Source organism: Streptopelia decaocto (assembly GCF_964273445.1).
Source record: "Streptopelia decaocto genome assembly, chromosome: 22".
In the NCBI taxonomy this organism is placed as follows: Eukaryota; Metazoa; Chordata; class Aves; order Columbiformes; family Columbidae; genus Streptopelia; species Streptopelia decaocto.
In genome coordinates, this window is record NC_138677.1 from 4462917 (window position 1) to 4578789 (window position 115873).

The 115873-nt window shown below is 61.3% G+C and overlaps 5 protein-coding genes across 10 annotated transcripts; 3 read left to right on the top strand and 2 right to left on the bottom strand.

Moving 5' to 3' along the window:
- Nucleotides 1-3531: 3531 nt before the first annotated feature.
- MRPL45 (mitochondrial ribosomal protein L45) lies at nt 3532-7586 on the top strand. Its single transcript, XM_082070775.1, has 8 exons — nt 3532-3636; nt 3892-4093; nt 4530-4647; nt 5034-5132; nt 5688-5736; nt 5956-6105; nt 6181-6354; nt 7150-7586. The coding sequence occupies exons 1-8, from the start codon at nt 3580-3582 to the stop codon at nt 7207-7209; spliced, it is 909 nt and encodes a 302-aa protein (XP_081926901.1). The 5' UTR covers nt 3532-3579; the 3' UTR covers nt 7210-7586.
- A 1025-nt stretch (nt 7587-8611) lies between these two features.
- On the bottom strand, nt 8612-19108 carry GPR179 (G protein-coupled receptor 179; the record flags this gene model as incomplete). The annotated part of the gene is made up of 11 exons (XM_082070967.1): nt 8612-13431; nt 14244-14390; nt 14487-14592; nt 14764-14902; nt 15262-15500; nt 15579-15688; nt 16096-16164; nt 16310-16506; nt 16665-16767; nt 17628-17736; nt 18285-19108. The coding sequence occupies 11 exons, from the start codon at nt 19106-19108 to the stop codon at nt 8884-8886; spliced, it is 6591 nt and encodes a 2196-aa protein (XP_081927093.1). The 3' UTR covers nt 8612-8883.
- A 1150-nt stretch (nt 19109-20258) lies between these two features.
- Nucleotides 20259-31502, top strand: SOCS7 (suppressor of cytokine signaling 7). Of its 5 annotated transcripts, none has more exons than XM_082071202.1 (10): nt 20259-21152; nt 23609-23673; nt 24696-24800; nt 25230-25325; nt 25582-25712; nt 26112-26280; nt 28152-28280; nt 29919-30054; nt 30360-30517; nt 31377-31502. In XM_082071202.1, exons 1-9 carry the CDS (start codon nt 20296-20298, stop codon nt 30478-30480), a joined length of 1809 nt encoding a protein of 602 aa, XP_081927328.1. In that variant the 5' UTR covers nt 20259-20295; the 3' UTR covers nt 30481-30517; nt 31377-31502. The 5 variants fall into 5 exon arrangements, with proteins under 5 accessions (XP_081927328.1, XP_081927327.1, XP_081927324.1 ...); XM_082071201.1 differs by having other exon boundaries at nt 31310-31436; XM_082071198.1 differs by lacking the exon at nt 31377-31502 and adding an exon at nt 31007-31146.
- A 10688-nt stretch (nt 31503-42190) lies between these two features.
- ARHGAP23 (Rho GTPase activating protein 23) lies at nt 42191-66838 on the top strand. Of its 2 annotated transcripts, none has more exons than XM_082070702.1 (24): nt 42191-42389; nt 52308-52487; nt 53620-53647; nt 54433-54528; nt 54820-54898; nt 55133-55187; nt 55842-57240; nt 57473-57628; nt 57743-57854; nt 57945-58002; nt 58136-58273; nt 58856-59155; nt 60366-60427; nt 60760-60887; nt 61033-61151; nt 61235-61390; nt 61810-61888; nt 62229-62302; nt 62403-62492; nt 62815-62940; nt 63048-63089; nt 63203-63296; nt 64708-64739; nt 64860-66838. In XM_082070702.1, exons 1-24 carry the CDS (start codon nt 42339-42341, stop codon nt 65820-65822), a joined length of 4617 nt encoding a protein of 1538 aa, XP_081926828.1. In that variant the 5' UTR covers nt 42191-42338; the 3' UTR covers nt 65823-66838. The 2 variants fall into 2 exon arrangements, with proteins under 2 accessions (XP_081926828.1, XP_081926829.1); XM_082070703.1 differs by having other exon boundaries at nt 54436-54528.
- Nucleotides 66839-69290: 2452 nt separating this feature from the next.
- SRCIN1 (SRC kinase signaling inhibitor 1) lies at nt 69291-105365 on the bottom strand. The gene is made up of 18 exons (XM_082071061.1): nt 105090-105365; nt 94536-94559; nt 85209-85401; nt 84704-84902; nt 84444-84537; nt 83256-84085; nt 82449-82541; nt 82227-82270; nt 81493-81671; nt 81121-81296; nt 80468-80598; nt 79581-79728; nt 78140-78452; nt 77552-77804; nt 76878-77032; nt 76642-76794; nt 71995-72132; nt 69291-69533 (listed from the first exon to the last, which is right to left on the bottom strand). Exons 1-18 carry the CDS (start codon nt 105348-105350, stop codon nt 69402-69404), a joined length of 3516 nt encoding a protein of 1171 aa, XP_081927187.1. The 5' UTR covers nt 105351-105365; the 3' UTR covers nt 69291-69401.
- Nucleotides 105366-115873: the final 10508 nt, after the last annotated feature.

The window sequence follows — 115873 nt, forward strand, 5'->3', positions numbered from 1 at the left end:
TTTGGGGCTTTCCCGGGGTCGGCAGCATCACTGGGGCTTGGGGAAGATGCTACGTAAGGAATCCATCTGAAAAAGCAACGTACACAATACAGCCAACAGTATTTATGGGGTAATAAATATCCCAAGCGGGTGATGTTGGATGGCTGTTTGGGTTTGTGACAAACGCCAGCAGGAAGTTTAGAAAAACAAATTTCTTAATAAAGACTTTATATGGGAAAAAAGAAGGGTGAAAAATTGAATTCTTCTGGAAGAGCGGACCCAGCGCCGGCGGCCGCGGCGGCTTTTCCTGCACCCGGATTGCGGGCTGAGAGTGCAGCTCAGCACCAGGACCTGCCATGGCAATTTTGGGCCTGGTAACTCAGCCCCTGGCTCCATGTGACCTCAAACATGGACCAAATTAACCCTCAGGCCCCGTGTTGTGTCTTTGTGGGTGCCACAACCTCCCTCGTTGTGAGAAGGAAGCTCAGCTCGAGGAGGCAGGAAATCATTAATTGCCTTCCACCACTAGAAACTGCAATTGCTCCTTTTCTTCTCCCCCCGCCGCCACCTCCCCGAAGAGATTTATTTTTGCTCAAAGTGCCACCTCGCTGTTTAAAACACGAGTTAGCGCCAGGCGGGAGTGGGGATTCGCAGAGAGCTGGAGGAGCCGAACTGGGGCGCGGAGAAAGTCCAGACTGTTTGCATGGTTAGAAAAACCCCGGGCGGGTTCATGTGGGGCTGCTGTGGGGCCGCATTGTGCTGCCAAGCCCTGGGGAGAAGAGGGAGCCGAGGAACCAGCTGGAGCCGCGCGGGGGGTTCAGCAGCTGCCGCCCTCCCTGTCCCGCTGCCACCGTCCCCTCCCGGCCCCCGGGACACAGGACATGGGGTGTGGGGATGCGTTGGTGCCAGAACCCCAGGGCTGGGGACGGTTTTATCATTTTGGGGAGCGAGCTGCCGCCTGTGATGCCAGTGGGATGCTGGGGAGAAAGTCCCGTGTCCCCGCGTGACTCAGCCCAGCTGTGCCACACTGGGGACACCCCAGACACCACAAGGCCACCGCGGTTGGTGGGGACAAGCACAGCCATGCCACAATTGTCCTGAGAGACCTCGCCGGAGCAAAAAGCCCTTCTCCTCCTCCTGCCTCATCTCCGCTTCAAATGTCCCGGTGCAGCGTGTGGCCACGGGTGACAGTCCTTGGGCAGAGCCACGGGCAGGCGGCGAGGTCAGGGACAGGATAAACCTATTCCTGGAGTGGAGGGAGGCGGAGTGGATTGTCTCCTGAGCTTTAATTCCTGCTCTCGGTGGCTTTGCGGGTCGCTGGGTGCCCTCCCGGTGTGCGCCCAGTGCTGGGGACAGCGAGGGGACTTGGTGGCTGCGCCGGCCGCGGGACTCGCGCTCGGCAAAGGGCTCCGGGTGCCTTCGGCGGCTGCTGGTCCTCGCGGGAGATGTTGTTAGATGACAGATGCTGCTGTCAGCAAGAATCCAGAAAGAAAGAAAGGAAGAAAGAAAGAGCCTGTGCCGAGAAAGCCGGGGGGAAGCCGCCTCCTCCGCCGTGTCCCGACCAAGCCGGGTTCTCCTGCCGTGCCAGACTGGGGAGGGCTCGGGGACAAATGGCCGGGGTGGGAGCCAGGAGCTGTAATTAGCCCAGAGACTCTGCAGCCACCAACTGCTGTCAATGCACCATTTTAATTAGGAAAACAAGGGGGAAAGAAAGGAGAAGGAAAGCAAAAGAAAGATCCCAAGAGAGGCTTTTCTTCTCTTCTCTCTTTTGCTGGAGTTTTTGCCGTTCCTGCCGAGAGCAGGAGCAGCCGGAGGGCACCGGCTAATCCTGCCTCGCAGGTCGAGGCCGGCGGCTTAGGGCAGGAATCTCTGGTATTCGGGAGCACGGGGACAATGGCATGTTCCGAGCTGCAAAGTGGCTCCCGGGCCTCTTGCTCCCTGGGCTGTTCCCGGGGGGTTGGGAGGTGTTTTGGCATCGTTTTCCCCCTCCCTGCATGGCAGTGGGGACGCGTGCGTGCGGGTCTGCCTGTCGCCTTCCTGCATCACCACGGCGCTGAGGTGACACGCACAAGGATGGGGGCAAACATGGCTGAGCCCCTGCCCGGAGCTGGCAGGGACAGCTCAGATTTGGGAGGGTGCTGAGCATGCCCCACTTCTGCTGATCCTCAGGTCCCTTCAAATCCCTCCAAATCCCAGCACTGGTCCTGCTCGCTGATGGGGCAAATCCTAGTTTTGCAAATGGAAGGTCACACATGGGCTGGGGACACTGTCAAGTGGTGTCCCCAGATGCCACCGCTGTTGGGGGGAGCCCCAGTCCGACCTGCAGCAGCCAGGGATGCTCTTGGGCTGTGCTGCCTGGTAAAACCAGCTGAGATGGCATCGCAGGGCAGCTCTGCAGCCGGGAAAGCCAGACGGGCTGGGAAAATGTAACCCCACAAGTCCTGAGCCGTGGGAAAGCGCCGGAAAATCCAACTCCACGAGTTGTGGGGTGACTCAGCCCCACTGCTCCAGGACCAGCTCTGCAGTCCCGGGGCTCCAGCCCTGGTTTCCAGAGGGGAAACTGGCTCCAGTTTTCCTGCTGGGAGCACAGCGGGGAGGATCCCCCCCTCTCCCATTTTTGATACCCCATGAGCATCATGTCAGGCTTTCAGAGCTGCTGCCAGGATGCAGATGCAATCCCCGCACCCATGGGTGCCCAGAACCCCCCATGCCCCCCAGTGCCGCTCCCAGCCCTGCTCCCGCCGGCACAGATCACAGCGTGGGTTGGGATCAATGGTCTCGGGCACAGCAGAGCCGTCACTACACATTAACCAGCTGTCTGGTGAGCAACGCTTCCTCTCGGCCAAGATCAACAGTCCCCAAAGCAAACTGGGAGCACGGCCAGGCTGAGCCACACAGCCCCCTGAGCCCCGAGGTTCACACCCCCACGCTGTGTTTGCCTTTGGGTCTGCCAGATGGACCCAGGGCTCACCCTGGAGCTGTGGGGGGCGTTGAGCATCCCCGGGGGAGGCAGAGATTTCACGGAAAGGGGGTTTGGGGTAAGCGTGTTTGCTTTAGGGCATCGATGCTGCACCCCCAGAGCTGCTGCATCCCAGGTGGGACATTTGGGTGGGCGCCTCCCCATGAGCCCCCCCTTTTGCCAGCTTCCCCGAGCGTTGTTGCAATTTGAAATGACAAAAGCACAATGCTGCTGCTGTGCCCGGTGCTGCCGGGGGCTCTGCAGGTCCCCGGGGGGGCCCTGCGGGTCGGGTGGGTCCGACACCCCCGCATGGGGCGGTTGGGGGGCGGGGGGTCCTCGCCTGTCGCACGTGGCACCGGGGGGGGGTCCCTCACCCCGTTTCTCGGTGCACCGGGGGCGCTCCGGGTCCCCCCCCGCATTGCAGCATCGCCCGGAGTCCCCCCGCGGCGCGCCGCCGCCGCGCGTTCGGGGCGGAGCCTCCCCAAGCCCCGCCCCTTCTTCCCGCAGCCGGTGGAATTTTCCACTCGCCACCGCGGCGCGGGCTCCCGCCGGCCCCGCCCCGCTCTGCGCACGGCCCCCGGCGGTCACGCCTCTCCCCGCCTAGGCCACGCCCACGCCCCGGCGGGCTGTGCGGCGGAAAGATGGCGGCCGCCATGGCGGCGGGAGCGGGGCGGCTGGGCCTGCGGGGCTGCTGGCGGGTGAGGGGCGCGACGAGGGGCCGTGGGGAACCGTGAGGGACCGCGGAGCCACGGGGAGGCCGAGGAGCCACAACATAAGGGACGTGGGGAGTCAGGAATGAGGGAAAGTGGGGAACGCCCTGGGGCAGGGAGGGCTGCAGTGGTGGTGCTGGGTGTATTTATATCCCCTCTGTGTTTGGGAGGTGTGAAGGGAAATAAGATGTTGGTGTTTCTTGGCCATTGGGTTAACTCCACGGATTTGTTTCTCTTCCTCAGGCTGCGGGGTCCGTGCTGCATCCCGCTGGAGCAGCCCCGGCCTGCCTGGTCGTCCCGGTGAGAACAAGAACGAAGAAGAAGTTTTATGTCCCCGAATGGGCCAGAGATCTGTCCCCTGAAGAGAAGGAGAGGAGGATCAAGTCCATGTGGGGAGTGTTACCCGAGGAGCGGATAGAACGGACCTTCTACTTGGCCAGCACAGGTGGGGAAGCCCGGCTGGGGTCTCTTCTTGGGGCAAAACTGATGCGGCCGCAGCGGGGAGTGATGACCCTGAGCGGTGTGACGATGCCCAGAGCGTGTCTCAACACCCTGAATTATGTGCTGAGGGCCGGCAGCTGCTCTGCTTTACCTCAGGAGTGTTTTGGGCTGTTGGCTCCTTCGTAGCGAGGGACAAGGAGCAGCTCAGGAGGTCCCATCCCCACTGCTGTGCTGGGCTGTGTGGGAGAGGAGGCAGAGAGCAAGGGGCAGCACTGCTGACAAGCTGCGTCAGACCAGCAGTGAGAGCTCTGCGTTCTCATATTTCATGTCACAAATGTTCCCAGGACGGGATTCTGCTTCTCCAGCCGGGGCGCTGCCTCTTTACTTCCTTCATTTTGCTGGTTTTGAGCCTTTCCTGACCTTTCTTTTCTGTTCTGCAGGTCAAATCATAGACCCGTACGTGCCTCCCGAGGGAGACGCCCGCTTGTCTTCCTTATCCAAAGATGGGCTGAAGCAAAAGATGGAGAAGCTGAAGCAGAGTGCCACCTCCCAGCTGGCGTACGTACCTCCTTTGGAATTAATGGCTGTGCTGCAGCAGCTTTGCTGGGTTCTGTCCTGCAGTGGTGAGACGCTGCATTTTGTTCTCTACCCGCTGCTTCCACTGTTGCTGCTGTACCACCAAACCAGGAGTCCGTTCTGTGAGAGTCAGCACTGGGCACCTGTCCTGCTCTGGATGGATGCAGCGTGTGCCCCTTTTTTTGGGGATTTTTGAAGTTTGTAGCAGTATGATTGTCTTACGAGCATGCAAAGGTTATATCTTGGGCAATGTCCAGTTCCTCCCTGGTAAAAGCTGGTTTGAACTGCATGAGGTCACCGTCATCATCTGAAACGTGTGAGGTACTTCCAAGTCATTACCCACTGTCGAGCTTTCCTTCTCTTTTCAGTCTGCGGAAGATAAAAGATCACGATCCGGATTTCAGCACCAAAACCTTCCCAGAGAAGGCACAGGAGATATTTATCGAAGCTCACAACTCCCTGGCAAAGTAAGACCCTTGCTTATATGCTCTGCTTTTCTTCCCCGCCTTTCTAACCCTTGTGCATCCTCTGCAACAAATACTTTATTTTTCTGCCCCCCATCTCAGCGTGTTGGAGATTCGCTCGGAACCCTCTTGCTTTTGATAATGAACAGCAGGTTGCAGAAATTTCCTCTTGCCAATGAGCTGAGCTGTTGCACCATCGGTGTTATCAGCAAACAAGTGGGTGGGTGGTGCCGTTTGGAATCGCGACGCAGGGAATTGTTTGGGTATGAAATGATGCTTCGCTGCCTGGTTCCGCTTTCTAGTAATAGATTTCAAAACTGCATCATTCTCGGTTGTGATTCCAAACGCCAGTAAAACAGTTGGGACATAACTGGCTTCCAAAGGATGTTGTGGCTTTCCCTCAAGTCTCACGTTCACGTGCTGGTTTCGTGCTGAGATCACAGCTGAGAATTTGGCTCTTTCTGTTTTGCTGGTAGATTGTGTGTCTTCTGGAGAAGCTGGGATTTCTCAATGAGCCTTTCTGCAATATTTGAGTGACTGTCTATGTTTCACTTGCAGTTTTAACAAGCAGAAGCTTCACTCCCTGGTGACGGAGCGCTGCTACCCAGTAAGTGCTTATCTGGAGGCAGCATGTCCGTGATTTCTTCCATGGTGTCTAAGGCTCTTGAAACCTGATTATCTCTTTTTTTTATTCTGGACGCAGTGAAGACGGAGCTGGGAGGGAAAGCACAAGTCTAACAGCTAATGAATAAATGCTTTATTATGCATAGTGGTTTTCTTGTCACTCAATTCCCATCCTAACGAAGCTGGTGCTTGTTGTTTGTAGGAGATGGTCCGTGGGAACAGGTACAGGACCATCCGCTGGAGTTTCGTGGAGTCGCTGGAGCCCCCGCGGGTGGTTCACATTCGGTGCGACAGCCTCGTGAACCGCGGCAACCTGTACGGGCAGGTGACGGTGCGGATGCACACGCGGCAGGTCCGTCCCCTCCCGCCCCTCGCCCTCCCCAGCTCCAACCTGCTGCCAGCCCAACGTACGGTTCTTTTTGTACAGACTCTGGCCATCTACGACCGCTTCGGGCGGCTGATGTACGGCGGGGAGGAGATGCCCAAGGATGTTTTGGAGTACGTCGTGTTCGAGAGGTACCTGGTGAACCCCTACGGCACGTGGAGGATGCACGGCAAGATCGTTCCGGAGTGGGCTCCACCCAAGAGCCCCATTGTGAAGGTGATGCCACCAGGAGCAGGGACCAGCCTGGCCTGTGGCTGAGGAACACGGGTGCTTAGTTAATTCTGGACAAAAGCAAAGCTGAGTTTCTGTAACCTGGGAGCTGTAGCGGGAGGCTGAGGGTGTTTGACACATATGTGATGGGGTGAGTTGAGAGAAGGGAGCGGAGCTGGTGAGGGGCTGGAGCAAAAGTGTGATGGGAGCGGCTGAGGGACCTGGGGGGTTCAGCTGCAGAACAGGAGCTGAGGGGAGACCTTCTGATCTCTGAACTGCCTGAAAGGAGCTTGGAGCCAGGGGCGGTCGGGCTCTGCTCCCCAGGAACAAGCGCCAGGAGCAGAGGAAACGGCCTCAAGTTGCGCCCGGGGAGGATGAGGTTGGATCTGGGGAACAATTTCTATCCCAAAGAGCTGTGGGGCATTGGAACAGGCTGCCCAGGGCAGTGCTGGAGTCACCATCCCTGGAGGGCTGGACAGACGGAGATGAGGTTCTCAGGGACATGGGCAGTGCCATGGGTGGGGGAATGGTTGGAGTCGATCTTGAGCAGCTTTCCCAACCAACATGATTCTGTGATTCTATGAGAGGAGAGAGGTGAGAACTATAGTGCAGTACACGTCACCCTGTCCCCCTCCACGCCCCCCCGTGCTGCTGCCATCTGGTCACCATCCTGCACGAGGCCTCGACGTTGCCAGCACCCCCTGCGCGCCCTTTCTCCTGCTCCACGACACGAACAATTCCCGGTACAGCACTTCAGAGCTGCTCCGCGTCCCGCTGATTTTGTTCCTGGCTTTTTTTCAGACGGTGATGATTCCTGGTCCAACCTTGGATCCCTCACAAGAGTATGAAGAGGTGAAGTAAGAAGTTTTGGAGCCTGTTCGGGGACAGCAGCACCAACAGCCCTGGAGGGAAGAGGCGGAGGATGGCAGCAGAGGGAGCGGGTTGGATTCGGCAAACAGCAGCTCCCGAAATGACTCCAGTCACTAGAATTTGCTTTAAAGGAGTGAGAGGGGCCTGGGAGGGAAATTAGGATGAGCTCTGAGAAGAGATGTACTTGGACAGAGTAGATTTGGTGCGCTGCTTCTGCGCCCTCGCTGTGTTTCTGTGGAAATGAAGCGTCTGTTGTGCTCAGCGCCGCTCTCCCCACCACCCTCCCCGCTGCACTGGGCAGCAGAACTCTGTCCAGACATGGGAGCTGTCACAGACCTGGTGGATTTTCATTAAAAACTGCAGCAGCAGGTGTTGGCTCTTCCTTTTCCCATTCTCTTCCCCTCTCTGGACTGATTCCGACGCTGCTTTTTCTTAACCAACACCAGGGAAGAGCAGGCAGCACCGAACAGGCGCTTCTTAATGGCTCAGCTTCCCAAAGGGGCTGCAGCCCAGCGCTGGTAACTTAATGTTTCGACTCCTGAGGTCAGTTTGTGTCAGTATCTTCTCGAAAGGCAGGGTTTCTTGTAGGTTTTGGTGCATTTATGATGCTCATAGCGCAGCGATGGGTGTTGTTAATGAGCGGGTGGCACCATCCTGTGGACACGGTGACATTCACGCCAGGTGTGACTGTGGGTCAGGAAAACCAGTCCCTGGAGCTGTTACTGTGGCTGGAGAGTGACCCAGAGCACTCTGCTGATTGTTCTTGCTCTGTTTGGCTCAGAGAAGTTCCATTTACTCCTGGTCACAGAGCAAAATACTCACTAGTCACCCAACAACATTTCCAACCTCGTCTTGCTTTTTAACTCGGCCATTTTTCAGAGCACGGGACATTTACGTGCATTTTTTCTTCTTCCTTGAAAGCCGTTTTTGCAGAGTATGTAGTGAAAGAGTCACGGCTGCAGAGTTGTCCTGTTATTTTTGTGAGTGATGTTCTTCCGAAAGGGCAGAATCTTCGTGCTCTGTTGGGAGAGGAGCCAGCCCTGGAATCCCATCATTTTGGAAACCTAAGCGGTGTCACAATCTGCCTTCCCTGGGAGAACCCGCTAGATCGAGCTTTCTGCCCACGCTGCGTTCAGGAGCCCCTTTTCTGAACAAAAAGAGTGTTTTCTGGTGGATTTTCTGGCTTTTTTTGGAAAACGGCCTTTCCTTCCTGTCTAGGAGCGTGTGGCTCCTCATCTCCTGCGCCAACATTCAAACCTCTGCGCCCAAACCACTTCTGCTCCCGTTTTCCTTTACAGCCTCTCTGCTTTCTGCTCTGCCTTGAGCACTTTCAGGATCTCACCCACGCCCCATAAACCAGCCACCGAGTGTGAATTCTGTAGATAACGCTGTTTATTTTCCATATGTACATGTACTTACACAATCGGATGGTCGTTTGGAGAGCGTGGACAGCGTGTTACGGTGACACCGCTTTCTAAGGAGACTGAACAATCCCCTCGCCGCGCTGGTCCCCAAGCCTGGCTGGTCGGTGGCCACCGCGGGAGCTTGCTGGACGTGTGGCCGTGCCGACAGCTTTGGGGACACTCCTGTCCCCATCTGCGCAGCTCCAGACTTCACACTGATGACAGTTGTGTCTGCACGGAGCCGGGGGCCGCAGGGACGGAGCTACTCGTGGTCCCACGGACAGACCTCGGGTTTAGTTTCACTCACACCCCGACTTCCATCCCCAGGGCTGGTCCCTGCCAGGGGGCTCTCCGCACTCCCCACCTCCCACGGACACACATCGGAGGTTTTCCTGGTGTCTGCGCTGGTTTCGGCAGGTGCTGCCGGAGCCTCTTCTGCTTCCCAGGGACAAACCTCTGCAATGCTGGTGCTGTGGGCGCCGCTCGCCCGGGGGGGCTGGATGCCGGAGACGCGGCGCAGGGGCTTGTGCTGGGCCTCACCCTCAGATCTGCCTCCGGGTTTTTTCCGCGGGGCTGTTGGAGACGCAGCACTGGCTCCTGCCACCAGCTTTGCTGTCCCCAGCCCCGTGGGGGACGCTCCGCCAGCGCCCCGGGGGTGCACGGCAGGTTTGCAGCTTTCTGAGCTGGGGGGCTCCGCTGCTTCCCAGGGGCAAACATCCGATTTTTTGCTCCCCACGCTGTCGGGCGGCTCTTTCCCCGTTGCGGTTTTTGGGGAGGGCTCCTTGGTGCCCAGGCTCTCCCAGGGACAGACGGACTCGCGCTCGCTGCTCCCCTGCTGTGCGGGTTTGGAGGCACCGGCTGGTTTTGGTGGGACACCCGTTGAACCCGGGGCTGCTCCTTTCTCTGCAGCCGCCTCCCAGGGGCAGATTTCTGCTTTACCGATGGTTTCCACCCCCGGAGCCTCCCAGGGACAGATCTCAGCCTTCAGGCTCTCCACGCTCTGCGGTTGCTTTGTGAGCGATTTGGGCAGCGCTGAGCCCCCGGCGTGAGATCTTTTGGGGGGCTGCTCCGTGTCCACGCTCTCCCAGGGACAGATGGACTCGCGTTCTCCACTTTCTTTCCCCTTCTCTCCAGATGTGCTGTGTCTGATTTCTTTGCAGAGACCTTGGCTTGTAGAAGGGCTTCTGCCCTCCATGGACACAGCACCTTTGTCTTCTCTTGATTTCTCTTCACTTAATGGCGGAGCAGCCATCTCCCAGGGGCAGATTTCTGCTTTATGGGTGGGTTTGAGCTCCGGAGCCTCCCAGGGACAGATCTCACTCTTCAGGCTCTCCGTGCTCTGCGGTCGCTTTGTGAGTGGTTTGGGCAGCGCCGAGCCCCCGGTGGGGGGTTTTTCAGGGGGCTGCTGTGTCCCCAGACCCTCCCATGGACAAACGGCCTCTCGCTCGCTGCCGCCCGTCTCCAGGGACCTGGCCGGGCTGGTGAACGCTGCCTGGCGTCTGATGCGCTTGTCACCCCGGGGAGCCCCCCCCGGACCCTGCTGGGCCTTTTGCGGATGGGAGGGGGGAGCAGCTGCCTCCCAAGGGCAGATTTCTGCTTTATCGGTGGATTCCACCCCCGGAGCCTCCCAGGGACAGATCTCACTCTTCAGGCTCTCCACGCTCTGCGGTTGCTGTGCAGGTGACGTGGGCAGCACTGAGCCCCCGGTGTGGGGTTTTTCGGGGGGCTGCTGTGTCCCCAGCCCCTCCCAGGGACAAACCTCAGCTCTCGTGCCCTCCACGCTCTCCCATTTCTTGGCGGTGGCTTTCGGCAGCTCTGAGCTCTTGGTGCCGGAACCCACGGAGGAGCCGTCCGTGTCCACGCTCTCCCACGGACAGACGGACTCGCGCGCTCCGCTCGCTTTCTCCTTCTTCGCAGACGTGCTGTCTCCAAGCTCTTTGCAGAGACCCTGATTTATGGAAGGGCTTCTGCTCATCCTGGACAGACCATCCTTGTCCTGCCTTGATTCCACTTCACTCGATGGTGGAGCAGCCGTCTCCCAGGGGCAGATTTCTGCTTTACCGATGGTTTCCACCCCCGGAGCCTCCCAGGGACAGATCTCAGCCTTCAGGCTCTCCACGCTCTGCGGTTGCTTTGTGAGCGATTTGGGAAGCGCTGAGCCCCCGGCGTGAGATTTTTTGGGGGGCTTCTCCATGTCCACGCTCTCCCAGGGACAGATGGACTCACGTTCCCCCCTTGCTTTCCCCTTCTCTCCAGATGTGCTGTCTCTGATTTCTTTGCAGAGATCTTGGCTTGTAGAAGGGCTTCTGCCCTCCATGGACACAGCACCTTTGTCTTCTCTTGATTTCTCTTCACTCGATGGCGGAGCAGCCGCCTCCCAGGGGCAGATTTCTGCTTTATGGGTGGGTTTGAGCTGCGGAGCCTCCCAGGGACAGATCTCACTCTTCAGGCTCTCCGCGTTCTGGGGTTGCTGTGCAGGTGATTTGGGCAGCGCTGAGCCCCCGGTGGGGGATTTTTCGGGGGGCTGCTCTGTCCCCAGGCCCTCCCAGGGACAAACCTCCTCCTTGATGCTCTCCATGCTCTGGGATGCCCTGAACTCTGCTTTTGAGCCCTCTGTGACTCTCCTGACGAGCTTCGCAAAGATCCAGGCGTCCCTGCGCTCTGGCCGGTGGCCGCTCATGTCCGCCAGCCTTGCTTTGATCCCTTCCAGTTCTCCACCTCCTGGTTTGTTTTCCCCTCGGGACGTCCCACCCGTGTCCGGACTCGCTCTGTCTTTCCCCGCTGGAGCCGCGGGCTCTTCCCAAGGGCATATTTCTGCTCTAGCAAGCGGCTCATCCTCCGCTTCCCACGGGCAAACGTCGGCCTTTTTCCTCTCGCTGGTTCCCGCTTGTTTGGGCAGCGTTTTGGGCAGAGCTGGGGGGTTTGGGGTGAGCCCTTTTCCAGGCTGCTCCAGCACATCCCCCTCCACATCCCAGGGGCAGATTTGGGCTCTGACTGTCCTGTCACCCTCCCAGGGACAAACCTCAGCCCTGCTGCTGTGTGGCTGCTCCACCTCGCTGTGGTCCCAGGGGGGGATGGACCCGCTGTGCCCCTCCAGCCCTTCGGCCACCGCATCCTTTGGTGCCACCGGCCTCTCAATGGCCGCAGGAGCATCTGTCCCCAGCTCTGCCACCAGAGCCTGGGTCCCTTCCTGGGGATGTGTCTGTGCGGCCACCGCTGGGGTTTCATGAGGACGTTCGGCTCCTTTTTGGTGGCCCACACTGGGCGGGAGCTCGTGCACCCCTGCGGGTGCCCCCGCAGCATCGGCGTCCCCCCGGGGAGCACCAGGCTCCTGTGCCAGTTCCTCGCTGTGGCGTGTCCCCGGGGCCGGGCTGTCCCGCCGTCCTGCTGTCCCACTGTCCCCCCAGCCCGCGGCGGCCCAGGCGGTGCCAGCATTGTTGTTGTGCTGGCAGGGGACCGTCCCCCCCTGTGCCGGGCGGGCGGGGGGCTCGCTGCCGCGCCTCTGCCGGCTCCACTCCGCGCTTTTGGCCCTGGGGTCCCGGCCGACCCCCCCGAGGGACACGGCCGATGTCCCTGCCAGGGGGGGCCGCTCCCTCCTGCTGCCCCCCTCCCTCTTCTCCTTCCCCCTGGCGCGGTTCAAGGCTTTGATGGCGAGTCCCAAACCGCGGAGGGTCCTCTGGGAGGGCGGCTTGAGGCTGGGGGGGGCGGCCGCTGTGTCACCGGGGGTCCCCAAATCGTCTGCTTCGGCAGCTTTTTGCTTCTGGCTCAGGATCTCATCCTGGAGCAGCTCCCAGGGACAGACCTGTGCTGGGGTGGGGGCTGCGGGCACCAGCCCGCCCTGTCCCGCCGGGGGGGCCGTGCGCCCCGCGTTGTCCTCCGCTGTCCCCTCTGGTGTCCCCGCCTGTGCGGGGGGGTCCGTGGGGGGCTCCGGGCTGTCCCCACGCGGTGTCACACGCTGCCCCAGGCTCTGGCAGCGGACGGGGGGCGGCGGGGGGGTCCTTCTCACCGCCACCCGCACCCGGCCCGGGACGGGGGAGCTGTCGACGCTGATGCTCTTGATGGGCGCGTAGGTGACGTGTTTCTGCACTTTGCCATCGCCCGGCGGGGACGTGTCCTCCTGGGAGCCCTCGGCGGGGCTGGAGCCGGCTGGCGGGGGCGCACGGGGGCTTTGGGGCTCCCCGCTGTCCTCGGGGGGTCCCTGGCTCATGGGTTGCCCGAAGAACGGGGGGGATGGGTGCTGGTTGAGGTGCCACCCCTCCCGCGCCCCTCGGCTGGCAGTGAGCAGAGCCGCTTCCCGGGCTCCGGTGACAACGCTCAGGGACTTGTGCAGGGGGGCTACACGGGGCGGGGGGGGCTGCCCGTGCCCCCCCAGGTTGTGAGCACTCGCCGACTTGCACACAAGCGGGACGGCGTCCAGCGACTCGCTGTCCGACGGCTCCGCAGCCATCGCCATCATCATCCTCCCCGGCGTGGGCTCCCCGGGGGTGGCAGGTCCCCCCGGGGGGTCCCGCGCGGGCCCCTCGGTGCTGCGGGACTTGCGCAGGGCTGCGCCGCGGGGCTGGGACCCCCCATCCCGCATCCGCAGGCCGGTGCCGCCGGGCTCGGGGACCCGCTTGGCCGAGGAGCCGCGGCGCGTTGGGGTGTCCCCCCCGCTGCTCCGGCGGGCGGCGGGCGGCTCGGTGACGCGGCGCAGGATGGAGCGGCCCAGGCTGCGGCGGGAGCTGCGCTTCTTGGGGAGGTGGGGGTTGTTGGTCGCCATCCGCCGTGTCGTCTGCACCTCCAGCTGCTGGTAGAGCCTCTTCAGCTCCTCCTGCGCCATGGCGGGGGAGACGCAGAGAGAGGGGAGAGAGGAGAGTGGGTACAATGGGACAGCACAGGGGGGGACCCCCTTGGACCCCACAGCCGGGCCGTCCCCATGTCCCCAAGCCCCCACGCTGCCCGTCCCCCCGACCCCAGATGTGGTCGTTGCCACTTAAAAGAATGAATCCTGTCGGCAAATAATAATGAATCCTGTCGGCAAATAATAATGAATCCTGTCGGCAAATAACCTAAAGGTGTGTAAATCCTCTTAGTTTTAGGTCAGTTTGCTCGTCCAACAAAGATCGGAGTGACTTGCAAAGCACCAGATCAGAAACTACCCAGACCTGGCAGCTTTAGGCATCCTGGAGCCTGCACTAGTAGTTGAGTTTTAACACATATCTTAAGACTTTTGGATAAAGTGTCCTTTAGCTGAGCATTGCTCATTATATGTTAAATGATTATATGACCAATATGCAAATGTGGAACCAATTGGCTCTTTAGGGTGTGAATGTGGCGGTATGATTTTGTATATAACGGCTGTTCCTTTTATTTCTTGATCGCTGGCTTTATTCCAGCACACCTCTGTAATAAACAGTATTTCGTCTCTGTGTGCTAAAATTTGGGTTATTGCACGCCGGGTGGGCTCTGGTTTTGGGACAAGGGAACACAGCAGTTTTCCCCTACTGGTGGTGGTTCCCTCTGCACCCCCTTTTCCACCCCCCTCTTTGCTTTGCATCAGGAGAAAGATCGCGAAAGGCACCTCTTACTCTGCGCAGGGCTGCATAGCTAGCGTCAAAAGAAGGTCCTGAGTGTGCCACCCACCCGAATGTCATCGGGGTCGAGACTGTGCTCGCTCCAGGCTGAGGTGATGCTGCTGTTGAGGCAGGAGCCCGAGCGCCGCATGTCCAGCTCGTCCTCGTAGACCTCGGCCGCGATCTCCTCCCGCAGCGGCGAGCCGGCGTGCAGGAACTGCGGGCGGCGAGATCACCGAGGGGTCCCTGAAACGCTGGGGGACCCCAGCCCCGTCTCCACCCAGGGGGGTGCCGAGGCGGGGCTGGGTGTTACCTTGGGGATGAAGAGCAGCGCCAGGGTCATGGTGATGGTGCCGTGGGTGTGGGCGAAGAAGAGCAGCAGGGTCCAGTCGGGGTGCAGCGAGGGCACCATGATGAACCTGGAAGGGGGAATGAGGGCAGCGCCGGGTCCCCCTGAAGCACCCACAGCCCCGTGCCCACCTCCGGACCCCGCAGGGAACCTGCTGGCTTCAGGGCTTCGCCGCCAGTTCCTCCACATCGCCGGGGATGGGAATTTCAGCTCCCAGCCCCACCGCGGTCCCGTGTCCTACCTGACCACGTGGAAGGCGGCCGAGATCATGAGCTCGTTGTGCAGCGCGATGCCCATGTAGCGGGGCTCGTGGAAGGCGGAGGGCACGGCGCGCGTGGCGTAGCAGAGGGAGCTGCCCCACAGCAGGAACAGCGTTTCGGCTGCGGGAGAGAGCGGGGGAGCGACGCTGAGCACCCAGCCCCGTCACCATTGGCACATTTGCCCAGCTGGCACCCATGGGTCCTGAGCTTCAGGGTGGCTGCTGCTGCCCACTGGGACCTCCTTGCCCCAGGGGGCATCCATAGAATCACAGAATCATTTTGGTTGGAAAAGACCCTCAGGATCACTGCGCTGGGGTGAGTCCTGGGGATGCTCAGAGGAGGCAGCTCGGGCACCCCGGCCCTGCTTGCAGGCTCCAGGCAGGTTAAACAGACAAGGAAACTAAACCCCCACGTGCTGTGGTGACAGGATGGGGTCCTGTGGCTCTGGGGACCCCCAGGACTGTGCGGGGTGGTCTCACCGATCACCATCATGTAGTCCCAGCGGTCATGGCTGCAGATGTAGAAGTGGAGCCCGCGGGCAGTCTGGGTGCGGATCACCAGCGGGATGTTCTTGTCGACGTTCTCCAGCATCCCCGCGGTCCAGGCCGCCAGGAACCACAGCACCAGGAGCAGGATCAGCCCCAGCATCTTCAGCATCCGCCCGCTCGACACGTAAGGCGCCCGCTGGGCCGTGCGGGACAGGAACACCTTCAGCACCCTGCGAGGCGCAGAGGGGTGAGCCCCCAGTGTCCCCCCTCGGGGGGTCCTCAGCATCCAGCCCCCCCGTCCCCGGTACCTGTACAGCTTGAGGGTGATGGTGCCGTAGACGATGGCGAAGCCCAACATGCGCACCCAGCGCAGGACGATGCAGCGGAAGATGCTCGGCTTGAAGTAGAGGATGAAAACCTGGGGTGGGGGGAGAGAGGGGTGGGTGTGGGGCACGGAGCTTGATCCTCCTGATGGGGAGGAGCAGAAAATGCTGGGAATGCAAAAACCACCCATTTTCAGGGCCAGCCCCAGCTCCCCCCTCCCCGCTTGGCTCTATGGCATCCGCCGCAGCTCTGGCGGGAGGGATTGAGGATTTGGGCAGGGATTAATTCCCACCGCCGGCGGGAGAAGAGGGATTTGGTTTCCCGAGAAGGTTTATACCGCAGCCACCAGGGGCTGCGCCAGCAAAATTAACAATTAGGTGGAACTGTGCCCGTGCGCAGCGTGGGGCCAGCTCGGTGGCCTTGCCTGGGGGGCAACCAGGCTGCAAACACCCCCAAACCCCATCCGGAGTTTTCCAGCCCTGGGGATGGCCGGCTACTCACAGGGAAGTAGAGGAGGAGGGACCCGAAGAGGATGGTCTCCAGGAGGACGACCCCCGACGCCCGGATCCTCTGCGGGGACAGAGGCGTGAGGGTGCAGCCAGGGCGATGGAGCCCGGGCAGGGAGACCCCCGAGCGCACTGGGCTGGGATGTCCCCCCGGAGAGACCCCCGCGGGGTTTGGGGCGGGTGGGAGCGGGGACGCGGGGACACCTTGCCTTGCTCTGTCGGAAGTGGTAGGAGACGAGCATGCTGAGGAACACGGCCAGCATGCAGCCGGCCTGGCAGGACAGCACGGCTGCCCGCAGCGCCCGGTCCTCCTGGATCAGGCAGGGCGCATCGTCCTGGCAGGTGACACAGCCCGGCCGGCACGGCCGGCACGCCAGCCGGGACCCCCCGTCCGCCCCCGCCGCGCCTGGGGACAGAGTGACAGCCATGTGAAGTCACCGCATTGTGTTTGGTGGCACTTTCCTTGGTGGCACATGCTGGGGGTCCCCAAAGCCCCCCCCAGCCATGCACCCCAGTGCTGTAGCCATGTGCCACTGGGTGAAACGGGGACCCTGGGGCACCCACCTGCCCGGGGACCACTGGCCACGCCGCCGGCCCCGTAAAAGCCCGGCTTGCAGCGGCACAGGTACCTCCCGAGGACGAAGCCGCGGCTCTCCTGGGGGACACACTGCGGAGACAGGCTGAGACGCGCACAACGGCCAGGGCTCGTCCTGCACCCCGTGTGCTCCCCCTGTCTCCCCCAGTTGTGGGGACCTGACCCCACACCATCCTCCTCCACACCGGGAGGAAGCAGCGGTTCAACATTTGAGAGCTAAAAGCCAAAGCCTGGCCCCCAAATCCCTCCCTAAACCCTAAATGGGCACCTAATGCAGCCGAGCGCACTAATCCTGCCCGGCCGTGACGGCAGCGGCGGGGAGGGCACCGCTACCCTAATCCCCCCGGCCCCCACGGATCCTGCCCCGAACGAGCCGGGCTGCGGCTTTTCTGGGAATTGTTGTTTTCTGGAATGATGCCCAGCGGCACAGCCCGGCCCTCCCCACGGCATCACCCGCCGGGCGCTGGTGGGAAAGCGGAGCTGGTGACACTTTTCCCATTTGGGGACAGCTTTGGGGTGTCACCCTGATCACACTGAGCTGGGGGCTGCGCGGTTCGCCCCGGCTGGGGATGCTGCTGGTTGTGCTGAGCCCCAAAACAGCTCAGGCATCGCCAGGTGGGCGCTGCTGGAGGGCACAGGGGGCTGCTGGTCGGGGTGATTTGTCCCCCGGCTGCCACCCCCCGAGCCTGGCTGTCCCCGCGGTGCTGGGCAGGGAGCAGGCGGGTCACACACTGGCAGCGGGAAAGACAGATTTGCACAATAAACCCCTCGGCTCCAGCACCGAGAGCAGCTGAACGAAGCAGATGGATCGGCCGGGAGGATAAAGCTCATCCCGGAGAGAGGGACACACAGTGGGGACACCCAGCCAGGGGGACGGGGGTGGTTCAGTGCAGGGGAGCCCCGGGATGGGGTTCGGGCGCCAGGGACGGTACCTGGGTGCTGTTGAGGTCGCAGCGGTGCGTGTCCGCGAACCAGCCCGGCCCACTGGCGCACTGGTCGATGGCCACGTCCCGCAGCTCGATGTCCACCCGCACGACACCCCTGAGAACGGGATGGGGTCAGCACGGGACCTCCTCGTGTCCCCCACCCAGCGTGGCCATGTCCCACCGCTGCCTCTGGGACAGTGAGCAGGGGAGGGGACAGCCACAGGGGTGACTAGTGCTGGTGCATGGACGGGTGGGACAATATTGTCAGCAATGTCCCCAGACCCTGGGCTGGGGATGTCCCCCACTTGGAGCTGTGTCTGGGGGGATTGGAGCTGGGGCAGCAGCTCCTGGGTGTGAATTCTGCCTCTCAGGAGGGGTTTTAGTGCACCCGATTGAGAAACAGGAGTTGCTGGGGTGGCCCCTGGGTGCTGTCCCCTGTCCCTCACCTGGGGGTGGCAGCCCATGGTGGGCAGCACTGGGACAAATCGGGGGGGACAGGGGTCAGCTCCATGCCCAGGGACATGCAAACACCCACGCACAGGGACGCAGTCACGCCGCACACACCCTGCACCCCCGGGTGACACTTCCAGCTGCACCCCCAGCACACACTGGGGAGCCCCCCCAGTCCTCCAACACCCCCCAGCCCCTCCAGGCGCCACTTACTTGAACTCGGGGCTGAGATCGGGCTTGAGGCCGTAGAAGGCGGAGGAGAGCGTGACCACCCAAGCAGGCAGGAACCGGCCGTCCCGGCACTCGAGGAACGGCGGGGACCACCGCACGTGCCCGGGGTCCCCCACGTAGCTGTCCCCCCGCTGCCATTTGGGGGTGTCCATGCTGCGCAGGTCATTGCTGAGCACCCGCTTGCGCAGTGGGGGGCTGCGCTGGGACCTGAGGGCGCTGAACCACTCGTTGTCCCAGCTGAGGTTGCCGGGGGCGGTGTTGGAGACGTCCTGCAGCAGGATGTCCCCGTCCCCCTTGGTGGCCTGCAGCATCAGCCGGGGCTTGGCGGCCAGCGGGTGGGCGTCCAGGGCCAGCACCGCGCGGCGCACCCACGGGTGCCCCTCGGCCAGGCTGCGCACCAGCGCCTGGTACCACTCCACGTCCTCGGCCACGCTGGCTTCGCGGATGTCGTTGGTCTGGAAGAGCATGTTGAGGAAGTTGGCGGCGTGGGCCAGGGCCTCGGGGGCGGCTCGCAGGGCAGCTCGCAGCGCCGGGGGGGGCACGGGGCCGGCTGCCCCCGCCGCGACGCCCCGGCTGCAGTTGGCCTGGGCCAGGCGCTGCGCATCGCCCGTCTGCAGGAACGCCAGCGCCGCCGCCGAGCCCTCGGGGTCCCCCGATGTCCCCGGCTCTGGGGTCAGCGCCCAGGAGGATGACGGGGACCATCTCACCGGTGGGGGGGGTCCCTCCTTCTGGCCCCCCGTGAGGATGATGCCGCCGACCAGCGCTGCGCGCAGGCACCAGAGCAGCGGCCACCCCCACGGAGCCATGGCCGGGGCTCAGCGGAGCCCCCCGGTCCCCGGTGCCCCCGCGGGCTGGCCCGGGGGGGCCATGGCGGCCACGGTGCCCGAGCCGGCTGGGAGCCCCGCTCTGCGCGGCGGGGCCGGACTCACGCACTGCCGCCTGTTTTTCTCCCTCGGCGATGCTGGAGCAGACGTCACCGGCTCCAAAACATGTTCATCTGCTGGCGCTGCCCGCCCGGAGCCCCCCCGCTCGCCCCCGCGCTCCCGCTCAGGCAGCCACGCTGCTGGGGAGCCCCCCAGCCTGAGCCCTGTGGGGCCCCCCGAGCCCCCCAGGCTGCCAGTGATGCCAGCGCATCCTGATGGGAAGCCATGGCAACGGGGCCGGGAATTTTCCTCCCGGCACCCCCCTTCCCGCGGCCCCCTTGGCGGGGGGAGCAGGTTGCCCGCTGGGTCCCCATATGGTCCCGCAGGTTTCAGTCCCGCAGTGCCTGGGCCCCCGCAGACATGGGGTGGAAATGGGGGGACGGCGAGTGCGCTCTGGGGGTGGCCATGAGCACAGTCGCTGTGGCAGGGCCTGACGCTGCCCCCCCGAGCTGGGGGAGGATGTCCGGGGTCTCATGCAGCACTGCAGAGGGGAAACTGAGGCACGGGAGGCTGCTCAGCTCCCCCTGCCTGAAGCGATGGTGCAGCGTGCTGCCTGCAAGAGTTGTGCAAGAGCCGTGCAAGAGCTGTGCAAGGACCATGCAAAAACTGTGCAAGAACAGTGCAAGAGTTGTGCAAGAACCGTGCAAGAGCTGTGCCGGGTTGGCGACATGCAGGTGCCGGACACCCGTGCCCGCCACTCCCCACTGTCCCCCGAGGCGAGGAGAGTCCTGTGGGTCGCCGCCAGGGCTGTGTCACCAGGCGCTCTGGGCGCCCCCGCTGCCCCAGCCGCCCACCCAGCCGTGTCCCCCCCGTTCCCGCCGCCGGTGTCTCGGTGGGTGCCGGTGTCCCCGGTGTCCCGCGGCCGCGCTGCACGTGGAGGGGGGCCCGAGGAGGCGTGGCCGCAGCCCTGGGCGTGGCCACAGCGGCATGGGAGGCGTGGCTATGGGCAAGGGGCGTGGCCTGTGGCGGAAGTGCGGGGGCGTGGCGGCGCCGCCGTCGCCGCGCAGGAGGAGGGAGCGGTGGCGGCGGCGGCCCGGCCCGGTGCCGGGGGCCATGCGGCGGCCGTAGCCATGCAGCGCGCCGAGCTGCGCGACGGGGAGGCGGCCGCGGCCGCCGCCGCCTCCTACCGGGTGCTCAGCCGCCTGCTGGGCTATGGGGCCGGGCCGGAGGCGGGCGCGGCGGGCGGCGCCGTTACCGGCGCGGCGGGGCCGCTGGGCCCCGGGCGGCTGCCGGCGCTCCCGGGCGGCGGGGCGCTGCGCTCCCCGCGGCCTCCGCCGCAGCTGATGGTGTTCCGCAACGCGGCGGAGGGCCGGCCCGGCGAGGAGGGCGGCCCGGCGGTGGCAGGCGGGGGCCCGGGCCCGGCGGGCGGCGGCGGCGGCGCGGAGCTGCTGTGCCCGCGGCACCGCTGCGCCCTGGAGCCCAAAGCCGCGGCGCGCTGGGGGGCGGCCCCGCCGGGCGGGCTGGAGCTGCAGCTGGCGGCGCTGGGGCTGCGGCCGCCCGGGCTGGGAGCGAAGGCACCGGCGGGGCCCCCCTGCCCGTGCCTGGGCCCGCCGCCCCCCGCCGGGCCCGCCGCCGAGGAGACCAGCGACGCGCTGCTGGTGCTGGAGGCGCTGGAACCCGACGAGGCCGGGAGCTGCTCCGAGGAGGAACCGGGATCCCCCGGGCGCGGAGCCGCCCGCGCCGCCGGGAGAGGAGCCGCCGGCCCCGCCGCGCCGCCCCCCGCCGCCCCCGGGGGAGCCGGTCCCGGCGGCAGGAAGGGCTCCTTGAAGATCCGCCTCAGCCGCCTGTTCCGCACCAAGAGCTGCAGCGGCGGCTCGGCCAGCGGGGACGGCGGCAGCGAGGGCCGGCGCGGCGGGGACCTGCCCGCCTCGGCCGGGAGCCTGACCGACGTGTGCGGGGCCCGCGGCCGGGAGCAGGAGCCGGGCAGGTACGGGGGGACCGGCCGCGGGGGCTGTTCCGTGCTTTGGGGGTGGTTTGGGGCTGTGGGGAGCAGCTGGGGACCTTGGGGTTGGCGTTGGGGCCGGTGTAACGGTGCGACCCGCGCTGCGGGGGGAGAAGAGCCACCAGTACCGGGACACCTGGCCGGGGGTACAGGTGCCATCCCACAGACAGGCACTGTGGCTGCCCATCGGCTCCCAACTGGGCTCCGGCCTCTTCTGAGCAGCTGCCAAGGCAGGTGGAGGAGGAACATGCTGCTCTGGCCCCATGTCCCCAAAGGAGGTGGCAGGAAAGTGTCCGTGAACAGAAGCTGCTGGAGCCCCAGGATGCCAAACGCACTGGGCGAGCAAGGAAGCGATGTGTCCCGGCAGCCGGTGACACCGCGGTGGGACCCGAGGGACTGGTGTTTCCTCTTGCCGTCTTGCAGAACCATTTCCTGTGGGTCACGAGTGTGACATTTGGGCTCCCGCCTCGGCGGGTGCTGCCGCGGGGGCTCTGCCCTCAGGTGCTCCCCGGCTGGATGTGGCCAGAGGGACAAATCCTGGGACCTCCTGGTGTGGGACCCCACACCCCCCTTTCCTCAGCCCCGCTGTGTCAGCTCCAGCCCTGTGCTTCAGCAGAAGCCACGAGCTGTTGACACCAGCCGGGGAGGGTGAAGGGCTGCTCTGTACCCCAGGCTCCGGTTCGGATGGGCCTCCTGTGCTCCAGAACCCTCTTTCTGTGGCGTTTCCAGCAGCAGAACCGAGATTCCTGGTGGAGGAGGCAGGGAGAGCCTGCCCGGGCTCTGCGCAGCCACCCCGGGAGCACCTTTAAATAATTGCATGGACTGTGAGCGTTACAACACTCTCCCCGCGGGGCTAATTAACCTCACGTCAGGCTTTTAGGACACGTTGCCTCCTCGCTGCGGCCGCAGACCTGTTGATGGTTGAGCAGGAATGTTTCTCCAGCTTGGCTGTGAAGATGCTGACCTTGGGTCAGGTGTGACCCACAGCATTGGCTTGTGGCCCAAAAGGCAACCAAGGCCAAAATTCCCCCTTCTTTGAAGCAGGGGATGGTTTCTGAGACGCAGCGGGTCCTGTGGCTCAGGGATGACTTTGCTGCTTCCAGTTCCAGGAATCTCCCCTCGCTGACACGGGCTGGATTAGCTGAACAGGGCTTTATGCTTTTTTAGGATAAGGGGTGCAGGGTCGGTACGTGGTGATGGGACAGACAGTGACAGGACGGATGGTCTTTGCTGTCCCCGCTCTCATCACTGAAGACAAGTGGTTGGGGTTGGTGTGACGCCCATGCTCTCATGAGCACCTTAGACCCGGCTTAGCTAAGCTGGGCTTGCTGGGAAGTGAATGTTTGGCCTCAGAAGATGCTGCTTTTCTTTTCCGATATAGCAGCGTTCGGGTACTGCTCACACCTAATTGCTCCTCACACCTAATTACTTCTCCGTGGGGTTTCGGCATCGTTTGGAGGCGGCTGCAGAACCGGAGGGCAGGAGGGGGAATATCGGAAACGTGGTTTTGGTGGCGAGCAAGCTGGGAAGCGGAGGGTTCGGTCCGTGTGGATCATTTCTTGCTCTCGCCCTGCTGCTCGTGTGAGAAATTCTGAGAAATCTCAGAAATCCATGGCTGTAAAGCGCTGGCAGAAAACGTGGCTGTTTTGGTAACTGCAAAATGCCAGCGACGCTTCTTCCCGTCTGGCCTAGTGGGCGGAACAGAGCTGTTACTATAAGATTAGTTGATATTAGTCCAAAGTGTAATTTTTTTGGTGTGTTCGTGTTTGGCCGATAATTGGTGAATTGTTCTCCTTTGAGGGAAAACAATCCAACCTTCAAGAGGTGCAAGAGGCTTAAAATGAAAACACTTCCCAACGTTTTAATGAGGTTTTGTACGTCAGGATGAGTTTCTGGCACCAGGGATGTGTTTCTTGTCTCACCTTGACCATGGACCCAAGTCCTGGGGGTTGCTGGACTCTGTGCCTCAGTTTACCAGCGTTTTGTGGATGGATCTGTATCAAACCCATCTCGACGGCTCCAGGTTCGGCTCTCCTGCCCTTCCCCTGCGTTTTGGGTCCCTGTGGGACACGGTGTCCTCAGAGCAGCGCGGGGACGTGACCTGTTTGCTGGGGTATTTGGCAATTCCTGGTCCCCAGAAATCTCATGACATCCATTGTGAAACAGCTCCTGGGCTCCGGTTGCCGTCCTGGCTCAGGGTTTTTCTTTCCAAAGGCTTTATTAATTACCTAGTTAGAGATTTGCTTAGTAGCAGGACGGAGACCCAGCTTTACAGCTTGGCTGCCCTACTTAAGCCCAAGCGCTGCTCTAGGAGGGGAATAAACACAGAACTAAGCCGGCTCAGGCTCCGTGAAGGATGGCGAAGGTTCTCCCGGTTTGGGAAGATCAAGGGGTATTTTTCTCCCTATCTCTACTAAAGACGTTTTTCTTATTCCCTGTAGGAAACACAGACTGACAAGAACTCAAAGTGCCTTTTCCCCGGTTGTCTTCAGCCCCCTCTTCACAGGTGAGGCTTGGAAAGGTTTGCAGGGTGTTTTGCTGCGAAAAGAGCAGCGCGTGGCAATAACATATAGGTTAGTACATACTATATTGTATTGATATTGTACAGTGTTAATAGCAAATGTGGTTCGGTGCTACCCTCCCGGGATTTGGGGGGCTCAGACCCCGTGTCCCCCCTTGACCTCACACCAGCGGCTCCGCTGCGTGACAGCGATGGGAACTGAAACCTCTTTTGGGGAAAACCACCTTTTCCTGCGTGTTTGCCCCGTTTCCCTGCGTCCCGCTGGTTTTGGACCTTCCCCTTTTTGGGGGGTGAAGTTGGCGGGTTTGTAGCAGCCCTTGGGGTTTTCTTGGGAGAATCCCAGCTCAAGACTTGCGTGAGGAGGAATTTTAGGTCACAAGCGAGTCCTGATCAGCTGCGTGGGGCTTTACGTGGCTTGTTATGAGGGTCACATTCAAAATAACTTCACATCGAGGGTCTTTTTGCAGGGCAAAGGAGGCAAAATGTGATTTTTGTGGCGATAGGTGTGTTGGAAAAGCCGGTGGGTCGAGCTGGAAGCCTCTTGCTGCCGTTGATGGTGCAGAACTTGGGGCTTCCTCGATTTGGTGGCTTCATTTGTCTTCCTGTGCTCTTAGGCTAATTTTCAGCTTCTCTGGTTTTAAGTTAGGCATCCTAATTTGTGTCATTATTTTCCCAAGCAGCAACCTGCACCCAAAGCCTTTCAGCTCCGCTGAATTCCAGTTATTTAAAGTAAAAGCCTGTCCAGCTCCCTCTTACTGATTTTAGGAGCTGGTACCCTCGTGGTCTTCAGGTTAAAAGATGTTTCTGTTTGATCAGCGACAGCATTTGTTGGCAAACTCAGGCTGGCGTTAACAGGGGTGTTACCAGGGTGCGGTGCCAGCGGGTGCCACGCAGACCCGTGAAACCGTTTCCCAGACCTTACAGAGCATCAGACTGATTTATAAACAGCTCAAGAGCTCGTCCCCCCGTCCCCGGGGAAGCTCATGGTTTGTCCCATGGCCCCGCAGGTGAGACGGTGTCGCTGGTGGACGTGGACATCTCGCAGCGCGGACTGAGCTCCCCCCACCCCCCGACGCCGCCACCGCCGCCACGGAGGAGCCTCAGCCTCTTGGGTACCGTCCCGCAGCGCATCCCCACCCCGAATCCTCCCGGGAGCGCAGGAACTGCCCCTCTGCCGGGAAAATAAGAGGGGAGGGTCAGGCTGGACATGAGGAAGGAATTGTTGGCCTTGAGTTGAGGGTGGTGAGAGCCTGGCCCAGGTTCCCAGAGAGGTGGTGGATGAACCATCCCTGGAGACATCCCAGGCCAGGCTGGACGGGGCTCTGAGCACCCTGAGCTGGTGAAGATGTCCCTGCTCACGGCAGGGGCGGCACTGGGGCAGTTTGAAGGTCCCTCCAACCCAAACTAGTTGGACTGGGGGGTCTCCATCCTCACTGCTCCAGGCAGCGCCGCTTTGCTCGGGGTGTTTGGGGCGCTGGGTGTTGCAGAACTCGCTCGCGTTCCCGTTTTTCTGACCGTCTCTCGCCTCTGCTCTCTCTTAGACGACATCAGCGGGACGCTGCCGGTGCTGGTGGCTCCCATGGGCTCGTCCCTGCAGTCCTTCCCTCTGCCGCCGCCGCCCCCGCCGCACGCCCCAGGTCAGCCCCCGCAGCAACAAAGGCTCTGCCTCTCCTCTTTGGCCTTCTGGACTTTGGGGTTTTTATTTTAATAAGCTTTAAGGCTGCTCTAACAGCAGCGGGGCTGCTGATGTGACTCTTGTTGCCTACAGGAGTTTTGCTGAAGCTCCTCGTTGCACCAGGTTGCACCTTCCCCTTCCTCCTCCTCCTCGTCCCCCCCTTCCTCCTCCTCCTCGTCCCCCCAGTGATGGTGACCAGGGCTGTGTCTCCCCTGCAGACGCCTTCCCGCGGATTGTCCCTCTGCGGGGGACAGAGGGGCCCCCCGGCCAGCCCGTCCCGCACCTGCAGTGCCCGCTCTACCGCCCGGACTCCAGCAGCTTCGCAGCCAGTTTGCGAGAGCTGGAGAAGGTAACGGGGGGACATGGGGTGGTGGCGGCAGCCAGAAAGACCAAACCGCAGGTCTAGACTCTGATTCTGGGGGCTGATCAGCTCTTCCACAGATCTATGATCATCAGGTTAGGACAAGACTGAAAAAAATCCTCCTGCCTTTCTCCTGGGGAGGTCTTTGAGTCTGGAGAAGCATTTTGAAAGGGGTGTCGTAGTCACCTCTGTTCCTTTGCCACTTCTGGGTGGTGAGGAATGTGCTGCGCTCTCATCCAGGAGCGACAAGCCCCAACCATCCACCCTCCTGGGCGGATACAACCAGACGCTTCCATTTTGGCATTTAAAGGGGATTAACGAGAAAGCTGCTTTTGGTTGCTGATTAAAAACCCTTCTCGCTGACGTTCCGCCCGTGTGTGTTCCCAGTGCGGGTGGTACTGGGGACCCATGAACTGGGAGGACGCCGAGATGAAGCTGAAGGGGAAGCCGGATGGGTCCTTCCTGGTGCGAGACAGTTCGGACCCGCGGTACATCCTGAGCCTGAGCTTTCGGTCGCAGGGCATCACCCACCACACCCGCATGGAGCACTACAGAGGTGAGAGCCGCGCTCCCTGGGCACCGGTCTGAGCTCCGCAGCTCAAACCGGTGCACTGGGCACCCTGAAATATTGGGGGATAGAGGAGTTCCCTGCGCCTTTCCTCGGACTTTGCTTTGGTGGAAAGGTCTGACTTGAAACTGATGATGGTTTTTGGGATTCTGAGGTGTGATGTACAAGCAAGAGCCGTCATCCGTAGCCATTGGTGCTTCCCAAAATGAAGCTTTTTTCACTGTAAAATGAGAAATGATCTCTTGCTGGCATGGTTCCCCCCCTCAGTTTGCTCCCTCTGGCCCCAGGGATGCTCGGCAGCGCTACCGGCCACGCTTGGTCCCAGGCTGAGGTTTAATTCTGAGAACTCTTGGCGCCCCGTTTGTGCCTTTTCTTCCTCCTGCTTCTCACCTCGCCCACGCGCTGCTTCTGCTTCTTCACGTGTGGTTTCTGCTCTGAGCCGGGTAAAACACCCCAGAGGCTCAATGCACAGGGGAAAAGCTGCCCTGGAACCAGCGGGCGAGCTTTAATACCAGCTGTCCATAAAGCCTTGTAATTAAACATGCCTGCAAATGATGCTTCAGAGGCTTCTTGGCCAACTTGAGGAAACATGAGGTTTGCAGGCCTTTGGAGCAAAGTTCTGCTTTTCCACCTTCTTGCCCTTGCCCCAGGGGTGCTCCTGGTGTTTTCTCCCAGTTCTGGTAGCAAAACGCCGCAGCACGTCTGCTCCTGAGCCCTCTGATGGGAAGATGCCCTAGTGTTAATTACAGCCCGTCTAGAGCCAGTTCCCCCTCCCTGCCTGTTGCGTAATCAGGAGGGATTTTCATCACCCCATCCTTATGGAAATTCCAAGGAGGTCACTTATACGGGGGATGCTTTTTCATCATTGAGCTTTGGAACAAGCTTCTTTTGCTGATAGTTTCTTGGTTTTTGGGGCTGGGATTTGTTCTGGGAGCCTCCTGAGCCAGGTGTCCCCGAGTTCTCTGTCTCCATGGATGGTGGTGCTGCCGTCTGCCCTGGATGGCACTGCATCGGGGCTCAGTTTTTCGGGGTGCGGAGCCGTGGTGTGTGTCAGCAGCTCTGCCCTGTGCCGAGTGCGCCGCGGCACCGCGGAAACTGCAGAGCCCAGCGCTTTGATAAACCCGCAGAGGTGACAAATGGGGACGCTGGGAACGGTGAGAGCAACGCTTGACCTGCAGCTTCCAGGTGGATGGGAGGAAGAAACCAGAACGTCTTTGTGTTTTCGAGGAGGCTGGTGCTTGTGGTTTGTCCTTTGCACCTACTGGCCCCTTCTAAGGGCTCGTTTGGATCTGAGATTCCCAATAATTAATGAGTTTTGTGCTCGCTGATGTCTAGCAGGTGCAAACCCAGCTCGTCGCTCCCAAACTGACCCATGGCAGAGATAAGGGCCATTGTTTCCCAGTAAAGCCAAGCTGTGGGGAGGATCGTGGTGCTGGAGCAGATCAGGGGTGTCGCACACAATTCAGGGGACAAACAACTGCGTTTTGGTGCAGGGAGGGAGCATCTGGTCGCAGCACAAAGAGACAATGAGGCTGGTCTGACTTGAGGCTTAAACTTAACCCAGTTTGAGATCAGTGAATGGGTTTGAGGGCTGTTTTCCCCGGGTTGCCCAGCTCCGGTTTCATTGTTTGGCACTGGAGCTCAGAGCACCCGTGGTGTCGGGTGGCAGCGTGGGGGGGGCTGTGTCGGGGTGTCCTGACCCTGGTTCTAACTTGACAGTAATTTGAATTAAGGTGTTTGAAACTGCTGGTGAGAACATGGAGCTGCACCTGTGCTGAGATAAGCAGGGCTGGCAGAAGAGGGCTCTAAACGGCTCCTCTTGCCACCGTAACACAAAACGGTTTCTGTTCTCTCGGAAGGGACCTTCAGCCTGTGGTGCCACCCCAAGTTTGAGGACCGGTGCCAGTCGGTGGTGGAGTTCATCAAGAGGGCCATCATGCACTCCAAGAACGGGAAGTTTCTCTACTTCCTGCGCTCCAGGGTTCCGGGTGAGTCTGGGGGTGTTTTGCTGTGTGATCGGCCGTCGGTCTGTCCGTCCGTCTGTCCTACAGAGCCAGTTCACGTGGCTTCGGGCTGCGTCCCTGCCCGCTGGCGTCTCAGTGTTGCCCTCTGCTGCAGACAGCGCCAATAACTGCAACACTCACTCGTGATGTGCCCGTGCTTTGGGGAGGAGAGGGATGGAAGGCGGGTTTTGTACCTTCCAAAAATCCTTTTGACTTAAAGATACTTTACCTCCCTGGTCCTGAGATCTCTTCCCCTTAAGAATAAGGCTTAGAAATCCAGGCAAATCAGAATCATTTGGGTTGGAAAAGACCTTTAAGATCATTGAGCTCAAGCGTGAACCAAACACTGATACTTAACACTAACCTAATACCGTAGAAATGACTTGCTCTAGAAAAATATCATCCAAAAATGAAATATCCCCCCCAATCAGTGCTGTGCCCCCGCTGAGGGTCCCTCGCTGCCTGGTCCCCCTGTGCTGCTGGCTCCAGCTCCTGCATCTCCATCTGGACGCAGCCTCGGGCGCTTCTTAGGGCTGCGATCCATGGGAAACAAAGTCTGATCTCTACTGGGAGAATCTCTGGGATCCGCGTCTCCCCAGTGTGCCCATTAGTGCCCTTCTCCGGCCGAACTGCGAGCGGCTGCTCAGAGGAGGGAGCTGTTTCCAGCTCCTCAGCGCTGGCCACGCTACTGGAGCCTCGTTCCTTTTTGGGAGGAGAATGAGAAGCGGGGGAAGAGTCCAGCCTTCAATTGATGGCTGTTCTTTGCTCTCTCAAAAGCCGCCTCGCAGCTTCCCGAGCTGCCTGGAGCAGTTTGAGCCCATCTCAGTGTGAAGAGCTCTCCCTTTTCTCCTTGCACTCCGTTGCCCTCGGATGAGCCAGCAGGAGGGGGTGAGAGTGTAACGAGCTTTGAATCCTGCAAAGACAGAGAAAACCTTGTGCTGTGCATGATCCCGGCTCCTGGAGATCCCTCCTGGGGCTCCCGTTGAGCGCTCGGTTCTGTGGACTCGATGGGTGCTGGGAGGTTTGGGGAGATGGATGGATGGATGGATGGATGGATGGATGGATGGATGGATGGATGGATGGACGGACGCCGCTCGCTCCCAGCCCAGCGAGGTTGTTTGCGGCGTGGGGAGCTGATTGGAGCGAAGCCACCACCGCCTCCACCTTTGTGCCCAACCTCATGACCCAAGAATGAGCGATTTTGGCGCAGCTTGAGCTGACCCAATCCCCCAGGTTTTGGGCGCCTCGCTAGAGCTGCCCAAAGGGCCGGTCGTGCTGCCCGCCTGCTGCTTTGGCTTTTCTTCTGCATCCTTGCGAAACCCTGGTACTTATCAATATAAAGAGATATGAAGGAGCTCGCGGTGTCCCGGGCTCTGCTGTTCCACAGCTGCCCCCTCACATCAGAGCTGTTGTTGGGGATATTTTGCAGCCAAAGGGGTGTCACCCCTGGAAAGTTTGGCTCCCTAGTCACAAGGGACCCAAAGCACTGAGCTCTTGGGGGATCTGTTGTTCTCAGCCTCACCAGGAGCTCTGCTTCCCCAGAGTGGCCTTTTCCTTTCCGAATCGGCTTCTAATACAACACTTATCTCCAATATTGCGTTTTGTTGTTGTTGTTTCGCCAAGGTCTCCCTCCAACGCCTGTCCAGCTCCTGTATCCCGTCTCCAGGTTCAGCAACGTCAAATCCCTTCAGCACCTTTGCCGCTTTCGGATCCGGCAGCTGGTCCGGATCGATCACATCCCCGAGCTGCCGCTGCCCAAGTGAGTCCTGGGGACAGGGGATGAGTCCCTCTGGTTTCTACCCTGAGAAGCGACTGGATCTGCAGTGAGGGCTCAGGGAGGGCCGAGGTGGCTTTTTCAGCCTTGGGACAGCAAGATAAATGTCCTGGGGTGTGTAGGGATTCATGTGGGGGCGGTGACCAGCTCAGCAATGAGGTGTCACCTCCTTGTGCTGCTGCCTTGGGGTACAGCTCCTGTTTTGGAGGTGACAGCGCTGGGGGTTCGGGTTGTCCTTTGAGGTTGGGGTGGTTGCAGCTCGGGCTTAAAGCTTCTCGTCCCTTCCCCAGGCCCCTGATCTCCTACATCCGCAAGTTCTACTACTACGACCCGCAGGAGGAGGTGTACCTGTCGCTGAAGGAAGCTCAGCTCATCTCCAGACAGAAGCAGGACACCGAAGCCTCCACGTAGCGAGTCCAACTCGCCCGTCTTGTGGCTGTCCCTGATGGTACGTGTGCGTGTCCCCAGTCTGTCCCATCCCGTCAAATGTGAATTGCTCTGACTGCAAAGAAAACACAAAACCCGCCCAAAGCAGCCTGGGAGATTCGCTCTGTGGCATTTTGCCATTGCCCAGCCTTGGGGAGGGGACCGAGGCTTTCAGGAAACGGCCTCAAGTTGCGCCAGGGGAGGTTGAGGTTGGATCTGGGAACAATTTCTTGCCCAAAGGGCTGTGGGGCATTGGAACAGGCTGCCCAGGGCAGTGCTGGAGTCGCCATCCCTGGAGGGTTGGACAGACGGACATGAGGTTCTCAGGACATGGGGCAGTGCCGCGGTGGGTTATGGTTGGACTCGATCTTGAGGGGCTTTTCCACCCAAAGTGATTCTGTGGTTCTGCTGTTTTCTCTTGCATATTGGTGCCCACGCCAGCCCGTGCTCGCTCTCGTGCCCAACCAGCCGCAGCCTGATCGGCAGGCTGATCCCTCTCTCCTCCCAGCAGGAGCTGCTTTGTCGCCATCCCGTGCCCGCTGTGCTGGGAGGAGACGCGCCACGGCGAAGCTGTTCCTGCGGTGCCGCTCCCGAGCTCCGTTGTACAGAGAAGGGGGCTCCGGGCTCCCGAGAAGCGCGGCAGAGCGGGAGCGAGAGCCGCGGCTCCGGCGCCGAGCGGAGTCTCGGCGACACTGCGCCCCGCTCGCGGGCTCCCGCGCAACAAAGAATGTCATGGCACTATTTACGATTTTTAGAAAGCTTTTTTTTAAATTATTATTATTTTTGATGTCTTTTTGTTTTGTTTTGTTTTCAGCATGAGAATTAACTGTCTTATGATCGGCTGAATTTTATGTTTTTTATCCTGCCTTGGAAACTTCAAGGCGGGGAGAGATAGAGGAGGGGACTCTCGGGGAAGATCATCTGCTCCAGGAGGGATGGCAAGACTGTTCTTTGGCCCTTGCTGAGCTGGGACGGAGCTGGAGAGCTGGGACGGAGCTGGAGAGCTGGGACGGAGCTGGAGAGCTGGGACGGAGCTGGAGAGCTGGGACGGAGCTGGAGAGCTGCTCAGGGACCGACTGAGCCAGAATCACCTGCAGCTCTGTGGAATTAACCCCTGGGGATCACGTAGCTCTGAACAGCTGCACAGCTCCCCGGCTTTCTAGGATTTGGGAGGAGAGAACCAGACCTGGTTTTGTGCAGCTCAGCTATGCGGAACGCTCATGTGCTTTTAAGCTGAGCCTAAGAAAGGAAGAGCGTGTGAGCCATTTGGATGTCCTGGAGCCTTCTGCCGAAGGGAACAGTTGGTGCTGCTGCCTCTGCAAACACCAGAAGATTTCGTGGAACCCACCGATAAGTGGAAGGGGATCCTGAAGCTGCTGCTGCACCCGTGGGCCGAAGGTACTTGCTGCAGCGATCTCCGTCTCTCAGAGCCATGGGGTTTGCACTCTCAGCCTTTCTCTGGCCGCCTCCTGAAGCTGTGGGTGAATCGAGTGGCTTCTGTTGAGCGGTGGAGGATGCTGAGCAGGAGCCACTGGGGCATCGAGTCATCTCTGGGTGTCTTGGAGCAAGAAGCAGACGACTGAGGGTCCTTCTGGAGCGGGAGCTGATCCCCCTGAGCTTGCTTGCTGCTTCCCCTCTCCACATAACCACAGCAGCTCAGAAACAGCGAAACCGAGAGAGGTCGGTGGCTCTTGCTGTGTTTCTGGGCTTGGCACTGGCTGCAAGACCCCCCCTGCACCTTCAAATCCCAGCCTGCTGTTCCGTCCACCACGCAGGTTTAAAGTTGGCCTGAAGTGATGCTGAGGAGTCTGGAAAAGCACCTTTTCCTCCTGGGTTTGAACGAGCAGGTGTCCCTGTGCTCCCAGCGCAGGAAACGCTCCGTCCAAAAACACGGTGCCATGTGCTCCAGGTCTCCGGATCCCAGATCCACACCCTCAGGAGCTGCTGGGACTTGGGTCTTGCCCTGCAGGATGATGATTTAATGTCCTTGAATTCGACACCGTCGTGTGGGTTTTAAAGCAGCCCGGAAACATTCCGATTGTCCGTCCCCGCCAAGCGTCGCTGCGAGGGGTGCGAAGAATCCCACCCCCCTTTCTTCACCGTCACCTCTGGCCTCTGGTTTGGTCTTGGACAAAAAAAAGTACTTTTTTTATAAAGGATTTGACTTCCAGATGAAACTAATAACAAAGCTTCAAAACCTGTAGAAATACCTCATGGGACACAACTCACTACTGACTTTGCGTTGCGTTGGCGGGGCGATGCTGCCCCAAAACCAGCATATCCTGACCCTGGGGGACCTGGGGCTGATGTGGTCTCCAGCCTCCGTGTCCCCTCTGTTTGGGGACCAGCGTTTGTCCCCATGCTGTAAACCTGCAGCTCAGCCCGAGTTATCGGCAGAGCCCGCGAATTAACGCAACTGCTTTGATTGAAACGCACAGCGAATGTCAGGGGAGGGGAAAAGCACCTGTGCTTGTGCAGGTGAAGCGCGAACACCCGCACCCGCGGCCCTGCTGCCCCTCCCCGTGCTGGAGATTTGAATCTTCCCACTTATCCTTGTGCTGGAAAGGAAAAAAACCTTCCTGAGCGCCGATCCTGGGCTGATACCTGAAGCGTCCAGCTCCGTGCCCGTGATAAATGGTGTTTATGTGTGTCCTGCAAAGCTTCTCCTCCAAAAAGAGACCCCGGAGGCAAGAATGTGATGGTGTGATGGGTGATGAGCTGCCAGTCTCTTAAAGCCATGGAGAAGCCAGTCCTGTCCCTGTGTCCCCCTTCCCCGACCTGGGATGGAGACAGCGCTGGCTGGTTTGGGAAGGGAGAGCAGCTGAACTGGGGAAACTGGTGCTCACTGGGAACGGCGCAGGGTCCGTCCTGCCCATGCGGGGCTTGAAACGCACAACCCTGAGCCATGCTGCTGTCCTGCACCGCTCTGTCCCCGCGTCCCCTCCCTGTGTCCCCAACAGCTCCCTGTGGCCCCTGGGGACCTCCCTGTGTCCCCAACAGCTCCCTGTGGCCCCTGGGGAGCTCCGTGTCCCCAATGGCTCCCTGTGTCCCCAATGGCTCCCTGTGTCCCCATGCTCCCCGTGATGGTGCACGGGGCAGCTCTACCGCGTTCAGACCCATTGAAGCAGTGGCCGGACTTTAGGGGTGATACTTGAATTCCACATCTCCAGCGGGCTGATTTTGGGGAGAATTTAGGATTTCTGTGAATCTGAACCCTGTGCATGGTGGGGACAGCCCCCCCCCAATTGGATCCATCTACAATAGCTGGAATGATGGAGGATAAGCATGTTCTGGGGCGTTGGGCTGGTGGGACACCGGTGTGTCACCCTGGTGTGTGTCCCCATGGCGGATGCTCGGCTGAGGGGTCCGAGCTGCTCTTTGGGTGTGGAAAAGGTCCAGAGCTCGTTTTGGGGTTTGGGTGTGAGCAGAGGGGTCTCTGCCGGGGGGACGATGGTTTTTGTGGGTTCAGACAGCTCGGTCCATTCCTGCCCATGAACCCCCATCCCTGGTCGGGCGGGATTGCTGCCCCGTGTGGGTTCGGAGCTTGGTTCCGGAGGGTGCTCTCATCCTGCTGATTCACAGCATCCTTGGTCCAACCTTGAATTCTGCAGAGGTTGTCACCGTCCCCCTCCATCCACCAGGGACTGGAGGCGGGTGAGCGACGAAACGGGCCATGAAAACTACCAAAGCGTGGAAAAAAGCGCCTTTTTCAGCTGGATGGGTCAGACCTGGTTGGCAACACCCTGTGGCTTTGCACCCTTGGTTTGGGTGGGAAGTGCTGGTTACGTATCTGGCCCCTTTTTAAACCCAATATTAGGGTTTTTCACAGGGATTTGTGTCATTGTGCCGGTGCGGGGAGCCAGGCTTGGGGCTGAACCCTCATCGGGGAGCGTTTTGGGGAGGAAACGGCTGAAAAGGAGCAGATTTGGGCAGCTGATGAGCGCCAGGACTCTCCAACCACCCTTTGGTAAAAACGCAGCTTTTGCTTAATTTTATCTTCTTTTTTCTTTTTTTTTTTTTTTTTTGTGTGTGCTTAATTTATTAAAATAGTCGCTGTATAATTTATTTTCATAAACTATATTAAAAAGTTACTAAATGGTAAAAAAAGAAAAACAAAGCAGACTTGCAGGCCAATCTTTCAGAAGAAGAAAAAAAAGATGTTTTTTTGATATAAACACAACAAATGCACTTTTGAGTGTGTTTGGTTATTTTGGGGGCTGGGGGGGGCCTGGCTGTACCTGTGGGTTTGTCTGTATATATTGTATTAATAGGCATGTTTGGCCTCTCGTGTGAGCCGTTCGTACCTGCTGCAGGTCCCGGGGGGGAAGCTGGCGTGAAGTTCCCACATTTTGGGGTTTCTTTGGGGTATTTTGGTTTGGTTTGGGTTTTTTTTTTTTAAGTGACTCCTGTGTTTGTAACTCATTTCTAGCGTCGTTTTGGTTGATTTTATTTTCGGCTGAGGGGGCGGGAAGGGAAGAGAGCGAGGGTTTGAAATAATAAAATCGCTGGGAATTGTTCTCTGTGCTGTGTCTCATTTGGAGTCCTGGGTCACTGATTTATTCCCCCGCCGGGGTCCTCATTGTGCATCCCCATAGGGGGGGGTGTGGAGATGCTCTGGTCCAGCTCCTGCCCCCCAACTTCCCCTTGTCACCCTCCGGGGGGGACAGGACCCACATCCCTGCATCCCCCCCGTATCAAACCGCTTTGAACGCCCCCGAGTTTGGCAGATCAAAGGCTGCGAAGCGACAGAATGGGGCTGAGATGGGGGGTGTGCAGCCCCCCCGCCCCGGCTGCTTCGTGTGAATGGGGGGGCTTCATCCCGCACTCCTCATCCTCCTCCATCACTGGGTGTGGGGCAGCAAGGGGGTGTTGGGGTGTGGGGGGCTGGGGATCCCTTTTCTCCCCCCACGCTCCTGCCCCCCCCCAGCCTTTGTCCCCCCCCCCCCCCCTTTGCCCCCCTCTGTGCCGCAGCGTCGCAGCCATGGGGACAGTCCCCCGGCCAGGGCTCTGCGTGGGGACAAAGGGCCCTTTGACGGGACCAGACGGGGGATCCAACATCGCGGGGGGGGCCTCCCGGGGAATTTTGTTTCTTGGCTGCTCCGATCCCCGGGGGCTGGAGCCAAAATGCCACCGCCCGCCCCCCCGCATCACCAGCCCCGCGGGCAGGATTTGGGGTTCGCCCCGTTGGGAACCGCTGCACCGCGGGACTCGCCCTGCACGGGGGGTGCCCCAGGGCCATGGGGACCCCCAGAGCCGGGACAAACCCCCTGTGTCGCCCCCCCAGCCCCATAAAGCCCCTTTGTCCGCCGCCTCCGAACCGCCCTGGAAAAGCCCCAACATGGCTGCGCTGCGCGGCGCTTTATTTTTAACAGCTCATTAGCATCAGAAAGCAGCGAATTTCCCCCGCCCCCCCCCGGCGAGGTTCGGAGCCCCCAGACAAAAGCCGCTTTCTTCCCACCCGCTCCCTGCTCAGCTCCCCCCGCAGCCCCTGGGGCGCTGCTGCAGCGCGGGGACCCTTTTGGGGCCCCCCCCCCAGCCCCCATGGGTGCCCAGGGCAAGGCGGGGGTTCTGGGGGTCCCTTGCCCATGCTGTGCCAGGTCTGAGCCTGACAAAAGCCCTTTGGGGTGTCGCTGCTCCCGCACCCTGACCCGTCCTGTGCCAGCCCTGCCCGAACCGTGAGGCCAGACTGACCCGGAGGTGTGGGACAGGTCACCCCGTCCCCCCCAGTGTGGCACCGGCTTGGTCGTGTAGCGGGGATGGGGTGGGTGCTCTGACCCTCCTCATCCTCACTCACCCCGATGCGTTGGGGCAGGTGTGGGAGCACTCAAGGGAAACTGAGGCAGAGCGTGGGGCCATGCAAGGGAAACTGAGGCACGGTATGAGGCCATGCAGGGGGGACAGAGGGAGCCAAGGCCCAGCGTGGGGCCGGGTGCTGCTGGCCGAGTCCCACAGGGTGCTGGCAGTGTCCCCAGCGGGTCCCCAGGCCTGGCACCAGCGCTGCCTCCGAGCTAATATTTACCCAGGCTGGAGGGCTTGGCCGCCGCGCTGGGAAATGCCACCGGCAGGGCCAGGGGCCATGAACCCTCCGCTTGCGGGCAGCCAGCGCCGCTCAGACGGTGTCACCACAACCCTGGGCACAGCCACCAGCCCTGGCACCCGTGGCACATCGGCAGCCCCTCGGGACCCCCAGGAGATGGGAACGGCACAAGTGGATGGGTGGAAGGAGAATGGGGGATGAGGAGGAGATGAAGGGAAAGGCGCATGGATGGACAGACAGGTGGATGGGTAAAGGTTGGGGGGACACGATGGATGGATGGGGAGCTGGATGGATGGAGGGTGGGTGGGTGGGGAGGAGAAAGAAAGGGTCAGTGGGAATGGTTGTGAAGATGGAGGAATGATGGATGGATGGGTGGATGGATGGATGGATGGATGGAGGGATGGAGGGATGGATGGGTGGATGGAAAGAAGGGTGAATGGAGGGATGGATGGATGGAGGGATGGATGGATGAACGGTGGGGAGGAGTGAAAGGAAGGCTGGATGGAGGGAAAGAAGGAGGATGAGGAGTGTAAAGGGGTGCGAGGGAAGGTGGGAAGCAGGATGCAGGGCTGCCATGGAGGGATGGAGGAGGGAGGGATGGAGGGGCGATGCAGGGAGGGATGGAGGGACGCAGGCAGGGGGGTCGGGCTGGCGGGGCCGCGGGGGGACCGGGCGGGGGCGGGCGGTGACGGAGCCCCGGGTGGGGCTGGGCGTTGCCCCCTCCCGCCGCCGCCGCTCACATGACGCCGCTCCCGGGATGCGCCGGGCGGCGCCGGGCGTGGGCGGCGGCGGCGAGAGGCGGCGGCAGCAGCAGCGGGGCCGCACCGGGGCGCGCCGGCTCTGCCACCGGCACCGGGACCGGCCCATGGCCCGCGGCCCGCCCGCCGCGCCGGCGCCCTGAGCGGCCCCATGGAGCAGGTAGGAGCGGCCGGGACCGGGGACCGGGGCCACCGCAGCGGGGACGGGTCGGGTCCGGCAGCCACGAGGTTCGGCGCCGGGCTGGGGTCTGAGGGCGGGGCGCGCCTCGTACCGGGACCCCCCGGTTATCCCCCCACCTGCTGCTGGGGGACTCCACCTGCCATCCCTGCGCTCCCCACCTGCTGCCCTGCTGTCCCCCTCCTGCCACCCACCTGCTTCCCCATCCCAGCATCGCCTCCCAGCTGCCACCAGATCACCAAACTGGGACCCCCAGCAGCACCCATTGGCTTCACTCAGGACCCCAGCGACACTTCCCTGTTGCTGGGACGTGCACCCCTGGGGCTGAGCCCACCCTGGTCCCCTGTGTCCCATCCCAGCCCCACCGACCCCAGTGCTCCCACCGGCTGTGGTGTGTGCATGGGCACCTGTGGGTGCTCACCCTGCCACAGGGACAGTTTCTGTCCCCTCACCCAACGTGGAGGGGACAGGTGGCCGGGAGGGGACGTTCCCTGCTCTGCCACAGGTTTCCATCGCAGACTGAGGTGTCTTGCCCCACCCGCTGCGAGCAGCAGGATTTGGGGAAGGGGTTTCTGCTCGGTGGAGAGGTTGGAGCTGCCGTGGGGTGTGGAAGAAGCTCGGGGGGGCTTGGATGAGGCTGTGTCCATCAGTCTTTTTTATCCTGGTCCTGTTATCCCTCAGCCAGCACCCCTAGAAGCCATCCTGGCTCCTATGTCATGATGTGCCCACCCGGGGCCGTGGGTGCTCTCGGTCCCCCTCATGTTGTGGCTCCACATGGACAGGGCTCCCCCAGCCAGGCTCCCTGGGCTGGGGGGTTATTCCCTGGCTGAGCTTCTCACCCCCAGGCCGCTGTGCACTGAGGGTCCAGCTCCTTTCCCACAGCCTCGGTGCCCCTTGGGCTCTGCCTCATGTTTCCCCCCCAGCTCCATCCTTCTGGCTCAGCCCAGATCCGAATGCAGGATTTAACGCCTTGTGTGTGCCCCCCACCTGGGGGCAGATCTGGGGCTGTTCTGGGAACCGGTGCAGAGCCACCGCTTTGGGCACAACACGTCCCCAGCACGCAGCGAGCTTTTGTGGCACGTTGGGGGCCGCGTGCTTGCGAACCCCCCCCCCGACCCAACCCGGGGAAGGGCCGTGGTGGGGAGAAGCGCACAAGCGTGGGTGAGAATGCACCGGTGCCTTTGCCGAACCCCCGGGACCTCACCAGCATCCACATGCATGTGCTGTGCCAACATCCCCATCGCTGCTGCAGCATCCTCCCCGGGCGCCCGCAGCCCCGCTGCCTGCTGCTGCCTGCAGCGGGGCTGCGGGCGCCCGGGGAGGATGCTGCGTGTCGTGGCTCAGAGCTGGAAAAAACCCCTCTCCCCTCGCACACATCCAGCTGCAATGCAGAGGAGCTCCGAGCAGCCCGCTCGCCTTCCCCGCCGCCCTGATTGGCAGCGATGCCGCTGGAGGAGCCGGGGTGATCTGGAGGCCGTGAGCGGCAGCAGGTTGGCGCGTCCCTGCCGGCACCGGGCGGGACGGGCAGCACAGGCAGGAGCGGGCGGCGGGGCTGCCCTCCCACCGCAATGGGCCGCGGCAGCGAGGGGTCCCCAGGGCGCCCCAATTCCCAGCAGGATTTCAGCCGCTCCCTGATGGGGGATGAGCATGTAAGTCTGCGCCGGCCCCCCCGCGCCCCCCCGCCGCGCTGCCCTGCTTTGCTCTGCCTCGCCGCCGCGTTTCCTCGCCGATCCCATCGCAGATGCCCGTGGCCTTGCTCTTGTTTATCCCCGGCGGACCCACGGCGGGCAGGGGAAGGAGGGGTGGGGGCCGTCACCCTCTCGTCTCGCCGGCTCAAAATGGCTTCGTGGCTGCCGAGACGGGAGTGGAGCTCTCGGCCGGGAGGGTGCTGAGCACCAGGAAGGTGCTGAGCACCGGGGCGTGCACCCATTTCTCTGCCCGTGCCATGGTGAGCAGGGTCTGCGTGAGACCCCCGCCCTGATGGGGACGCCCAACGCTGGCTGTCCCTGTCCCCAGCCCCGCTGTGGCCAAGCGGTGCTGCCACCGTGTCCTGCCCCAACACCGCTGCCCTCCGGCCACGCCAGCCCTGCTCCTCCACCCTGCCTTGGCTTTTCTTAATTTTAATCCGCAGGATTAGGTTAAAACCTTTCGCCTGGGCAGGATTCCGCTCTCGCTCCCTTTGTCTGCGCCGTGGAAGCGGCTCCGCAGGGAGCGGCAGCTCGGGGGGGCTTGTGCTCCCCCAGCTCCATGTCTTGAGCTGCTGGGGTTTGGGCAGGGGGGGAATCGAGGCACGATGGGCCCGCTGTGCTCGGCCAGGCAGGGTGGGCAGGAGGGAGGCGGCTGCATCGGCAGCAGGTGATTTTCGGGTGGCTGGTTATGGAATGGGGTGTGGGGCGAGCAGTGACGGCAGCTCTGGGCTCGCGGACACCCTGCGGGGTGCCGTGTGCCATCCCCTCCTTGGCATGGGGATGAGGAGCTGGGTGTCCTGGGGGTCTCGGTGCTGGGGTGGGGCTGGGGGAGACAAAGAGGCTGGGAGGAGAGAGGGAGCGTCGGCTCGCTGGGTGCATGGTGGCACCACGGTCCTTGGGGACACTGAGGAGCGGGCTTGGGGACAAGGGGACCCGCCGCAGGGTGCTGAGCGTGGGTGGACGGAGACGGGGTGCGGGCGTCCGGCTGCGCCCTCGCGGGGAGGAAACGTCCCGTCACTCACATCCGACTGTTTGTTCCCTCCAGCTGCTGGGACGGTTCCCAGCGCAGGGGACAGCGGTGGTGGCAGCGCCAGCACCCGCGCCTTTCCAGAGCACGACATCCCCCCATCGCACACCCTAGGGCGGCTGTTTCAGCATCCTGGGACAGCCGCCTGTGTCCGTGTGTCTGGCTGTATGTGAAGCGTGCAGAGGGTGGGTGACACCGCGGGTGCCACCAGCCGGCTGGGCCGTGCCCACGAGCAGGATCGGCCCTATGGCCCCTCTCCAGCCCCAAGTTCCCGGCGCTTTGGCAGCTGATGGCCAGGTCATTTATTTTCTTTCTGGTGGTGCTGAGTTTTCTCCGGGCGCCTGGAGGAAGTCGTTGTTGACACAGACTTTCTTAATTGTGTCAAGGAAAACTTGTGCTCAGCAGCCGGGGCTGCGTGGCGTGGGCTGGCACCCCTGGGGCAGCGCCGGCAAAACCGGGGGGTGCCGGCGGGGAAACGGCTGCTTGGGGAGGGGGAATGGGGGTTGATCCGGGGTGCAGGGGCATCGCGTGGATGTACCGGAGCCTTTGGCACGAGCCCAAGCTGTGCTGGGTGTCAAGCAGGAGGTTGTTGTGTGTCCCCAGCATCGTCCCACCGCTCGCCCCATCAGCCCAGGCACGGAGCTGCAGCCCCGCTGGGGACCGGGGTGGGGACAGTGACACCCACCAGCAGCGTAGGAGCCACCTCGGGGTGCAGCGATGGGAGACGGGGAGATCGTCCCTCTGTCCCTTGACCCCCCGCTGTGCTCAGCCCTGTGCCAAACCCGGCTCCAGCCCCGCCGTGTCCGTCTGTCCTCCCCACCCTGTGTCCGCGCGTCCCCGCGGGCTGTGGCCGTCATTCCTCCTGGGTTTCCTGTGCCTCTTCTCACTTTCCCGTCACATGCGGCTCCGTTTCCCCTCCGGCGTTGTCCCCACCACCCCAGGGCTGGCACCAGGTCCTGGCTGTGCCGTGGTGACTCGGGGCTCGTGCCGTGGTGTCGCAGCCGCCTGCTGTCACCGAAGCGCCTTCAAGGTGCCGTTTGCACCCCAAGACTCAGGTGTGGGAGTTAATTTAAGCAGCGGTTGCTTAATAACGGCTTCAGGATGATCTTCTGTGGGCCACGCGGCCTGAGCCGGGCCCTGTCCAGCTGTCCCTGTCCCTATGTCCGCCAGATCAGGCTCCGTCCGTCTGTCCTGCTGTTTCCTGTCTTCGCTGTTTCCTTTCCCTGTGGGTCTGTCTCAGCCTTTGTCCCTTCGTCAGCCCCAACCCGGGTGTTTCCGTCCCCCGTGTCTGCCCGTGCCAGTCCCCGTCACTTCTGACCCCCTGTCCTGGCATTTCCTGTCCGTTTGTCCTTCCGCACTCCTCCTCCTGCATCGCCCGGCCTTGGCTCGCCCTGCCGGTCCCCGTCCGGCTGTCCCTGTCCTGTGGTCCCCCCACCCACTCCCTCTGTGCGTGTCCTGGCCAGTTCGGCCCCTGGTCCATGTCCTTCTGTCCTGGCTTATCCTGTCCTGAACGTCTCCTGTCCATCCCTGTCCTGGTCCCTGGGTGTCCCCTACTCATCCCTGGATGTCCCATCCCTAACCTGGTTCCTGGATGTCCCATCCCCATCCCTGTCCTGGTTTTGAGATGTCCCTGGATGTCCCCTGTCCATCCCTGTCCTCTTTTGGGGATGTCCCGGTCCTGGTCCCTGGGTGTCCCGTTCCCATCCCTTTCCTGGTTTTGGGGTGTCCCGGTGCCTGTGTGTCCCACCCCTGTCCCGGCTGTCCCTCGCCCGGTGCCGGTCCCTGGCTGTCCCCTGCCGATCCCGGTGCCCGGTTGTCCCCGCTCTGCTCATCCCGGTGCCGGCCCGGCCGCGCAGCCCCGCGGTCCCTCCCGCCGGGGCGGGCCGTTCCCGGCCCCGCCCGCTCCCGCCCCCGCCCGCCGCCGCGGGTCCCGGAGGAGGCGGAGCCGCGAGCGGGGCCGGCCCAGCCCGAGCCGAACCCAACCGAGCCGAGCCCAGCCGGACCGGACCGTGCGGGGCCGGGCCGGGCCCAACCGCACCGGGCCGCGCCTTATTAGGTTGATCCGAGCTAAGCCGCGCTGAGCTGAGCCGCGCCCTGCTGAGCCGAGCCTTGCTAAGCCGGGCCGGACCGAGCCGAGCCCGGTCGCCGCGCCCCGATGAATGGGATCGCCTTCTGCCTGGTCGGGATCCCGCCGTCCACCCCCGCGGTGAGCGGCACTGGGGGATACTGGGTGGACTGCGGAGGCGGTGGGCTCGGGGGACTAGGAACTGGGAGAACTGGGAGATACTGGGGGTGTGGGGAACGGGGACTGGGGGTACTGGCAGTGGTGCCGTGGTCTGGCAGGTTGTTGGGCAATGCCGGAGGGAACCACGGGCAACCCGGGACCAGGACAGATCTGGCTCCCTGGGGTTGGGGACAGCGGGGCCGGAGGGGTCCGGCCGTCCCCTGCATGTCACGGGCAGTGCTGGCTGCGACGGCTCGTCCCCGGTGCCCAGCCAGGGTGACATGGTGGCAGCGCGGCAGGGCTGAGGTGCCTGGATCCAACACTGGAGCTGGGCTTCCCCTTCTCCGGAACCAGACCCGCAGACGCCCACGCGGGTTTCCTCCGAAACTCCCGGCTGGGCTCGTGGCTCCGGCTGCGCCAGGTCTGCCAGCTCCCGGCACCGGGCATTGTCCCCTCAGTGTCCCCATAGACCCTCGAGGTCACGTCTGGCCCCTCGGCCTCGAAGCAGCGCGGGTATTTGCAGCACCACGCTGCGGATGCTGCTCCCGCGCCATGGGCATCGGCGTCGCCCAACCGTGCCGAACTGGAGTTACTGGGGCGATTCCCGTCTCCCCTGGGAGCGGCGCGGTGCCCAGCCTAAAACCTCATTTCCTGCCCGTTTTGTGCCAAATCCCGGCAAATGCCTGGGGTGGGGATGATGCTGGGGGACCTGGGGCTGGGATCCGGTGGCGGGGGACACGCCGAGGTGGGGACGTGGGCCGCGGTGTCGGGCTGGCACAGCGCCGGCTAATTTGAGCAGAGGTTGCACGTCCTCGCCCCAGAGCTGAATTCGGCCTCTGTTCCTCAGTTCCTGGTTATTTGAACTCAGCTTCCCCGGCCCGGCCATGGGGCTAATAACCGGCCTCAAAGGATTAATTGGGGTGTGCGAAATGGTTCAGATATGAGGAGTGCTGCTCGTCCCAGCGGCTGAGCATTAATCATGGTTTCTCTTCAGATTCCTCAATGCTTACTCTGTACCGCTGAGCGCTGGGGCTTGGATTTTTGGAGGTGGGGGTTGAAACCTCTCGAGATCTGCTCTTCTGCTGCATTTTGGGGTGAAACATGCTCTTCTGGGGGGAAGCGCATTGATTTGGGGGCTTTGCCCTGTTTGCTGGGTGACATGTGGCACTGGGGGACTCGGGAGGGTTTGTTTAAGCCCCCGCTGCCTCCCCCGGGGAGGATGGTGGTGAGGAAGACGCTTCGCAATCCTCCAGCGAGGATTTTGTGCCGTGTAAGCAGAAATCCCGCCCGCCGGCCGCCCTGGGGCTGCGTGGCAGGGGCCGTGCCCCACCGTCCCCAACCCTTTGGCCGGTGGCCACTGCCCTCGTCCCCACGTGGCCGCTGCCTCCGTCCCTATTTACCGGCCCTGCTTGGCAAATTGAGTTTCTTCATGCCTTTTCTTTTTGTTCTTTCTTTCTGAACCCTGAACTTGAAAGACAGGAAAAGCCTGTGCTCGCTGCCGCAATCCTGCCTCACAAGCGCGGAACGCGGCGGGCTGGGGCACGCGGTGCCGTGCCACGCCGGTCCCGCTGGCCACCGCGCGCCTTTCGGGAGCCGCGGCTCCCTGGCTGCGCCAAGGGCCCCGTCCCCACCGCCACCAAGGTTTTAACCTTGCCGTGGGTTACGTGCCGTGGGTTACTGGCACTCGCTGCTGGTGCCAGGGGGGTGACACTGCTGGGTGATGTGTCCCGACCCCCCCACCAGCGCTGCCTTGTCACCGTCATCTGCCAAGGAACCGCCACTGGGTGTTATTTAGGGCTTGGGGACTGTGGTCTCTGCGGGAGGGGACATCTGGTGACCCGTCTCTTTTTGGGGTGGGGGGGGGGGTGGCTTGTGTACCCCTGGTGAGGGGTCCCAGGGCACTTGGAGCCACCAGCTGGGGACTGTCCCAAGTTCATGCGGAGCCACTTGCTGGGAGAAAACACACTGGGACGAGGGGTCGTGCTGGGAAGCCACTGAGCCCTGGGGACGGCCTTTTATTCTCATTAAATGGGGAAAAAAAAAACCCAACGAGATTAGGTTTCAAGTCGGTGCTGTCCCATTAATAAACCAAGTTTGTCTTCGGCAGGCGGCAAGACCTGATTTTAAAAAGGAATGGAGATACATGACCTATTTTAAGCTCTCAAGTTGGAAAATATCGACCTGGCTGCCTCTGGGCCGCGAGCGGCGGGGCCGGCCGTGCGAGCTGCGCCTGCCGCCCGCTCCCGAAAACCCGGCCCAAAACCTGCTTTAAACTCGGCTTTAAACTTGCCGCCAACCTCCTGGCCACGGCGCTGGCTCAAAGCACCCGGAGCGGTTGACTCCTTTGCCGCAGCTGCTTATCCCCAGGATTTCATTAAGTTCTTCCCTTAATTGCCTTCTCTGGCCTCTGCCGACGCGGCTGCGTGTCGCAAGACCCGCGGCGTCGCGGTCGGTGCCGCCGCCGTGGTGGGAATCGCCACGTCCCCAACAGGTTTGGGCTCTGCTGGGGGGTCCCCAGTGCCCGGAGCAGATTGATTTCCCAGGTGGGACAATACCGGGGCTCTGGGAACCCCCCATGAGTAGCACCCCCAGACCCCCCCAGCCACCCCGGTGGCAACAGTGGGTCCCTTGATGGGCTGAGCGCGTGGGGCACCCCGGGGCGGGTGGGACGGAGCGCGGTGGCTCCGGGGGACAATCGCGCTATTGTGGCACATAGTGGGCTCTTTTTTCTGCCGTGCGAGCCGGGGTGGGGGCTGGGCTGCGGTGCCAGCGCTTTCGGGGTGACGTGTGGTCCCTGCCGGGGCTGGCGGTGACTGGTGTGGCAGCGGCGGTGGGACGCTGATGTCCCCAGGTGTGGCGACAGGGAGGTGATGGGATGTGGGCTGGCCCTCTTGCTTTTGGATGCGGAAAAACGTTGGGCTGCTCCTGATTTCAGGAACAAGCTTAAGGTGTCTATGTTGGAGGTGCTGCAGGAGCACAACTGTCCCCAAAGCCACGTCCCCAAAGCCACCTCCTGTCCTCGCTGTGGCCGGAGGGGGCTCAGGACCCCGCTCGGCTCTTTATTGTCAGCGCCCAGCAAGGGATGTGGGATTTGGCACTTGTGCTGCCCCCATCCCAGCATCGCCCACCCGGCCGTGAGCGGGGCAGGGGCTGGGGGCACGGGCAGCCCCCCCAGCCTCCCCCATAAGGATTTTCCGCTGCGGAGAAGTGGGAGCTGAGCGCAAGGTGCCTCTCGGAGCCGCCGGAGGAAATGGCTCATTGTTAGCTGGGCTGGAAAAAAAAGAAAGAGACCCAAAAAATTGCCATAATGAGGCCAGCTTCTATTTGAGGGTTTCCATGGGAAAAACAGGAAACGGAATCCTGTTACTTTTCTAGGGCTCGCTGCTGATAACACCAGTTTTAGGCCAGGGCAGAGAATGAGGAGGAGGAGCTGGGGATGAAGGCACTGAGCTCCCGGTCCCGTTTGCCATGGGCTGGGAGGCAAAACTCATCGGTGCTGCTCTGGGTCGGTGTTTCCCAGCTCTGCTCCGTGTCCCCAGCCTTTGTCCCCTCCTTGGAGCCACCTTCCCCACGTGCTGGGGATGAGCCACATGGGTTGGGGTCCCAGGGCAAGGGGCGCAGGGGATGTGGGACGAGGCCACGGGCTTTGCCGCGGGATGGTGGCACCGTCAGCGCCAGAGAGAGCTGCTGTATTAACAGGGGACATGGTGTCCCCAAACCCCCCACCAGCCACCCTGGGATATGTCCCTGGGGAGCCACAAGCACCCCCAACCCTGGGGGTCTGTCCCTGTGGGTACCGGGCTCCGTTGGGCTCTCAGGGGCAGAGCGTGGTGCTGGGTGTTGGGGATGGTAAAGCCAAAGCCGTGTCCTGCCCCGGTATCGTGACGTGAGGCCATGAGCGTGGGTGGCACGTGAGGCGGCAGCGTGGGCAGGAGCCACGTGGACACGCTCGCATCGATGCGGTGGCATCGGGCTGTGCCGCGGTTACCGGCATGGCTGTGACCGGGGTGATCCGGCCCGACCGGGGATGCTGGTGTGGCCGTGGAGCCACGGTGGCTCCGGGGCTGGCAGCCTGGTGACACGAGGTCAGGAGAGGGGACAAGGCTCTCTGGCCACGTTCCCAAATTTCTCTCCGTGTGGCACTGGCAACCCCTGGGCTGGGCAGGAATGAGAGTCCCATGTCTCTAGGGCTGGTGTCCCTGTCACGGAGCTGCCAGGAGAGAGCTCAGTTTGGTCACGATGTGGCTGGGAGGGGACAGAGCCAAGCGGTGACCCCGCTGGGGTGACACCGGGGCTGCGAAGGGGACGCTGTCGAGATAAGAGTTGGCGTTGGGAAGGAACACAGCGATTTCCTTCCCCGTGTTAACACCCAAAACGGAGCGGGGGGAATGTCAAGGAGCCACTTTGCGGCTCCTCCTGTGGCTTTGCTTCACTTTGGCGCTTGGCTCAGTGTCACCTTGGTGTCACCTGGGCGGTGTCACCTTCCTCCTTTGGGTGATGGGGATGTGGGTGGGGGTCTCCAGCCGGGCAGGTGACTCTAATGTGGGTTATTGGGAGGCACCTGGAGGGTTTCTCTCCATCCCGAGGTGTGGCTGCTCCTGTCCCTGGCTCCCCAGGGGACACAGGGTGTCCCAGGGGACAGGGGGACACGCACGGGCTATGTGCAAGCAAGTGCTCCCCCCAAATCCCTGCTGAGCTGCAAAGCTCCTCCGCCCTGGTTTGTGTTAAAGAGAATTAAAATGCTTTCTCCTGCGGGGCGGTAATCCCGAGGGTGGGGGCATGGCTGGGCGCGCTGCCCAGCGCTGTCACCGCGATGCTGCCCCCTGTTAAACTGCCACCGCGTCCCCCGGGCCGGGTCCCCACGTCCCCGCTCTGCCTGGGGTGTGGGGGTGCAGCCCCTGCCCACTGCTGAGCATCAGTCTCTGCTCCCCTCGGGCTGCTGTCCCCCCGAATGCTGGTTGGGACCGGGGGCCACAGGTGGGACCCCCTGTCCCCACCGGGACCTGCCGCAGGTGGGAGCAGCAGCGGTTTTGCCGTATAAGGGCTGGAAACTGGTTATTGTCTCCACATGGCTTTCTCCTCCCTGAAAATCCTATTAAAACCTCATTTTTCTGACCCTAATCTCAGCTTGCTGCTCGGGGGGGATTAGTGGTTGTCCCCCCCGGCCTTGCCGGCTCCATGATGGAGAAACCTTCTTCCCGCAGGGAACATGGTACCGGAGGAGGGAGGTTGGGGACAAGCCTGGGATGCTGTGGCGGTGGCAGCACCAACAGCTGCCTGTCCCTCTGTCCCTCTGTCCCTCTGCCCAGTGTGACGTTATCCTCGCCGCGTGCCAGGGGCTGCGATGGCCCCGCTGGCAGGGACACCTGGGGGCCGGGACATGGTGTCGGGGTGTCACCCCCCAGTTGGGACCACTGGGGGTGTCACCAGGGTGGGAGAGCTCTGGGAGCAGCCGCTGTGGGGTGACATCGGTACACGATCTCCAGTAAAGGCAGCGCTGCCTTGGCACAGCCCCTCCTGTGCCTCAGTTTCCCCAGCAGGTTTGGGGGTGCCGGCAGAGGGCCCTGCGTCCCGCGTGGCCCCGTGTCCCCGTGTCCCCACGCCTGCGCGGTGGCGGTGCATGCCGGGAGCGCCGCCGGCCCCCTCGCTCCTGTTTGGCTGCGGATTTAGGACACTCCTGTGCACAACAGCAGGGCTGCTGGAGGGCGGCCAGGCGCGCTCGCATTCCTCGCGGTGGAATCTGCCCTCGCCAACGCCGCCTGACCTTTCCCGCTTTGGGAACAATCCCGGGGCCCGTCCTCGCCTTGACACCCCCAGGGGCTGGGGACCCCTTCTCCAGCCACCCCCTGTCCCCCCAGGCTGCTGGGGCAGCTCCTGCCGCTCGCTCAGTGCTGCTGGGAAAGGTGGAGGTGACAGGATGAGACCCGCTGTCCCCAAGGCTGCTGGTGTCACCGGCACCCCGGGCCAAGCCAGCCCCCCCACCGCAGGTTGTGTCTCCCCCCATTCTGCAGGAAAGCGAAGCCACCCTGGGCACCGACAGCTGTGCCAGCCCCGCCGCGCCGCCCGGGCGGCTCTGCCTGCTGGGACATGCCTGTCCCCAGGGCTGCTGCCATGGGACAGCGCTGGCACACACCGCGGGTGACGCTGAGGTGGCCCCGGGGGAAGGCAGTGGCAGGGATTTGGCTCCCATGTCTCCCCGTCCCAGTTTGTCCCCTCAGAGGCACTGGGACGGTGTCACGGGGTGCGCTGGGATGTCCCTGGGGACACAGCTGCCACCAAGCCAGTTGAGCCAGCCCCCTGGGGCTGTTTTGGGACAGAGCTGTGACACCTTGGGCAGGGTGGATGCTGGGGACGTGCCGAACGCCGCGGTGCTGCCGCGACACGCAGGGGCCGTGTGGCATCGCACCCTGGGGACCGTCCCGTCGGTGCCAGCACAGCTGGTGGCTGCAGGGAGCGGGTGTGTGGCATCGTACTGGTGAACTGGTCCTGGTGAACTGGTCCTGCTGGTGGGGCGGTGGGGGGCAGAGGAGGGGGGGCTGCGGTACACGGGGCGGCCCCGGGGCTGCAATCCCAGCAATGCACGGCATTTCCCCGGCATTTCCCCGGCGTGGCCGCATGTGCCGCTCATCGGCCTCCAGCACGGCAGGAATGCGGAGGGGACCCTCGTGTGGGGACAGGGACGAGCGGTGTTTTGGGGGGCGGGCAGGGGGACGCTGTCCACCCAGAGCCCCAGAGCGGGGCTCACCGGGGTGCCGCCGTTTTCCTTGGTTTTCCCGTGTTTTGGCGGGTGGTGATTCGTCTCCTGAGCAAGCCGGGTGGGGGGGGACACTGGCCGCACCCCCAGGCTGTGTCCCCTCCCTGTCCCCAGCATCGGCCGGTGCCCTGCGGAGAGCGAGCGGAGGAAGGAAGGAAGGGGCCCGGAGGAGGGGAGGAGGAAGCGGAGAGGGTGGGATGCTGCCCGAGGTGGTGGAGGAAGAAGGGGGAGGATTGAAAATAAAGAAGAAAGAAAGAAAGAAAGAAAGGAGAAAGTCCAGGCAAAGTGACACTGCGAGCAGGGGGGGGCCACCCGCTCTCCGTCTGTCCCACCCTCTGTCCGTCCCTCTATCTGTCCCGCCCTCCATCCATCACACTGTCTGTTCCACCCTCTGTCTGTCCCTCCATCCATTTGTCCCACCCTCTATTCTACCCTCTGTCCATCTATCCATCCATCCTACCCTCTATCCATCTATCCATCTATCCATCCATCCCACCCTCTGTCCATCCCTCCATCCCACCCACCCTCTGTCCCTCCATCCATCCTTCTATCCATCCATCCCACCCTCCGTCTGTCCCACCCTCCCTCTGTCCATCCCTCCATCCCCCAGCAGCCGGCTGGGGTGCAGCTGCCGCCCGTCTCACCGCGTTTCTCGTCGGGGTGTGCGCAAGCGGCTTGATCGAGCGTGTCTGTGTGCAGCCTCACCGGGCTGGGAGCCCCCATGCCAACCACTGCCAGCCCCACGGCCCCCCCAGCAGCTGGGGGGCTGAACCGGCGGAGGGGGCTGTGAACCCATGGCCGAGCGCCCACCCCGCTGCGCCGCACTCGCTGGACCCGGACACCCATGGTGGAGCAGAGCGCAGGCGGAGGGGCGCGGGGGTCCCGGCGGCCGCTGCGGGGTCCCCCCCCGGCCCCCAGCGCGGTGGCGGTGGTGAGGAGGGGGCTGTGGAGTGTGGAGCGAGCGGGTTGGCGCTGGGAACGCGCCGTGGGGGTGGACTGCAGCTCCCCCGAGCCCCGCTGCCTCCGGCTCAGCACCCTGCACCGCCACGCCGGGCCCCCCCCAGAGCAGCGCTGGCCCCCGGCCCCCCGCCTGGCCCCCCGCTCCGACAAGTGCCGCCGGGTGAGAGCCGAATGCTGGGTGTCGCGGTTTGGGGGGATGCTTTGCATGGGATGCGGGGATGCTCTGCAGGGGATGTGGGGGCTCCTCTGCTGCGGGGGGTGTTTTGGGGCAGTGCTGGGGGTGTCACAGCGGTGTGTTGTCCCCTTTGTCCCCCCCAGTGCTGGGTCAGGGGTGTGTTGTCCCCTTTGTCCCCTCCAGTGCTGGGTCAGGGGTCCGGGCTCCTGCGGTGCTGGGGATGCACCTGGTGGGAGGGGACAACACAAATCCTGCCCCCCAGGAGGGAAAAGACCCTTTTGCTCTGCAGGAATGAGACAGCGGGGAGATCTACCTGTGTCCCCATGCTGGCACAGTGACATTTTTGGTGGGTGGCGAGGACCTTGTGATGGAGGAGGGTGCTGGGGACAAATGTGTGAGCCCACAGCGGGACCACCACAGCTGGGGGACGTGTCCCTTGTGTCACGGGCGCGCCGGAGCCGTGGCCACGGCTCCGGCGCGCCCGTGACACAAGGGACACGTCCCCATCCCTGCGGGTCGGGTGCTGCCTCCACCGATCCTCCCTTCTCCGAGGGCTTGTCGGTGCCGGTTAAAATCAGCGGGGCACATTCAGCTGTCAGCTTAAAAATAATCCAGCGAGCCGGCGGGCGACACAATGGAGGGCGCAGATGGGGACAGGCGCCGGGACGCTCCTGTCCCCTGAGGCAAAGGGATGGGGGGGGGTGCCCAAGGGAGCGCAGGGCGCCCGTTGCCATCTGGTTTTGGGTCATGGGGAGAGGGTTTAGGGGCTCTTTGCCCCCCATGTGGTGCTGGTAGTGGGGTTTCTTGACTCAACTGCGTGAGGATTTGGGGCATCACGACTCTTTGTGTGTTTTGGGGTGGCTGCGAGCACACAAAGTGCTTGTACCCCCCCACCCGGGTGGTGATGGAGCAGGTCGGTGGGTGCTGTGCCAGGGATATGGTGCCATAGCTGCGCCCTCACCATGGGGACACTGTTCCTAGGGGAATGGGACCCCCATTTTCATAAGGACGGGACCCTGGGGCCCTATGTGGGACGTGCCGGCATGGGCACCCCCCCCCAAACTGCCATCAGATTCACCCCCCGGCAGCAAAAAGGCCCAGCTCAGCACAGCCACAGACAAAGGCTTTTTGTGCCTTGTCCCTTTGTGTGTCCCCTGTCCCCTCCCCGCTCCCCATCCAGCGCTTCGACCCAGACAGCGCCTGAATTTTAACACCCTCGCCCCGGGATGGGCCGACTCCGCTGGAGACACCACACGGGCAGGATCCCGGCGGGTCCCTTCCCGCCTGTCCCTGCCCGCTCCCAAGTTGCCGGTTTCTCTGGTTTTTAGCAGAGTTTGGTGCTGCCGGGGCACTGGGCAGGACTGTGGGGCTGCAGATGTTCACAGCCAGATGTGCAGCCAGATGTGCAGCCACATCGCTCGCTGGGGCTGTGCTAAACCCCCCCAAGCCCTGCTGAGGTGGCAGGACTCTGCTGTCCCTCCTGGTGACGTGAGATGCCGGTGGCTGCTCCGGCTTCAGCGCAGCCCCGCTCCCCCTCCGGACACCAGGATGGAGCCACGTCCCTCTGTCCTTCCTGTCCCTCTGTCCCATCTGTTGCTCCCGGCATTGTCCCCTGCCAGAGCCCGGCCGGTGCTGGGTCCCTGCCCTGGGCAGCATCGCTCATCCCGCCGCTTGCCCGAGGTTGTCACCGTGGTGTCATCGGAAGGGGACCGACCTTTTGTCCCCAGCTCCCCCATCTCTCCTCCTGCTGGGTCTCATCCAGACCCCCAGGCACAGCTCATTTCCCTTTATTTTTTCTGGTTCTTTTTCTTTTTTCCTTTCCATTCATCTTCTCCCAAAAGCTCCCGTGTGAGGAGTCCCAGGGGATGCTGGTGGGGGGGCTGGAATTTCAGCTGGGAGGAGGGCGGAGCAGCTTTTTGGGCAGATCTCAGATTTTAGGGGACTGATGGGGGGTCCTGACCACCTACACCTCCCACTCCAGAAGTGACATCTTCCTCCTCGCTCCCCACAGCCAACGCCGGGCCGGAGAGATGGGGTGTCCCCAAACGCCAACGTGCCCCCCGAGGGCACTTTCCCCTGGGTGGGCCCCAAGACGCTGGTGCTGCGGAAGAGCTCGCAGGGGGGATTCGGCTTCACCCTCCGCCACTTCATCGTCTACCCCCCCGAGTCGGCGATACACTCCACCACCAAGGTAGGGCTGGGAGCTGGGGGGGCTGTGGGGACCCCCAGGGCTCTGAGGTGCCGTGGATGGGTGCAGGATGCTGGGGGTGCGCAGGGGGTCTGGGGAGCCATGGAGTGGACCATCCATCACCTGCTATGTTGGGGTGCCTGGGGCTGGTCTCCCCCCATCCTCCTGTTCCCCAGCTGAGCCCCCCCAGGTCCCTCAGCCGCCCCCCAGGAGCGAGGGACTGATGGTGCCCCGCGGCACCGGGCTGAGCCCCGTCAGGGCGGGGGCACCGGGGCCGCGTGGGAAGGAGCCGGATCAGCGCCGGGAGCTGCAGATGCTCTTGGGAAAGGGTTGGGAATGGCTCGCGGCAGCCGGCGGAGCCGAGGCCGGCGGCGCAGGGCGCGGCTGGCGCAGCACCCGTGGGTGCCGGCGGGCAGCCAGGTCCGGGGGCTGAGTTTCGGTGGGGTTGACTCAGCAGGGAGCGTGACGGCAGCACCGCGCTCACCGCGCCGCGCTCCGGCACCGCCGCACCCAGCCCTGGGCTGCCCCGCGGGCTGGGAAGGGCTCTGGGTGCCGCAGGGTGAGGAGGGGCAGGGATGGGCTGGAGTCCATGTCCCCGGGACCCTCAGTGTCCCCACACTCCTGCTGGGACACTGCAGCAGCCCCTCATGTACCAAGGCAAATGGGATGTGGCTTTTCCTTCCTGCCCCCAAGATGCCTTCAGCCCCCTCCTCTTCCTCATTGCTGGGAACGTCCCCCTGTCACACCGGGGTGCAGACAAGTCCCTTCCCAGCACCCCGGAGGGACCTGCCCGCCCTGGGGACATCGGGTCTTGTCCCCGCTGCCCTGAGTCCACTGGGCGCTGGTGAAACCCCTTGGCTGGAGCCGAGTTCATGTCCCCCCACCAGGGACAGCAGGTGGGGTGACAAACCCTCTGGGTTGGTGGGTCCTGGTGGATCCGGTGTCAGGAGGTAATTTTAGCCAGGGCGGCGGAGGCCAGAGGGACACGCAGGTCCTTCCAGGGCCTTGGTGGGGCTGGCACCCTCCAACCCCGTCCTGGTCCCCTCCTGGTCCCTTCCTGTCCCCTCCCGGTCCCCCTGCCACGGCTGCCATGGCTCAGCCACCCAATTAAGTAGTTTTTTATCTCTTCTCTCAGCAGGAGGAGGAGAATGGGAACCGAGCAGGTGAGCACCAGCGCTGTGCCGCGATGGGGACCCCCACACAGGGGGTGTCACTGCCCGATCGGTGGGCACAGGGGGTGTCACAAGTCTCAGTGGGTGTGTGGGGACATTGTCACCATCTCTGCTGCCACCACGGCCCAAAGTATCAGCTGGCGGTGAAGCAGCGCGGTGCTTTGGTGGCACTTGGCATGGCAGACGGGCTTGGTGTCCCCAAAGCCCTTGGGACGTTTGCTGGACCTCACGCCCAAGGGGGTTTGTCCCAAAGCTGTGGTGTCCCCGCACGGGGTGTTTGGGGACAGGGACACAGCCCTGCCGGCAGTTGAGGGTGACGTGAGCGAATGTGAAGGTGTCAGGACGGATTGTCACGCCGGCAGCATGATGAGGCGCCGGGGCTGCTGTCCCCGGGGGCCGGGCTGGATGCAGGTGACAACAGCCAGACCTGTCACCCAGTGCCCATCAGGCCTGGGGGGGCAAAACTGGCCTCGCTCCAGGAGGCCCCCGGGGGTTCAGCGTCCCTTGTTGTCACCATCCATCCACCACCCCCCAACCCTCAGGTTTTTTGCAGCACCTGGTGACATTTGTTCTTGCAAAGGATGGTGGCTGCAGCCACACTGGGGGGGACATGGGGTGACCTGAGCGGGGTTTGCCCAGGGCAGGACTGATCCTCTGCAGGTCCTGAGTGCGGGTGGAGGGGCTTGGGGACACGAGGTGGGCACCACGATGGGACAAACGTGCTTCTTGCCATGGGGCGGGCCCAGCTGTGTCCCTGACCCTCTGTCCCCGGGCAGCAGGTCCCCCCCGGAGCCGCCTGGAGCCCATGGACACCATCTTTGTGAAGAGCGTGCGGGAGGACGGGCCAGCTCACCAGGCTGGGCTGCGCACCGGTGAGGGGGGAGCTGGGGGCCGGGGGGGGTCCAGGCTGCTTGGGGACACACGTGATGCTCTGCCAGGGTCTCTCCTGCTTGTTCTGCTCTTTATCTTGCTTTATCTCTTTTCTTGTCCCCTGTCTCCCTGCTCTCTCATCCCTCAGAGCAGAGTTGGGGACCCCATGGGTTGGGTTGGCTTTGGGGTCCCCACAGGACCTAAACCCCGCTGTGAGCCACCGCAGGGACAGCTAAGTGCCACCACGTCCCCACTCACCTGTGGTGACACTGTCTTCTCCCCCTGCTCTGTAGGGGACCGGCTGGTAAAGGTGAATGGCGAGAGCATCATCGGGAAAACCTACTCGCAGGTCATTGCGCTGATCCAGAACAGGTGAGTCCCCAGTGCGGGGAGGGGACATGAAGGGGACATGTCACAGCAGGCACTTTCCCCTGGTTGTCACCAGGGCTGGCAGGAGCCGTGAGTCACTTGGGCACCTGCGGGCAACTATGCCGCAGGGGAGCAGGGGCAGGCAGTGACACACTGTGACTGTCACTGGGGACAGGGACGTTCATCTCCTTGCTGGGGACAGGCAGGGACTGACCCCCCTGTCCCCTGTCCCTGCAGTGACGATGTGCTGGAGCTCGCCATCATGCCCAAGGACGAGGACATCCTCCAGCTGGTGAGTGTGCTGGGGACAGGGCTGCGCCCAGGGTCCCCCAGTGTGGCTGTCCCGGCGTTTCTGCCCCCCCAAACCTGGGGGGCTGCTCTGTCACTGCCCACGCTCCTCCCGTGCCTTGGGTGGGGGGTGGCCTATATTGCTGGGGACACTTGGGGACATTTGGGGACTGAGCAGCATCCCTGGAGCAGCAAAGGGTGCAGAAACAGATGAACTTTAGGGGCCAGGACAGGAAGGATTGGGGGATGTAGCCCCTGTTTTTTGGGGGGGGCAAAGCTGGAGGGTGAGTTGCTCTGGCTCCCCACCCTGGGCACTCGCTCCCATGAGGCTGGGGGGGTCTTAGTGCTCCAGCAAAGGGGGGGTCACACGTCTGTGCCCGTCCCGGGTTCTGAGGATCCCCCGGGTGTGGAGTCAGAGGCACCAGTGAAAAGTGAGAAGGGAGCTGGGGCCATGCCGGGGTATTTTGGAAGGAGGGGAGGGAAAGGGGGGGCGGCATTTCTCAGTGCTGGGGGTGCCCCATAGGAAAGTGGGATGTGGGGGGGCTGCAGCCCTGCCCAGCTCACTCTGATGGGGGGTTTGTGGGGGATGTGGGCAGCACCCCCCACACCTGCCTTGTGGCTCCGCCCCCCCCACCCTGACCCCCTTGTCCCCCCACAGGCGTATTCACAGGATGCCTACCTGAAGGGCAATGAGCCATACTCTGGGGGGGCACAGAGCATCCCCGAGCCCCCCCCCATCTGCTACCCGCGCAAGACCTACCCCTTCCAGACACGGGGCGCCGAGCCCCCCCCGGGCCAGCCGCTGGACCCCCGTGCCCCCTCGTCCCCACTTGTCCCCACCGCGCTCGCCAGCACCCGCAGCGATGGGGGGGGCAGCCCCGCGCACCGCCCCGACCAGCCACCACCCGGGGGGCCCCCCCCGCGCCCCACCGCCCCCCGTGGCCCCCCCGGCTCCTTCTCCCGCACCGGCTGCCCCGGCAACGTCGCATCCTCAGTCGCATCCCCGCTGCCCGACCGCTATGGGGTCCCCCCGGCCTGCTACCCCAAGCATCTCCCGGAGCACCGGACTCACTGCGGCTTCAAGGAGGGTGTGGGGGGGCTGTCGGGCCCCCCCCGGGACACGGCGGGCAGGGTGCCGGGCCGCCAGGAATGCCAGCAGGCTCTGTCCCGCTGGTTCTGCAGCCAGGAGCCGCGGCGCAGCTCCTCGGAGGAGCGGCGGCACGCCATGCCCCCCCGGCACCGCAGCGTGTCCCAGGACCGCCTGGGGGGCTCGGGAGCGACCCCTCGGGGGTGGCCGCACAGCGCCTCGCACGACACCCTATTGCAGCCCCCCCGCGAGGGCTGGGCGCCCCGCGCCCGCTCCCACCATCACCTGGGCCGCTGCGGGCGCTCCATGGAGGCTCTGGAGCCCGGCGCTCTGCTCGCCGCCCGCCTGGACCGCTCCGCCTGGCCGCCCGAGAGGGGCTGCCGGGCCACCGGCACCGCCGCCGCCCACCCCGTCCCGCACGGCTCCTTCGCGCCTTCCTCCTCCTCCTCGCGGGAGCCGGCGCCCGTGCAGAAGCACCCGTCGCATCCCAACCTGCCGAGCGCCGACGATTCCGGATACATCGGGTACCGCAGCTACAGCCCGTCCTTCCAGCGCCGCACCGGGCTGCTGCACGCCCTGTCCTTCCGCGACCCAGCTTTCGGTGGCCTCCCCACCTTCAGCATCTCACCGCGGCCGGAGAGGGTGGTCCCCGCCGTGCCACAAGCCACCGGTCCCCAGCCGGTCCCCAGCGCGCCCCGGGAGCAGCGGCCGGAGAGCAGCCGGGCGCCCGAGCAGCCCGAGGAGCGGAGGGAAGAGGTGGTTTTGCGGCAGAAGCCGCCCACGGGACGCAAGATGCCGCCCCCCCTGCGGCAGATGAACTTTGTCTTCCCCGAGGGGATGAAGGAGACGGACATTTGTGACCCCCCCCCGGCTGCTGGCAAAGGGGACAGGCTGGTGGCCGAGCGGACAGGCCGGCACGTGGCTCCGTTAGCGGCCCCTGAGGACTCCCTGGCGTCCATCCCCTTCATCGGTGAGTCGGGGGGCTCGGGGCGGCTGCTCCAGGAGGCGGGGTTGGCAAGTCCCATGCTGGGGAGGGAGAGGACGGGGGAGGCTGATGCTTTGGCTTTGCTGGGGGGACAGGAGTGTGTCCTCCATCCCAGACACCTGAAAACCCACCAAAAAGCACCAGGGGTGGTCCCAGCAGGGACTTAGTCCCCATGTCCTGTCCCAACCCCTCCTACAATGTTGTCCCCCCACCCCAGACGAACCCACCAGCCCCAGCATCGACCTGAAGGCCAAGCATGTCCCTGCCTCCTCGGTGGTCTCCAGTGCCATGAACTCGGCCCCCGCTGTCGCCACCAGCCCCCCTTCGCCCACCTTTGCCTTCGCCCTGAGCCGCCACTACTCCCAGGACTGCAGTAAGTGCTGGGGGGGCTCAGACAGGGGGTCTGCGGGGATGGAGGATGGGCAGGAGCAGCCCCCCCAGCCCCAGAGCTGAGCAGTGTGTGCTTTACCCATGTCCCCCCTCCCAGGCAGCATCAGGGCTGGGCGCCGCTCCTCCTACCTCCTGGCCATCACCACCGAGCGCTCCAAGTCCTGCGACGACGGTCTGAACGCATTTCGGGATGAGGGGAAGATCCTCAGGTAGGGCTGGACCCCCCTCTGCTCCCAGTCCCCTCATCGCACAGCCCCTGTCCCTGCCACCCCGCTCACGGGGGCTGCTGTCCCCCCCAGGAGGATGCCCAGCCGGGTCCCCAGCCTCCGCATGCTGAGGAGCTTCTTCACTGATGGGGTGAGCGTTGTGAGATGTTGTGGGGTCCTGGGGATGCCCCCCAACCCAGGGGTTGCTCTGCCTGGCTGGGGCACTGGCAGGGAGGTGATGCTGATGGCATCGTCCCAACCGTGCCCCCCGGTCCCTCCCGCAGTCTCTGGACAGCCTTGGCACGTCCGAAGACGCCCGTTCTAAAAGACACTCAACCTCCGACCTCTCGGACGTCCCGTTCAGCGCCGTGAGGAAGGAGGGCTGGCTCCACTGCAAGCAGATCCTCACCAAAAAGGGGAAGGTAGGCGGGTGTCCCCCGCAAAACCCACCCAATGCTGTGGATACTCCTCACCATGAGCATCTCTGAGCACTGAGCCTGGCCGGTGATGTGGATGCTCCCCGCCATGAGCATCCCTGGGGTCTGTGTCCCATCCCTGGGGTCTGTGTCCCATCCCTAAGCCCTGTGTCCCATCCCTGGGGTCCTATCTCTGAGCCCCGTGTCCCATCCCTGAGGGCCATGCCCCATCTCTGAGGTCCATGAGCATCCCTGAGCCCCGTGTCCCATCCCTGAGGTCCTCAAGCATCCCTGAGCCCCATGTACCATCCTTGAGGTCCATGAGCATCCCTGAGCCCTGTGTCCCATCCCTGAGATCCTCGAGCATCCCTGAGCCCTGTGTCTCATCCCTGAGGTCCTTGGGCATCCCTGAGCCCCATGTACCATCCCTGAGGTCCATGAGCATCCCTGAGCCCCGTGTACCGTCCATGAGCATCCCTGAGCCCCATGTCCCATCCCTGAGGTCCATGAGCATCCCTGAGCCCCGTGTACCATCCCTGAGGTCCGTGAGCATCCCTGAGCCCCGTGCCCCGTCCCTTCTCCCCGCAGAAGGTCGGTGGAGGCATCCGGCAGTGGAAGCGCGTCTTCGCCGTGCTGCGCACCCACTCGCTGTACCTGTGCAAGGACAGGCGGGAGGCGGTGACCTGCGCCCCGGCCCCAGGTGAGGAGGAGCCGCCGATCAGCATCCGAGCGTGCCTGGTGGACATCTCCTACAGCGAGACCAAGAGGAAGCACGTCTTCCGCCTGACGACCGCTGACTTCTGTGAATATCTCTTTCAGGCAGAGGATCGGGAAGACATGCTGGCCTGGATCAAAGTCATCAGGGAGAACAGCAAGGCCGAGGGCGAGGTGAGAGCCACATGGGGCTCCCGGCTGCCTCTGGCTCTCCCGGCACTAACCGCCTCGGCTCTCTCCGGCTCTTTGCCTTGTGCTGCTTCCCCAAAGGCCACGGCCGGCTCCTGCGCAGCCAGGCGCAGTGGGGCTCGCCGGTCCCCTGCCGTGCTCCCAGGGGTGCACAGGGACTCGCGGTCGTCGCTGTGTCCAAGAAGAATGCGGCTCTGGGGTGTTCGGTGGCACGGCTCTCTGTGTGCTGTACCGCGGTGCTCGGTGGCACAGTTCTCCATGTGCTGTACCAGGTTGTTCGGTGGCACGGTTCTCCATGTGCCGCACCCTGGCAGGGTCAGTGCCGGATCGGCCGGCGGCGTTTGATGGGAGAGGAGCGCGCGTGGCTCTGCCGCGGTTGTTGTGTCTGATGGAGAGAGATTTGTCAGGGAGATCCCTGCGAGTGTCACGCGTGGTGTCTGCGCGGGGCTGGCGCCGGGTCGGGGCTGAGCCCTCGCCAGGCAGCCGTGCTCTGTGCAATGAGCTGCTCGGGTCTGGGGTGGGGAGAGCTGCTCCCCGGGGCCACGGGCTCCAGCGAAGGATGATCTGCCAGACTGGATGTGCCGGTGCCGTGCTGGTTGTGCCGGCGCTGGGCTGGCTGTGTGCTGTCTCCCCGTGGTGCTGGGATGGCCATGGTGGCCTCGTTTGGTTGCAGCGATCGTGCCGGGGTTGTGGCAGGCTCCGGCCCTGGAGGGTGCGTTGAGCTTGGAGCGGTTTCTGGTTCTCTGTGGCACTGGAGGGTGCCAGGGAATTGGCGTAGCCGGCAGCACCGGCACAGGGAAGATGTCGCCAGGTTGGAGCACGTGGAGCTGTCTGGGCACCCACAGGGGCTGTGGTGCCGCTGGGCAGGACCGTGTGGGCAGCGTCCTGCAGGGATGAGCGCGTGTTTTCGGATGCTGTGTGGTGCCGCGGGTGTGCCTGGCGTGGGCAGACAGAGCCGTGCGTGCCATGGGGGGACGTGCTTGTCCTCGAGCCTCTGCGGCCGGCTCGGACCCCCGCACCGCGGCAAGGAGCCATGGACACCGCAGCGGCTGGTTCGGGGCAGCGGGGACCCCGTCCTGCCCTCGCCTGGTCCTGCCGGCCCTGCGTGGTGCCCGGCAGAGCATGGACTTGCCTGGGGCCACTGGTGGCCACGCTGCTCAAGCTCTCCCTTCCCCTCTTCTCTCTGCCCCCCCAGGACCCCGGTTTTGCCAGCCAAGCGCTTATCAACAAGAAGTTAAATGACTACCGGAAAGTGAGGTACGGACTGGGGGGCGGCGGGCACCGGGACCCCCCAGCACTTTATTCACCTCCATTTTCAAGTGATGGAGCAAAGGCAGCGGCTCCGGTGATGGGGCAGTGCCAGCGGCACCCCGCTTCCCTCAGGGGGCTGGGGGGTCTGGTTCAGCCAAACAGTCACTGAGCAAAGGGTTAAAGGGGCTCAGTGCCCCCCAGGAGCCCCCGGTACCCAGTGTGGGGTGCAGCCCCAGGATGCTGGGCAGCCCGGGAGAGATGCTGGTGTTTACTGGGAGGTTTTGCACGGGGCTGGTGCCGCAGCCGTGCGCCTCCTGAGCCCCCTGCTCTCCCCGCAGCCCTGCGGGCACCAAACCCGATTCCTCGCCCAAGGGCTCCCGCGGGCTGGGGATCCGAGCCGAGTTCCTGAAGCAGACGGGAACCAGCGCACCCCGGTCCCCCAGGCAGGATGTGGCTGTCACGAAAGGTGGGTCCTACCCAGGGACTTTGCAAAGAGGGGGGGACCTTTTCCCAGCGCTGCCATCGCGCTCATCCCCACAGGGCAGCAGGGATGCTCTCGCATTTGTCCCGACTCGTTAGCAAATGATTCTGTGGGTTTGTTTCCTCCCCAGATGAGAGTAGCTCCCAAAAAGCCCCGTGGGGTATTAACATCATGAAGAAGAACAAGAAATCTGCCCCCAGAGCCTTCGGGGTGAGGCTGGAGGACTGTCAGCCTGCCCTGGACAACAAGGTACAGCCCTGGTGGCAGCGCCAGCCCCTGGGGACACCCCACCCGGCCCTGGCAGCCCCGTCACCTGCTCCCTGTCCCCGCAGAACGTCCCCCTGATCGTGGAAGCTTGCTGCAAGGTGGTGGAGGACCGAGGGCTGGAGTACATGGGCATCTACCGCGTCCCCGGGAACAACGCCGTGGTGTCCAGCCTGCAGGAGCAGCTCAACAAGGGGGCCACCGAGATCAACCTGCAGGACGAGGTGAGGACATGTCCCTGTCCCCATCCCTGTCCCTGTGCCTTTTGGATGCTCTTGAGGCTGTTGTACCTGGCTCTGTCACCATCCCTGTCTCCATCATCACCATCCCTGTCACCAACACGATCTTCCTCCCTGTCTCCATCGCTGTCACCTTCCCTGGAGTGGCAGGGCCGCCTAGCGGTTGGCGGCAGCAGTGTAGGTGGCAGCCTGGGGACACATTTGTGTCCCCTTGTGGTGACACCAGCACAGGGCTTTCCTTGCCCGATGCAGGGTGGGCACAGCTGCCCTGCCATTCCCACAGCCACAGTGGTGCTGGCTGGTGTCCCCCTCGGTGTGGGTGGCCTGGGACCCCCCTGGCTTGGGGACAATCTCCAGTGGGTGCCTGGGGTGGTTCCTCTGAGCAGCCTCTTCTGTCCCCGCAGCGGTGGCAGGACCTGAACGTCATCAGCAGCCTCTTGAAATCCTTCTTCCGAAAGCTGCCCGAGCCTCTCTTCACCGATGGTGAGTCGCTGTGTCACCTGGGGTCCCCACGGTGTCACAGGTGTCCCTGTGCTGATGGCCACATGTTGGTGGCTGATACCAGCAGCCCATCCCACCTGTCCCTGCACGGGGGACATGTCCCCAGACCCTGTGACAGAATGATCCAGTGCTCACCCAAGGTGGCAGGGAGCTCTGCAGACCCCTCTGAGTCCCCAGTGCCAGCTCTTGTCCTTGTCCTGCTATGCCCTGCGCCAGTGGGACCCCACCAGCACCACAGTGTCTCTGGCTGGTGCATCCGGGGGTCCCTGTCCCCAGGGGGTGCCCCCCGCCCCATTCTGACCTCCCCTTGTTCCACTTCCAGATAAATACAACGACTTCATTGAGGCGAACCGGATCGAGGATGCCAGCGAGAGGATGAGGACGCTGAGGAAGCTGGTAGGGACATGGGGACAACCCTGGGCCCCCACTTGGGGACTGATGTGGGTGGGAAGGGGCGGGGGGGTGAGCAGAGAGCTGACCTGGCGCCTTCCCGCAGATCCGGGACCTGCCAGGTCACTACTATGAGACACTCAAGTTCCTGGTGGGTCACCTGAAGACCATCGCGGACCACTCGGAGAAAAACAAGGTATTGTCTGTTTGTCTGTCCATCCCAAGGCCAGGCAGGCCCCAATTGGATCTGGGGAACAATTTCTTCCCCAAAGGGCTGTGGGGCATTGGAACAGGCTGCCCAGGGCAGTGCTGGAGTCACCATCCCTGGAGGGTTGGACAGACAGAGATGAGGTTCTCAGGACATGGGGCAGTGCCAGGGGTGGGTTATGGTTGGACTCCATGATCTTGAGGGGCTTTTCCAACCCAAATGATTCTGTGATTGTGGTGGGTTGGGAAGGGAGATGGTGCCTGATGGAGTGAGGGGTGACCACAGGCACCAACCCTGGCTCTGGTTGCAGATGGAGCCCCGAAACCTGGCGCTGGTGTTCGGCCCCACGCTGGTGCGCACGTCCGAGGACAACATGACCGACATGGTGACGCACATGCCCGACCGCTATAAGATCGTGGAGACCCTCATCCAGCATGTGAGTGGCGCTGGCGGCGGGAGGAGGGGGCTGGTGGCACCCAGGGGATGGTGCCCCCTGCCCGTGCTGAGCCCCCATCCCTGAACCCCTCCTGTCTCCCCCCACAGTCAGACTGGTTCTTCAGTGACAAAGAGGACAAGGGCGAGAAGGTGAGTCCTGTCCCCTAGGGGGTCTCACTGTGTGGCGGGGGGAGCGCACAGAGCCCCAGTTGGGCCCTGAGGTGCCATCGGCAGCCCCCTGACCACTGTGTCCCCCCCGTCAGACCCCCGTGGATGAGAAGGAGGCTCAGTCCGTGCCCAACATCGAGTACCTGCTCCCCAACATCGGCAGGACGGCGGCGCCCGGCGATGCCGCAGGTGAGGAGCAGCACCCACGGCACCATTTCCCCCTGTCCTGGCACCCCAGGGCGCCCCTCCAGCTGCTGCGTCCCCCCCAAACACCGCTGCAGTGCTGGGCTGTGGCAAACTGGGACATCCCAGCATCCTTGTCACTGGAAAATGGGGACGTCCCCATCAGGGGTGACACGGGAGCCCCCTCCCCGCTCTCCCCTGTCACCTCCTCTCCGGTGGCTGCTCCTTGTCCCCCAGCCACCCGCGGGACCCCCACCTGTGCTCACCCCCACGCTGCCAACCCGGAGACCGGGAGCCTTTTGATGTTCGACTGATTTCTTATGTTCTTTCCTTGAACTTCTCTGTGCTGTCCTCTTCCTCCTCCTCCTCCTCCTCCTCCTCCAGCGGATCTCCTCGAGAGCTAGAGCGGGTACAGTGTCCACCCCGGGTGCATTGCTCACGCACTAACCCCTCCGGTGACCACGAGAGAGCGGGAGCAGGGGGGACAGCGGGAGGGGATTCTGTCCTGCCCAGACACTGTCCCCAGGGTCCCCAGCGTCACAAAGGGCGGCTGAGACCCTGGGGAGCCCCAAATCCTTTAATCCTTGTTCTCCCACATCGTTGGCCAGTGGCACTGGAGCTGTGGGTGGTACCTCCCAGCAGGGATGGACGCTGGGTGGCCTGGGACCGGCGCACACAAATCCTGGGGTTTGGGGGGGTCCCAATGCCCCGGGGGGGTCAGCACCCCCTTTCTGCCTCCCCCTCTCTCGTCGTCAGCAGCTGCTAACCCCATCCTGGGTGCGCGGGGTGGGAGGAGGTGTCTGTTGTTTTGTCCTTGTCATTCACACCATGGCAGCAGAGCCAGGGCTGCCTGTCACCCCTGTGTCCCCATGTGTCCCCTAATGCTCCCAGTGAGTCCCAGCCTGTCCCAGACCCCGCTCCAAGGCTGGATGTGGCATTGAGCCAGGTCCCTGTGCCCCATCTCGGTGACATGGTGGTGGCAGCACCGTGCCCAGGCCCAGTCCCCTCTGTGCCCCATGGCCGTGGGGGGGTTGTAGTCCTGCCGGCGGCATCCTGGCTGTGTGTCCCAGCTGTGTGTGCCTGTGTGTCCCCTCCTTGTCCCCACCCCTCCCCGTGGGGCTCTGCAGCAATTGAGCAGTGCCAGGGCCACCCCTGCACCACCAGAGCCCCCCCACCCTCCTGGGACCCCCTTTCACCACCAGACCCCCCCCAGCCCCTCCTGCAGCTGCCAGCACACGAGCCCACTTGGTGTTGGCGTCCCAGACAGGAGCCAGCCCGTCTGATGGCCCCGGCATGTCCCCATCCTGCTTTTGGGGAACAGAGCAGCATCCCCCCATCTCTACCCACCAAACCCCCTCCCCAGCACACCCCCCCACCCAGGGCCTGACTGACCCCCCCTCTCTGCTCTGCTTTACAGGCTTGACCCGCAGCGGCTCTGCCAAACCAAAGGTAAGAGGGTGTCAGTCTGGGGGGTGGCAGGGAGGGACACGATGATGGCTTGGGGGGACACAGAGCCTGTCCCCAACCCTGGCACCGCCATCCCTGACTCTGGTGTCACCGTTTTCCCAGGGCACATGGCCGTCGCGGAAGGTGCCGCCGCACCGGGAGCTCCTCGCCATCCCCTTCGTCTCGGCCGCCGCCCGCAAGAGGAAGAAGAAGAGAGAGGCCGAAGGTGTCGGGAGCAGCACCGATGACGATGCGGAGCGCAGGGACACTCCGAGCCGTGAGCAGGAGGACAAGGGGACCGTGGCCACCCCGCCAGCCCCCCACGGCACTGGCACCGAGCCGGCGGTCCCCAACCCAACCGCGGTGGAGCGGGAGAGCTCCCTAGAGCCCGGGGGTGCCGCGTTGGATCCTGCGCCCGACGCTCGCTCCATCGTGTCCGGCTACTCCACCATGTCCACCATGGACCGCAGCCTCTGCTCCGAGGGGCCCTCGGTGGCCGGGAGCCGTGGGGACGAGGCGGATGACGAGCGCAGCGAGCTCAGCCACATGGAGACGGACACCGAGAGCCGGCAGGTGGACGGGGGGACCGGGGACGAGGACAAGACCCCCACGGGCCGCCCCTCCTTCAACTCCCACCACCTGATCCAGTGCGACACGCTGGCCCGCAGGAAGATGGGGCGGCCCCGGCCGGCCGGTGACACCCCAGCACCCCCGGGGGGGGACGACCACATCCCCCCGGGCCGGCCCTCGCTGCGGGAGCAGCTCCGGCAGCGGCTCCGATCCTCGGCCGACGACATGGGGGTGCGGCTGCGGCGGGCCCGATCCCCCGAGAGCCGCCGCAAGAAGAGCAGCTGGCGGCGGCACACGGTGGTGGTGGCACCCGGTGGCCTCAAGGACCTCAACTTCAACGAATGGAAGGAGCCGCGGGGGCGGGAGGTGGCCCTGGGCCCCTGCCGTGACAAGGACTCGGGGCTCAGCAGCCTGGAGTCCCCCAAAGCGAGACCCCCGGCCCCCACGGAGGCACCGGGCACCGTGACCCCCCCGGGCACTCCCGCCACCCCCCTGCGCTTCCCCCAGTGTCTGTGACCCCCCGAGATGTCCCCGCTGTGTCCCCCCCCTCCAGCCAGCGGTTAATTTAAGGACTCACCTTCGTTCTCGTATTTAATTGTGCTCTGGACAAGCTGCTGTTATTTAACGAGTCTCGGTGGCCCCCACGCCACAGGTGGGACAAAGCCACCTTGTCTCCTTTGCTTTGGGGACCGGCGGTGTCCCATAGTGGTCCCATGTCACCATCCCGAGGCGCCCCGGCCCCCCCGGCAGTGCCAGGAGGGGTGAAGGGGGCTGGTGGGGACTGTCCCCCCCCCCGCTGTCCCCAACCGCGGCGGCGCAAAGTGCGGGCGCTTCCCTGGGTGCTGCGGTGAGACCTTGGGGATATTGGGGACCTTGGGGACCCCCAGGGTGCCATCGCACTGACCTGGCTCTGTGCTGTGCTGGGGGGGGGTGGCTGAGCTGGGGTGGCCCATCACCACAGACAGGGTCCCCACGGGCTGGGTGTGACAAGAGGGGCTGGCAGTGGTTGGGGGGGGATGACACTGCTGTCACCTGCACCCCCGCGCTCCGCACAGCCCCCTCCCCAGCCCAGAAGCACTTTAGGATTGGGGACGGGGGGGTACATGGGGACCCCCGGCCTCGCTGTGCCATGGGCTTGGGGGGGGGGGCCGGGGGGGGGGGGGATGTCACTGTTTCTCCGTGTTGTTCTCATACGTTATGCAAATATTTGCTGTAAAGTTGTTTTTCTTTCTTTGTAAATATTGTCTCTGACTGTGTAACATATTCCAAAGGATTTATAAGGATTTTTTAAGACGTTTTGCTCAGCGGAAAGGCCATTTCCCCCCCCCCACCCCCCCAGGGGACGTGCTGGACCAGTGTTGACTTTTTAAACCCTCCTGCATGTGCCCCCCAGGCCCCCCCCGTGTTGTAGAAGTCGGCCGCAGAGCCGCTATATGCAAAACTGCAAAAAAACCCCCCAAACACCCCGCTTCGGATGCTGCCCCCCCGCCAACCATCCCAGTCTATATATTGGAAATAAACTGGTTATTCAAGGTGGTTTCCTGCTGTTATTGCACCCCCTGCTTGGGGGCGGTCAGCACATGGAAGGGTTTATTGTGGGTTTGCTATGAGTGTGGGGGGGACGAGATGCACCCCCCCAGCACCCCCAGACCCATCCTGGGGGGACCAGGGTGATTTGGGGATCACAGAATGGACTGGGTTGGAAAAGACCTCAGAGATCAAGTCCAACCCTTGGTCCAACTCTATTACTAGATCATGGTACTAAGTGCCATGTCCAAGCTCAGCTTAACAACCTCCAGGGATGGTGAGTCCCCCACCTCCCATTCCCACCCCATCAAAGCGACCCAAGACCCCAAACCTGGGGGGGGGGGTGAAATAAAATACCATAGAAAGAGCAATTAAAAAAAAAAAAGTAATTTTATTATTAAAGCCAAACACTCTGATAGAAAAGAAAAGTAATAAAGGGAAAAGGAAACTAAAAAGCAACCCTTTGTCATCGGAGTTTTGTTTTTTTGCAAGTTACAATGGTCACGTTGCGCACAGAACTACCCATGGCACCCACAGCGACACAGGGACGGGGCGGGGGGGGTGGGGTCCCCCCGACACCCTCGCTTCTCTTTTATTTTTTTAAAGGTTTTTTTTTTTTAATGATTTTTTTTTCATTTTCAAACAGTTCACGAGAAAATTCATGCTCAGAGACACACGACGGCGTAGAAACCCCAAAACAGCCTCTAAAGAGTAAAAGCGGGGTGTGCATGCAGCGGGCGCCTCCGACACATGCACGATGCAGGCAGCGCTTTGTTCTTGATATTTTTTTTTTCCATTTTTTTAAAAATTTTTTTATTCTTTTTTTTTATCATTTTTGCAACATTTTGAACATTTTGCTTTTTTTTTTTTTAATTTTTTTTTTTTTTATTATTTCGATTTTTTTTTTTTCCTCTTGCTTCAGCGAAAGCACCAGGGTTGGTGCCATGAAAGGACGGACACACGCACGCGGACACGCTCACGGACAAACCAGCTTGATGGGCAATGGGATGTGTGTGTGTGGGGGGGGACACAGAAATAGGTGCCCCCCCCCACCAAGCAACCCATCACCCAAAGCTGCGGCTTTGCTACAGTATTTCACTTTGGTACCAAGAAAAGAATAATTTATCAATTAAATTAAAAACAAACGCATGGAGTGAGTGCTATTGCTGCTTGGGGGGGGGGGGCTGCAGCACCCCAGGGTGTCACCCACCCCCCAAGTGATGGGGACAGTTTGGGGATGAGGATGGAGGATGTGAACTCAGCACGAGGAACCGACCCTCAAAAAGCACAAGGAGCTCTAGTCTACCCAGGGAAGAAAATCCACCCCCTAATATACCAGACGTGAAGAGATTTATTTCTTCTCTTAAATATTTATATATATATATTTATATTACGTATACTATATATATATAATATGTAAATATATTTTTTAAAACAATATAAAATGTTAAGACACTTCACTTAAATGTAAAGAGTTGCTTTTTGCAATCCAAAGAAATTGCATCATGATTTTTTTTTTTTGTCGATTTTTTTTTTTCTCTTTGTTATTCAAAAAAGGCTCGTTCTGCTGTACAAAAATGACTGAGATACAAAAAAAGAGGTGGGGGGGAAAAAGAAGAGAAAGAATAACAAACAAAACCAAGCAACCCAAGGACGAACTCGCCAACGAAAGGAGTGATTTGATCTGGTGGGCACGGGGACACACACACGCCCACCCGGGGTAATGGGGTGATGGGGGATACGCACCCCAGCGGCCCCCCCGGGGCCCCCCCGGGCTGGGGTTGCTCCCCCAGGGACATTTCGGCGGGTGGGGGCTCCCGCTTGTCCCTGGGAAGGGGACAGAGGTCCCCGAGTGTCACCGCATCCCCGCCCGGGTGCCATTTAAAGTGCTATGTTACAAATGGAGGGTGACGATGTGACCTGTTATCGTCCCCCCCCTGCCTATTTTACATCCGCAGTGACCCCCCCTGGGGACGGCACCGACCCCTCGGCCAGCGAAGGACCCGCGGTGTCACCTGCCGCCCCCCGGGACGCGGAGCATCGTCCCCTCGCGGGGTGGGGGGGCGGGCGGTGGGGACGGGGTGGCGGGGGCTCTTCGGCTGCGTGCCGCCGTTCCGCGGGGGGGCCGCCCGGCTTCCTCCTGGCTTGGAGCTGGTGAAACTGGTGAAACTGGTGGAGTGAAGCTCTGAGAGCTCTTCAATAAACAGAAAATGGGAGTTGGGGGGGGAGAGGGAGGTTGGAGAAAGTGGGGTGGGGGGGGGGGGAAGAAAAACCAAACCAACAGCAACCCAAAACGCAGCGAAACGAGAAGGTCAAAAGAGAAGAGAAAGGGGGGGAAAGAAGAGAGAGAAACGGAAAGCGGCTGGTTGGCCGTTGCGGAGCGAGACGGGTGACGAGTCGGAGCGGAGGCGACACACGAGGTCGGCCACACCGGAGCGAGAACAGCGAGAAAAACAGGAGGAGGGAGGGACGGGGGTGACGGTCCCTCCTGGCGCCTCAAGAAGCCAAAAGTCCCCGGGAAGAGGAGCCCAAGGAAGAGAGAGGAGCCCCGGGAGCAGGAGAGGATGCTCAGAAGGAGATGGACGAGTTCCTCGCCCCAAAAGAAGTCAATACGGGGATGGAGGTCCTGCCAGCGGCGGGTTTGTCGGACGCCGCGGGGGAAGGAGGAGTCTCGCTAGCATCTTTAGGTGGTCTAGCGGCCTAGAAAGAAAAGCAAGATTCAAGGAGGAGGAGGAGGAGGAGGAAGGAGGAGGAGAAGTCAAGTAGTTTCTTAAAAAAAAAAAGGAAAAAGAATAAAGAAAAAAAAAAGGAAAATGAAATAAAAATGGAAAAGAAAATAGAATTAAATAAAGTAAAAAATAAAAATAGAATGATTTAAATAAAACTAAAAATAAAATAAACAAAATCAAACAATGAAATAAAATAAAAATAAGACATAAAATAAAAAATAAAATATTAAAAATAAAATAAAATTAAAAAAATAAAAATACAGTACAATACAATAAATATAAAATAAAATATAATAAAAATAAATAAAAATAAATAAAAACAAAACAAAACCAAAATAAAACAAAATGAAATAAAACGAAATAAAACAAAATAAACCAAAACAAAATAAAATAAAATAAAACAAAATAAAAATAAACAAAACAAAATAAAATGAAATAAAATAAAATATTAAATTAAATTAAAACCCAAAGAACCAAGAGCCAAGGAGGGGATTGTTCAGAAGCAGCATTGAGTTCAGGCCTGAGGTCAAGCAGCTGGAAAAGGGGCCACCACAAACAGAGCACGAGACGAGCGGGTCCCTCGCGTCACTGGACGGGAACGGGACGTCCCCCGAGGGGAGAGAGACACGAGCGAGAGACGGACGGACAGACGGACGCGCGGACAGACAGGCAGACGCAGAGGGGGGCGGGCGGAGGGGAGAAAGGCGGGGAGGGGGACAAGAAGGGCAGCGTTAGATGGGGGGAGCTCCGAGAGGTGCCGGTGCCCCCCCCGGTCCCCGCCAGCAGTGACCCGACCCATCGCCACTCGGGAAACCCCCCGGGATGGAGAGGGGGCTCCTCCAGCCCCCCCGCACGGGGGGGGGGACATGGCCAAATCCTGCCCAGCAAGGGCTGCGGGGGCAAAAGTGACATGGAAAACTCCTGGTCTGGTCACCCCAGTGGGGGCCAGTGAGCGATGCTGCCCCAGGGTGAGGCGAGGAGGAGCGTGGTGACATGGGACAGTGGGGACACGGTGGCCTCCCTGGGCTGCCCAGGGTCAGGAGATGCTTCCCGGCCCCATGGGGGGTGTCAAAACCCACCAGTCCTGTTGGGGCACAGGCAGGGACACCCCGAGCTCGAGGATGGCAGTGCCACCACCCTGGGACCACCCCTGTTGTGGTCACAACGACCAGCTGAAGGGGGACCGGGGGGGCTGAGCCCTCTTGTCGGAGCCAGCGGGGAGCAAGGTGCCTATTTTGCTCATGCGCCATTTGCCCAAATTGCATTAAATCCCCCCCGAATCCAGCTCCAGGCAGCTGGGAAAACCTTTGGCTTATCCAAGGGGGTTTACGGATGCAACAGAATGAGCAAAATTGGGTTTATTGGGTGGTTTTGTTAACGCCAGGCCCAGGGACGGGGGTCGAGACACAGAGTGGGGAGGAGAAGATGGGGGTGAACCAGCTCTGGGGGTGCTGCCCCCCACGGGTAGGAGGGGGGGGCTTGGAAAGGGGAGGAGAGGCCGGGGGGGCCTGAGCCAGCTGGAGCGCCCCCCCCCAGCACTGGGGTGTCAGCAAGAACAGAGGGGGGCGACCCCCACTGTCCGTGGGGACGGGAGTGGGGTGGGTGCTGAACTTGGGGGGGACACACACACCATCCCGGCCTCTTCCAGCTGCCCCCCCCATCCCCACGCTGCCAGACACCCCCAACCCATCACCCTGCCCCAGAGCCCCCATCCCGGGACCAGCTGCTTCTGCAGCCGCAGTGTCGAGGTGCACGGAGGGTCCCGGCTCCCCAAAACCTCCCACGAGGGGCCCGGCAGCCCCAGCCCCACCAAGGTGAAGCCCCCTGAAGCCCCTGTGCCAAGCGCAGGGCTCTGCAGCGCCCGTCTCGGCACCCAAATTGTTCTGCAAGGACATCCTGGGATCCCTCAGGGCGAGGGGACCAATGCTGGGGCTCAGCGGTGGCTCATGGGGCTGGGGGACAAGTGGCTTCAGCCTCACACCAAAGACACCGGTAACGAGTCGGCCACTCTCAGCACAAAGCCGTGTCCCCATGAAAACCACCCAACTGGACACAAACCGGGGTGAGATCCCCCTCTGCACCCCAACAGCTGTATCCCCATGAAAACCACCCAACTGGACACAAACCGGGGTGAGATCCCCCTCTGCACCCCAACAGCTGTATCCCCATGAAAACCACCGAACGGGGCACAAACTGGGGTGAGATCCCCCTCTGCGCCCCAACAGCTGTGTCCCCATGTCCCCAGCCCCACTGGGCTCAGCCAAGGGACACACGAGAGCACCCGGTCCCCAAAAGCAGCACCCGCAGCATCGCCCTTGTCCTCCACCCACCCCCTCGCCCCCCGTGCGAGGCAGCGAGGGAGATGCCGGGACCGCGGGCTCGTCCTGCTGCCGGTGGGGACGGTGGGGACAGTGGGGACGGTGCTAAAGTACCTGCTGCTGGCCCTGGATGCGCATGTACTCCATCCGCGGCTTGACGTGCTTGCCCTTGTCGGGGCTGCCCTGCTGGCTCTGCTTCAGGCGGGACGCGGGGTTCACCATCTTCATGGCGGGGATGGAGACGCCACCGCTCTGCCGGGACACAGAATTTGGGGAAAAGGGGTTAAAATCGGCAGATGGAAGCTCGCACCGCTGGCAGCTGGGCGCTGCTGGTGCTGGGCAGCGATGGCTGGAGCCGTGATGTCCCTGCCCGCACAGCTTGCGGTGACAAACCCAGGGCGAGGACAAGGTCACCAGCTCCGTGTGCCATCATGGGGGAGCTCAAACTGGCCAGGACTCACCGACAGCCACCGCTGCAACGCAAACAGGGGGTTAGAGGCAAAAAACGGAGAACACGGCAAACACCGGGAGACGGGGGACAGGGGAACATCCCCCTGGGACAGAGGGAGCATCCCCAACCAGGACAAGGACGCACAACCAAGAGGAAGGAGCAGAGGCCACGGCAGGCAGAAGCAGATTCCAGGTGGAAACGGCGGCAGTGGGAATATAGAGGATTTTATTAACTAGCAGAGCACAGAGCAGGATACAGAGACTTGCAAGAGCAGCAGGTACCTGCACCCACGTCCCCTGGTACTGCCGGTCCCTAAAGCAGCACCCACAGGGTGCCTGGGCAGTGCCACATGTCACAGGATCACCACTTGTCCCCTCACTGCCTGGGGCACCCCGGATCCACCACCGCCACCTCCGAGCGCTGAGTCCTGCACCAGCTTTGTGCCAGCCCAGAGCCATCAATCCATCCCGCAGCTCTGCTTCTCATTCGCCGGGCTCCGGCGCTGCAGTGGGAGCTGCCAAGGGCAGAAATCGCAGCTACACCCACTCCACGGCCCGTTCTCCCAGCCAGAGCACCGTGCCGGGGCTGCGGCATCGCTGGCAACCGGGGCCCAGATAATTGCTGCAAATGAACAAGGAGATTTATTCCCCAGCGCTGGCTGTTAATAAAGGAGCGGGCCGGCGTCGGAGCGGCTGAGGGCGTTTCTCCTCCCTTTGCCCAGCTATTCAGCTGCGGATTCCAGCAGAAAGCAATTTGGATGGCTTCGGGGAGCCCGCGCTGTGATTTAATTAGGAGAAGCAGCTGCCACGCTCAAACCGCAGTGTGTTAAAAAAGTGCTTATGCAAAAACCAGCATAAACGAGGGATGCTGCTGCATCACCACATGAACCCAGCCCCGGGGGGTGCTCAGCACCAGCAGCACGCTCAGCCCCACAGCCTGACAGGGTAGAAGATACCAGGGTCTAATGTGGTGCTGTGCCCAGCAACCGGCACCGCCTGCCTGTCCGCTGCCCAAATACATCCAAGGACAAGATCCAAGTGCAAGGGAGAAAAAGGAGATTGGTTTTCCACCTTGGTTCTGCTTGGAGGTAGAGTCACAGAGAAGGAGCAGGTAGAGACGGAGGAAGAGAAACATCAGAGCGAGTCCGGGGCAGAGCACAGCGAGAGAGAACTGAAAATAAACCTGCGGCGTGGCGGGGACCTGCGGCTTGGGTAGCAGAGGTGGCTTGGTCTTGCTTGGAGATGGACCCTTGGGAGCATCATCTTTGGGCTGGCTGAGGTCCAGGACGGTCCCATTGTCACAGCTCGTGGGTTTGAGGTCCCCTAGACCTCCCGTGGGCTCCTTGCTGGCTCCCGTTGCTCCCCGCAGTTCTTTCGGGAGCACAAACTCCACGGCGGGATGGCTGCTGATCTCGCTGATGGTGATTTCCAGCTCACGGATAGTTTCTTCCAGGCTATCCAGTCGCTGGTATGTGCCTTCACAGATCTTGCTGCGCGGAGTCACGGAGTGAGGGGACACCTGTTCTTTGCAGAGCCACTCTGCGCCACCTTCTCCCCCAGCAGCCGGCGCCGTGCTGTCCCTTCCCAGCGATGCTGAGCAAAGGCTTGAGAACGCAGCAACCCGCTCCTGGTGATGCTCATCCTGGGACTGTCCGTGTCCCCGCAGGGCTGGATCTCTGCCCGGGACAGCTCTGGGATGTGGTACTGGGCAGACTGGGGCTGGCGGACCCTCCTCTCTCTGCGCTGGTTTGCAAACCCCGGCAGAGTCCCCAGGAGGGAGCGATGTCCCCCACGCGCTCTGCCTGGCTCCTCCTGGGGTGTCCCTGTCACCAGGAAGCTGAGGGACATCACCAGACCCTCTGCCAGCAGTGCCGGTCATCACCCCCTCGCCAGCTCCTTTCTCCCGGGGACAAGGAGGCTGCACATCCAGGGGACCTTGGTGACAAGTCTTGCTGCCATCTCCTTGCCAGCTGGCAGCGTTCAGAGCAGCGTCCCCTCCTTCTCCCCCCACAGGACGGCTCATTTTGTGCCTCGAGAGAGATGGGAACCCCCAAGTCTCTGCTGCTGCAAGGGCACAACCCCGAGACGGGGTGTTTGGGGGGTGCGGGCCCGAGGCTGGAGGGTACCCGGCTGCAGACGGAGACTTTTTGGAGGTGCCAGGGGACACGCGGCATTTCCTTCCCCGCCGGGGTGCCAGCTCTCCCGCCGCGCTGCCGGGCAGGTCCCCGCGCTCCGAGCGGCCCCTTTCCACCAAAACCTCCGCCTCAGCTTCGGGGGACGGCGGTTCCGACACCCACTCGGTGAGCACGATCTGCGGGAGGGAGAAAGCCCGGCTCCCCGCCGGGGCCAGCGGCGCCTGGGTAGAGAATTCAGAGAGATTAAGAGCCGGGGGAGCGATGGGACAACGCGGGGAGCTGCCGGGGGCACTGTGTGGGTCCCCATCGCTGGTGGCTCCAGGCATCGCTGTTTGGCCAGGGAGATGCGCGGCTCTCAGCTCCCTCCTGCCCAGCCCTGACGTCCCCTCGGTCCCCACTGGCACAGTGACTGTTTTTCTACCCTGCGTAAGGCAACCTGGGTCTGTGAAACCGCGGCAAGAACTCGGAGTTTGTAGCAAAAACGAGTCGGTGTTGCTGCACCTTTTGAATGGAAAACTGATGGCACAGTCCAGCTGGGATTGCTCCCGTGCTGGTGTAAACTGGGAGGGCACGGGGGCCAGAGCAGAGCCCAGCGCTCAGCAGGACGCTGGTGCTCCCAGCAGGGACCAGCAGTCGCAAACACACTGCCATGGGACAGCAGGTCTGTGGAACCCTGAGCAGGCAGAATTCACCTGGAAAACATCGTCCTTCCTCCCAGTTGTGCCCAGGTGTCCCTGCTCAGCACTGCGGGGGTTGATGGGGCCAAAACCCAGCGGGTCCCAGTAGCCACCAGCCCCTGGTCCACCCGCATCATACACATGGAGCAGGATGTCCCTGCGCAGGGCACAACGTGCATCACCCGCCACCGTCCCCTTGCAGTGCCACCCTCTCCCAGGGGGAGAGCACCGAGCCCTCCCCGTGCCCGCTGGGGGGTGCTGGGGTGGCCCCTTCCTCCTCCCCATCGCGGGGCTGCAGGATCTGGCCCCCGGGAGCCACAGCAGCCCCGTGCTGGTGCCGCGGGGGTTAGTGCTCGGTCCTGTGCCGCGGCGGTGCCGGACGGGCCGTGGCGGTGAGCGAGGGGGTGGAGAGAAGCCGTTAGTTTGTTAAATCAGAGAAAGAAGCAGAAGTGAGTTGGAAAGAGGCGGGAGAGGAGGCGGTGAAAGTGCAGCAGGAGAAGGGGTCGTCGCTGGGAGCGAGCTGTTACCTTCCATCCTTCGGCTGCACCGGAGGCTCCGTTGGGCCACATGGCTGCGTGCCCAGGGGAGACGGCAGCCGCGAGCGGAGCGGAACGGAGCTTGGGGAGGAAAGGGGAGGCAGAGCTTCTCTGAAACACCTGGGGAGTCAAACACGGCGGGTTGGAGGAGGGAGGCTTGGGAGTAACGGCGACGCAGCCCAGGGATGCTTGCGTGGTCACGCCAGGACCGGGGCTCGGCAGTGAGTAAAACATCGGCTGTTCTCATCAGCCCAGAGGCATCTCTGTCCCCCTGCTGCTTGCAGTGTCACCTGTCCCCCTGCCTGCAGCGTCACCTGTCCCCCTGCCTGCAGCATCACCGGTCCCCCTGCCTGCAGCATCACCGGTCCCCCTGCCTGCAGCATCACTGGTCCCCCTGCCTGCAGCATCACTGGTCCCCCTGCCTGCAGCATCACGGGTCCCCCCAGCATCCTGGGGGAAAACCAGCCAGGCAAAACCATCCAAAACCCACTTGGGCACCTTGACCGTAGCAAACGGGGGGAGGACATGGGGCACAGGCAGCCTGGGGGGGTTCAGAGCCTCAGGATGACATCTCGAATGGGATCTCTGCAGGGTGCCACGTGCACAAAACCCAAGGAACCTCCAGCTGGAGCTGCGTAGTGTTAAAAAACAAATGAGTTTGGCTTAAAGCCCAAGATGGGGTGGAAGCACTGCAGGAGAGTGATGGTGAACCAGGTACACGGCAACGGGAGCCAGCTCGGGGCTGGCGGGTGCAGCCGCCCTGTGCTGCCCGCCCCGCGGCACCGTGCTCCTGTGGGGGACCGGCGAGGAGCCCACTGCTGTGCCAATGCTGGGGATGTCAGTCCCCGGACCCACCCCAAGGCGTTCCCCAAAAATGCCTGGAGCTGGGAGCAGACGGGGCAGGGGGGGCATCGCCACTGGTGCGGGGGAGCTGGGGCACCCCGCGGCCCCTCCCGCGCTCACCTCCAGCTCCGCGATGATGCGGTCCTCGTCGTCGTCGTCTTTGATGGCAGAGGCGATGATGGGAGGGGTGGACGCCGGCCTCACCACCTCCGACACCGTCCGTCTCAGCTTCACCTGCGGCTTCTGGGTCTCCAGCTCCTCCGATTCGGCTTTCTGCGAGTTGGGAGCGGGGAGGTGAGGGGTGGGGGGCGCCGGGTGGGTCCAGCCCAGCAACACCCCGTGGCCCCACTCTCTACCTTCATGAACCCGGGCTCCTTCTTGCTGGTGACGATGACTTCGCCGCTGCGGGTTGTGGTCAGCCCGTGGGACGAGGGGAAGCTGCGGCGCGGAGGGGGAGGCGGTGGCGATTTGGAGGGTTTCTCGGTCCGGTACCGCGGCACCGTCAGTTCGTCTGGGCACAAACGGTGCTGTGAGGGCACGAGACCTTTCCCTGCCCTTCTAATACAACACCCCGGTTCGCCCACTGCCCCCAACAAGCATAAACCTGGGGAGGAATAACCCTGTGTCCCAGGACAGCTCGGGGTTGAGCTGCTGGAAAGCAGCTCTGCAGAGAAGGACCCAGGGGACAAGAGGGTGACCATGAGCCACCAATGTGTCCCTGGGGCCGGTGGTGTCATGAAGTGAATCCTCCCCCTCTGCTCTGCCCCAGTTGTGGTTCTGGGTCCAGTTCTGGGCTCCCCGGTTCACGAAGGACAAGGAATTGCTGAAGTCTCCTCCTCTGGAGACATGTGAGCAGGGGTTGGGGTGGGGGATCTCCAGAGGTCCCTCCAACCCCAACCACCCCGTGACTCTGATAAACGCCCCCCAGGACAGCAGAGCTCAGCCCAGGCGACCCAGCGGTGACAGCAGGACCAGGACAAATGCAGGACCAGGGATGTGGAGGCGTCCCCCGTCCCTCCCCACGCCGTACCTGAGCCCCGGCGGCCATTGGGGTCCCCTTTGCCCCCCGATTTGGGTGCGTGCTGCGGTTTGGAGGGTTTGTGCTCAGGGGTGGAGGCTGTGCTGCTGCTGCCAGCCGGGCTTTGCTTGTGCTTGGCGGCGAACTCCAGGTCGGGGATGGCCTTCATCAGCTCGGCCTGCGTCTCCTCCAGCAGCCGGTTGATGTCCTTGGCGCTGTACTGGGTCAGCGCCGCCCGCTTCTCCTCCCAGTCCCGCTCAGCTGCCTGGGAACAGCACGGAGACCCCGCTGCAGCCCCCCAAACACCGCGGCTTCTCCTGCCCTCGCAGGCAGGATGTGACCCACGGCCCCCCAAAACACTGCTGAGCCTGGAAGGAGTGGGGGAGTGCAGCAAGGACCCCTTCCCCAAGCTGCACCCCCCGCAATGTGCACTTGGGGGTGCTCCCAAGGCATCACCAGGGGCTCCAGACAAACCCATCAGCTACAAACTCAGCAAGTAGGAGGATGGACCCAGTTCCTGTTCCCAGTTTCAGCCGGGAGACATTGGGACAGACCCTCTGGAGCCCCCCACCAAGCTGAGGAAGCCCCCCAGGCTCTCACCTCCACAGACACGGCTTTGTCCGCGCTCTTCTTGCTGGGGGTCTCGGGTCCCGTCTGCGTCTTGGCGGGCACCATCTCCGGAGCTCGGGCAGGGTTATTGCTCTTGGAGGGGTGGGTTTGGGTCTGGGGGGGGCTGTGGCCAAAGCTGGGCATGCCCAGGGCCTCGGTGCCCGATGTCAGGTGGTGGAGGCTGACGGGGGGGCTGGTGGGCATCTCCAGGTCCAGCCCTTTGCTGAAGTCTGTCTCGGGGGGCACCTTCTTGGGGGACTGGCTGAGGGTGCTGGGGCTGCTCCACACGCCCTCGTCCACTTGCCTGGCAGGGACAGAGCGGAGGGGCTGGGGGGGACATGGCACAGGGGGGTCCTGCACCCTCGCCAAGCCACCCCGCCAAGAAACTCGCTCTTCTGTAACTGCGCGTTATATAGAACCATAGAATCGGTTTGGTTGGAAGTGACTCTCAAGCTCATCGAGTCCAAGCATAACCCACCCCGGCACTACCCCATGTCCCTGAGAACCTCATCGATGTGTATTTTAAACCCCTCCAGGGATGGTGACTCCAGCACTGCCCTGGGCAGCCTGTTCCAATGCCCCACAGCCCTTTGGGGAAGAAATTGTTCCCAGATCCAACCTCAACCTCCCCTGGCGCAACTTGAGGCCGTTTCCTCTGCTCCTGTCACTTGTTCCTGGGGAGCAGAGCCCGAACCCCTCAGCTCCAACCTCCTTTCAGGCAGTTGGGAGAGCAAGAAGGTCCCCCCTTAGCTCCTGTTCTCCAGCTGAGGAGACAACCTGAGGTTATAATATATATGTATATTTCTAGCTGTGGGTTTGGGTTCTCTGGTGTCTGGGAAGGGGTTGGAGCTGACACTCCAGCCTCTCGGGGAGCACACGGAGCTCCCCGACCCGCTGTCCCTTTTCATGAACCTCTTGGGAAATGAGATCTCGCCCAACCCTGCCCCTCTGGCTGAGATTTCCCTTTGGACTCAGGAGCGATTAGGGCCAGGGAATGACAGGGAGGCAGATTCAGACCCTGCCTGACCATCCAAGTTCATTTCCATAGCAAACCAGGCTAACGCTGAGCCCGAGGCAAACCCGGCGCTGCAAACCTCCTCCCGCAGCGCGGCTGAGCCCTCACCCACCCCCAGTGTGCGTGATGGGAAGAGGCAGGTGTGCCAGCCCGGCCTGACGCTGCCCTTGTGAAGAGATCTCTGATCACACCAAGGGTTGGACACGACCACGCTTTAAAAGTCAGTTTAGAAAGAGGGGTTCCCACATACACACCAGAGAGGACTGAGGGCATTTTAGCAGAAAAACGAGCCTTTTTTTCCCTTGGGATTTACATCCGTAATGCAGAGAGGACGGTGGGACTGGCCGTGTCCCCCAAGGCGCGGTTATTGGGGGACAGCGCTGGGGTCTGCAGGGCCGGGGAGGGGGTCGGGCTGACCTGCGGATCTGGGCGAGCGTGTCCGTCACCGTCTTGCAGCGCTTGAGCAGCCCGTCCAGGCGGTTGGGCTCCTCCTTCAGGAACTTGACGGCTTCCACCTCCACCCGCAGCACCACCCGCATCTTGCTCTGCAGGCTGGGGAACTGGGCTGCGGTGGGAGAAATGGGGGTCACCAGGGTCCTGGCGTGCCAGGGACCCCTTCCCAGTGCCCGGCTGGCAATGCCAGGGGATGCCGTGCCCACCAAAGCCACCATGGCCATCATACCCATGCCAGGGACACCCGCCGGCTGGAGCGGGACGAACCCTGGGGACACCAGGCTGGTGTCTCTCCTGCTCCCCGTGCCCATCATCCCCCCACAGGCACTGATCTTGGCCCCTCAAAGTGTCCCCTCCACATCCAGGGCACCCAACTCTGCCCTGGAGCTGGGAACTTGGTACCCAGGACCCTGGGGACACGGTGACACAGAACAGGTTGCTCCTGGCTCCCTGCTCATGCTCTGCCCACCATCCCAGCTGCTCAGCATCAGCCTGAATGTATGCGAAAGCTGCAGGAACACAGAGATGCTCCTACGCCTGCGCTGTGTCCCCATCTCTCCCCAAGCCCTCCCTCCCCGTCCCTGCTTCTTACAACCTCAGCAACTGCTGCCAAATCATGTTTTTTGGGCTGTCATGCTCTGGCAGGCAGGAGCTCAGCACTTCGAATCGAGGTGCAGGGCGTCTGTGTGTGAAAGGCAGGATGGGGACAGGACGGGGACAGCATGGGGACAGATGGAGGTGAACACCCAGCAGCTGCAAAGATGCAAACCCAGAGGCAACGGGCAGCCTGGAGTGTCCTCTCTGTGAAGATGGAGCATGGAGATGTCACCCAGCCCCGGCCACCTCCTCACCCTTCAGGTCCGTCAGCGTCTCCCCCAGTTGCTTGAGCACCACGGCCTTCTCCTCCAGCTCCTGCACCGGGATCAGCCGGTGGTTGTGGGCCAAGTCCTTCTGGATCTTCTCCACTGACTTCTCCAGGTCACTGTGAGCACAGGGACAGGGCAGGGGTGTCATTGCTGCTCTGGGATGCTGGTGAGACCCCAGGGTGACCAGCCTGGCGGGTCCCCATGTGCAGAGGGGAGAGGACAACTGGGCTGGGGGCCCCTCACCATGCCAGACAAGCAGGCAAGGACGGAATCACAGAATCATTTTGGTTGGAAAAGCCCCTTAAGATCATCGATCTGATCACCACCCCACCCCTGTCACTGCCCCATGTCCCTGAGAACCTCATGTCCATCTGTCCAACCCTCCAGGGATGGTGACTCCAGCACTGCCCTGGGCAGCCTGTTCCAATGCCCCACAGCCCTTTGGGGAAGAAACTGTGCCCCAGACCCAACCTCAACCTCCCCTGGCGCAACTTGAGGCCGTTTCCTCTGCTCCTGTCTATTGCAGGATGTGACCTGTCACCGTGCAGAGCTGCTGATTCATACTCATGGAGGATCTGGCCCCTGGGGGTCAGCATGCAAGGACCCTGTCCCCACTCGTGTCCCCAGTCCCAGCTCACTTGAGCTGCTGGGTGATCAGCTCCTCCTCGTTGAGGTACCGCAGCCGTTCCTCCTCCACCAAGCTGCGCTGCCGCTGCAGAGGGTCCTCGTGCTTGCGCATGGTGTCTGTCACCCGCACGCTGATCTCCGTCTCCGTCCGACGCAGCATCGTCTTCACCGTCTCCTGGTTCTGCAGCTGCAGGGATGAGGGTGGGACTCAGGGTGAGCAAGACCCCCCTCGACGGGCACTGGTGTGGGTGCTGGGCTGGTCAGCAGGATCCCCATGCTCTCCCACACTAAATTCACCAGCAAAAGGGGGTTTTCCTGCTCCGGGGCTGGAGCCACCCCAGTAAGAGTTGAGATGGGTTGGGGTGTCCCCCACCAGTACCCACCTGCAGCTTCTTGAGCTGCTGCAGCTGGTTGCGGAGGTCGCTGGCGTTCTGCTGCAGGTCGTGCAGGTGCAGCTGCATGTGCAGGCGGGTGATGGCCGTGGGCTGGCCCGCCGGCGTGCTGCTGGCCGAGGGCGGCGGCGGCGCAGGCACCGGTGTCCCCGTGCCGCTGCGGCTGGTCGCTGTGGGGGGGACAGGCACAGGATGCTGAGGGGAGATAACCCAGCCCGGGGGGGCTGCAGACCACCCTGGAGATGCCTCTTACTGGGATGGGGGTCCCACTGGCTGCCTGCACATGGATGGTTTGGGTTGGAGGGACCTTTAAACTCATCCAGTGCCACCCTTGCCATGGGCAGGGACATCTTCACCAGCTCAGGGTGCTCAGAGCCCCGTCCAGCCTGGCCTGGGATGTCTCCAGGGATGGTTCAGCCACCACCTCTCTGGGAACCTGGGCCAGGCTCTCACCACCCTCTGGGTGAACAATTTCCTTATATCTGGCCTGAATCTCCCCTCTTTTAGTTTAAAACCATCACCCCTTGTCCTGTCGCTACAGGACCTACTAAAAAGTCTGTCTCCATCTTTCTTATAAGCCCCTTTTATGTATTGAAAGGTCACAACAAGGTGTCCCCAGAGCCTTAGCCCATGGCGGGGGCTGCTGCACCCCCCAGACCCCCAGCAGCGGTGGGCAGAGCTGGGGGTGCTGCATGGTGGGGGGGGCTGCCTCTGCAGTCACTTACATGCTGATGGGGGGGTCCCGCCGTTGGTGGCTTCTGTCTTCTCGCTGTGATGAAAGAGGAAGGGGGTGAGTGTGGACCAGGCACCCCCATCCCCACCAGCTTGGGGACATGGTCCCTGGGAGGGGGACAGGACCCCCCAGCCTCGGCAGCAAACAGCCCAGCTGGGGTGTCCCCCTCCCTGCAGCAGCCCCCGGGGTCCCAGCGCTGTCCCCAGCTCCATACCTGGGGGTCTCAGCCTCGGAGCCGCGGAGCAGCGCGCTCTGCACCAGCCCGGTCAGGCTGGCAATCTGCTTCTCCATCGCCTCCATGCGTTCCCTGTGCGGGGAAACGGAGAGGGACAGGCTGAGGAATCGGCTCCGGCACCTCCAACACCCTCGCCATCCACCCACCGTGTCCCTGCGAGTCCAAGGAGGGACATCGGGGACATGGCAGCGCTGCTGTCACCAGCCACATCCACCCGCTTTGTTCCCTTTCTCTTCTTGCCCCAGCCGCTCCCAATCACACTCCTCAGTCCTGCACAATTTGGTGCTTTGTTACCCGTCCCAGCACCTCTGCCATGGTGGAGACGGGTCAAAACCTTCCTCTGCTCCTCCTCTCCCTCCTCAGCTGCACCCATGGATGACACCAGAGCAGCAAAGTTCGTATCTTGGGGGGATTTAGCATCATTTTGGTTGGAAAAGCCCCTCAAGCTCATCGAGTCCAACCATAACCCACCCCGGCACTGCCCCATGTCCTGAGAACCTCATGTCCGTCTGTCCAACCCTCCAGGGATGGTGACTCCAGCACTGCCCTGGGCAGCCTGTTCCAATGCCCCACAGCCCTTTGGGGAAGAAATTGTTCCCCGCATCCAACCTCAACCTCCCCTGGCGCAACTTGAGGCCGTTTCCTCGCTGAACCCCCCAAGTCCCTCAGCCACTCCCATCACCCTTGTGCTCCAGCCCCTCACCAGCTCCGTTCCCTTCTCTCAACTCGCTCCAGGACCTCAAGGGCTTTTGTGTCGCGAGGAGCCCCAAACTGAACCCTTCTCACCTCGTTTCCGTGTCCTTGGCCGGTCCAGGGGAGCCGAACCCCGAGAGCGGGCGATCGCCGGGGCCGGGGAACAGCTCTGGGGGGCCGGAGGAGCCGGGGTTGCGCGGTTTGTTGACGGGGCTCTCCATGAAGACCGAAGAGCAGGAATCCTTGCGGAAGGACTGACGGACGGGCGAGGAGCGGCTGGGGGGTCCCGAGTAGGGGCTGTGGGGGCTCTGCCCTGGCTGCACGTCCACCAGCCGCCCATCGGCCATCTTCTGCGGGGAGGAGGGGGGCATGCGGAACCCCAAGGCGGGTCCGTACGTCTCGCCGTAGATGGGCGCGTTGGGTTTGTACAGACTGTCCTCCAGCTCCGACTGCAGCGCGGCCGCCGAGTAAGTGCTGAGGGAGCGCACGGACCCCCGCTTGTAGAGCCCCCCCGAGTAGCCAAAAGGGTCCCCCATGCCGGCCAGGGACTGGGTGGAGGTGATGCTGAGCCGGCCCTCGTGCACCATGCCGTAGGGGTCGGCGTACAGCCCCTCGTTCTTCACCAGCACCACGTTCTTCCCGGCCAGGTCCTCGTCCGGCTTCACGTCCCGCCGCTCCAGGATGGCGCTGGGGCTGGGGGACACCCCCTGGGCGGGGGGCAGGCTGGAGAGGCGCTCGCTGTGGTGGACGGGGCTGCCGGCGTAGGACGGGGGGCGGCCCCCGCTATAGGACATGCGGGAGCGGGATGGGGACGAGGACTGCAGCACCGGCGGGGGGGACCCCGAGGCCAGGTGGGACGCTGGGGACATGTTGTTGAGGCGGCGGGTGGGGGAGGACTCCCTGGACGTGTACACCATCTCTCGCTGTGGAAAAGGGGCGAGGGGGGGTCAGCATCACGTCCCCCACCTTCGCTTCACCCCACAAAGGACCAAGATCTCCATCTACCGCATCGTCACCTGGCCTTGGCAAATGGCGGCTCCCTCCTCCCCATCCCGGGCTGGGATGATTTATTCTGATGAATCCCCTAATTATCGTGGTGATTGCCCTGCTGTCAGCCCCCAAACATCCATTCTCTTAAAGTAATAACACTGGAACCGGGCAAGATGAATTGCGGTCATTACTCCTTCCACAAACTCCTTCCAGGCGATTCCCATCCCTCCATCTCCATCCATCCCAGCCCCCCGGGGGCACCCCCACCCATGACACCCTGCCCCCCCTTACCCTCAGGTCACCATTAGCGATGTGCGAGGCTGGGAATGAGGCATAAAGTGGCTCTTTCCGGTAGATTTTAATGATACTTCTGTCCTGGATATCACTGAAAGCAGAGACAGGGCTGTGAGCATCCCAGCCAGGAGCCGCCAAGCCCCACGATTGCACCCACCACCCCCTTCTGCTGTAACCCCACTAATTTCCTCACTTGTGATTGCTCTTAAAGAAAGGAAAAGTTAACCTGCGGGGGATTTCTGAGCCCCCAGCCTCACCGGACATCCTCCAGCTCGTAGAAGACGTTGCGCGACTCGTCCTTGATGAGGATGGCCGTGTTGGGAGACTTCAGCATCCCCATGGTGAGCTTCTGGGGGAACATGTGGACGATGAGGGCGTGCAGGGTGTCCATGCTGCTGATCTCGTGGGTGATGTGGACGCGCCTCGTCTCGTCCCCAAACTGCAGGAAAAGGACCCCTGGAAGCAGAAGGAACAGAAAACGGTGAGATGTGCCCGCTCCCCTTCTCCATGTGATGCCAAGGATGGGCCAAGGTTGGCAATGAAGGTTTGACCACCTGCTTGGAAGTGTCTGTGTGCACCCAGACGGGGGTTTGGGGACCTTTGGCCACCCAACCTCACCCTGGAGCAGCGAGGCTGAAGGCATCAGTCACCCCACACAGCATCGCCAGCTCCTCCTGGGGTTATTTGGGCAGATAAAAACCAACCCCCCACCCAGCAGATGCACCATCTGCCTGTCCCAGAGGGGCTGGAGCGCCTGAGTACCTGGTGACCGCAGCTTGGTCTGGCTGGTGGAGCGGGACAAGGGCAAGCTCTGCCGGAACCGGTTCATCCTGTTGAACCCCAGGGGCAGCTCCGCTTCCGACATGGTTTCCAGGGATTCGGCTGAGGCGAAGGAGAGTTTGGCTTGATCGGCCAAGCCGGGCTGGGAGCCCTGGGAGTGCCGGGAGCTCCTTGTCTGGAAGGGGAGAGGAAAGGCGGGAGCTGTGCTGGGTGTCCCAGCCCCGCTCTGCTCCCCGGACACGGCACCGGCTGCTCCGGAGCGCGGGCAGGCTGAGCCGCGGCCAGGGATGCTCAGTCCAGGGATGCTCAGTCCAGGGATGCTCAGTCCTGACGTGGTCCAGCCACGGCGCCAGCTCAAGGCTCCTCTACCTTGTGCTCTAAGCATCAAATCATAGAATCATTTTAGTTGGAAAAGACCCCCAAGATCAAGTCCAACTGTCACCCCTCCGCTGGCACTGCCCTATGTCCTGAGAACCTCATCTCTGTCTGTCCAACCCTCCAGGGATGGTGACTCCAGCACTGCCCTGGGCAGCCTGTTCCAACGCCCCACAGCCCTTTGGGGAAGAAATTGTTCCCCAGATCCAACCTCATCCTCCCCGGGCGCAACTTGAGGCCGTTTCCTCTGCTCCTGGCGCTTGTTCCTGGGGAGCAGAGCCCGACCCCCCTGGCTCCAAGCTCCTTTCAGGCAGTTCAGAGATCAGAAGGTCTCCCCTCAGCTCCTGTTCTCCAGCTGAACCCCCCAGGTCCCTCAGCCGCTCCATCACACTTGTGCTCCAGCCCCTCACCAGCTCCGTTCCCTTCTCTCAACTTGCTCCAGCACCTCAAGGGCTTTCTTGGCGTGAGGGACACATACAACCATTTACTGTCCTATTTGCCTCCTGCCATCGCTCGCTCACATTTTCCACTCCAGGCTGGCAGCGTTTCAAAGCCTCCCGGTGCCTTTGAGTTCCCCCACCAGCAACTCACTGGAAATAAAACCAGCGCTCGGCGGTGACAGAGCCCGGGCTCACATGCAAGCGCCGGAATAACCTTAGCAATTACGCGAGGTTACACATCCATTACGCCAATGAACCAGCTCCAGGGAAACATAAATGCCCGGCTTATTCTGGAAGCAAAGCAGCGGCAAGGTTTATGGCTGCCTGAGCCGGGGGGGGGGGGAAGTAATGGCTTTGGGTTTATAGCAGTAAAAATTTAATATGCCAGGAGTCCAATTTCACCTGGCCGAGCGTACAGCCGCTGCATCAAAGTTCAGGCTACAGACACAGGCTTTCTGCTCGAACATCTCCAAACGTGCCACCGGGTCCCCTGGTCACAGGTGCCCGCGTGGCGGAGCCACCGCCCATCAATACCCCAAATACACGGTGCGGGTTTCCAGACGCACGTTTAACGCCGGCAAATCAAACACAGAGAACAAACAGCTCCCGGGGTGTGGAAAAGGCAGCGTGGAAGGGACAGCAGCTCTATTTTAAGACCAAAAAGGCAAAAAAAAAAAAAAAAAAAAAGATAATCAATATGAAATGATAACAGCCATCATCATCATTTAAATGAGACATTAATTGGAGGATTTAATTAATCTGGTGGGGCGGTGTTTTCTAGGACTTGAAATGTTCTCGCTGTAGCTAATTGCTGGAAAATCAACTGCTTAGTTGTGTTGTTGTTTGAGCACAAAGCTGGTTGGCAAGAGATGCTGGAGTCTTACAGCAAGAAAGGGAAACAGGGCTGGAGCCTGGGTCCCTATAGCCCAGCACCCCAACATACTGCAATCCCTATAGCACAGCACCCCAATATTCTGCAATCCCTGAGCCCCTATAGCCCAGCACCCCATCATTCTGCAATCCCCATAGCCCAGCACCCCAACACACAGCAATTCCTATAGCCCAGCACCCCAATATACTGCAATCCCTGTAGCCCAGCACCCCAATGCACCACAGCCCCTATAGCCCAGCACCCCAATGCACCTCAGTCCCTATAGTGTAGCTGCAGCTGACCTCAAGTAATTAAGCTCATCTAATGGAGCTAATTATGGCACCAGTCAAAAAAAGAAAATAAAGAAAAAAAAAAAAAGGTAAAAAAGGGCAAGATGGAAATTAATGGATTTTTAGCCCAGAAGGGACCGTTCTGGCCTGATGCTCAGCACAAAGTGCTCAGGGAACAGGCTCATCCTGCTGCCCAGCAAAGCCCCATGGCCACATCATGGCAAGGAGAGAGGACCCCCCCCAGGACCCCACCCGACACAGGAATCCCCCCCCAGGACCCCACCCGACACAGGAATCCCCCCCAGGACCCCACCCGACACAGGAATCCCCCCCAGGACCCCACCCGACACAGGAATCCCCCCCAGGACCCCACCCGACACTCTCTGGGGACACCAAGAGGCACTGGGCCCCCCCAGGGTGGCAGCGAGGGGCTGGGGGGGGACGCCGCTCCCGCGCTCGCTGTCCCCACGCCGCAGCGGTGCCACGCTGGGAAATGACCCATTTCTCGCTGAACCAGCCACAGGGTTAATACGGCGCCGGGATGATTCTTACTGTGCTGGGGCCATGGCAGCGGGGCTGGTACATCCCCAGTGCCTGGGGGGGGACGGCAGCATCACCCCCAAGCCCGAGGTCCCGGTGTGGGAAGCAGCAGGTTCAAGGGCAGAGCAAACCGCCAAAGAATAAACCATAATAAACCATAAAATAAACCAAGGGCAGGGGTGCGGGAGCTCTGGCCCCGGGTGGTACCGAGGGTGGGGAAGGTAGGGAGCGGTTTTTGGGGGGGTAGAGCTGATGGGCACCAAGGTGAAGGTGTCCACAGCCAGTCCTGGGGAACAAACCCACTTTGCTGTCTGCCAGGGAAAGGCTTTTCAAGCCCCTGCGTGATGGAGCCAAGGAAAGGTTGTTGCTGGTGCGGAAGCATCGGTAAAGCCTTTCCAGCCTGGGAGGGCCCTGGGGGGGCTCTTTTGGCCATCGTCCCAGGGAAAACCCAGCAAAACACCCATCTCCCCACGCCGGTGGGGACGGGAGCATCCCCAGCACCCCCACCGCCCCCCCGGGGCCTCATAGAGAAGAGTTGGGATGGGGAACAGACTTGGGGTTTTTTTGTCTCTTATCTCCCTGGAGCTAAAAAAAGATACAATTAAGCGATTCTTTTAGCTCCAAAAACTCCCAACAATCCCTTTTACTGTCAGCACAGAAGCAACTTCATTATATCTGCCTGGCTAGATAAGGATGCTGCTCTCCTCCTTCTCTCCCCTCCCTTCTTCTTGTCCCCATCCTCTCCTCTCTTCTTGCACCCCCTCTCCGATTCACCCTCCCCAGCTTTGCAGGCTGAATGCTCAGGGCTGGACCTACGGCAGAAACTGAAAAGATAGGAGAAAAACATAAAAATAAGTAAGAAAAACATGCGTGGGGAAAAGGATCCCACCCTGGGACAGAGGAGGACACTCCGCAGCTGCTCCCGTGCAAAACTCCAAGCAGCCGCAGCTCATTAATATTTCCCCTCATTTCCTAAGACCGGCAGCAAGCCTGACCCTGCAAAGGGACCCTGGGGACAGAGCAGAGGGTTTGTCACAGCACAGCCACCTCGTTCCTGCTCCCGTGAGCGATGTCGGGCTCGACCCGAGGAAAAATCAGCTGTTTTCAGGCCCGTTTCTGCACGTCGCACACACCAGCACTCAGCAGCCTGCACTGAATGTTATTTGCAACAAGGAGAGGACGGTGTCACCAAGCACCCTATTGGGACGCACCCAGCCCAGCCTGTCCTGGCACAAACCAGCCCCTTTTCCCCCAAAAACCAGGCGGGACAGGCAGAGCACAGCCCACCAGCACCAATACCGACCTGTCCTCGTAGCCGGGATGGATAAACCGGCGCTGGGTTAATGCCACAGGCAGTGGCTGTCCCCAAGCTCAGCTGTCCCCTGCTGTCACCAGCCCCAGGCTGGGGGTCCGGCAGCAGCCCCCAGACCCCCCAAGCTCATTCATCCCGTCCCACGGGCAGGGATGATGCGCTGGAGCAGGCATCACCCTCACAGGGGTGGATGGAGCCCTGCGAATGTCCTCGCTCTGCTGTCACCATCCTGGCTCCGGCCATTTGCAGCTCCTCTGCTGCGCCGCATGATGGGGATAAAGGCGATGGACCCCCCAAAACACACCCCGGCCAGCTTGGGAAACAGCTGGCGAGGAGCTGGAGAGCCCAGCCCTGCGCAAAGCAACGCAGCCGCTTATTTACCGAGTACATAAAGCCCCGGCTGCAGCCCCTGGTTGGACACTGATCTGGATTAATTCCTCATAATCCCCCCCTCTCATCAGTTAATCCAGCAGCTGACTCTGGGTCCCATCTGGTGCTGTACGGAGCTCTCGGGATGGGCGCAGGAGCTCAGCACCCCAAAAGGCGGCAAGAAGACCCCCCAGCCTCCCGCTGCGGTGCTGGGAGGGATGGAGGATGTTTGGGCATCACCGAGCTGTGCCGGAGCCACCGCGGGCTCCGCTGCGGGACGGAGGAGCCGCCGCATCCTTCTGTGCCATCTCCCGGCACAGCATCCCATGGACAAGAGGGAGACGAGGGAAACGAGACCCTCCAACGCTGCTTGGACCCATCACTCTTCTCCAGCCCTGCCTCTGTCTCCCTATCTATAAAGAAATAATAATAATTAAAATATCTATTTCTCTCAGGCATCCCTCCCCATGCCTGCATGAACATCCCCGCAGGCTGGTGCTTCCTGCTCCGAATTCCCAGATTTCAGCCCACCGGAGCTGAAAAGGACATGGTCCCTTCGCCCTCCCCACAGCTGGAAAAGCCTTTCCATGGATGTTGCAGCTGTAACATCCATCCCTAAGCACACCGACTCAGTGCTGCTTCCTTGGGATGTTCTGGGAGGGAGCTGAGCTCCCATCCCATCCCATCCCATCCCATCCCATCCCATCCCATCCCATCCTTAGAGAAACGTGTCTGTGCCCGCAGAACTCGATGGGGAAAACGTCTCCCTGCAGAGCTGGGGATGCTCCCGGTGCCCGGGAGCTGGAAAAGCAGAGGATGCACCAAAGGGACCTGGGGACTCCATCACTGCCGGGACCCCCTTAGGGCTCGCAGGGAAGGGGGATGGAGCCTCGGCCACCCGGTCTGCGCTGCTGGCGAGGGTCAGCAGCAAATAAAGCTGCGAGCAAAGCTGGGAGAAAAACAACATCTGTCCCTCCGGCCGCTCGGCTTCTGTCAACAGTGCCAAGGAAGATTTTAATTGAAATTTGAAACTTTTTTTTTGGAAGCAGCTCTGAGAGCTGTTAAAGAAACAGAGGGAGGGATTTCCAGATACCCCCCACCCCGCTTTCTCTGCCTGACCCCATCACAACATCACTGTGGGGTTTCAACCAGACCAGCCTGCTCCCACCTGTTTGCTTGGGGGTCTCAGCAAGGTGGTACCTGCCCTGCCCTCCCTCCAAGATGCCAGTGCATCGCAAACTGCTCCGTTCATTCGTTCATTCATACATTCATTCATTCATTCCTAACGAACTCCGCTCGTCCTTAATTATTGATGCTCCCAGGGAGTGAGTCAGCAAAGAGCTGCCGGCTGTTTTGTAAGAGGAGAGGAGCTCAGGTAACAGGACACTTCCCTGACAGGTACCTCCTCATCCCATCTCTGGCTGCAAATCCCTCCCAGGGAGCATCCCCAACTGGGATACAGCATCCCCAACTGGGATACAGCATCCTTGACCAGCACACAGCATCCCCAACCAGCACACAGCATCCTGGACCAGAATACAGCATCCCCGACCAGAATACAGCATCCCCGACCAGAATACAGCATCCCCAAATGGGATACAGCATCCTTGACCAGCACACAGCATCCTGGACCAGCACACGCCATCCCGGACCAGGATACAGCTCCTGCCTCTGGAGGCAGGGGAGCCAGGAGATGCCCATCTGGGAAGAAGAAGTTGGGAAAACTGGAGGTAACTGGAACTGTAGCAGCATAGTAGGAAGAAATGAGAGGCCCAGGGCGCTCTGAGCATCACAGGATGGAATATACTACGAGTATCTCCCATCCAAGGGGGTTGTGGCTCCTCCGTCGCCCTCCGCCGGCCCCCGCCCCTCTCACCCCGCCATGGGTCTCGCCATCGAATTAAAAGTGTAGCGCTCCCGGCAGCAATAATTCATCCAGTGTCTAATGCTCAACATTTTGTCAGGATTATCCCGATTAACTCAGAATTAATCCTGATCTCAATGTTAACAGGATTAAGCATTAAAATCGGATTAGGTTTGTGTTTTTTTTTTTTTTAAACCGGACCCCTTGACTAAAGGAAAGGGCCCGTCCCCACCAGATGTGCACAGCCTGCCACGGGCAGCCAGATGTGCGCGGGAGGCGGGCAGGCGCTTGCTGCCCTGCAACGGGTCCCCCCGCACCGGTGAAATGGGACATCCCCACAGCGAGCATCCCTGTGACACCCGCATCCCTCTGACACCCGTATCCCTCTGACACCGCATCCCCATGACACCCGCATCCCTCTAACACCCGCATCCCCGTGACACCCGCATCCCTCTGACACCGCATCCCTCTGACACCGCATCCCTCTGACACCGCATCCCCGTGACACCCGCATCCCTCTGACACCCGCATCCCCGTGACACCCGCATCCCCGTGACACCCGCATCCCCCTGATCCAACCTCAACCTCCCCTGGCGCAACCTGAGGCCGTTTCCTCTGCTCCTGGCGCTTGTTCCTGGGGAGCAGAGCCCGACCCCCCCTGGCTCCAAGCTCCTTTCAGATAGTTGCAGAGAGCAAAATATGTTTTAAAGATGAATGTCTCCTGCCCCCCTCTTTCTCCCCTCCACATCCAAGTCATTTTTTCCCCCAGTAGCTTTTTCTCTAGTGCCTTTGATGTTCTTTTAAGGCCCTGACACCAAAGGAGAACCGTCGGTTATTCCCACTCCATCTCCAGCCCCGCGGTGACAGCCGGGAGCCAGCCCACCCCCCGTGTCAGCACAGCAGGACCCCCCCTCAGCACCACCTCACAGCATCCCTGGGGAGGGATTTGCCCCCCGGCCAGGTCTAGGGATGTGTCCCCATAGCCCCCAAACCCTGCAAACCCCCGGGCTGAGACGCTCCTGCCCTGGAGGGGTGACACCCAGAAGCCAGGCTGGCGGGGACAGGGGACACAGTTCAGGTGATGGCAGAGGGGGTGGGTACCTTGCTGTCCCAGCCGAGGGACTTGGGGACCGGCAGCAACGTGACAGCAGCCACGGGGCGGCTGGATCGATGGCTCCGTGCGAGCGCACAGCCCGACCCAGGAGGGGACATTTGTGACACGAGTGGGGCTGTCCCCATCTCAGAGCACATGCAGATGCCCCGGGGATGCGCTGGGACAGGAGGACGGCGCAGGGCAGGACCCACGGACAGGCGGGGATGGGGACAGGGCCATGTCCTGGGCCCCTCCCCGCAATGACGGCACCGCCAACGACATCCAAGAGCGTCTGCTCGTCCCAGCACCACAGCCACGCAGAACCCCCCTTTCCCCAAACCCAGGCCTGGGGAGCCCCAAATCACAGCCAGCACCTGTCACCACTTGTCCCCGGGCCAGGGGGGGGGACACCAGAGCGGGTCCTGCCCGGGGGGGCCCGTAGCATCTCACCACATCCCTGGATGTCCCCAGGAATTCGGCTCAGCCCCCTTGCTGGCAGCTGGACACACACAGGGAACCTAAAGGGTCATGAAACTTCCATTTTGGGGCAAGAAGCAGCGGGGGGGGAGGCGGCTTTCTCAGCTGGAGGCCAAGGCTGCAGCTCCAGGGGACCCCGGGGGACGCAGGTGGCTGCGGTGGCCTCGAGGAAGCCCCGGGCACCTGCTTGCCGGGCTCAGGGTCCCCGCAGGGCGCTGCTGTGACAAGTGACAAGCTGTCCCCAGCTGCCTCACGCCCCACTTGGTAGCGGGGTCAGGCAGCTGGGACCCCCCCTCGGCCAGGGAATGAGGGTGATTTAACCCATAACGCATTCCCCAGTGGATACAGCCGGGGAAGATGCACCACTCGCGATGCAAAGTATTTCCAGGCTTACGTGGAAAAATATAGAGTTATAGAAAATGTGCCGTCTGCAGCTGGGAACCCGCTGGGGCGGGTGGACCCTGAGGTTCAGCCCCATTTTATTTCTTACTTATATAAAAAAAGGGAAAAAGAAGCTTTTGTGCCTTCACCCCCCCAGGAATGTCCCCAAGAACATGTGGCTGGAACCAGCCGGTGAGAACTTGGACAGCTGAATATTCGGGGAGCCGCCGCTCACACGTGTTTTACGCTGCAAACGCTTCAAGAATGAAAACTCGGAACAAGTGCACGTATCCTGCTCTGCGACTCCTCCGCTCGCTGCCGCCAGCGCCAGGAAAACGCCTGTTTTGTTGGTGGTTTTTTATCACAGGAAGAGCAAACCCACCGGGGACAAACACGCCAAGGTCACCCAGCAACACGCCTGACCTTGAAGTGGTGCCACCGCATCCCCGGGCGAGGAGGAGGAGGAGGAGGAAGGGCAGGCGCGGTGACATGCGCACGTCACCCCGCCAGACAATGGGGCGACTGTTGGCGAGGTGCTGGCAGGAGCCACCGCGCGGGGACAGCGCCGGGGTCCCCTCGGCGTCCCCAGGGACGGGTGGGTTTGGGCACAAAGGTGCAATAAAGCGAACACCAATGATTCCTCCTGCAGCAGCTTCGTGACACGGGGCTGGTCCCACAACACCCAAGCGCCAGGGGACGGTGACAGGGATGCGATGGCCAACGTGGGACAGAGCTGCCCCTCCCAACCAGCCCAACAAAGAACTTCGCTGGATAATTATGTTCTCCCTCAACACGCCAAACCAAAGCCGGTCTCTGGGGTTCCACGTGGAATTCCTGTTGGAAAACCTGTTTTGTGCAGAGAAGGGACGGACACGCTATGATGGCAGGGGACAAAAATCAGAGCAACCCTCGGCACCCATGGGCAGCTCCGCGGGGGGTCTGTGTGCCCAGCTGGCTCTTTTCTGTCCTTTTTCCCACAATTAAGGTCTCCGCTGCAATGAAACGACCCCAAAGCAGCAGGATGTGACGGTGGGGTGATAGTGATCGAAACGAGGGCAGGATGCAGATTCATCCCTCTCGGAGAACAGGTTTGTATCCGCACGACCACCCGACCCAAAAGCACAAAGAGCCTTCGCGTGACCTTAAGCTGCTGCTGAGCTGAGAACAAACTGCTTTGGCACAGGAGTCCGCACCGAAACACCCGAGTTCCCACCCCCCTCCACACACACAGGGATGAGGCAAGGCTGGAAAAATGCATGCATTTCAAACAGAAGCATGAAAAATCAGAAGTACTGACCTTAAAGCTCCAGTAGTTGGGTTGCTAACAAAAAATAAAACGAAAGAAAAACAAAACAAAACAAAACAAAAAAAAATACCATTAAGATTCTGGTTTGGACTTTTCGTTTTCCTTTTGAGAATTGTTGACTTTAAACTGCCACATCAAACCTGCTCTGGGTTCTGTTTAAAGTCCCCTCCCAACGGGTCGCTGAGGTTTCGTGCTGCTCGGGGGGGACCATGCGGGGATGGCGATGGGACTGAATGCAGAGCGGGGTGCAAGGGAACCAAAGCAGAGCAAAGCGGGGGGCAGGACCGCAGCCCGGCATCCCTACTGGGGCCACCAGTATGCCCAGCATCCCTACTGGGGCCACCAGCACGCCCAGCGTCCCTACTGGGGTCTCCAGTACGCCCAGCGTCCCTACTGGGGTCTCCAGTACGCCCAGCGTCCCTACTAGGGCCACCAGTATGCCCAGTGTCCCTACTGGGGTCGCCAGTATGCCCAGCATCCCTAGTGGAGCCGTCAGTACGCCCAGCGTCTCCACTGGGGCCACCAGTACGCCCAGCGTCCATACTAGGGCCACCAGTACGCCCGGCATCCCTACTGGGGGCACCAGTACGCCCGGCATCCCCATTGGGGGCACCAGTATGCCCGGCATCCCCATTGGGGGCACCAGTATGCCCGGCATCCATACTAGGGTCACCAGTACACCCAGCATCCATACTAGGGCCACCAGTACACTCAGCATCCATACTAGGGCCACCAGTACACCCAGCATCCATACTAGGGCCACCAGTACACCCAGCATCCATACTAGGGCCACCAGTACATCCAGCACAAGCTGGGATGCTGTGGTCAGGCTGCTGCCCCGGGAGCCAGAACAATGTCTATTTTCAAAGGGATTTTGCAATCCCCCTTCTCCGCCTCTTCCACCTCCCTCCGCGGCTCCTCCGCCGCGTTGCCACCGGTGTCAAGCCGATGTGCTCCAGCGAGTGACGGGAGCTGGCGCCGCTCGCAGCCCAGCGAACCGGAGGGCGCGGGAGCTGCCACCCCCCGAGCGGCACCCGTGGGACGTGGCCCCGAATGTCCCGAGGATGCTCGGAGCTGCCGCTCGCTGCAAAACCCACCGTGGCCCCCTCCCCGGGCTGGCACACACCCTGGTGACAAGAAGCCTGAGCCACCTTGCTTGGAGGGGATGGATTTTGGTGTAGCCGATGGGTGGGGTGGGGGAAACGGGTGCAGAGCAGCTTTGGCCTCAACGGTCTTTTTATTGGGAGCAAAGTTCTCAACGTCTCTTTTCTTCCCTCTCACACCCGCTTGTCGCTTTTTTTTAGTGTTTATTTCCTCACCGCAACCACCGCGGATGCAAATCTAGTTCATCGCTTCGAGGATGATTATTTGATTATTATTATCATTATTTTAAATAAGAAGCAAGCTCCCAGCCCCTGCAATGCCCCGCTTGCTGCCAAGGAGTCTCCATCGCAGTGCTCAGGGAGCAGAGGAAGAATTTGCAATAACATTAGACCATCGCAGAGTATTTATCCAAGGACTTTAACAATCCACCAGCAGATTTGCTGCTGGGGTATTAACCCTTCTGCTGCCAAGGTGAAGAGAGCTCTAGTCTATGTGTATATACACATGTTCACTTGTCAGACTCATCTCAAGCACCTACAGGATGCTCTCACCCAAACTCAAGGTGCAGTTCATATTAATATTCCGTAAGACATCAATAGACCTGAACCAAGCTCTGCCTCAACTAAACTAAAACTGTTTAAAAAGTGACTTAAGTCCAATGAGCGCAAGGTTTTCATGCAGACAAGCCTCAAGGCACAAAGGTCTTTTCCAAGGGCACGCCGTGACTCAGAAGCAGAACCAGAAATAGAGTCCAGAGCTGTGATTACCAGGCTCTATTAGATAACAACCAGCCGGATCCAAGCCCGTCCTGGGCACCGAAAGCTTTTCCAAGCCACCAGGAGCTTGAAAGTGAGAAACCACTTCAGAACACCTTTGGGTGCTAATGAAGCTGTCAGTCAATCCAGCAATTAACAGCCCAGCTGCACCAGCAGCGCTTTGCAGCCTGAGCTCCTGGTAAAAGATGCGGGTGCAAGACACCAGTGCAAGATGGGGGTGCAAGATGCCAATGCAAGACGATGGTGCAAGATGTGGGTGCAAGATGTGGGTGCAAGACACTGGTGCAAGATACAGGTGCAAGATACAGGTGCAAGATGTGGGTGCAAGATGTGGGTGCAAGACACCGGTGCAAGATACAGGTGCAAGATGTGGGTGCAAGATGCCAATGCAAAATGCAGGTGCAAGACACCAGTGCAAGATGCGGGTGCACAATATAGGTGCAAGATGTGGGTGCAAGACACCGGTGCAAGATGCGGGTGCAAGATAGATGTGGGTGCAAGATGCCAGTGCAAGACACCGGTGCAAGATACAGGTGCAAGATGTGGGTGCAAGATGCCAATGCAAGATGCCGGTGCACGATATAGGTGCAAGATGTGGGTGCAAGATGCCAATGCAAGATGTGGGTGCAAGACGCCGGTGCAAGATAGATATGGGTGCAAGATGCCAGTGCAAGGCAAGGCTGGCAGCACCGGTACCAAAGCACCCAACCCCTGCACACCTGGGCTGGAGAAGCTGCAGGGTTGTGGCCAAACCAGTCTGTCCCAGTCCCCAAAGGCCCCATCCCAGTCTGTGGTGGGAGATGATGCTCCTGACTTGTTCCTTCTGCAACTTTTTTCCCCTCCACGCTCTTTATTTTGCTGTTGAAGAGTCTCAGTAATTTTCCTCAGACGCTGATATTACTGATCCTATCTCGTGCCAGCCCTTGGTATGTATTTTATTTATTATTTTAGGATGACTGGACAGGCTTATCACAAAGCCCATAAATTACATCCCCACCGTGCACAACCGCTCCACATCAAACCGGTGACGAGCTTGTCTGAACCCCAAGTGCCGGGGGGGGCGGGGGGGAAATGAGAACGTTCTGGAAGCGATTTGGGGCTGGTTAGCAGGACCCGGAGCGTGTGCCGGGATGGCACAGGATGGTACCCCGCCGAGTTTTCGGGGGGGCTCCATCTGTCCCCACGCCGGCGCTTTGCCCAGCCCTTCGCTCATCCTCCAGCCATCCCAAAGCTCCCAAAGGACACGTTCCTGGTACCCCGAGGGTTGGCAGGGATGGGGGGGCCAGGGCAGCACATGCTGGACCTCCCAGCAGGTCCCCAAACAGCAGGGGACAGCGCGGCCGGGCTGGATTTGTACCAAGAGGAGAGGGCCAAGGTACAATTAACATATCGCTGGCTCGTCAAAAGCATCAAAGGGAGATAATGGTCTGCGAGAGGATTTGAAGCGACAGCCCTTGTTACAGCCGATAAAGCGGGCGGCTCGCTGGCAGCAGAAGGTAGGACGAATTACAAAGGCTGAGATGAAAATTGCAATGAAAGTCATGGCCGTGATGCTGCAAACGGGTGGATGAATTAGGACTGGGGGCTCTCCCAGAGCACAGACGTGTGCACACGTGTGTGCGCAGGGGCCGGAGCACGTGTGCAAGGGGTAAAATGGGGGTTGTGATGGTCCCACAAGCCCCCGGTAATGAGGGAACCTGTGTACACAGGGATGCTCAGAGATGCACCTGCAAACACACACACGCACCTGCGGCCAAGAGGAAAACCAGAGCTGGGGGAATGAAATGTGGCTGAGAACACTTCGTAGTTTAGTTTAATATCTATATATCTATATCTATCTATCTATATATATCTATACATATATATATGGTCTTTGTGATTGTCCCAGGAGAAGAGCAGGAGGTAAAAGAAATCCGAGTGAGTCACCGCCTTGACCAAGGCAAACTTCCCCTGGTTAGCAATTAGAACACAAATCTGTTAGAGATTAACAAGGCAGGACCGAATTTGTCCCTCGAAAATGGACAGCAGCAGCATCCCCAGCACGCTCCAGCGAAGGGAAGGACAGAGGCAGTTTCATTGGCTTTTTAATTAACTCATTTTCAGGAGTTCCAGTTTCTGATAGAATCCCCCTCAGGCAGGATGTCTTGACAAACAAAAATCTCCTTGAAAAATAACAGCAAAGTGAATTTAATCTGTTTCTCCTTATTAAAGGTTTTTAAATGCTTTCCAGCACAAGAGAAACTGAATTACAGTGGCAATAGCGAGATGACAAGACGGAGAGTCGAATGCAAACAGTAACCAGATAGAGAGGAGAGCGACACCGCCGCTGTGCATTGCAGATACTGTCACCTGAGGTCTCGTAATTATTGCAAAAGGAGCTCTCGAGTCTCTCGAAGCACAGAGAAGAGAGGCCAGTGTGACATGAGATGGGATGCAGGAGCCCTGGGACTAATTCCCATCAAACCCGGGGCCTTGGGGACCACCCAACCCGGACCCCACCGTGACACGGCCACCAAACACTTGCTTTGCTGCTCCTAGTGCAGACACAGGCAAATTTAAGCAGGGACTTGGGTTATACTGCACTTCCCTCCAGCCCCCAGCCCAAAGATGCTCTGGTGGCCATCACGAGATGCGCTCCTGACCCTTCCCTGGCACCAACACAAATCCCATCAGCAACAACGTCGGTTCAGAGCGACTCATGGGGACAAATGCTCCGCTGAGGATCAGCCGTGCCGCTGCCTGCTCGGGCTTTCGAACCTCCCACGGCCAAGGTCAAGGGCTCTTCTTGTGCTGCAGGTTCCCTGGGGTCAGAGTTTGGTGCGCAGCACATCCCCAGCCTGCTCACAATGGTCTCTGCTTGTCCCCTGCGCTGGCAGTGACCGTGCACCCCAAAACGGGGGGCCAAGGTCTCTTCCACCCCCCCATCCTGCTCCCGGGGCGTGGGAAGGGCAGCCAGGCAGCGGGGCCAAAGGTTTTTTGGGGGGAAGGCAGGAAAATCAGACAGAAGTTGGGCAGATCAGATTGCAGAGTCGCTATGGCAACGGCAAAGGCGTAGGTGGACCAACACAATGGGGACGTGCAAGGTAAACCAGGCAGCAGAGCAGGCAGCAGAGCAGGCAGCAGAGCAGGCAGCAGAGCAGGCAGCAGAGCAGGCAGCAGAGCAGGCAGAATTGGGGTTAGGAACAGCGGGAAACTTTTGGCGGCGGCGGGATGGGGATGGATGTACACGTGCATGCCGGAGAGGCAGCAATACCCACACCCCCATGGCAGCACCGGCACCGTGATCCCCCAAACCACAGAGAGGAACTGGGGAGGCCAAGAACATCCCACCTGCCACTGGGATGGAGTTGGATGCAGCTCCTGACCGGCACCCGATGGTATTTCCCTGCTAGGTTACACCACGGGCTCATTGATGCCCTCCCTGGGGCTGCCATCTCCTATTTATTCCCCACTTCTCAAGCACCTCAAGCCCTTCTTCCCCACTGCTCTGTGCATAAAGCCCAAGGAGAAGTGGGGTGACCCACAGACCTTTGCGTGACTCCCCAGGACCTGATTCCCAGCCAAAACATGGGCCAGGTCTCTTTGAATCAGCCAGGAACTGCTCCCACCCAGGGAAAAATAAGAGAATCAATAGAGACAGCTCAGGCTGCAGTCGCAGGGACACACACACACACACACGCTTGCTCATGTTACTCCTGACAGCCAGGCACGTTCTCGCCACCATTACAGCACTTTGCAACGGTTCACAACACCCGAGACCGAGAGCAGACCCTGGGAAGAGCCCCCAAGTGCCCCACGTTTCGCCCCCGATGCCCCAGCGAGCTCCCCAAATCCGCTTCACGTCCCGCAGCCTCCATCACCCGTCACCGCGGGTCCTGCAACAGCGGAGCGCGCAGGTGCCCCACGCCCCGGGGGTGCAATGGGGGGCACCCCCAGCCCGGCCAGGCGCCCCACGAGGACAGAGCGATGCCAACCTCACGTCACGGTCACGGGCACCTCGCCGTGTGCCCAGCTGCCCCTGCACCTCTCGGGGGGATGGAGCAAGATGCTCTCAAGCTGCTCCGCCACCATGCAGGTCCCGCTCCCCGATACGTGCCCGGGGGGTCCTCCCGGTGCCAGCAGGTCCCCCCCAGCAGGCAGGACGCTCCGCCAAGCGAGCTGGAGGTGAGACAAGCCCCCGCGTAGCGCAGGGATGCTGCACAGCCAGGCCACCATCTGTCCCTCTCCGCAGCCTGAGAAGGGCAGAGGGGAGCGGTGTCCCTTGCAGAGGGACAGGGACACGGGTGACAACACGAAGCTGCCCTGGGAAGGTGGGAGCTGGAGGGGGGGTTTGCACGGCTCCATGTGCAACGGGAGGAGCAGGGGGAGCCCCCCCAGCTGCTGCACCAAAGGGCAACGCAGGGACGATGGGACCCACAAACGGCCACGCAATGGGAGGGGGGACCCCCAGGAAAGGGAACGTCGGGGGGCTGGAGGAGAGGGGGGATGGAGGGAAAGAGGGGTTGGAGGGGAAAGAGGAGATGGAAGGAAAGGGGGGTTGGAGGGGAAAAAGGAGATGGAAGGAAAGGGGGGGGATGGAAGGAAAGGGGGGGATGGAAGGAAAGGGGGGTGTCACCCCCCGGGGCTGAGCCCCGCGGCCGTGGGAAGGGCACGACCGGGGGCACCGGCTGGCGAGGGGACCGGGACGATTGGAGAAGGGGACGCCGGGGCGGGGGGAACACCAGGATAGCAAAGAAAGGGGAGGCGGAGGCACCGCAACAGCCGGACACCGGGGGACAGGAGGAGACCGCGACACCGGACCCGCACCCCCCGCTCCCCGGTACCTGCGGCAGGTGAGGCCGGGCCGGGCTCCGCAGCGCGGACGAGCCCCGTTCCTCCCGTTCGTTCCGCTCCGCTGGGCAGCGCGGCCCGGGGGGGTCCGGGGGGGGGGGCGGGCGGGGCCGGGGCCGCTGCGCGCGGAGCGGAACCGCCACCTCCCGCCACCTCCCGCCGCTGCGGCCGCCGGCCCCGCGCGCGCCCGCCACTGATAGGGGGCGCGGTCGCCACGGCAACGGCGACTCCACCTGCGGGCCGGCGGGGGGGGCGCGGCGGGGGGACCTCCCGGCCAGGAGGGGGCGCGCGCGCGCGCGGAGGGGGCGGAGCTTGGGTGGGCGGGGCTTGGGGGGCGGGAAATGGGGATGCATTGGGGCAAGAGGGTGATGGGGGGAATTGGGGGTGCAAGAGGGTGACTGGGGGTGCATTGGGGCAAGAGGATGCTGGGGGCAACTAGGGGTGCAATAGGGCAGGAGGGTGCTGCGGGAGCTGGGGCTGCAAGAGGGTAACTGGAGGTGCAATGGGGCAAGAGGGTACTGGGGGTGCAAGAGGGTAACTGGGGGTGCAAGAGGGCAAGAGAGTGCTGGGGGGAATTGGGGGTGCAGTGGGGCAGGAGGGTGTTGAAGGGAACTGGGGGTGCAATAGGGTAACTGGGAGTGCAATGGGGCAAGGGGAGGGTGCTGGGGAACTGGGGGTGCAATGGGGCAGGGGTGCATGCGGGTGCAATATTCTTCTAATATCTTTAATCAGTGGGATCTGGGTCTGAGCATCCACAGGTTGCATCCTGCCTGCCCCCAACGCCCCCCCAGCCCAAACCACGAGCATACACGGCGCTGTGAACCCCGAGAGCTGCAGAGCCGGCCAAAACACCACTGAGAATGACCCGTGCGAAAAATTGCCCCGTGTCCTGCCCTGCCTGCACACCCAGCCACGTGCACCCCAATTTCAGCCCCCGCCGGGTCCCCAGTGTGGCAGCGCACCCCGCTGCAGGGTGGGGGAGCAGCCGAGACCCCCCGCTTTATTTGGGGAAACTGAGGCACAAAGCTGCAGCAAAGCGGCACCTCCCCAGCCTGCCTGCACCCCGCCTGCACCCCCACTCACACCAGTGCGCCCAGCAGCGATACTGGGGGGCCCCTTGGCGACTGCCCAGCCTGGCCTGTCCATACATCTGTGCTGCCTGTTATTTATTTATTCCAAAGTCGGATTTATTCTGGGCAGCTGCAAATCTGCTGCTGTCAGGCAGCCGCCGGCACGTTAACACTCAGCCCCAGCCTTTTTTCCTTTCTTTATTTATATTTTTTCCCTGCAGCAGAACTGGACAAGCTTAAATCCCAGCTTTTATAGACTTTTCTTTAGCCCTGAGAGAGGCACGTTCCTGCTCCAGCCCCGCTGCGGTATTTAACCTCACGCTGCAGCTTAGGAGCTGCGAGGTGCCCGGGTAGACACGGCTTAATTGTGATCCAGCTGGCGGGCGGGTGTTTAACTGGTTACGAGGGTTTGTAATCCCTCGTTTTCCAGGGTTTATCACTTGTCTGTGTAAAAACACGCCGTCCCGGTTGGTACGTTCCCTCGGAGCCCCGTGCAGAATAATGTGAGAAATAGGGAGGGGGGATGAGGTCACTCCCTTAAGCCCTCATATTGTTTCTCTAAATGTTCTTAACTTTCTATGCGTTTGGCGTCGGCCACCACGGGGGTGGACTCGGCTGGGATCAGTGCACACGCAGAGATGGGAAACTTGGCCATCCATCCCATTCTTGCCGGATTGACCCCAAATTCAGCGCCCCATTCCCATCCTTTTCGTCATTGTTAACGTGCCCATTTAACGCATCTTCCCATCTGGGTTTTAAATCAGCTACCAGCCACCTCGGACTTCTCCACAAATTTGCTCACAGTCTGTAGGGTGTTGGTACAATTATTTGCTTTTTTTTGTGTGTTTTTTCTCTGCTCTGTTACATACAAATGCGATTAACATTAATATTGCGCTTGCTTTCCCGTTCCTATGCACGAGTACAATGGCGTTTTGCCGGAGGCTTCGCCACGCTGAAAGGGATGTTGACATTTATGACATGTTTCTATTCACCTCTGACTTTGTAAACTCTCTCATATGTGATTTTTTAGAAGATAATAAAGAACTAGCAAAGCCTGTGATCCCAAATACCCGCCAGGCTCCCCTAGAGCAGCAAGGCAAGTTCCAAACGACTCATGCGAACCCCGAGTGTTGGATCTCAATGTCATTTAAAGGTTGGCACCCTGGGTTTCTAGTGTTCCCAATGTCATTGTCTCCCCATTATTATTTACCACCTGCAGTGAAAATGAAGATAAATGGGGGAAAATTGGGTTTGACTGGTACCAGTAGATGCGCAGACCCCCAGTCCCACTGGGCACCCACGACCCCGAGTGACGGGGTGCAGAAGGCAAGCAGATCATTCCAGAATCCAGATCATCTTCCTTTCACCTTCCAAAAACCCTCCAAAACTTATCAGACCCCAGGTCAACACAAACCGGAATTCTTTAGAGCTACTGCTTAAAAAAGAATATCTTTAAATTGTAATAATAAGGGAAAGATTTCTAGTTATTTACTGAGAAATAGCACTCTACAGCTGGAAATGTCACTGCTCCCGCTCACAAGCAGATGTGGACCGTGCGTGCGGCACGAGAGCGATGGCAAAGTCCGTAATTAACCAAAATCGGGATGCTGGGCTGGTGCAAATCACCGCAGCCACGCAGGATTCGGCCGCTTCCCTTTGCACAGCAGCTTTTTGCAAAGAGAGGGGCTGCAGAGCGGGGACCCCCCCGTGCTCCCGAACCAGGCGGGTGCGAAGCGGGTGGCGGATCAGATGCAGCAATGCCGGTTTTCCTTACAAAACTCAATGTCTTCCCACCGCGCTAAGTCTGGGAGCCGCCGGCTCCGTCCTCGGGGAGGTGTCTAGTTGGAGATGATCTAAGAGTCCTTTCCAACCGCATCCTCCGGCTGCTCCGCGCTCGCCCTCCCTGGTGCCTTTTTGTATAAGTGACAGTTCAGGTGGGGATTTATTGCTGTCCCAGAGCTGTGGAGTCACTGTCACCCGGAGGAGGAGTGATCGGGGTGCTGCCTGGCCTGGGGACACCCCTGGGCACACAGGATGGACCTTGTCCCCAGGGCCGCTCAGCACAAGGGTGCCTGGATGCATCACACACCGTCCTGGTCCTTGAGGGAGGATCAAGTCACTGGGGAACACACAATGAAGGGACATCCCCACATGGACGTGGGGACCAAACTGGGTGTCCCTTGCCTGATGCTCTTCCTCAGACCTGGGGATGCTCTTCCTCAAACCCAGGGGATGCTCTTCCTCAAACCTGGGGGATGCTCTTCCTTAGACCTGGGGATGCTCTTCCTCAAACCCAGGGGATGCTCTTCCTCAAACCCAGGGGATGCTCTTCCTCAGACCTGGGGATGCTCTTCCTCAAACCCAGGGGATGCTCTTCCTCAGACCTGGGGATGCTCATCCTCAGACCTGGGGGATGCTCCCCACTGAGGCTGCTGCAAACAGCCACCCATTTCATGCACCATCAAATAAAGCTAAATTTGAGATGTATGTATTTTTTTATGAATGGTCACCTTTTCAGATAATTTCCTTTGCAGTATGTTATTTTTTGGACCACTCTGATTATCAAAAGCAGGTCTAACACACAGCGCATTCTCCAGGAAGGGTGACAGAGGGAGAGTGCTGCTCACACCTGCTTCTAAACACATTACATTGGGGAAAACCCAGAGATATGTGACACTTCAGGATAAAAGCCGCTGACCCTCCTCTCCTCCAGACAGCCCCCAAGGATCAGATAGGGTCCCCCTGCACCCCAAGATGTCCCTTACCTGGTCCCGCAGGCGCTCCTGCTGTCCCCGCAGCGCCAGCGCGTGCTGCGGGTACTTGTTCTTCAGGTGGTCCATGAAGGCGTCCCGCTTGCGCTCCATCTCGGATTTCTGGAGGCCGGTGAGGGCTTCCAGGCTCTGGGCGGCGATGACGGTGTGCCGCCGCTCCGAGGTGTGCACCAGCCCCACGTTGGAGAAGCGCCGGGTGCCGTTGCCCAGGGTCCGGTATTCCCGCGGGTACTCGGCATCATCCGCCGAGATCATGTGGGTGCTGGTCCGCTCGGGATCTGCACGGGCGGGGGGAGAAAAGTGGGGTCAGGGACACCCCCGCTGCTATGGGGCACAGGGGGGTGCTGAGATTTGAGGATGGAGACAGGGTTTTGGGGTAGGAGTGGTGGCTGAGCCCAGCTGGGAGCGGGGCACCCCTCAATGGGATACACTGGGGGCTGGGGGGTGCAGGTTTGTCCCCTGCGCTGGTAGCGGTGTCACCACTCCTGGGGACGGTGGTGGTAGCGGATGGATGGGGCAGGGGGCAGCAGGAGGGACAGAGGGGCTGGGATGCCACCGGGACCACGATGTTCAGACCGAAACATGAATAAAACAGCGTTGGGGTCATAAAACGGCACAGACGAGACACAGGAGCTGGGCACCACTACAGAGCACAGACAGAGGGACATGGACACACGGACAAACCAAAAAGAAAATGAAATAGGGGCCAGAGTGAGGGGAGGCTCATGTCTGCCCGTCAGCATGTCTGTCCCACCATGTCCTGCTGGAGACCCCTGCCAGGAGGTCTGCACCCCCCATCCTGCCCCATCCCAGCCCTTGGGTACCAAACCCAGCACCATGGGATGCTCTGACCCGTTCCAGCCCTTGGGTACCAAACCCGGCACCACAGGATGCTCTGCCCCATCCCAGCCCCTGGGTACCAAACCCAGCACCATGGGATGCTCTGACCCGTTCCAGCCCTTGGGTACCAAACCTGGCATCACGGGATGCTCTGCCTCATCCCAGCCCTTGGGTACCAAACCTGGCATCACGGGATGCTCTGCCTCATCCCAGCCCCTGGGTACCAAACCCGGCACCACGGGATGCTCTGCCCCATCCCAGACCTTGGGTACCAAACCCGACATCACGGGATGCTCTGCCCCATCGCAGAGCTCCCCCCATCCTGGGCAGGCAGCACAGGCAGGAGGGCAGGCAGGGGGTCACACACCCAGCGCAGCAAAAGGGACTCGTCCCTTTGCTAATAATTCATTAACCACACGTTGTAATTTTAATTACTGAGGAAGTTTTGCCGAGCGCACACAAGGCGAGTGGTGACAAACTCCAGGGTGTCCCCTGGTACCTCCTCAGGTGACAAGGCCACCCTGCGGTCCCCAGCCCCACACCCAACTGCAGAGCAACCCGGGGCACCCAACCCCAGCCCAAAAAGCCACTTTTGAGAGTCTGGTGCCACCTGAGCCCACGTCACACCGCCCTGGCTGAGGCCACGAGCTGCCTTCGCTGCCACTCACTAGTTTGGCAACCCGCAGCGCGTGTTGCAGGGATTTGCCATGTTGAAGTGTTCATTTTGCTCCCCATTTAACCTTGATCCATTATTCATCTCTCTCCTCTTCCTTTTTTTCCCCCGTCCCTTCCTACCCAAGCTCCTGTTAAGCAAATCATAGAGAGTTTTTCCTTTCCTCTCAATTATTTATCAGCCCAACGTATTAGCTTTATAACAACTGATTGTGGTATTAATGTAGGACAAGACTCCAGCGTGTGCTACAGACACAAATCTCCTCTGCTCAAGGTCATACAAGAGGTTTGCAATGAGCCAGGAGGGGACACTAAACTCAGTAAATACCACAGGGACATCCTTCCCCTCCAAAGCTTGATCCTCCCACTTTCCTCCTCCAGAAAACAAGGGTCCGGCTCCCCGCACAGCTCCATCACCCTGGCAAGGGGACTGTCACCCCCGTATATAGAAGACGACAGCAGAATCTGAGCAAGAGCTGAACATCCTGGTCCCTCCTCGTCTCCGCTGAGTCCCAGTGTCACCGCTGCACGGGGCAGGTCGTGGTGGCACATCCGCCACGTGCCACACACCCCAGGGATGGTGGCACCGGAGAGACGCCAGCAGAGCCACCTTGACCCTTCTGCCGTGGAGGGGACAAGGTGATGCGGGGCTGAGAGCATCGTCCCAGGGTCTCCAACATCACCGGCTGAGAAGCTTCTGCCAAACACCAGCAGTGACGGGAGACGCAGACGGAGCAATTTCTCCTGTCCCAGCCTCAGAGCCCTGGGAGCTGCCGTCCCCCCGTTCCTTTCATGTCACAGCCCCCCAGAACACAAGCTGCAAAAGAGGGGTGACAGGGAACCCCAAAATCCCCCGGCTGCAGCGGTGACAGGGCTGGGAGCAGCCAGGCTGGGAGGAAGGAGCTGCAGCTCCTCTTCCTCACCGTGGAGAGAACAGCGAGGGGGCCTGAGCACAGGGACGGGGGTTTGGGGGGTGCAAAAGGGGCTGGTTCGCTGCAGCTGCTTCCACCAGCCCTGGGTTTAGCAGCCCTGGCTCCTTCCCACCCTCCTCCTTTCAGCACATCAGCATGCAGCTCCCCGCTCCCTAATTACATGCTCTTCGAGCAGAACGCGCCAGCTCCCTGTCTCTCCTCTGACTACTAAAAAGGCTGATTTGAAAAGCCCTGCACAAGCTGCGCGGGGGTCAGCGCAACGCTGGGCGCTGCTGGGGGCTCTGCCGCCCCCCGGCTGCGCCGCATCCGCTCCCGCATCCGTCACCAGGCTCCGGAGCGAGCTGGGGAGCTGGGGGGGGGGCAGCATCAGTACCATGAACTGGAGGAAAAGCCACCGCGGATACACGTGTACCTGTCCCCACGCTGGTGACCGTCCCCTCCAGATCACAGGCTGGAGCGGGCAGAGAGCGTTTGATAAAGGAACAGACAACTGGGGTATGGGGGCTTCTTCAACCTTCCTTCAACCCCTCCATGCTCGTTCATGCACGACAGAGAGTGTAAATCAGAATTATTTGCTTGGAATAGACCCTCAAGAACAACCTTTAACCCATCCTGGCACTGTCCCATGTCCCTGAGAACCTCATCTCTGTCCATTCAACCCCACCAGGGACGGTGACTCCACCACCGCCCTGGGCAGCCTGTTCCAACTCCCAACAACCCCTTCGGCGAAGAAATTTGCCTTAATATCCAATCTAAACCTCCCCGGTGCACTCGAATCCTTCCTTCCTGGCCTCACCCCAAGGGGATATCAATAATTACACCTGCACCCCAAATCCTCCACCGAGTTGTTTCTCCTCCCGCTCAGGGATGCTGGAGCAGCAGCACATCCCTGGAAAGTCCTTCCCAGGGCTGCTTCCAAGTAGGTCACTGTGGTGGCAGAACCAGTGGCCGGAGCCTCCCCAGGGTCCCCATCTCAGCGCTGTCCCCACTGTCACCAGCGAGGTGACACTGCGGGAAGTGTCCCCCACGCAGGGACCGTCCCCTCGCTTACCCGCGGGCGCAGGACAGCTCCCACGGCGGGCGGCAAAGCGCTGCGGCGGGACGGGGGACGCAGCCCCCCGGTCCGCGGGGGCTTCGGGCGGCTCCTTGGCCGGGCGCAGGGCTCTCACGACAGCCAAAATCCCACGGAAAATCCTGGCCAGCCCCTCCACGAGCAGTGGGGGGTTCGGTGAGCGCGTCTCTCTTTGCCGATTCATCCATCCATCTTCCTTAGGTACCAGCAGAGATGTCACCCGTGCCGGGGACGCAGCCCGGACACATCCATCACCTCCTTCCCTGGAGGTTGGGGACACCAGAGGCACCGGAGCCCAACTGAGCTTTGGGTGATGCTCTTCAGGCTTTGCAGCCCAAGCAGCAGCTCCCTCCTCCCTCGCTGCGAGACGGGGGTGGGAGATGTCCCCAAAAACCTGCCCCGCGCTGCAGGCACGGCCCCCTGAGAGCCACGTCAGGCCAGAGCAGCCGCAGGGTCGGTGGCACCGTCCGCTCGGATCCCCCCGCCGGCAGCTCGGCGGGGGTTTATCATCAAGAGGATCTCTCAAACCCGGTTTATTACTGCAGTTTCATAAATCTTCATGAGGCAGCGAGGCCGGGAAAGCAAACGGCGGTTAGCGGAGCATGAAAAATAGCCCCAGAAAGCGATTGTACAAAAAGGGGCGAGGGGAGGGGAAGGCGAGAGTGCGTTTGGGGAGAAAGGGAAGCGAAAGAATAGAAGCCCCTCGGAGCGACGCGGCTCCCGCGCACCCGGCCATTAAAGTGGTGGAAGAGAGGGATGCGCTCGCCTTCCACCCGAAGGCTGCGGCTGCTGCAGCCGGATTTTTGTTCGTTTCAAATCAATCTGCAGAGAAATGCAGCCCTGTTCCACACTGAGCCCCTGGGCGGCGGGTGCCCCTGTCTCCTGGGGACGCTAGGAGCGGGACAGACTCTTCCTCATCATCTTCCTCACAGTTTAGGGACAACCAGCACTGGGAAAAGCCCCTGGGAGGAACCAGTAACACCCGTCCCAGCACAAAGCCCCCCAGGACAGGGGGGGTGCAGCTCCCCCATCTCCTGCCCCATCCCGAGGGTCCCTCCCGGCAGCCCCGGCTCAGCAGCAGGCTCCCCACCGTGCCTTTCACTCCCAAATTCAAGCGGAACCAAGGGAAATAAAACACCACCCGCCAAGCGTTTCACTGGGAACTTCCCCAGCGGGTTCGTGCAGAGCCCCCGGCACCGCGGCTCCCTCCGCTCCGCGAAGGCGGGCAGGGGCACGGTGCCCGCAGGAGGTGACAGTCCGGATGTCACCCTGCAGACCTGGCCCTGCCTGTCCCCAGCCTCTGTGTGCCCTGGAGCTGCGCAGGGAGGAAGAGCCAGCCCAGAGCTGTGCAATCACAGAATCATTTTGGTTGGAAAAGCCCCTCAGGCTCATCGAGTCCAACCGTTCCCCCACCCCGGCACTGCCCCATGTCCTGAGAACCTCATGTCCGTCTGTCCAACCCTCCAGGGATGTGACTCCAGCACTGCCCTGGGCAGCCTGTTCCAATGCCCCACAGCCCTTTGGGGAAGAAATTGTTCCCAGATCCAACCTCAACCTCACCTGGTGCAACTTGAGGCCGTTTCCTCGCTGAACCCCCCAGGTCCCTCAGCCGCTCCCATCACACTTGTGCTCCAGCCCCTTCCCCAGCTCCGTTCCCTTCTCTCCACTCGCTCCAGCACCTCAAGGGTTTTCTTGGCATGAGGGACCCAAAACTGAACCCAGAACCGAACTGAGCACCAGTGCGTTGGTTGCACCAGTTGCTCCCGGAGCTCGGGGGGCTCCAGCTGGCATCTCTCCGCAACGCTGCCCCGACACGCAGCTCCTTGGCTTTGGAAGCAGAGAACCAGCCGGATAAATTCCCCATGTCACTGTCAAAACCCAAACTGAAGGAGAAATCCCATCTGGCCAGCCCTGTAAAAAGTGGCAGCTACTTCCCACCTCGCTGGGTGTTATCGCACCCACGCGCATTGAAACGCAAGGCGAGTTCACGTCCTATGGACACAGCACCCAGTGCGGGAATGTCCCCATCGCCCTGCGGGAAGGACAGTGACCGAGGGAGGGTTTGTCCCCAGCTGTCCCAGACACCCTGGCAGGGTGAGGTATCAACACTGGAAAGGGAAAACAGGAGGGATGGAGGGAGGGATGGCTCACAGCTGGGACAGATGGGACAAAGCTTCCCTCACCATCAGCTTCCTCTCCGACCCTCGGCATGAGGCTGAAGTCAGAAGTGCCCGCTGCATGGAGAGCATCCCTGCCCGGGGCAGAGCCTTCCCCGCCGGGGACCGGAGGAGAAAGGAGCCGCTGGCAAGGGGCCGCGTCCTGGGCTGGGGAAATGCCAGCAGCTCTGCGATGCCGGATAGAAATAAAAGGAGAGGGTGGCAGGGGCCAGGCTCCTCACAGCACAAACACAAGCCACATTGTGGGCTTGTCTCGCACCCACACATGAGTGGCAATTCGGGGCGGCATAGCCTGGCAACCGGGGTGGGATTAGTCGTGGTGGCGCCAGCCTGGGGATCCCCCCTGGCCCAGATGAGAGAGGGAAACTGAGGCACGGGGCTGGAGGAGGAAAAGGTCTGTCCCAGCGTGCGGGCAGGTGGATTCCTGCTGCTCCAAGAACCCCCCCTGCCCTCTGGGTGTCCCTGGAGAATTCCCAGTACAGACCAGTCCCACAATCCAGGAACGGCCCCAGGGATGCAGCTGCCCGCCCCCGGCTCCTGCAAAGCCGGGTCCTGGGCGTTCCTGCCTTGAGCTGCTCCAGCAAATTGCTCAGGAAATCAATTCCCATCTATCAGGCATCAGGAAAGCGATAAACTGCCCCTCAAGACACCAAATCGATGGTTCCTCTCAGCCCAGAGCGCAGGGAGGGAGGTGGGGAAGAGGCTGCGTGGGAGGACGGGCAGCGCCAAGAGCCAGGCACCAGGCCATGTGCAGCTGTGTCCCGCTCTTGGGGACAGCAATGAGGGACACACATCCACAGGGGACGCACATCCACGGAGGATGCACATCCACGGGGGACGTGCGCCAGCAGCCTGGGCATCACCGCACCATCTTGGAAACACCGGCAAGCTCCGATTCAGAGAGCTTGCCGTCAAAACCAGAGACAAAAGGCCACAAGTTGCTGGAGAGGAAGGTAAAAGGATGAGAGAAAAGCAGCGAAAAGCGGGGAAAAGCTGGCGGGCAGAGCGGGCGATGCTCCTGGCCACACACAGCGATGCACCGTGGCATCGCTGCCCTTCTGCTCCATGCACTCGGTGCAATTTTTCCAGCAAGCTAATCACTCCCTCTCATCTCCTGCCATTAACGCGGTCACGCTAACCGCTCGCTCGCCTGACGGGAGCTCCGACCGCGCTCCGCACCTCGGCAAGAGCAAATGCACCTGAGAGCACAGGGGAGAGCCAAGGGGCGAAACGCCCCTCCTTGCAAAAGAGCCACTAAGGGAAGAATTTAAGCCAAACCCATGGTTTTTCCAGCCCTTGCCCTGCAGCTTGGGGTCAGAGCCTCTGGCTGGAGTCACCAGAGAGTCCAGCTCCATGGGGAGGCACCCAGGAGATGGGGCTTTCCCTGCACGGTGCGATGGGATCGCGGCGATCGCTCAGCCCGGCACAACGCTTGGCCCGTCTCTGCCTTGGCACAGGGGGAACAAACTCTTTCGAAGACTTGGCTCCCGCTGCCACCATCACAACGTGCTTGGACACACAGCCCAGAGCTCCCCCAGCATCCCACAGGAACCGGGGGGATACCTGTTTGATGAGATGGGGTGATGCTGCGCCCCGGCAGCCGCGGGGGAGAGGCTGGAAGAAGATTTTGGTGTTACAGAAGGGCTCAGGAACGCTCCAAATGGGGTGCGGAGAACAGAGCCTATTTAGGAACATGCAGGTAGGATGTAGGAGGCTGGTCACCGCCTGCTCTGCCAGCCTGGTTAGTCACAGCTAGTTAAAAATCAAAAACGCTGAAAAAAAAGAGCTCGGATCCATGTCTCAGACGCAGGAAAACACACGATTTGAAAACATGGGCTAAGATCCACCCAAGCTTTGCTGTCAGCCTGATCAGAGACACCAGCACCATGGCACAAGGATGTGTCACCCCGCTCTGCCCATGGGGACACCCAGGTACCCAACCCACCGCATCCCCCAACACATCCCACCTCTGATCCCCATGTCCTGCTGCGGGTGGCACCAGGACAAGGTCACCGCACTGTTCCCAGAGGTGGATGCCACCCCTCTGGTTCCTACCAGCACCAAACAAGCCCTGATGCTGCCTCCTGCCCCTCTGACCCCCCCAGCCCACAGCAGCCCCCCCGCCCGTCAGCAGCTGCGCAGGCAGGGAGGTTATTCAAGCAAAAGGAGGGCAGCAGCAGCTGCCTGCAGCCCTGCCCGCATCCTCCCACCCACGCCGGGCATCCAGCCCTGCCCGCGCCATCGCCCCTCAGGGCAGAGCTTGGGGCTGGCACCATCCCCAAGGGGCCAGCATCACCCGTTGTCCCCCTCCGTGTCCCCCCCCAAATCCATACCCAGCAGCAAGGGATGCAGCCGGTAGTCCCCGTGCTCGGCGGCTCTCGGCACGGCTCTCGGGGACGCGCCGAGGGGATGCTGTGCCCAGCGAGGCAGCATGGTGGCACCCAGGCAGGCGAGAGGGACCAGGAGGCGGCTCAGAGCACGGCTCCCCAAAATCTGCGTGACAAACACACGCGGCTGATGGCATATGTTGGAACCAAATTAAATATGGTTTTACTAATCGCTTGGCGTTTAAAGCAACACGCCGTCTCTGTCAAGTTAAATCTAAGGAGACGTTTCGAGTTGCGTTGGCTGTTTATGGTAATTAAATACAGAACCGGTTCATTATTAAGCACATTTGCAGCGAAAGGGAGCAGCGAGGTGGGTTGTTACCGACCTTATCAAGCGGCGCTGACCTCGGGGAAGCCGGTGCTCAACCACTCGGCCACCGTCGCCTCACATCCAAATCCTGCGCATCGGGGAGCGGAGCCCACGATCTGCTGCCACCCGGACCCTGTCACCCGCCGGTCCCCGCTGCTGTCCCCGAGCTAGAGGGGGACGTGCAGTGGGGTTGTCTCCATGGCCGCCAGTCGCTGTCCCCGTTTCTCTGCCAGCGGCCATCGCATCCTCCCGGCTCCGCGCCAGCGCTTTCACTCACATCCTTCCCCAACCCCGGCAACTTTTCCCCCCCTGCCGGGTTTTATTCCTCCGCTCCGTGCGGGCGTCTGTCTCTCTTGCTCTCTTTTCTGGCTCAGGCGTTTCCGAGCTCCCCGTGGGTCTCTGGGTATTATTTTTTCTCTTTATTCCCTTCCTCTTGAAATGTCAGCATGCCCCCTCAAAACACATCACATGGGCTGGGAGCCAGGAGCCGGTGCACAGCCACGCACCGCGGCAGCGCCGGCACGGCGCCGGCTGCCCCTGCCCTGCCGAAGCAAGAGGCTATCGGCAATGTGCCATGGGCTACCGGAGTGCCACGGGCTACCGATGTGCCACGGGTTATCAGAGTGCCATGGGTTGTTAGTGTGCCATGGGCTACTGGAGTGCCACAGGCTACCGATGTGCCACGGGTTGTTAGTGTGCCATGGGCTACTAGAGTGCCACAGGCTACCAGTGTACCACTGGTTATCAGAGTGCCATGGGTTGATAGTGTGCCACGGGCTACCGATGTGCCACTGGTTATCGGAATGCCACGGGTTGCCAGTGTGCCATGGGCTACTGGAGTGCCACAGGCTACTGGTGTACCACTGGTTATCGGTGTGCCAAAGGCTACCAGTGTGCCATGGGTTATCAGCGTGCCACGGGCTACTGGTGTGCCATGGGCTACACATGTGCCACAGGCTACTGGCACCACTCCTAGAGCCCTCCCCATGCTCCCATGAAACCTCACACCAAAGACACGCACGTCGGCTTTATCTCCATTTTACAGATGGGGAAACTGAGGCACAGATGGAGGCGGGGGCCGCAGGAGCGCAGAGCAAGAAGGGAGAAATTTGGGAGCGCTGAGCCCCTGGCTGGAGCCCTTCCAGGCGCTGGAGCAGCCGCAGCCGTGAGTCATGGCTGGCACAGGCGCCGGATCCATCGCGCGCTCTGCCATGGCAGCAAGGTGCCAAGAGCCACTCGTGCACAAAACGCCCATCGCCGGGTGACACCTTGTTTTCACCGGGGCCGGGCTCAGCTGGGCAGAGCAGTGCATGTCGACCAGGCAATTCCCAGGGAAAGGCTGGAAAAAGCAGCTCACACCTCAGGGTAGGACATTCTGCATTTACACCTGCAACCGCAAACATGGTTTTGCTCTCAGCAGCTGCCCAAGGAGCCTCTTCCAGCCAGTGTCAGCACGTCACCGGCCTGCGGGGGACAAGGACACTTGTGTCCCCTCTGCGGTCACTGGTGCCAGCCCAGGGTCTCTGCACCACCCAGCTCCTCCTCCCCACTACCTCTTCTTGCTCCTATCTAATCCACAAGCTCTTCAGAAGCACAATTTCTGCTCACAATGCCCGTGCACAGCCCCAAGCACAAAGCAGCCCTGCTCTGCCCCACTGGCAAAGCCAACAGTAAGACAGTCATGAGGGGGGACAGCCAGCGGCTTTGTGTCCGCTCCCAGCCGGGCTCGGCGCACGCAGTCTATACAGCAACATTCACCATGTGGTGCCCTGACACGCCGCACACAGCAGGTCTATTGTCCGTCATTCCAACCGCACGAGATCGGGGATGGAGCGAGCGCTCTGCTCCCCGGGCGGCAAAGGAGAGTCAACCAGGAGGGAATCCACACTGAGAGTCTTGCAGGTTGATCTGCCTGTGGGCTGATGCTCGGCATCACCTGCGGGATGGATGCTCAGCATCACCTGTGGGATGGATGCTCAGCATCACCTGTGGGATCGATGCTCAGCATTACCTGCGGGATTGATGCTCAGCATCACCTGAGGGATGGACGCCCAGCATCACCTGTGGGCTGGACACTCAGCATCACCTGTGGGCTGGACACTCAGCATCACCTGTGGGCTGGACACTCAGCATCACCTACGGGATGGATGCTGACAGATTCAAGCTGGGTGGAGAGAAAGGCTTTTCCCATTTCAAATTGCACTGTACCCACAGACATATACCTGCTGCTATCAGAAACGGGGAGGAAACCAGATTAAGCATAAAAAAAAGAGACCTTTTGACATCACACGGCTAAATGCACTTCACAGTTGAAGGACCAGAGAGCGTAATTTCTTATTAAACTCAGCCAAGTGATGGCTGATAAGTTCTCAAGTAATAAAAAACCCC

Bases quoted from the DNA above. Each gene is read 5' to 3' on its own strand.
- SRCIN1 (XM_082071061.1), bottom strand. From the start codon at position 105,350: ATGATCTCGGCGGATGATGCCGAGTACCCGCGGGAATACCGGACCCTG. The intron at 82,271-82,448 runs GTATGGAGCTGG...CTTTCATCACAG, and splicing joins TCCGAGGCTGAGACCCCCAG to CGAGAAGACAGAAGCCACCA. The intron at 69,534-71,994 runs GTACTTTAGCAC...TTTTCTTTCTAG, and splicing joins GCATCCAGGGCCAGCAGCAG to GCCGCTAGACCACCTAAAGA.
- ARHGAP23 (XM_082070702.1), top strand. From the start codon at position 42,339: ATGAATGGGATCGCCTTCTGCCTGGTCGGGATCCCGCCGTCCACCCCC. The intron at 61,152-61,234 runs GTACAGCCCTGG...CTGTCCCCGCAG, and splicing joins AGCCTGCCCTGGACAACAAG to AACGTCCCCCTGATCGTGGA. The intron at 64,740-64,859 runs GTAAGAGGGTGT...CCGTTTTCCCAG, and splicing joins GCGGCTCTGCCAAACCAAAG to GGCACATGGCCGTCGCGGAA.
- MRPL45 (XM_082070775.1), top strand. From the start codon at position 3,580: ATGGCGGCCGCCATGGCGGCGGGAGCGGGGCGGCTGGGCCTGCGGGGC. The intron at 4,094-4,529 runs GTGGGGAAGCCC...TCTGTTCTGCAG, and splicing joins CTTCTACTTGGCCAGCACAG to GTCAAATCATAGACCCGTAC. The intron at 4,648-5,033 runs GTACGTACCTCC...TTCTCTTTTCAG, and splicing joins AGTGCCACCTCCCAGCTGGC to TCTGCGGAAGATAAAAGATC.
- SOCS7 (XM_082071202.1), top strand. From the start codon at position 20,296: ATGCAGCGCGCCGAGCTGCGCGACGGGGAGGCGGCCGCGGCCGCCGCC. The intron at 24,801-25,229 runs GTACCGTCCCGC...GCTCTCTCTTAG, and splicing joins GAGGAGCCTCAGCCTCTTGG to ACGACATCAGCGGGACGCTG. The intron at 30,055-30,359 runs GTGAGTCCTGGG...TCCCTTCCCCAG, and splicing joins CCCGAGCTGCCGCTGCCCAA to GCCCCTGATCTCCTACATCC.